Raw genomic sequence first — 144,179 nt, forward strand, 5'->3', positions numbered from 1 at the left:
TATAAGTACAGCAGGAGAAGGGAAACCTCCCAGTAATGCGAATAGCACGCTCTGCTAATGCATCCGTCACATGTGTCATAACATAGTTAGGCAGTGGTTTGAATCCTGCAGATGCCAAGTGTGTGTGTTTGGAAGCGGGGGGGGATTGTGTGTGTGCAGATATGTATGGGGGAAATGTTCCTTTTGCCAAATGGGAGAACACACTACAGGATGCACACGCCCCTGTCTTAACACAGATGATGTCAGCACCGTATAGGTACAGCAGGAGAAGGGAAGCCTCCCAGTAATGCGAATAGCTCGCTCTGCTAATGTGTTCCCCCTGTGTATCGTAATGTAATTAGGTAGGAATTTGAAACCTGTTAATACATGTGTGTGTGTATGCATGTCCGTATGAAAGACATGTTAGTTTTGGCAATCAGGTGATCACACTACCTGATGCACATTACCCTTTCAAAGTACTGATGTTGTCAGCACCCTCTAAGTATATCCAGAGACGAGGAACTATCTAGTAAACCGAACAGTGCGCTTTGCTAATGCGTCCCTCCCACGTGTCATGACATAGGTAGGTAGGGGAATTAATCCTGCATAGGGCATGTTTGCATGTGTGTGGGGGTAGTAGGGTGTGTGTAAATGCAAGTGTGAGGGAACAGATCCTTTGGGCAAATAATACTATACACCAGATGCTGCATACCCCACCAGTAAACACAGGGGATGTCACCACACTATCAGCACAGCCAGACAGGGCTAGTTGGCTAGTAATGCCAATAGTGTGCTCTGCTACTGTGTCTATTGCCATCGTCAGAGTACAGATAGGTATGTTTGGGTAACCCACAACTATCACGTGTGGTTGTGTCACACAGTATGACCTTGCGCGGGTGTGTGTACATACCAATGCATGCCATTGCCTAAACCAGCAATGGCATTGCACACATGATGTATGTGTGTGACACATACACAGAAATACCTGTGACCTGCAGTAGTTACCATGTCTGACACATGCTTTGTGTGGATAAATGGTATACCAATATGACTGTGTACCAATATGACTGTGTGTCCTGCTGTGCAGGGTCCGCACGTGGTATGTCCCTAGACAGTGTGGGTGTCTATGGTGAAAGACCTACAGCAGGGGATACACATCTGGTCTGGCCCATATAATGTACATGTAGTCAATGTACAGGTGCTGTATGTTCCCACCTGTTGTGGTAGTGGTAACATGTCATTCCACTGCATTTCGGTGACCACATGCTGTGAACCCGTCAACTAGAGTGTTGTAGCTACAGCAATGCTCACACACAATGTTCGGCTGGATGCAGTATGGCCTTATAAACACAGTTCATGGGACTGTCATATTGCCGCTGTTGTTATGGAGGATAGGTGGTCTTCCTGTGTATGTGAGGGTTGTGTGTGCCATGCTATGAACCAGATGGCATTCCGACACACTGTCAGCTGCACCTGAGTAGGCCCTGATGGTTTGTGCTGTGCCAACAACCTGGAGGTGTGTGTATCTGTGTTGACTCGGGATACCACACCCCTATCCATGTGTGTTACATGTGTAGGGGACGACAGGCATTGTAAGGGGCATAGCCTGTCAGTGATGGGTAACACCTGTGAGCCATGACCCATGCATCTGGTACTGCACAGACACTGCAGTTCACCGTGCTGAGGGCAGTGTCCGGTGCATGCATCCTCCGGTGTACACTGCTGTAGTTGTGTAGCAGCACTGTCAGTGTCCTAACCTGTGTGATACCCACGGAGGTCGCTATGTAAACCATGTCCTGCAGCATAAGGCAGTATGTGTGTACCAAGGAGCCTTGCCAGTATACATCGGGCCATGTGTGTCACGTGCAAGATGACCCGTGAACAGCAATGTGGCTTCCCTAGCATGTAAGCACACGTTGACAGCCAGTGGATACCCTATGAATGACAGTGGAGACTGAGCATAATGCAGACATACAACAGCCTTCCCACATATAGTGGTAGAATACCTGGGGAGAGTATGTTGGCAACTAATATCAGGCTCATACTGGCCTGTGCCAAATGCTGAGTGATCCATTCTATGTTCCCTATCATGTAGTCCAGGGAGGTATGTCCCAGGCAGCCACACTGGCATGGTCAATGAGTGAGTCATATATGTCCATGCCTCTGTCTGACCTGTATGCATATGTGCTGTGGTGGACCATAGTGCCCCTGAGTCATATCACTGTGCCCTTCACCAGATACAGCCTGTTGAGCGGGACCCCAGTGCAGCACACATGACAGGTACCTGACACGTCTATAGCAGGTGTGTTGTGTAGCCCTACAGGCTGTGGGCGTGCGGTACAGGGGATGTGCGTGCCATGTGTGGCATGTGCTGTGTTCCGACGGAACATATGCCTGTGTGCCAGCTGCGGAGGTGTGTGATGCACAGGCAGGCTGCTAGTCTGAGTCCCCACGTATGCCCCAGTGTGTTCAGCATGCTGTCAGTGTGTGGCAATGTCTGCCTGGTATTGTTGTCACTGTAATATCATGTTTCGATTTATGTATTGGTCCTACATATGTTGATTGGGATAGCCCAACTGGATGCATGTCCATTCCCAGGGTAGGCCCGTGGAGACAAGCTACGAGGGTAGCAGATACAGCATTAGGAAATACTAGCATGACATAGTACAAACAGATTATGTACAGAGATTACATAAGTAAGCAGGTCCAACATGTTCCACAGGTTAATGTCAGACCTGAGCACAAGCCAGGATTACATTGTATTTACACAGTACAGTGGTTCACACAGGTTACACATCCGAGTTAGCCAGGCCTGATACACTGACATAGCCAGTTACATGACAAATGTTGTTTGGGTCTACTGTTAAATGACCTAAGGTGGACATTAGGGTAATATCAGATGGAAGTGGGTTCCAGGATCTATGTACAGGATTTGCAAAGACAGAATCACCAGCTGTGTTAATAGACTCGCTAGTCCGAAGCAGTACAATGTTAGAGGCTGGAAGCGGTCTAGGATTGTTATAGGGGGTGATTGTAATTTAAGTGCAGGAGTATTGTCTGCATTATACAGGATTTTATAGGCCATAATCAGTTGGTTATACTGTATTAGGCTGGGTATTGCAAGCCAAACAAGCTGATTTAGATTGATGCAATGATGCGTCCTACCAGGCGGGCCAGTGGCAAACCTGGCAATGTGGTTGTAGCAAATCCAATGCTTGTTAAGGACAGTCTTGTTCATATGTGAGAGTAGAGGGGATGCATACAGAAGGGCTGCAACACGGTGTGAGCAAGCTATGGCACCTCTAGCTGGAGGGGCTAGGAAGGCTTTACTTCTGTAAAGTGACCCTAGCTTTCTATTGATAGCTTGGCTAATCTGGTTAACATGTATGTCACATGTGAGGTTATTGTCTATGATAACACCTAATAGTTGTTGAGATGGGTCAGGGTAGAGTATTGTGCCATCGGTAGATGTTATGGTAACGGTGAACGTGGTAGACCTACGTGTTTGTGGAATAACAGCAGTCCAGTTTGATTGGGATGCAGGATCAGACGACGTTCACAAAGCCAGTTTGCTATTGTATTACAGGTGGTCTGGGCAGCTGAACATAACTCTACTGGAGATGTGGCTGGGCAGATCAGAGTAGGGTATACAGCATATTGGATACAGCTGGTATTTGGGATGACAGTATAACGGTCGTTAATGATGATGGAGGACAGCAAGGGCCTTAGGATAGAGCCTTGTGGTACTCTGAGGGTGTTTGGTAGATGGTTAGAGGGTTTGGTCTGCCAGAGGCCGGCCTGCTGTTGATCATGCAGGTAGGATTGACACCATTGGAAGGCTCCAGTATCTAGACAGTCTGTGCAGGGTGCAGAGTCCAAGTTGGTGATAAACCATATCGTATGCCTTTGAGTTATCCAAACAGAGGGCTGTGGATATATCATTGATGTTGCAGGTATGGCTTATGGTGTTAGTAAAGGCTAGGAGGCCTGACGGAGTGCTGTGATGGGAACGTAAGCCATGCTGAGTGTCTGCCATACTGCGATGTTGGACTAGGCGGTGCATGACTTGTCTATGACGAAGGTCACCATAACCTCTGCAAGTGGAGAGTGTATAGCTATTGGCCTATCAGTGGAGACGTCAGTAGAGCTGCCTCCTGTGTGAAGTGGGATTACATATGACATTTTACAGATGGTGGGAAAGTTAGTTTCTAACATAGTACCTTTGATTACCTTTGAGACGGGGTAAGCAATAGCATCATCTGGTTTTGATAGGTACTCGGCAGGGTGTTGATCGGCACACAGTGTAGTGGGTTCCACTGTTACAACCGAGGTACGGAGAAGTGAAGTGGCGACCGGTTGGCAGCTGGACGCAAGTAGTTTTCTAGGGGTGCTGCTTTCGGGACCAGGGGAGCTAGGAGGTAGTTGACAAGCTAGGGCCTGCGCTGTCTCAGTAAAGGACTGGTCAAAGCTATCAGGAACATCTTCAGGGGTATTATCATTAGTAGCGGCAGGGATTAGGTTTGACGTTTGTCCTGTACGTAGTATGTATGACATGCCACCTGACAGGGTATGGCATCACAGGGTTCAGAGAGACCGGTCCCCAGACTGGCTGTGTGGTGGCATCCCACACATGTGTTGTATATACCTGGCCAAGGGTGATGGCTGACTGCATACATGTGGCAGCTGTGACGATGACACATGACCCACATAAACCACGACTGGACCATAGAGGCAATTCACAGGTTACCTTTGGACATGCCACCCTAGTAGTGTGATTGCCATGGTGAGTACCAACACATAGGGCCAATGGGGAACAACATACTGAAGGTGTGTATGTGTGGGTGGACTGCCTCTGTCTCATAGCACTGACATATATGACTGCACACGTGGGTATATGCCGGTAAGACGTGTGCAATGTGTCACAGGCTACTCACATGTGTACAGGACAGACAGTGCCGTTCTGTCATGTGTAAGGTTGACATACATATGGTACGCTATGCAGATGTCAGTAGCAGTCTACAGAAGCACTGTAACCCTGCATTGCAGGTGTAAGCAGTGTTCCAGGGCACCCCAGGCGAACATGCATGCAAACAAGGCTACAGTACACAGGGCTGGAAGTACTGCATCATACAACGAAGAAGGGGTAACAATAACAGTAATTCACAATGCATATATGTAGGCACTGTCAACATGTACCCAGGAATACGCAGCACAGATGGCCATGGTGGAACCGATATTATGTCATACTTATTTGTGGTCTGGACAACATTGGTACTGCACACATATCTACATGCGTGAACATACACATGGCATAGTTGTTGTGGGCATCTTGACACCATTACTGTACATGTCCACCATTGCATATCACTACTTGCGTTAGCATTCCCCCTGTGCTACCCATGTATGCAGCTATCTGTTGACAACCTTACCACCGGCATGCAATTATGTGCAGCTGTTATGCTTTGGTATGTACTATGGGTGCAGATAACAATTCATGACATTCATACAGTTACTACAGCAGGCATGCTGGGGTACACACAGTCATAGCAGCACACTGTACTGTTACCAACATGATACTACTAATACACGTCTATGTAGTCACCCTGTGCATCAGCAACATGTTTACCTGTTCCCGCAATGATGTTGGAGACTGCAGGAGGTGGCACAGTGTCATCATATGCACAGGGTGTGGATTAGGTATGCCTGGGTCAGCCACTGATACCACCAATTGACATGTGTGTGTATGTGTGTTGGTGATGGGCAGCAGCACAGGGTGGGCCAGTGTTGCTGCAGTGTGTGCGTGTATGTGGTTGCCCTAAGTGTTGACATTCTGCATGTGTGTATGCACGCACACAGTTCCACCTCATGGCTGCCATATACAGGGGTTTGTGGACAGCCACAGACTGCACCTGGCAGGCCATACAGATCAGTGTCTGTGTGCACGGACACGGTACCTGTGCCTGGCAGGGGTGTTACGGACCGTATCCAGTACAACACCTGTCTGGGTACTGTCATCAGAAGCGGGAGTGTGTTGACTGGACACATGTCCCTGTTGGGACTGTCCAGAGCCACGCGCACGTGGTCTCCTGGGGCGTTCCGATGACAGCACAGCCCCAGCATTGCTGGGGCTGCTGCTGGCACTATGGGGGCGTGCGCAAGCCTGTTTCCGTCTGCGCCGACTGCCAGCTGCTGCCGCCGCCGGCATACGGCCACGTTGACGCCGCAGAAGCCCACCACTGCCCTGGCTCATGGACATCTGGTTGTGGAACTGCTGTAAGATGTCCCCACAACGTCTGTCTATGACATCGGTGAAGTTACGGATAGCATCCGCAATGTCACGCATACTGTCTGTCATGGCTGTGCGGCATGCTCTGAGCTCCCTCAGACCCTGTCTGGTGTACCTTTCCATATGTGACTGAGCCTGCATGACAGTCCGAAACATCGCTGAGGTTGACAGACCTCGTTGGGCACGTCGGCCAGAGGCAGTACGCCCACGGATGCTCCCACGAGAACCCATGGGCAACTGTCTGTGTGGTACCATCGGAGGACCCTGCCCATGGCTGCTGTGTGGGGATGCATGTGCCACAGGTACCACATTACCCTGGTCTATGCCCGCTGTATCCTGTCCATCACCTAGGGACAATGGTGACATAGGATGTATAGGCAGGATGACTGTGCGCAATGATGGGGTTGACAGCTGTGTACTGTCAATTGGCTGACCAATGGCAGACCCTGACACACCGTCCTGTACCATTACACATATATCATCATTACCAGTAGCCGTGGCACAGGATTCAGGTTCCCTGCTGCAGGTCACCAGAGCAGCCCCAGAACCTGTGGGATGAAGACAGGAAACACAGTTTACATTCTCCAGACATTGTTACCAGTGATGCACTTATACACACATGGACACGTGGACACATGCACACATGCACACATGGACACATGCACACATGCACACGTGGACACATGCACACATGGACACATGCACACATGCACACATGGACACATGCACACATGTGCACATGCACACATGCACACATGCACACATGCACACATGGACACAGGCACACATGCACACATGCACACGTGGACACAGGCACACATGCACACATGCACACGTGGACACAGGCACACATGCACACATGCACACGTGGACACAGGCACACATGCACACATGCACACATGGGTACTGACACACCTGCACACATGCACACATGCACACCCTGCAGTATACACACAGAGCACTACTGAGTTACACTACTGTTACTAGCATTTTCAGGACTATTATAGGTTATGTTAAACACACTCACCAGCATGGATGGCCTGTCTCTCTGTAACCCTGGAGGGACCTGCAGAAATGATGAGATTAATGTTAGTGGGCACATCTGTCCCATTCATATTGCATATGATACAGTGTACAGAACAGTCAGGTGTACATATGGCATATTACCTGCACGCTCCATGTCGTGCTGCTGTGTGGAACCAGCCTCCATCATAATACAGGTGTACTGCTGTTGGTGTTCCGGGGCTGGAGCCACAACACTTAGGAGTAGCCCCTCCAGTCTGGTGAGGGGGGGATGTGTGGCCACCCCACCTCCTGTGGCGACCTGTTGCCTGTGGATATTTGCTGCACGCTGCCGGACACTTCGGATTAAATCACTGCAGTGATGTCGTACCTGCTCATATGTCCTGTTATGCGTGCCAATTTCATTTACCCTACGGACCAGGTCATGCCACAGTGCGGCCCTCTCCTGCTGGTTCTGACTGGTGCGGGAAAACAGGATGTCATACTCCCTCACCAGGCTCTGGTGGATCTCCTCATCCTCCGCAATGGAATAGGCGGGGTTACGCTGTCGCGCCATCTCCCTGGAAGAGAACACAGACAGGATATCAGCAGACCATGTCAGCAATGTATGGCACACATACTATACATGTTATGCATGTGTAGTGATATACTACTACTCCCATATGTTGCATGTGTGTGCCGTGGTGGATACACAGGTACATGGCCAGATATCAGTGCTCAGCCAATACCTGTGCAACAATACCTGCCACATTCCACACTACGTAGTAGCATGCCCCATCGGTCAGCACACACTGACAGGTGCTATGCACAACCTCACTCTGGGGGTCCATGCCAAGGTACTGTATGTGGGACACCGTCCACTACTCTGCTGTGGACAGACGTTACATGGCCTGGATATACATATCCCACCACCACCACCAGTACAGTAGACTACATTGATATGTATGTGGTTAGACAGTTATTCCCTTGCTGGGACTGGGATGGTATCCATGCAGCACACTGGGCCAGTGAAGCCACAGGCCACACTGCTGACCCCTTTGCAAATGCTTACCACAGACATGCTGCAGATTGCATGACACTTGCACACACATGTCTAACCCAGACCCTATGCACAATGGTTAGGCATCCTGTCCAGTGGACCCCAGACAGAGGCAGATTGTATAACAATAGCAGGGGGCTACTGCAGGACAGAGCACATTCACATTAAGGGTAGGCATCTGTGGTCAACACTGGTACTACGCTACAGTCCGTCATAACAACAGCCACAGCCTACTCTGGGAGGGTAATAGACACAAACACTGTGGATGACCACAAGGCCTTCTTCAGTTATGTTACACATACGGACCACATGCCTCGGATATGCTCTGTGTTAGTCCACACCTACTTAACATTCACCAAACACACGCATATTGGCAATATTCCTACAGACATGTTCGGTGCACATATCCCCCCTCCCTCTCCCTCACCTTTCGGATATTTATCACAGCTGGGTGTAACCTCCTATCATCGCACATGTCCAGGTTAGGGCCGCCTCACGGAGGAGAACACACAGCATCACTGTGTCCTCGTGGTCCCCTGGATGTGTGCTACCAGCACTCTGAGGACATACCACCGCATGTAACACTGATGGTGTATCTTGGCCGTGCTACAGGATATGTACCTGGACAGTGGCATACAGCAGCAGTGGTCCCACAACACTAAGGGGACACCTCGACTGACCCTGGGAATTACCACATCATATGCATAATGGGCCTGGTCTGCTACGGTATGGGGTACTGCGGTATGGGATGCATGTGCAGTGACATCAGGTACCTGCAGACACTTGTTCCCAGCCAGTGTGCCTTTGGGATGTGCTGATCCTGGCTTGGGGCCTGGATGACATTTCAAAGCAGTCACTACAGCCATTGCTAGGCCAACGCACAGACACATGCTACCAGGATCCTGGCCTATGACTGCTTGACATGTGATGTGTGGTCATCCCCTTTTGTTGGAACTACGTACACACAACATATCACATGGACATACCTATGGATACAGACCTATGACACATTTGGAGGGTTCACAGTATGCACACTGTTAACCTGCTACTTTGCATTACCTCTGTATGTCGCAGCTGGTTGCGTTCCACAGCTTCTGCTTGCTGCTGCTATTACTGTCACTGCTGACAGCTTCAGGGTAGGGAGAGTCACAGTGTGTTTTATTTTGGTGCTCTCTCTCTCTCTCTCTCTTCCACTTCTCGGCCTCTCTCTGTCTGCTTACAGACAATGCAATTAATTTCTTGCATGTGGGGAGTGTTAGCACTGGATGCTTTTGTAGGTATTTGCATAGGTCCATGTGATGGCCTCTGCACCAATTGAAGGCCAGCATTTGCTAATTGCATACAGCCGGTTGTGTACTGATTGCTGTTCTCACTGTGATTTCAGGTCAGTGCTATAAAAGGGTATGTGTGATAGGCGTTGCCCTTTCAGATTGTGTGGGTGGGGACCATGCTGGTATGCTGTGGACAGTGTTCTGTGACTGTAAAGGTTAGTATCTCTCTCATGCTTCAGGCTGTGTTGTATATTCACAGTTCTCCATTCCTCTTTCATGTTCCCTGTAGCGTGTAGTGTGTATGCACATTGACTCCTACAAGTATATATATATATATATATATATATATATATATATATATATATATATATATATATATATATATATATATATATATATATATATATATATATGTACATATGCATACATATATCTATGTACTTTAACTGACCTTATTATCTACAGGCTGCCAACTAGCATGGCTGTTTCTTTTCACACACTACTATTATGGATATCCATTGTTTGTGACATTTATTTTAAATGCCATGCTTTGTGTACTACACATCCTATATTCCCTTTACATTCATCCCTTCTTTTACATGTTATATTTATTTTAGCACAATGTGTTTGTATAAGAGTCATGGCTTAGTGGTAGGTTGTACAGACTAGTGTTTCCAAGGTCCTGGGTTCGGGACTGACAGTGGGAGTTTATTTTTCTTTTGAACTGAGTACAGGACCTGTCAATCACAGTGACTAAGGAACTTTTAAGCAGTTGTAACCGGGCTAGCGCTGGTTTGCTGAGCTCACGCATGCACTGGCGGTTAGCTCCGTGCACACTCGGTTACAACCGCTTAACAGTGCTTACTCTGGCGCACACCTGCGCTAGTTTCTTTGAAAGAAAAGAAAATGGGGAGACAGGAAAGTGGTGAAAAAGGGGTCACAAAGAGGGTAAGACAGTAGGGAAACAAGCTTGGGATGTGCAGGAGGGATGTAGGTAAGGCCCATAGCTGCCCATTTCTTCTGCAGCAACAGCTGTGCATATGTATGTAATTTGGTGTGACATTTGAAACCTTCCACCCTGGGAGAGGTGTCAGGACAACAATAATACTTGTTGTACAGCCAATTGTAATTGATAGGTTCCATGTCCAGTGGACATGTGTGCGGAATGGGCAGCTATGTATGGGGCGTAATTTTTTTGTGGGTACAGAGTGCCCTTTTTTTTTTTTTTCAGGTAAGAGTGGTATGTCAGGTGAAGGAAGTCGGTTCAGCTGGGGAGGTAGGCTGGGTAGGTAAACAGACAAGACAAACAAGATGCATACAGGGGTGGTGTATGACACGTGTGGGGGGGTTACACAATTAACGGGGACGGAGGTTGGGATGTCCAGAGCCCATGAGCCCACAGATGGCAACAGTGGAACTGATATCCCCACCCATAGGCAGTTGCCACTGTTCCTTCACTGCCCAGGATGGGGCTGTGCTGGGGGCTGTGTAGGCGGGGCAACGGGCATGCCCGTTAGTTGCGCCACCTGTGCCTCGAGCTGGCGTAGGGGCTCAAGGACAGAGTCCCGAATCTCCCTAAGCACCACAGTCCGGACGCTACGGAGGGTGAGAGGTGGATCTCCTCCGGCCACACTTGCAGAGGGGGGGGGGGTGAGCCCCATCCCCTGCAGCGCTTCCACCCGCAGGTGGCACAGGGCCACCGGAGGAGGGTCCGGACTCGGCACTAGTGCCAGGTGCACTCACCAGCTGAGGTGGGAGAGGTGGGTCTGCTGGAACCCGCCTTCCCTGTCGTTCTATGTTTTGCATTATGTCATGACAGTTTGGCTTAGTGACATATAATACCATTCACAGTTAGTTGTAACAGCATGCATTAGTATTCCCATTAACCAAACACCCAGATATTCACACCATTGAACAGCGTGCATAACACATGCATAATTTGAACAGAAATACACAGTCCAACAACATGCAGGGTTAATTGATGGCAACAGGCCATCAGGTGTGGGTGTATGAACAGGGCAGATGCATCAACAGACATGCAAATATATATGACCCAACAGGACAAACGTCCAGGGGTGTTAATTGTGATTGCACATACCATTTTCACGTGGAATGGGTTATAGGTGGTTATAGGGTGGGGTAAATAAGGTAATATTAACACCTTGAATACCAATACATATGCTGTACATTTCTAATAGCTACAGTTATATACACACTACTGTTCTAACTACAGTGTCCTATATGTTAACTACTTCACCTTGCTGATAGGACTGTTACTGCAACATCAATATACATTTTAGTGTTCTTCATATACATTCATATCAAGCTTTGTTCAGATACATCATCCTGCTCCTTTGCTTTATATACCTGTAGACAAGTGTGGATGTTTGGTATATCAGACAATCATCCTATCTGCGTATTTCAGACTGGGAGCAACATATCCAGATTTTGGGATACACATTCCACATGCAGCAACACTTTGAACAGATTTTGCTGTTTGGTTCTGAGTCTCACATGCATTTAATTCTGTCTTGACTGCAGCATACTTTATTCAGGGGTTATTACTACTGTATTGCTGGATCCATGAGACTCTCACACTCTCTCACTTGCTTTCATGTTACTATTCAGGATGGTACTTCTAGGCTTTATTTACATGTTTTAACAGTAGTTATTACAATACTTTCCAGCAGTCGCACTTCTGTCACGTTTCAGTATTTCCACAGGGATATATTTCACACATGTGATTTCATCATCTTCTGCAGCTATACTTTACATCCTGCTGCAGGTTGTGTACTATTTTCTTACAGGCAGGGCATTTTTATTTCTGAATATATGTTGGACAGTTTCATGTTTAGTTTACACTTACAGGCTGGGAACTCTTGTAATCAAGCAGTACTTGCATACACTTTCACACTGTTACTTGCAGATTCTATTCCTTACTGGCTACACTGCACTCTTTTGCTGACTGTCATACTTTTATATTTCTTTATAGTTAGTGGTAGTGGATTACTGACCTGCCTGGTGGCGCAACCGCACCAGCCTATCGCCATAGGCTCTGCGGTTCGCAGAACGGACACCTGCAGCTGTAATATAAATGAAGTAATATTGGAATACACATCTCCATAATTTCAGCTAGTTTAACTTTTTACATACATAATTAATTGTTACTTACTCAGTGGTGAGGCGTTGGGTGATTGCCGGGCCTCCTGGATCCAAAGGTTCAGTTGGTCCTGCTTGCGTCTCTTCAGGTCCGCATGGTGGTGACGGACCTGCTCACCTGTCCTTGGAATCCCTGTGGCACTGGTGAGTTCATGAGCCAACCGGTCCCACGCCTCAGCCCTGTACGCTCCCCAGAGGACCTGGCCCTGCATGAGTTGGGCCTCATGATTGTGGACTAGGAGCCAGGCCATGTACCTGGACTCCTCAACACCCCACCTCTGCGCTCGAAAGCAACTGCCCTCTCCTACACCTGACATTCTGCCTGCAGGTCTGTTCTACAATCGTTTATGCTGTGTATTCCCGCCTATGGGGCTTATATAGTCCGTTTTCCCGCACATATCTGTGATTGGCCATTTTGGAATTGTATCAACTTCAGTAAACTTGCATTGTCATGCTGTAGTTTGTATTCATTCCTATATATTAGCTATTATTGCATTTCTAGGTACTGCTGTCATGGCTTAGTGGTTCTGTACCTTGACTATGGTGTATAGTATCCTGGGTTCGAACCTGACCACTGCTTTTTATTTTTCATGACTGTCTAGACATGCTGAGGGGTGTGTCTGTGTAAAGGCAGTTTTGATACGGCTTGCTCAACGTTGCCCGTCGGTTAGCTTGTTTGCACGGTGCGCAGCTCCGCGCAAACGGGGTACGCTGGTTTAAGCCTCATTTGGCTATCGGCACGCATATTACGCTCGGTTCAGTTAGGGGCACATATATTTAGCGTGTTAAACCTATGCTCAGCTACGGGCACCCATTTTGCACCAGTTAAACCACTGCTCATCTACGGGCACATGCACTCACCCTGTTAAACTGTAGCTCAGCTATGGGCACATCTGGCATTTTTTAGTCTTTTGTTACCTCACATTTCTTCAATATAAATGGGCTATTTCATTACAATTTACATATATTGCAGTTTTATGTGTACATATTTGTCAGGGACTTGTTTCCTGCTTATTTTGCAAAAAAAAAAAATGGTGTTGTGGGGGCTTGAACCATGAATGCCTGCTCTGCAGCCAACATCTCTACCGCTACGCTATTGCTTCCTGGCTTATTTTGCATATTTAGTTCTTATATGCTTTCCCATTGACTGCTAACTGTAGCTGCGCTACAGGCACGCCCGCGCAAACGAGCGCACTCATGGTTAAACATCTTTACAATTTTAAAAAAATATATAACATGTTCATTTATATATATTTTATGTTCATAGTCTGTGGGGGCATGTGTTGTGTTGTGTTTATTCACATTTCCGTGGACTCTGTTGTGGGTGTCTACTTTGGGCACTTTTACACTTCTGGGGGCGTGTCCGCTTACAGGGCTCAGCCTACGGACACGCCCCCACATGTCTTACACGGACCGTGTTAGACTTAGGTGTGATTCAGCATGCTCTCATGAATATGCAGAGCATGCTGACATCACTCCGTTTAACTGCAGCCTCCGTGTAAGAGTTATAACTCTTACACGGAGGCTTCGTGAATCCTGCCCTCTGTCATATATGCTACAAATCTTACCCATAGTCCATTTAATGTATGGAATATAAATGTTGTTGTTGTAAACTCACCTCTTTTCATTACTAATAATATGTGCTTGGGATGTTTTAACATATGAAATGTTTTACATTGTGCTAACTCAAAATCCATAAAATGAGTAATGTGTACATATGTGTTATATATGCTGGAGAAATTATCCATATCACACAATCTATCATCATGACATGTAAGCAATGTATAATAAACTTTGCTGTCATGAGTAACTGTATGGTCTGTGTCAAGAGTGACCTCCTGTCATTGTCTACGTGTCCCCTTTCTGAGCAATTGCCATTACATAAAATCCTGTTTACGTGTAACATAAATACTACTTGTGATTCTAATTATGTGCAGTGAATGGGTGTGCCTTCTTTGAAGGTTAAGCGTCGGGCTGGCAACTCGGCACCATAAAAATCTACTGCCAATCATTAGCGGACCAGAGTTCCACTGTGGTGATCCCTAACCGGGAAAAGCCAAAAGAAGATTTTATTAGTCCGTCTACCTGCATGTCTGTGATGTAAGAGATAGGTGTTATATGTGTAAATGTATAGCTAGGTAATATAATAGGTGATGTAATAGTTAAGTGTCATTGTGTAAATGTCTGTGAAAATAGTCTATATATTGTCTGCACATTCAGTCTGGAGACACAGAATGTCATTCAGTTTTTGCACTTTTGTGATTTCTGACTGACATTAAAGTTGACTATGACTTTGGCTTGACTTGACTTTGACTCTGATGTAGGAAACAGATGTGAAAAGGATGATTGTATCATGCTAATGCTGTAACAACTTTGTTCTTTGCTACATATATACATACATTAAATATGTTAATTTCCAATGCAAAGTGTTTTATTAAATTTTATTTTAATATTTTTATTATTTTACATTTGTTTACTAGGAAAGTCTGACTGGACACATATCCTTTTTTTCAGTGGAGTCCTGGGAAGAAAAGCTCCACATTAAAACAACATGCAGAAATACAATATATCCGTATTATACATAGCACAAAGAAAGTAAGTCAGACTGGTTAAGAACAGTTTGTATGCTCAGCTATACAAAGCTAGTGACTGAATTATTAATTGTATAAAATAAAATATGATGAGGATTTACATTCAATAAGAAGCAAAATATTATACATAAGTGGTGAAGCATTACATCATTATATATTTGTCTGGGAATAAATAGAGACGCCAACATGTTGAGGTTTTACAAATCAATAAGAAACAAAAGATTAAACATAAGTAGAAAAACATTACATCATTATATGTTTCTGTGGAATAAAAAGAGAGAACTATAGAAATGTCAAGACAAGTATCCTCAGTACTACAGTGATGTAGACTTGTGTAATGTTAGTGTGCAGTGAGGTATAGGTAAAATAGACAGAAGAAAGTGGTTCAGTCAAAGTATGAGCAAAGATAATAACATTGACAAAGAGAAAGGTTAGTCATGAGCAGAGCAAGGACAAAGCTATTTATTTAATGTGTTTTTTTAGGTGTCATTTACTTTATTAAATTTGTTTTTTTTATAATACCTTCTGCATTTGCACTCTGGATGACAGTGCATTAACACATTTCACTCCCTAAGAAAAATGTGAAAAATTTAAATTGGGCAGCCTTCTGAAGCACAAACTTTCCTGGTTCTGGTGAGCATACATCAGCATTTTGGATAGCACTCAGTGAATAAATTCCGACTGTCAGGTAACTATCTTTGTGGCACAAGGTGTACATGAAGTGAGTTCAAAGGAAGGGGACAGCCTACACAGGGTTTGAATCCAATTGATCTATAATTTTACAAAGGAGGTCAAGATGCCATTTGTCACAACATTGCTGGAGCCTTCCTGTGTCCTGACAGAGTGCTCTTCAAACTATCTGGAGATATAAAGAGCTGAGTATATTTTTCTGGCACTTCAGAGTTGTGTACTGGTAATTGTTGTTTGACTAATTTTATATCATTGCTGGCTGACTTCAGAGTTGTGCACTGTTATTTTTGCTTCACTGTATAGTTTTTCAGATCTCTGCTAAAGGTGTTGGTTTTCCCATACTCACCCTCCCTATTTCTGTGTTGTTTAAATTTGGAGGCTTTTGCAGTTGCCAGCCCCCACTGTAGATTTGATCTGGGACACTCCCCCCAGTCCCATCTCTTTACCTCATTCTACCTAATAGACTCTTTCTGCATTTGTTTTTAGTCATTTTTAATTTAATTGCATTTTTTAAACTGTTTGGTCTAACATTGCTACATACTCAAGTGTAATAGCTTGCACTGCATTGGAATTGTTTTTACTGCTGTTTTAGCTACTTTTCTGTGTGTGTGTGTGTGTGTGTGTGTGTGTGTGTGTGTGTGTGTGTGTGTGTGTATATATATATTAAAAAAAAAATCCTTTCCTGTAACTAGTGTAGTCCAGATTCAGATTTGCTGTATCCAGGACTGTATGTAAGCTTCTGAGCCCCCCCAAGCTTTCTGTGTTGGAGGGAAGCCTTCTAGCTTATCAGTGGGAGTAGTAAGCACTAGGTAACCTATCTACCACATAAGGAGTGGTTCTGGCCCAGAAATTGTAGTTATTGACCGTTTGGGCAGTTTTTCCATCTCTCTCAACTTTCTGATTTAAAAGCCCGCATTTGCACTTGTTTCCCCCCTTTCCTGTAACTAGTTTAGTCCAGATACAGATTCTTAGTTTTAGCACTTGAATTTGCTTATTCATGATCAGCACTTGTTCAGAACTTGTAAGCACTAAATAACCTACTAATTATTACAGCACTCAACCTTCCTCATTACCTAAAGGAAAACAGTTTTGGCACATACTTTCATCACTTGCTTAGAGAAAAACAGCTTTTGTACTCACTTTCCTCACTAATCTAGAGGAAAATATTTTTTTATTCAGGCATGTCCAAGGGTCAGCTCCCAGTGTTCTCTCCTGTCTATCTGATGAATCTGGGCATCTTGGGGCAATGTAGAAATTGTCTCATGTACACAGACAACCCTCTCCCCCTACCACCCAACACTACAACCTGTGAGAATTGCACTTATCTAGCCAAACTGGAGGTAAAGCTCTCTCCAATCAAGACTGAACTTGACAGTCAAGAGGAGAAGGTAAACACTTGCACCACACCACACTCATCACATAGTCTCACTAAATCTACACCACCAAAATCCACACATAGAAACACAAAAACATTCGTGGAGGCTCTCAGTAATAATCTGCTCAAGCAACAGAGACCTCCAAAGCAGAAATGCAAGCAACCTCCAACACCAACACAACCCAAATGAGACATAGCCCGCAGACTCAGTGTGGCACTCAACCACAGCTAATAAGGCAAAACAACGTGCACAACACACTAGTCATAGGTGACTCTATAGTCAGGCACACTGATGTCCCACTCACCAGGCTAAACAAGGAGAAAGTTACTGTCAGCTGCCTGTCGGGGGCCAGGATCCGCCACATAATCCACGCACTCAGGTCACTCCACAACAAGTACAAATATGACTCTGTCATTGTCCAAGTTGGTGTGAACGACCTGAGACATACCTCCCTGGACTACATGAAAAGAGACATGGAAGAGCTCTCCGATCCTGTAGCCCAGGCAGGTATGACCCTAGCTCTGAGTAGCATTCTGCCATCACCCAGAATGATGCCGCAGTACAAGGACAAAATGATTGACTTCAACAATTGGCTAAGCTTCTGGTGCCATTCTAAAGGGATCCAGTATCTGTCTGCCTGGGATGACATGGTCGACAGACCACGATCCTTTGCCAGAGATGGCCTGCACCTGTCAGCCCTGGGATTCCGGATACTGGCTAAGGTTCTTGCCGCCCCTATAGTGCCTTTTTTAGGCAAGGTTAAAATGACAAATTCACCACCATAACAGGAACAGGCAAGGAAAAACTGAGGGTGATGCTACTCAATGTTAGAAGTCTAAATCTCAAAATGCACTCACTAGAGGCACTCCTTAAAATGGAGAACATCGATATCTGTGCAGTGACTGAGACCTGGTTCAAGGCTCCAGAGAGCACCCCTGCACTACCAGGCTATAACTCATACCACACTTTTCAGCCATGTAACCTGGACTGGAACACCAAAGGTGGAGGTGTGTCCATATTCATTAAGGCTATCCACACCTCCAGGATAGTTGCTCAGCATAATGCAGCCGAGGTTATCCAAGTACAACTAACTCTGGGCAAAACTGCAATCCAAATTGTAGCTTGTTACAGATCACCCACCATGCCCCAGGATTTCCACTCCTCTTTTCTTGATGTACTGGAAAATATTAGGGTTCAATCAAACACACTAATAATGGGCAATTTCAACTACCCCACCATTAACTGGGAAACTACTCATGTACCAACTCCTTCGCTCAATGCTTTCTGGAATTCATAAATTCCAGTGCCCTGGATCAGCTTATCCACACCCCCACCAAGGGCAACAATATCCTAGATCTACTCATTTCCACACCTGAAGTCAACGCCTCATTGGTCCGATCTGATCATAAGCTAATTACCCTAGATATCCACATCCTGCCCCCCCCCCCCATTAAGGAAACCATGGTAAAAAATTTCTCCAAAGCCAACTTCATGCTTCTTAAGACAGAAATGGTGCACTTCATGACACCCATGCAGATGGACAATACAGTTACGACTACTGAATCCTACACAATTGCACGTTATAAGCACTTACATGAGTGCATGGATCATGCTATCCCAAACAGAACCAAGATGCTATCCTCCAAAAAAAGGAAGCCAATCTGGTGGTCCCCTGCCATAAACAAACTGTACAACAGAAGGAAGAAACTGTTGCAAAAGAGAGTAAAATCCCATGAGTGGAGGAGCTCCCTGGTCAGCCTCAGTAAGAAGCTGAGATCCATGATAAAATCCTCCAAAGCTAGTTATGAAAACAAAATCACCATTGGCTCTAAAGACAACCACAAAGCATTTTATAGCTATGTCAAGAATCTCAATGGAAACACTCAGATCTGCTCTGAGTTACAGCACAATGGCACTAAATATACAGACCCAACTGATATTGCCAACATCCTGGCAGATAGGTTCAGTGCTAACTTTACCCCCCTCTCACCCCTAAAGAGCCCATCTCTATACCTGAAGAATGCAAAGTTCCTGTAATCATGGCTGCACAGGTAAAAACCACACTCTCCAAAGCCAAGAATACAGCATCCATGGGACCTGACAACATCCCAGGCTGCGTTCTACATGAACTACAGAACAAACTGGCACCTCACCTAAGTACCATGTTTAATCATAGCCTCACCTTAGGCTTTGTGCCTGCTGAATGGTGCACAGTGACGGTTATCCCACTCCACAAGGGGGGAGCCACCACGGACCTCAGGAACTATCGCCCCATTAGCCTGACGAGCCTGGTCTGCAAGACCATGGAACGTATCATCATGGAACTTATAAACAAAGACATTGGTAATTTCCAAACTCTGGACCCCACCCAGTTCAGGTTTGTAAAAGGCAGATCATGTCTCCTAAACCTGATAGACTTCTTTGAAGCAGTCACCAAAGCCATAGACAAGGGTAAGGTGGTTCACACAGCCTATCTAGATCTTGTCAAGGCTTTCAACACCATCACCCACTTTGGAATTATAGATAAACTCACTAAACTAGGTTGAAATCCCTATGTCACAAGATGGGTTGCCAACTGGCTCACTGACAGAACCCACACTGTGAAAGTAGCAGACTCCAAATCCGACTTCAGAGCAGTGACAAGTGGAATACCACAGGGTTCAGTCCTGGGTCCTCTCCTGTTTGGTATCTACTTCTCTGAAGTACAGGCTAACACAGAATGTCTTTAGCTAATGAAGTTTGCAGATGACTGCAAACTAGGAGCCATAATCGAAACTCCTAACAATGTGGACATCCTACAAAAGGGCCTCACTGAGACAGATGCCTGGTGTCAAAGCCATGGCCTTAAGCTCAATGCCAAAAAGTGCATTGTCATCCCCTTTGGTAAAAACTCTGTACCCATGAACTACAACATAGACAGTAGTATACTTAACACCGAAAGTGTGATAAGAGACCTTGGAACACAGGTGGACAGTAGTCTCTCCTTTAATAATCACATCACCACAGTAGTCAGGAAATCACCTCATCACAAAAGGTTTCTCATCCAGAAAAAAAGAGGTCATTGTTCCCCTGTACTCATCACTCATTAGACCCATTATAGAGTACAATGCCCCTTTTAGTATGTACCTCACAAGACATCTACAACAACTGGAAAGGCTGCAAAAATACCTCACAAAGAGGATTACCAGCCTCAAACAGATGCCCTACGCAGACCTTCTCAAAAAACTCCAGCTTTACTCCGTCACATATCACCTACTCAGAGGTTATTTCTGCCTAACATACAAAGCTATGTCAAACCCAGAGCTGTTGGACATGCTCCACTTAAAGAAATCCTAATCTCTCCGAGCTACACGCTCTAGGGACCTAAACCTTGTCACCACAATAAACAGAACATGCCAGTGGGATAGATTCCTGTCCCAGAGACTTCCCATACTCTGGAATAAACTACCCATCTATATCAAACAAAGCTCCTCATTAGCACTCTTCAAGAAAACTCTTGATGATTGGATGGGAAATAGGAAATTCACCCCGGGGATCACCTCTGTGGCTCTGCTCAACAGTGGCACAGAAAAATAATTTTCTTGGGTGGCAAAAGCCAGGGTACCTTTTTGGCTGGGCTTGTATAGGCCCCAGGGCTGATAGCCTAGTACCTACCTATGACCCTATTATTAATATCACAATAAATGCACCTGAGTATCATATATTTATTGCACAAATGTTTCATTACTGCTTGCTACAGAAGCCTAATATAATGTGTGTAAAGTATGTTAAACATGACAATTATGACATATAATGTAGAATGCACATGCATATGTATGATATACACAATATTTTGTTATAGTTATTGAGTTCTCACATATCATAAGTATGTGTTTATGACAGTATCCCTTGGATTCATTAACAGTCATGTAGGTTTTATGCTAAAGCTACACAATTTAAGCATGTTAGCAAGAAGTAAAAATTAAACAGCTCCTGCAGGAAACAGACAGAGGAACGTAGCTAGGATAGCCACGAACAGCTCAAATTGATATCACAAAGTAACTGTATGAATAGAACGTAAAATACCCCAATACTACTGCCAAGCGTAAAAAATATATCCAAAAAGCAGTAAGCTCTTGTGTGCGCAAGTGCAAAATATATCCAGAAAGCAGAATGCACTTATCGACGCAAGTGCAAAATCCAAAAGAAACTGTCACAGTGGCAAAACCCAAATGTGCTCCAGACTTTGATAAAAGATAACCGCTGAATAGAAATACTAAATCCTTTATTGACTGTACAAAGCACATCCAGTAGCACTAGTTTAGTGCTTTCATCTGCACCATCGCAGACTTCATCAGAACTAGTGCAAACATCATAATCCTTTGATTTAAAAACAAATTTTGGCGCCAACATTTAATTCTTCATTTAAAGAGACAGTAATCCACTGCTGTATCACTGTGAATACATTGTAAAAACATATTAAAAATACATATATGTGCATTCTATTAAACATTATAAAATATGTTTGTGAATTCTACCAACATTATTAAAAGTTTAAAATGAATCCAAAATTAAAAAAGGTTTGATACTGATGAAATCATTAATACCTGGACTTCTAGTTGAGTCAGTCAAAATCTGCCACTTGCTCTCTTTACAGGCTAGTCTTGTTTTCCAATCACCCCCAAAAAGTGTTTCCTCTTCCTCATCTATAATAAAGAATGAAAATATGTGTTCTTCACCACATTTCTTGATATGTCTATATAGTGCATTCTTGCTATCCATTTTCTTAATTCTGTAATAATGTTCATAAATTCGTTTCTTTAACTCCCTTTCTGTTTTGCCTATGTAGTAGGCCGAACATTGTTTACATTTAGCTAAATACACTATATGTTTGGTGCATCAATTGCCCCCTATACTCCTAATCCTAGTGTGGTTGAAATCATCCAAAATAATATCACTATTAGTATTTATATACTTGCATTGTTTGCATCTTCCACACTTCCTAGTGAACAACTTTCCTTTTTTATTTTCACCCTTTCCTAATTTTGAATTTTCCAATAACCTTTTTATATTGGGACCTATCTTATACACAATCCTAGGTTTTTCACCTAAAATCTTTTTGTTAACATCTGTGACTGTTATAACGTCCCAATATTTATTTATAATGTCCTTAATTTTTGTACTATAGGGGGTGTAGGTCAAAACACATACTCTACCCATATTTACATTCTGTGAATTTCCGTTAATTTCTCTGGCATGACCCAATAAGGGTTTGTATTTAAATCCCCATTGGGATTTGACATATTCAATAGTGTCAATAATCATGCCCCTAGGGTATCCCCTTTTTTCAAATAGTTCCGCAAGAAGTTCCATCTCTCCTTCCATAAATTCTCTGGTTGATGACATTCTAGCACATCTAATACATTGTCCCTTGATGATATTTTTGAAAATATGCGGTGGATGTTCACTCCCATAGTATAAATAATCATTGGAAAATGTACTTTTCCGATATATCTTCGATGTAAAACCCTCATCAGTCAAACCTATGTAGACATCCAAATAGGGAATACCTGTATGATTAGTGTCATGGGTAAATTTCAAAAAGTTGGTCGTACCATTGATGTATTCAACAAATTCTGTTATTTTTTCTTTTGGTCCTTTCCACAAAATAAATATATCATCCAAGAATCTCACATAGAAGGTGATATAACTAGAGAATACACAGTTAGTGATAAATTCATTCTCCCAATCAGACATAACTAAATTGGCAAAAATGGGGGCACATGATGCCCCCATAGCAACCCCCTTGCTCTGTCTGAAAAATTCACCTTCAAAAGTGAGATAATTGTGGTCCAATACTAAACCCATCATATCTACGGTTAAATTTATTTTGTCCCAAGACATGGAGGAAAATTTTCTTAAACTTCTGGCAAACCTCTCTAGCCCTTCGTCCTTAGGAATACACGAAAATAAATCACATACATCTATGGTAATTAATGTACACTGTTCCGTCCATATATCAGGACTTAGTTTAGCCAAAAAATCCCATGAGTCCTTAATAATAAAAGGTACATTTTGGTAAATGTGCTTAGTCCATCTATCAATAGTTACTCCTATATTGTAAGTTTTTGACTTGGAGCCTGAAATAATAGGTCTAAAAGGTGGTTTAGTCAGGGATTTATGGATCTTAGGAATTCCTATTATCCGAGCCATAACTGGAAAATCAACTTTTAAAAATTTATAAAGTTCATCAGTAATCCGATTATCGATCAAATATTCTTCCAAGGCTAAATCGATTCTCCTGAAACCTGTGTTGATTTGATTGATAGAAACCATTTCATAATTTCCAGAAAGGTGTAATATGTTATGTATCTCAGTGACATAGGCCTTCTTAGAGTAAATAACTGCCCCCCCACCCTTGTCGGGTTTCATAATTCTTGTTTCCTGCCTGTGCATGTATTCATTCAAAACAGCTCTTTCTTGTTTTGTAATGTTGTCATCTGCTAATTCCTTGTTTTTCCGATACCCTTTAGTGATTTCTTTATTCAAGTGGTATAAATCTTTGCAAACCATCTGATCAAACACATTAACCTGTGGGTTATACTGGGGTACGAAAGTGCTTTTCCTTTTTAATTCTGTAGGTATATATGTAGCCCCATCTTCCTTACTACTATCAAAAAGGAGGGCAAGATTGAGTCTCCGACTATACAATTTGATTTCCTTAATATGATCTACTAAGTTGAATTTTTGGGAGGGTACGAATTTGGTACCTTTGCATAAAAGAGAGCATAAATCATCCTTAATTGATATGTCTGTATAGTTGTATACATTAAAACCTTGAAAATTTGTAATGCTGGGCTTGTCTTTTTCTAAGGTAACTACTGCCTGTCTAACCGTACTCAAGGTACCGTCCTGTGGACAAAAAAAAAGGGGATACCCTAGGGGCATGATTATTGACACTATTGAATATGTCAAATCCCAATGGGGATTCAAATACAAACCCTTATTGGGTCATGCCAGGGAAATTAACGGAAATACACAGAATGTAAATATGGGTAGAGTATGTGTTTTGACCTACACCCCCTATAGTACAAAAATTAAGGACATTATAAATAAATATTGGAACGTTATAACAGTCACAGATGTTAACAAAAAGATTTTAGGTGAAAAACCTAGGATTGTGTATAAGATAGGTCCCAACATAAAAAGGTTATTGGAAAATTCAAAATTAGGAAAGGGTGAAAATAAAAAAGGAAAGTTGTTCACTAGGAAGTGTGGAAGATGCAAACAATGCAAGTATATAAATACTAATAGTGATATTATTTTGGATGATTTCAACCACACTAGGATTAGGAGTATAGGGGGCAATTGTTGCACCAAACATATAGTGTATTTAGCTAAATGTAAACAATGTTCGGCCTACTACATAGGCAAAACAGAAAGGGAGTTAAAGAAACGAATTTATGAACATTATTACAGAATTAAGAAAATGGATAGCAAGAATGCACTATATAGACATATCAAGAAATGTGGTGAAGAACACATATTTTCATTCTTTATTATAGATGAGGAAGAGGAAACACTTTTTGGGGGTGATTGGAAAACAAGACTAGCCTGTAAAGAGAGCAAGTGGCAGATTTTGACTGACTCAACTAGAAGTCCAGGTATTAATGATTTCATCAGTATCAAACCTTTTTTAATTTTGGATTCATTTTAAACTTTTAATAATGTTGGTAGAATTCACAAACATATTTTATAATGTTTAATAGAATGCACATACATGTATTTTTAATATGTTTTTACAACGTATTCACAGTGATATAGTAATGGATTACTGCCTCTTTAAATGAAGAATCAAATGTTGGCGCCAAAATGTGTTTTTAAATCAAAGGATTATGATGTTTGCACTAGTTCTGATGAAGTCTGCGATGGTGCAGATGAAAGCGCTAAACTAGTGCTACTGGATGTGTTTTGTACAGTCAATAAAGGATTTAGTATTTTTATTCAGCGGCTATCTTTTATCAAAGTCTGGAGCACATTTGGGTTTTGCCACTGTGACAGTTTCTTTTGGATTTTGCACTTGCGTCGATAAGTGCATTCTGCTTTCTGGATATATTTTGCACTTGCGCACACAAGAGCTTACTGCTTTTTGGATATATTTTTTACGCTTGGCAGTAGTATTGGGGTATTTTACGTTCTATTCATACAGTTACTTTGTGATATCAATTTGAGCTGTTCGTGGCTATCCTAGCTACGTTCCTCTGTCTGTTTCCTGCAGGAGCTGTTTAATTTTTACTAGTTGGCTGCTATTTGGAATTCTTGAATGTTAGCAAGAAGAGCAGCAGGGCTAATCATATATTCATGTTTCTCATTGCGGCTACACATTTCCCATGTAATGGCCAGCAATAGTGTTCACAGCCATGGAAAGGTGTTTGCAGGCCTGGGCACAGAATGTAAAAAAAAAAAAAACAGCTTGCCTATAGGCAGACCTATTACATGAGTACATGCTGTATCCCAGAACGACTAAGGGCAAGTACAGTGAAAGATTTCAGGAGGAGGGAAACTGAAGTGGGGCAATTATACAAAATAACAATGGTTGTATTTCATAAGTAATTAAGAGGGGAGGGGAAATAAGGAAAATGTACTTGGATAACACTGCAGGCAAATGTGTGAATTGACAAAGAAACATCTGTAACAAATACTGCCATGTTGATGAAATGATAATTATTCTCAATGACGGTACTTGACAAATACACATAAATAAAAACTGACATGCTAACAAAGGATGTGACAGGAACATAAAGCTAGAATGTAACAAAGGGGAGTTAATGTGATATACATGTTAATAAATTGCTGAATAGTTAGCAAGGACAGTAGATATCTTATGGGATACATGCATAGACTGCAGTAATGGCATATGAGATGCATATACAGGAAATGTATGTATACTATCCAACACCACTTCTGCATTCCCCACTTTAGCACGTATACAGAAGAAGAAGAACTTTACATTACTGCCATTGTGTCATATATATCAGAAAGGGACATGTTTTGCCAATAACTGTTATTTGAGTCCATAGTAAAGGGGCTTATCGCCTAAAAGTATGTAATAGACAAGCATGTGTTGTGTAGTCATGTAAATGCCAAATGGTAATATAATAATGCTCAGTATACATAAGTGACAAATGACAACATAGATCTGATAACATTTTATGATTTCAAGTTTTCCATTGGTAAATGGCACACATCACATTCATTGATATATGTGGTATGCTCACAAGGAATTACAGGGAACAGTAATATAACAGCAATTCAACAACACCAAAACAGCAATTCAACAGCACCAACACACAAGAAAGTGTCATAAATGAGGATCAATCGCTTTCTGATGATCTGGCAATATGCCAGGCAGTAAAAACCATTTTATGTAAGCCGTCATCTGCCATAAACAGTCACATCCTGTCATTTTCGAGAACATGCAGGACAGATATCAGAGAGATGCATATACATCATGGAACCCACAGAAATACACATACTGGTTGTGTCATGAAAAACACTCTTTAGGGGCTTAGAGCACTTTCCTATCATAAGGGGTATGGATGTCCTACCTTGTAGGACAAGGCCTAAAAAGGTTGGCCCTCTAACTGTACCATAACTTTTTTCTGTGTGTAAGCCACTGTTGTCTGATATCCAGGTGTTACAGGATTCAAACCCCAGCTAGGTTGTCGACAGACCTCTGCAGTGACTGCATGTGCCACAGTAGATAACAATGGAGGATGTTACAAATATCTGAAATCAATGTGTGAAGCAAAAAAAGGAGTTATGAATATAATTTGAACAATCTGATTTGATCAGAATACTGAAAAGCACCTGCTCACGCCAATATCCACACAGCAGTGAAAAGTACAATATTAATGCTTTTTTGCCGTTATACATAGCAAGTGTGAAAGCATTCTAATGTATTAGTATTAGGAGCTCTACACACACATGTGGGTCACTGTTATAGTCAAACCAGGTCATTTTATGAACCACAAGTGCCACAGGAAAAGTCTAAATTTCATAACCTGAGAGTGAACTTTAGAAATAATGACCTCATCAATGTGTTGCATAGATGATTCTGTGAAAGGTGGAATAAGGGGATGGTGAGGTTAGCAGTTTAAAACACTTCTCCAGAGTGGAAGTTGATTGAGTCTAGCTGTGGTTAAGAACATGCTCACCTGACTCTATATACTTCCCCATCACACACACGTTTTCCAAAGTGAAAACTGAACCCCCTACCTAGCTAGTTACACAATCTAGAGAACACAATATTATTGTCAAGTATCACAGGAGAAGTCTGATTTTTAAGGGGAGGAAGTGCACTTTTGACAAGGTGACCTCATCATTGTGTTGCAGAGAGGATGTTTCTGTTAAATGTGGGATAAAGTGCAGTGAGAGCTGTGTGCAAAGTTAAATGCATTCTCCTCAGGGAAAGTTGATTCAGCATCTTTGAGATTAAAATGTTACTTATCTGTCACTATGTCCCTCCAGACACAAGCATACACACAAGTTTCCCATTGTGAGAATTGAATCTCCTGTCCATCTATTTATACAATCTAAAGGGAACAATATTATTTACAAGCACTACAGGAAAAGTCTGACTTCAATGTTGTGAACAAGCACATTTGCAATTAGTAAACATTCACTGTTTGGAACAGATGGTACTGTGCATCACAGCTTTGGGGACAAATGCGTATGTGTGCACAGGACAATGTAACAGCAGTGTGATTGCCCCATGTAATGTCATACTTCTCTATTTTTTGTGTGGGACACATGGACCATCTGTATAGTGTTGTGATGCCCCTGCACTGGCCCAGTAATCAAGGAGCCTCAATCCTTACCACTGGCAACAGTTGCAGATGTACACACTGGGAGGATGAAAAGTACACCCACAGTAAAGTGCAATTTCCCTTAAGAGCACACAGAGATCACAGTCAGTCTGGGGGTGGTTTCTCCCTCTTTCTCCAGATCCCCAATAAGGCTGCCCACTGGCACAGCTATAGGGTTAAAATCTCAGCTGAGTGGCCAAGACAAAACCTCCAGTTCCCTCTCTGTCCAACCAATGCTTCATGTCCATGCCCAAGTAGCTGATGCACACACACACTTTGAGATTTGATTTATATACAAACACACACACCTGAGAAAGGCTGGCACAGGTTTATTAGCTGCACCCCTTCTGTCCAGACTGTAAGATACTTCTAACTGCCACCAGTCAACCCTTTATCAGCTACTTTAATGCCCTTAACAAAGGGTGTCCAATCCTACAGTGTAATGTTACTGTTATCCCAATGGTAGTCTGAAAAAGAGCAAAGCTATTTAGGTGTGACCTGTACAGTGTCTCCATAGAGATATGCAAGTACTCTAAAAGTTTAAAATATGTCTCATAAATATCAGCCACAAAGATAGGAATATATTTAATAATAAATAATAAAAGAACAAGACAATGTTAAATAGATATTTACAGTGATTTCAGAGCTCAAAATCACATGAAATATTTAAACAACAGTGGAGTACAGTCTAAAACAGATAAAGAAAACATCTAAGCTATACTTTATTATATTCTTATCTGAATCTAAAAAAGTTACTATGCCCTAAAAACTTACTCACAGCAAGGCAAATGCAAAAGGTGGTGATGAGTTCATGTTTTTAGGTCAAAGAGAAGATACAAAATGCACAGCATCTCTCTGAGAGAGTTCTTAAATTAATATCAAATATTACTGGACACAGCCATGGCTGGCTCCACTACAGGGACATCCCACTGTGCCAAGAACTCTGTGTTCCACAGTTCCATTTCACCTTATCTGATGTTGGCCAATGGAGTGCATTGCCTAGCCATGGACATTTGTTTAGGAAGGTCTGAATATATAACCCCTGGTAACAGTCCTAAATCTAAGACTGATGTTACCTCTTCATAGAAGTTAATTAGATTATTCATGGTAGCTCTCCCTTTAAAGATATCATGCTGTCCTGTGTTAATAACTGATAGCTGATCCTGGTTTCACCTATATGTTCAATTAAACATCTTTCAAAGCATTTGCACACTATGGATGTTAAACTTATGGGTTTGTAATTTTTATTTCATCTTTCTTGTCTTTTTAACAAATTGGGGTTATGCAAAAATGTTCCAAAGTTTGAGAACAGTTCTATTCTCTTAAGAGTTTTTTTTTAATGTGTTGCATTCCAGGTTCATACTAGCAAGCCTTTGTAAAACAGATAGCGTGAGAGATGTTATCAAAGGCCTTAGATTGGTCTATGAAAATAGCAGCAGTGGATTAAGTCCATAGTTCTGATGTTTGCTAAGCTATTAGAATTGTAGAGTTATTGATAATCAAGGACAACATGGTCTCTAATGGGCTGCATGCAAGGCTCAATTCACCTCTTCATGAGTCGATAAGATACTGAGTAAAGGTAAAAATCTTCTAACCTCTCTTTGTAGATCAGGGTTTTTAAGCCTGAAATCTTATACATTCATATGTGGTTTACATATGAGCCATTAAAGAAAGCCTTTTCAGTTCACCGTTTACCAAAAATGTAATTTTTGAAAATGGTAATTTGACAAAAGAAATAAAAATAGAAAAATAAAAGTTTTTTTTTTTGCAGGTGACAAGCTTCCCTGCAACCCCCCCCCCCAAAAAAAAAATGATATATATCAACTCTGTGGTCACACCATAGTAAAGAAAAGGGTTAAAACAAAAATGTACTACAGCTCTCACAATACAATACAGTACAATACAATACAATGAAACAATGGAACTCAGTGTAACATAATATTCTCACACTAAAAACATGATTGATGAGTCAATGATAGTCTTCATAATTTAATAGGTATTTATTAGGCTATTTATCTGCAAGGATCTTAAGAAAGTAAGCCTTACATTTCCATTGTAGTTTTCAGTCCTTACATTTTGCATATGAAAAACCTAGAGGTAGGAAGAACAGGGATATTTTGGATCATTTACTTGTTGTCCCTATTCATGAATGACACGGGTGCTAAACTGGGGATGAATTTGCTCTTTCCCATTCTTTTGTCAAAATTACATGTGACTAGAGTAAGAACAATGCTTTGCTTTATGTGGAGTGGAAGACAGTTCCATAACCAGACTTGTGAATGTGTAATAGGTATAACAGGGTATGGTCTGTTGAGACTGTATGAATGAGGCAGAGGTCAACCTTTAGGAGCTTGTATGATATTTTGAAGAGGGACAAGGTTTTGAGACATTCTGTACAGGTTTGTGATTTTGGCCCTTGATTTTTTAGTGAGAAAACATCGTGGTCACTCCAGTTGTGACAAGTATTTGGACAAGTACATACTGAATGTGGTATTATAGTCAGTGATCAACCTGATGAGAGCAGAGTACAGGGGACTGATTACACCCCCTGATCTGGATATCATGCCTTTAGATATAAACTGTGTGATGAAATGGACTTCCTTACAATACGTGATGCATGGTAATCAAAGAGCAGCTCATTGTCAGCACAGTTTCCCAGATCCCTGAATATGGGATCAATGTTCAGGGGTCAGCTGTCAATGTGATAGCTGCAAGAGAAGTCATGCTTGCTAAAGATAATGATGGTAATCTTCTTGGCATTGTGCTTAAGTATATGTTTTTGTTGCCAACTTTTGTTTGGGAAAAACCCTCTTGGAGGATTTTGGTGTCCTCTGCGGAGTGTAAGATGGCACCAAGTTTACAGTCATCTGCAAACCTGATTAGCCATAAATGCTTAATAATTACTTTGACATCTAAGAAGTAAATGCAAAAGAGGAGTGGGCCAAGGAATGAACCCTGGCATACACAACTAATGACAGGTCTTTTGGAGGAGGTAGATCCACCCACCCTAATTCTTGGGATCTGTTTGTGAGACACTTAGCTATGCAATGAGTTACACAGGGATTTAGTTTTAGCTGGGGGAGAGTATCTATGATACCTGAGTGTGGGATGGCATTTAATACTTTTATGAGATCTAGATATGAAGTATATACTGACTTACCCTCATTTTTTCCTTCAGTAACCTTCTCAAAGAAGTTGGCCAGGTTAAGTAGGCTAGATCTGCCTTTGATGAATCCAAAGTGAAGAGTTTGTAGGTTACCTATGTCCTTATATATATTACTTCCATAATGATCTTTTCCTTAGCCTTAACAGATAAGGCTGATCAGGCTTCTGGGTCAATAATTACCCAGGTCTGTTGACACCCCCTCTTTGTGTGAGGGGATGACTACTGTCTTTTCATTGTTAGAAATCTCTGGTACTTCTCTAGTTGTTTGATATGTTGAGTGAGATACATCATGAAGGGGCCACTGCACTCTATAACTAGTCTAATCAGAGCTGAATATAAGGGAACAAAGACATCCTTATATCTAGATGATATACCTATACCCTTGGCTATTATTTCTGCTAAGTAGAAGGGTTTTCTGACTACAGTTATCACACAGTGATCAAAAGAGAAGGAACTTCAACCCAGCTATCCAGGTCCTTGACTACACTTTTATTTGGTAGTAGAGTCATTTCTCTACCATCATTTTAAGAATATTTGGTTGTATAGCTAATGAAATGATGCTATTCTTTTTGTTGTTTAATTTGAGCCCAGTTTCACTACATCGGGTAATCACTAGGGTAAGTTCTTTCTGAAGGGTACAGCTATTAGAGGGGGCTTGAAAGTAAAAATCTGTTTTGCAGTCATCCACAGTCTTAGCTAACCAGATGTTGTAGTTCTTAGTCTGAAGATGAGAGAAGTATATGTTGAAAAGGAGGGGTCCAGAACAGAACCCTGGAGACTCTGGTGGTTACGTTCATACTTTCAGATGAGGTGCCTGCCACTTGCACTATGAGGATCTATCACTTAGCCAGTTTGCTATCCATCTCACCATGCAAAGATCTCTACAGAGATCATTTAATTGACTTACAATACCTGTGTGAGGTATGGTGTTAGACACTTTGGCTAGGTCAAGATACACTTTGTGAACAGCATGACCACTGCTAGTAAACTAAACTAGTTACATAGATAAGGCAGGATCTAACTATTGGTAGTCTAACCTAATGGGATTCTTCATATCATAATTGATGAGGTCACTTGTAATATATTCTATAGTTTTTCATATCAGACTTATAAGGCTGACGTATCTATAACTCATGGGACCATGATGAGGCATCACCACCATGGTACCCCATAATCTGGAAGTAAATCCTATTGCTAAGCTTAGGATAAACATTTTGAGGAGAGTTTTAGTGAGGACATGTTTGCTGTTATTTATTGAACATCCAGGTATGTGGTCAGGTCCCATGGAGGAAGTATTTGTGGACTTTCATAGCACCTACACAACATGTTTCCTGTTGAAAACAGGGGTGTATGAAATTCTTGGATGTGTTAAGTTTTGATAGTAGTTTTGGGGGTGAAGTTTGTTCTAAACTTTTTTGCTAGAAAATTGAATATTTCTGTTAAGTCATAGTAAGCGGTCCCATTAAAGATAAGTTCTGAGTATTCTTGAGTACTGTTCTTTCATTTCCTAACATGGTTAAAGAGAGGTTTGTACTGTAGTCATCTTTAGTTTCAGAAGCTTGTCTAAGTTCAGGTGTTGCTTTACTAATTCTACAAATATTTTATAGTTCCTATGTAATAACTATACTAACCAACAACTGTACTGTCAAGCACAGCTCAAACCATATCATCAAATTTGCAGATGATATGACAGTTGCGGGCCTCATCAGGAATGATGACGAGACAGCCTACAGAGAGGAGGTAAATCAGTTCATAAGTTGGTGTTACAGCAATAATCTTGCACTAAATGTCAACAAGATCAAAGAAATAGTTGTGGAGTACAGGAAGAGCAACAGAGAGCACTCGCTACTCATAATCAATGAAGAAACAGTTGAGTAAAACGCACAAAATTTCTGTGGGTACACATTGCAGAAGACTTGACATGGTCAGCCAACACAAATGCCATCATTAAGAAGGCACACCAATGGCTTCACTTCTTGTGAAGGTTGAGGAGAGCAAACTTACCATCAACGGCTCTCACAACCTTCTACAGGGGCACCATCAAAAGTATACTGACAAGCAGCTTTATAGTGTGGTATGGAAGCTGCTCTACTTCCAAGTACCAGTCCCTCCAGAGGGTAGTGAAAGCGGCTGAGAGGATTATCAGGAACTCCCTTCCATCCATACAAGACCTGCACATGTCCAGATGTCTCAGCAGGGCAAGTAAAATAACCAGGGACAGCACTCATCCTGCTTACAAGCTGTTCTCATATTTAACATCAGGAAGGTGCTTTCGATGCATACGCTGCAAAAACACGAGATTCAGAAACAGCTTCTTTCCACTAACCATCAGGTTACTGAACTGTAGCAACAGTACCCTTCACACTGGGTATTAAGGCAGTAATCCAACAATACTGAAAAGTCTCTATAGTGCAATATGTAACAAGGTCTTACCTGCACCCAGGCAGCAAAGTCAGCAGTAATCAAGCTGAACTGTCTTACTGTGCAATATAAACGTAGACCTTAAATCGATCGCTTAAGTGCAATTTTACCATGGAAAATAAGCTAATAATCTATGAGTGACAATCTGTTAAATCAGTGCAATAATACAAGTATTTATTATTGTTGTATTTGTCTGTGTATATAAAACTTTTGTGTATTATTGTCATGTTAAATGTAGTCTATGTATTGTATGCATACTGGGTCCGAAGAAATATAATTTTGCTTGGTTCGCACTTGTGTGAATTGAAGTGACAATAAAGTTTACTTTGACTAATATTCCTTATACTATTCTTGTTATGAGATTATGAGAAGTTTTGGATCTGCAGTATAACTTAATGAGATTTATATTGGTGGACCACAGGGGTAAGTTTTTTTTTTTTACTTCCCTTTGTATTTTACTCTGGTTGGTACTGCTAATTCCATGCATTTGTCTAAGTGGGTATAGAATTCCTTTGTGAAGATGAGTGATATACCAGCATCTGAGATGGTGCTGTCTGAGGTGAATTTTGAGTTTTTATCATATAATTTTATTAAGTTTGCCTGCCTGAAGTTTTTTAAGTGAAAGATTCCTGTCAGGACCATAGCCTTACCTGCATTTGTCACATGCATGGACATTTTCACATGTCTGTCTGCCTGCCCATCATTTTATGTCCTAGGTAATAAGCTCCCATGTGGACGTCCACCAACCATGTGATAGTCATAGTTACCCTGGGAAAGGGTCTTTAGGGCCCTTGTAATATCAGAGATCATGGAACCCTTAAGGCAGCTGACTGTAACCCTGTCCTTGTCCATCCTTGTGAGTGAAGAATCTGTATGACTAATAAATGAGTCACCAACCTATAAGACATTTTTTGTTAGTAAAGCATTTAGGAATACATGATTGGGAGCATTCTGTTCCTCTGTGACTTAATACTGTAGACGTGCATGGAGGAGATGATTTGGATATTTTCCAGTGAAACCTAATTTTATTAATTCTATGAGGTTCTGGTAGACAATTTTTTAATGGGCCTTATCATATGCCTTTTTTAATGTGATTTCATTGAGAATATGGTGGTGATCAAGGAAAAGTGTGTAGAATGCCTAATGCATGTTGTTTTGGTTAGAGGGATGCCTCCATGGTAGTTAAATGTTTGTGCTTTTTACAGACAGAGTTATTTGCATTAAATAAGATTTCAATTTCCATGAAAATAATGCAGTTCTTATACTGTCTGAGAAGACCAAACACTAAGAGTTTGGAAATGGAAAGGAAATTAATTGGCTGACTTTCCATAATATTCATTGTTTCAAGTACTAGATCTAACAGTGCATGGGTAATGTAAATATGACTAATTAGCTTAATTTAGTTTAATTTTTGGAGAAATGTACAGATTCATACTTTAATAAGTATCTACTAGGCTACTGGTCTGTGAGGATCTTAAACAGCCTAGCCTCCTCTCCCCATGGTGGTTTTTAGTCCGTGCATTTTGCTTTCAGATAACTCAGAAACAAGCCAAACAAGGATATGCTGGGGCATTTACATTTCCCCTACACATGAGATGCAGGAGTATTAAACAGGGAGTAAATTTGTAATTGCCCTTCCATTCACCCAAATTACATTGAATAGAACAAGAGAAGTACTTTTCTTTATGTGGAGTGAAATAAGTTTCATAGAATTGCATTATTATTATTATTATTATTTAGAATAAAATATTTGAATAGACTAAGTCAATAATATTAGTTTGTGAAATTGTACACAGGCTAAACAGGGTGAAAGAGTATGTTTTGTGGGGGAATACCCTGTAATGTATATTTGTATTTAGTAAGTGAAGGAAGTAACCACTTGAGCGATGAATGCAGGAGACTACAGCGGATCACTTTAATAAAAGCAGTAACTCAGGTTCCAGCACAGCTCCATGCAAATTACCAATTCCCATTACTGCATAGACTAGTGACACATTTTTTTGGGTGTATATTACATTATTGAACTTTTAAAAGTTCGAATGTCATATGCCATTTTTAAAACTACAATCCACTCTGCTACAGGCCCCATGAAGGCTCAGTGTCTCTCCAACCTAACACCACTCTTAAGTATTTAACTGCGGTACCACCTTTAACATTCTTGTAAGAAAAGCGCAGTCTAGGTCTGAACTGTCTGCAAACAGCTACAGTTAACTTTGAACCTAACACCACTCTTAAGTATTCAACTGCGGTACCACCTTTAACATTCTTGTAAGAAAAGCGCAGTCCAGGTCTGAACTGTCTGCAAACAGCTACAGTTAACTTTGAACCTAACACCACTCTTAAGTATTCAACTGCGGTACCACCTTTAATATTCTTGTAAGAAAAGCGCAGTCCGGGTCTGAACTGGCTGCAAACAGCTACAGTTAACTTTGAACCTAACACCACTCTTAAGTATTCAACTGCGGTACCACCTTTAACATTCTTATAAGAAAAGCGCAGTCCGGGTTTGAACTGTCTGCAAACAGCTACAGTTAACTTTGAGTATGTGTCTACCTGTTTGAGCCAATATTCATTTTCCCCTGGAGAGCACTCTGCTTTGGTTGTAAGCAGCCCCCCCCCCCACCACCACACACACACACACACACACAGACACATCTTCCACTTTCTCTTATTCCCTTCTGTTAGCAAATAGTATCCATAACTGATCAATACTGTGTGTTTGTAAATTTAAACTATGACCACAGTAGCCTACTGATACAAGGTTATCCTGTTTTTCCACCTGAAAAACTAAGAAATGACTTACAGTTTCAGAGCAGTCCTTGGTCAATTGTGATTGTTCTTAACACATACTTGTCTTTGCTTTGGCTCATTAGCAGCAGTACAAATAACTGCCTGCTCACACCCTTGTTCTCCCCTCCCCCTTCCCTGTTTATTACCTTACGACAAACCCAAAGTTAATAAATATTACCTGTGGCAGGCACCATTTTTAAAACTACAATCCACTCTGCTACAGGTCCCATGAAGGCTCAGTGTCTCTCCAGTAAATGTTTTACAACTGTAAATGTCTATTTTTGTTGAATTGTATTAGACATTTTACAACTGTATATGTTTATGTTGAATTGTGTTAGACATCTAATATGATTTATGCTTTATTATTAGATGTTACTATGGCATGCTAGCATTTGTATGCACCAATTTGTTTTTACTATAATAGTATGTATGGTCTATTTTCATAGCTGCACCTTGTTCACTAATGGTATTCGTGTAATTGTGTTGTGTGTAGACAGCCCATACTAGTGTCTAATTATTTCTATATAATTGTGCTGTTACTGGTGGATAGAATCACATTAGAGAACCATGACAGATTGCTGCTCGCTATATTTTTATCTGTGACTGCATAACTGTTGTTCTTCCAATTGGCTCAGTGTCTGCATATTTTTATCTGTGACTGCATAACTGTTGTTCTTCCAATTGGCTCAGTATCTGCATACACTAAGTAGTTGGTGCATGGCATTGTCATGCATGCGGTAGCTATTTGCTCAGTGTGTTTTTTATAATCTTTATAATATATATTTAATATCTCAAAAGTGCTTACTCCTCTCTGTACTCTTCTTTTCTAGACCTAACACCACTCTTAAGTAGTCAACTGCGGTACCACCTTTAACATTCTTGTAAGAAAAGCGCAGTCCGGGTCTGAACTGTCTGCAAACAGTTACAGTTAACTTTGAGTATGTGTCTACCTGTTTGAGCCAATATTCATTTTCCCCTGGAGAGCACTCTGCTTTGGTTGTAAGCAACCCCCCACCACCACCACCACACACACACACACACACACACACACACACACACACACACACACACACACACACACACACACACACACACATCTTCCACTTTCTCTTATTCCCTTCTGTTAGCAAATAGTATCCATAACTGAACAATACTGTGTGTTTGTAAATTTAAACTATGACCACAGTAGCCTACTGATCCAAGGTTATCCTGTTTTTCCACCTGAGAAACTAAAAAATGACTTACAGTTTCAGAGCAGTCTTTGGTCAAGTGTGATTGTTTCTTAACACATACTTGTCTTTGCTTTGTGATTGTTTCCAGCCCCTCATACGAGCAACTAACAGGGTCTCTATCCTCTTCGCTCCTCACCCTGCCCCCTATTCCCTCCTGCCCTCGGTGGTCCCACCTTTATTGCACTCAAACCCCTCCCATCTTTCTAATAGCCAACCACAGCATTAACCCAACACTACCTCCTCCATCTTCCCACTACTATCACACCTCCTCAACTAACATGTACAAGCATACTTTTCCTATGCTCACTGCATGCACTCTCCTTGCATATCTTACATCCTACCAAAGCTCCATCATTCCCCCACTCAACCACTACCACTGTACTACTACTCACACCACCACTCATGTCTCACCCACACTCAGCTCCCCTCCCACCAGCTCAAGAACCATCCCTATGCACCCCCACATATTCTACCAACTATATTACTCAAACATAAAGCATCCCGACAACTTAACATAGCAACCATCCCACCATACCTATTACCCACAGAGCACAATCATAAAGTTTTCCTTATAAACAAACATATTCAAAAACTGAGAAAACTAAAAATCTCATGCTTATCAAAACTAGCCCTAAGTGGAGACATCCACCCCAACCCTGGTCCTACCATCTCCAACCCCAATCTTCATAATCAGACTAGAAACCACAACTTCTCCCATATTACAGCCAATAGAAAGCCTTCCTTCTACTATGCCTAAATATTAGAAGTATATCCAACAAAGTCCATGAACTTCATGCCACCATAGACTTGTACTCCCCAGATATAGTCATCCTGACAGAAACCTGGCTAAAACCTCACATTACCAGTGAGTAAATACTCCCTACAGGTTACGGCATACTAAGAGTAGACCGGTTAAACAAAAAAGGAGGTGGTGTAGCTATAATATTTAAACAGCATCTAAACATCCAGATCTTAAAATCATCAGCTCCACAAATAGGCAGTGAAGAAATAATATATACCAACCTCAAAATTAACCAAAACAAAACCATCAACATAATTGGATGCTACTTCCCACCTGGCCAAAACATCCCTCCCCTAGAAAACCTCCTCAGCTGGTCTACCCACCATCTCCCCCAAGAAACTATCATCTTAGGTGATTTCAATATTGACTGGCAATCCTGTTCTGGCAACAGTCCAACCCATCATGTACACCTTCATGGCTTCACTCAACTAGTCCAGTCACCAACCAGGATAAATAAAAACACCAAGCACACTACCCTGGATTGGATACTAGTCAGTAAGAGCCCCCAGTCATATATAAAAGTCTGCTTATCAGATAGCCTCAGTGATCACTACCCAACATTCCTACTCAAAAAATACCTATACCAAGCTAAACCTGTCATCTACCGTCAAATACGTAAAAAAATAAACTTTAACCCACTCACATTCATCTCATCCCTCAAAGAATGTAACTGGCATCCTCTAAAGTACCTCAGTCTAGATGATGCAGTTGAATTTTTTAATACTACCTTCCTGAACATCCTTAATTACCATGCCCCCATAAGATTCTCCAGAACCAAAGCACAACCCTCCCCATGGCTACAGAAAACCACTAAGTCAGAAATGAAAAACAGGGATAAAGCCTGGGAGCACTGGCGCAAAACCAAAACCCCCTCAGCTAGACAGAAATTCCTAGAACTACGCAATAGAGTCAAAAAGCTAATAAAACAGGACAAATCCCAATACTACCAGTCTGCCCTAGACTCCTCACAACACAGTCCCAAACAATTCTGGTCCTCCATAAACTCCATCCTCCACCCAGATAAAGTCATTACCCCTCCTCCTAACATCCCTCACTCCTCAGAAAATATTGCTACCTCATTCAACACACACTTCACCCAAACCATACTATCACTAGCTAAACAACACAACCCCCCTCCCCTCCAACCTACACATTCAACTAGTAATCTCCCCACTGCCTTCTCTTTTTCTCCTGTTTCTACCTCCAACATAAAAAAAACTCTTAACTAAACTTAAACCCACCACATTAGCAGCAGACAGCCTCCCAAGTGAATACCTACAAATCGCAGCTGATGCTCTGGCCTACCCAGTATCCATCTTGATTAACCGATCTCTGTCAGAAAGTTACGTTCCCACACTGTGGAAAGTATCACATATAATTCCCCTCCACAAAGGTGGACCCTCCACAGAACTAACCAATTACCGCCCCATAGCTATTCTCTCTCCACTCTCCAAAATACTAAAGAGATGCATACACTCTCAGGTCTCAGACTACCTCCTTACTAACAACCTCCTTTCCAGTACTCAGCATGGTTTCTGACCAAACCATAGCACCACCACTGCCTTACTCTCCTTTACTAACACTATCCTTCAGCATAAAAGCAATGGCTATCTCTCCTCTGCTACTTTCCTAGACTCTACTATCTAAAGCATTTGACATGGTCCCACACAAACAACTTATCTCTGCCCTCAATAACCTATCCTTCTCACAATCGGTCACCAACTGGTTTCAGAGTTACCTGTCTGACCGCCAACAATCCGTTGTATGGCAGAATGACATATCTCCCCAACTACCTGTCTCCATAGGGGTTCCCCAAGGATCCATCCTTGGACCCCTACTCTTCTCTGTTTACACCAATAATCTAGCCTCTGCCACCAAACATGGCACACTCATACAATACGCAGATGACTCGACCATCATCTTCTCAGCCCAGTCCCTACCAAAACTGCAAAAAGTCACAAAGGAAGCCTTTTCCTATGTTGAAACATGGTTATCCGATGCCCGATTAATACTCAACCCAAACAAAACTAAACTACTCATCTTCCAACCCACCAAACATACTCAAAACAACTCTCACTTTAACATCACGGCAAAAGACAACACCACTATATACCCAACTGAACACACCAAATTGCTAGGAGTGGAAATAGACAATAAACTAAAATTTGACATTCACATATCCATGACTATAAAAAAAGTCCACAAAAAACTAGGAGCATTATACAGAAATAAGCAATTTCTCACCAAAGCAGCAAAGATTTCAATAGCAAATTCCCACCTTATCTCCACCCTACTTTATGCCTCTCCAATATATACCAACCTAAGGCAATGTGATCTAAACAAGCTAGAGACCTGCTATAACAAAATCGCCAAATTTGCCACAGGGGCATCCTACCGTAGTCACCACTGTCTCTCACTTGCTGAACTTCGCTGGCTTAAACTCCCTCACCTCCTTCAGTGGTATCAACTCTCACTCGCCCACAAACTAGTAAACCATCCACTAAATGTCCCATCCCTCCAGAATCTACTCCAACCCTATCGCACCACCTGACCATTAAGATCCAGCAACAAAAATCACTTGCAGATCACTAAAGCCAATAACTCTGCTGGTGAAGCACTATTCTCTTGCACCATAGCCAAATTATGGAACTCACTCCCACCCACAATTACCTCCATACCATCATGCACCCACTTCAAAACTTTACTAAAAGTGCAACTAAAAACATGCTGGCTATTCCCTTGCAACTCCCACTCTAATATCATCCACCCCATCCAACCACTACCTTTCTTTCCACTCCACTAACTACCTTGATTATAGCAAGCTCAGATGCTCATAAGCCAGTACTTATTATACAGCATGAACTTCTTCTTCTTGTAACATTTGTTAATGTCTGGTATGCACTTCACAGATAAAGATTCCAGTTGTCTACTGATGTACTATGTTCTTCATCTGTAAATATGTTGTAAGTAATTGCTATGTAAATTGTTAATCACTATGTAATCCAATGTAAATACTGTCTGTTTATTTTAACTGTGGAGCTTTTCTCCCCGGGCCTCCGCTGAAAATGGACCTACATCCAGTCGGACACTCCCGGTCAACAAATTTAAATAAATAAATAAATAAAATAAATAAATATGGTCAGCACCATATGATCGAACTTTTAAAAGCTTGAACGTTTCAGCAGAAATCTCCATACAGTGCAGAATGGGAAGATTTCCCTTTCCTGCACTGTAGTACGATCTCTGATTTGGTATATTTAAAGACTGGGGATGTGAGGGGGTGCAAGGGGGCTTGCCCCCTTGCTTAAAATGGTCAGGTATGTTTTTTCTGTTGTTTGTTTATTTTTTTTTTTAGCTTTTTGAACTTTTAAAAGTTCAATCATATGGCTTCGACCATATGACGTTCGAACTTTTAAAAATTCGATAATGTAATATACACCCCAGTTTTACAATTAGATGGGAGTGGCTAATCTCAATTTGTAATAAAGCCAAAGCTCAAGAACAGGAATATTGACATGTAATGCAGCTTGGAGGAACCCATTCATGGATGCAGAAGAAAAGCTCAAATATTTTTTGAGAATAGTTCAGATATTAGGTGAATAGTCAGATCAAATCACCCTTGTCTATATAGTGAAAGTTGTACCTATGCTGTACTTAGGACAGCTCCATGCAAGAATGTCAAATTTACAAAAGTGCCAAGGATTCAAGAAAAACTCTCAGAACGTAACAACCAGCAACAATTAAACTTATAAACTGCTGCTCAAAAATCAAACCTCTTGAACCAGATGGATATTTCCTCTTGCAAGAGAAAAAAAAAACAGGATTTAATTTTAAGAGCTAGAAGACTTAAACATCAAAATGCAATATAACTGTTAACTGGAATTTGCAAAGATATGAAAAGAGCTTGAAACACTTAACTCAGTTGTTATAAGACCTGGATGAGGATAATGATCAGAATAACCTAAACTGAAAAAATTAGCTTAAACAGAGAAAATGACTGTAAAATGAGGAAAGGATATGAAATAATAGTATCCAGATGGAGCTGCTTATATTGTGGAATTAAAGCCTTTAGTACAATCTCTGTGTTACTGCAGGTACACATGGGGAAATCATGTGCAAAGAAAGCTAGTGTGTGGACATATGGAATCACGCAGAACTCAGGGTCCTGAAATTATTGTATTTTAAGTAACAAAACCTAATAATTGTGTACTAACTCATTAATATCATAAAAATAAAGGATCCAAAAAATCAGACAAATCAGATTTGAAAATGGACAAATGTTGGACTATCCTGTCTTTCTGGGGAACGCTGCAGTAGACAAAAAGTAATCACAAATAAAATATACAATAATCAATTACACAAAGAATAAAAGAAAAGTTACTACAATGTACAAATAATAACAACGAATAAAACACATTAGTAAAAAGTGATCAGAAGCCCAAAAGCATAGAAAAGCAATTGATAACAACTGAAAAATGAATAAATAAATGACAGCAATCCTCCACAACAAATAAAAATCTCATTCTCTAATCATAATGTTGACTCCCAGGGAGGGCATTATAAGAAAATAACAGTCTTTTGGGGTGGCAGGACTTTCTGCCTGTAGAGTAATGCCTTGCAATATAACCTGTGGTCTATTATTTCTCTCTAATGCCCACCTTCAGTGGCACTATTGCTTTTACGCATCTATATCATTTTATTGAAGGTTCATTACTGCAAACTTTTCTTCATTGAACCATATACAATGAACATTCACTTCTGTGAACGTTCAGTTTAATGAGTTACTTTCTCAGGAAAAGTAATAAGTTGCCCAGAAAAAAAAATGCCCTTTTCCCCACTGTAGTGCAATCTCGGAGTTGTTATATATAGTTGGTGTGTGTGGGTGGGGTGCAGTCCCCCACCTAGATAGGTTTAAAATACTGTGTTTTGTGTGATGAATACACAACTGATCCCTAAAATTCTGGATTTTTTTCTTTAAAATTAATAGTGATGTGACCCAAAACAAATCTTATTTATCCATAATTTATAGGATTTTAAGAATGGATTTGATTCACCATATTGGAGTTATTCAACAAAAATTAATGATGAAACTTTTTTCAGATATAATACAAAAAATTATCTTTGAAATCTGTAAGTAATACTACTTCATCACTTCATCACTTTATTGTAGAATTTTTACTTGGAAGGACTTGTACAGAATCTTTTTAAATCCTCATAAGATTGTCTTAATTTATAAAATAGAGATGTGATGAGGTTCTTGATGCAAACTGGCATCATATGGTTATAGAATGTAAAATGGCTGTGTCATTTGGTTAGAGATCAGAAACTTTGCTAAAGCACTGTGGTCAAACAATTGTAGTGTTACAAATTCTTTGATTTTATTTAATGCCCCAATTCCAGATTCCATACCAAGAACACAAGTGCCTCTCCTTTGGTCCATTCTGGCTATTGCCAGAAAAATTATTACACAGAAATGGAAAAGTAAAAATATCCTCTCTTTTACTGAATGTATTTGTCTAGCTAAGATTGTATGTAACAAAGAATTGCAAACTATTTATTAGAGAACATCAAATATCATGCATAAATATTTATCATGGCAAAAACTTAAGATATTTATTAGAAAAGTATTAATGGTTTGGCTTAATGTAAATTTTTGTTATGGACCTTATATATTGTTTTTTATTATTATGCTTTTGTTAATTGTTATATCTTGATTTTATATTGTTCTAAAATTTAATAAAAAAGTTTATAAAAAAAGAAAAAAAAGATGATGCTTTTTGTCTTTTCGTGAAGCAACTTTTGTTCACATTGCAAATAAACTCATTTATGCATTTTACGGTGAGCCATTGGCTAATCTGTAACATTTGATATCAGACAGTGGGTTGTTAGCTTTAATGAATTCCAGTTTTACCTGAATTTCAAGTAAACTGCTTCATGTTCTGACTTCTTGGAAAAGATTAGTTATATCACAAATACACTGCTTCAAGGTAACATTCAGTAGGATTCAAAAAAGTTTACTTCATAGTGCTTTGAGTATTTAGAGTAATTAAAGGGTAAGAGTATTTTCTGAGTGATTAAAGGAGCATTATAAAAACAGTTTGTGTAAAATGATTATGAATTGTAACACAGAGTATACAGATTTATAGCTCATGTGCTAATGCAGTGTATGAAGCCTTTGCTTACAATACGGTTATATATGCATACAAAGACAAGCACACACACACACACACACACACACACACACACACACACACACACACACACACACACATATATATATATGGGATCCATCAATATGTTCGAAGTTTCACTACTTCAAACCCCACTTCACCAAGTCCACTTGTTCGAAGTAGTGAAACTTTGAACATTGACTTTGGCAGTCACACTACAGCGTGGAATGGGAATATTCCCTTTTCCCCGCTGTAGTGTGATCTCTGAGTTGGTATATTTAAGCAGGGGGGGTGTGGGGGGCACAAGCCCTCACATGGGGGGTGCAGGGGGGCTTGCCCCCCTGCAAAAACATGTTTTAGCGTTTTTTTTTGTTTTTTTTTTTGTGTAGCCCGGGGAGCTAGACTTCAGCAAAAGTGCACTTTCGCTTAAGTGGACTTTCGCTGAAGTGTAGGGTCTACTACTTTATTTCAAAGAAGTGTGTTTTCGATGTAAAGCAGTAGACCCATATTGATATATGTATATATATATATATATATATATATATATATACATATATACATATATATATATATATATATATATATATATATATATATATATATATATATGGGTCTACTTCAGAATGCCGACTTTGATATGGCCGACGCCATATGATCGACATTCAGAAAGGCCGACATCCTGAAATAGCACCATTTACCTACCTGTAAACACAGTAAAAGTGTGTTATGTAGGGGGGCAAGCTTGCACCCCCAACACCCCCTGCTACTTAAATATTCTCACTCCAAGATCACACTACAGTGCAGGAAAGGGGAATCTCCCAGTCCCGTACTGTAGCGGGATCTCCGCTATCATTTGTCGGCCTTTCAAATGTTCGGTCATATGGTGTCGGCCATATGAGTTTTGAACATTTGAAAGCTCAAACAAATAAAGTGCTCCAATGTATGTATGTATATATATATATATATATATATATATATATATATATATATATATATATATATATATATAGGTCTACTTCCTATGACCTAAATTTCAAAATTTCATATGGTCAAAATTCATTTGACTGAGACCAAATGACCGAAACTACATTTGACCTAAAACTCATTTCACTGACAATGAGCACTGGCAGTCTGTAGAGCACTGTAACACAACTAAAAGGTATATGCCTTGTTCCCCACTGTAGTGCAACCCTGGAGTTAGAATATATACTTAGGGGGGTGTGGGGGTGTAGCCCCCACCTAGTTTGATTATATATTCCGTGGTTTGATTTTATATTGTTCAGTAGAACTGAACTTTATGGGGGGGCTATGACCCCCACCCCACCTTAACTATATATTCTAACTCCATTGTCGCACTACAGTGGGGAACAAGGCATATACCTTTTACTTGCCTTACAGTGCTCTACATACTGCCTGTTCTCATTGTCGGTGAAATGAGTTTTAAGTCAAATGTAGTTTAGGTCATTTGGTCTCAGTCAAATTAATTTCTATCATATGAAATTTAGGTCATATGAAGTAGACATATATATATATATAGATATTGGGAGGGGGTCATAGAATCATAGAATATGGAAGACAGCTGGGCCACAAGGCCATAAACACCTTGTCAGTCCCCACTTAGACCTTTTCAGTGATGGACAGACCAGTCATACCAGGAGTAAATTTATGAATGCCCACCCAGTTATCTAGCTCCCTTTTTAAGGAAGATAGTGACTCGCATTACTTAATTTGCAGAGAAGGTTTGTTCCAGAGAAAGGTTAGGCAATGAGTGACAAAGCTATCCTTTTACCTTGTTTTTTTTTTAAGTACATTTAGGTCTCTGGTCCTAATATTTGTAGGACTGTTTGATTTATGGTGGTATAAGAGGTATTGCACTACTAGGTCCCTTAAGGGATGATAAGCAAGGCACATATCATCCTAAGGAATCTGTAGCATACTGAATACAGGGATAGAGCTTCTGGTTTCTCCTGGTAGCTCTTTTTTTTAGTTAAGCACCTCTGCAGTCTTTCCAGTTGCTTGATGTGCTAGTGAGATACATCCCAAAATGGACATTGCATTCTATGATAGACTTAAGTGTGGGATTTATGAGAGTAAGGACTCCTTTTGATGTTGAAGACATCTTTTTTGCAATGAGTTGAACAAGGTGACAGGACCTTCTAACCACCGATACAACATGATTATTAAACCAAAGTGAAGTCTCCAATCATGTTCCAAGATCTCTCATTACACTCTCATTTTGTAGCTGGTTGTTGTCTATAATATAAGCTGGATGAAGGAATTATTTACTGAATGGGACATTATTGCACTTTTTTGGTTCTTAATTTGAAGATGTTTTTAGTACACATTATTAATAAAAGTAAGCTCATGTTGAAGTGCCTGTGGGTCAAAGTGCCTGTTGGAGATCAGAGATGTGTATGCCAAATAGCAAAGATTATAGCTTAATGGTCTCTAAAGAAGCATCCACTATTCTCATTGCATGGGTTTTTTCCTTAAGCCAATTTTCAATCCAACTAACTACACAGAGGTCAGTGTGGAGTGCAATTAGTTTGCTTATTATGTTGGCATGAGGCATAGTAACAAATGCCTAGGCAAGGGCAAAGTATGCTCTATGGACACTTTCTGTGTGCCTACCAGAATCATCAGGCAGGATATACCCTTGGCAAAGCCAAACTGTTGGGGGTAAAGACTGTTAAGATTTTTGATCTCATCATTAATTAGGACCATTATGTTGAGTTCCATGGTTTTACATGAGACTCTTCAGACTGATGAGTCTGTAATTGATGGGATCAGTGGTAGAGCCACCATTTTGGAGTGGAATCACTAACGTTATCTGCCATAGTTGGAGGACAAAGCTGGTTGCTAAGTTCTGGTTGAACAGGTTAAGGAGTGGGTCTGCCAGGGCTTGTTTAGTGCTATTTATTGGGAGCTGGGTATATTATCAGGTCCAACTGATGATGTATTTTTTTTTGTTTCAGAAAGTACTTTTGCTAAATGTACTTTGGAGATAAGTAAAGTAAGCTGACTTGTGTTAACAACTACATAACATAATCTCAGCTAGTTATGGCATAAAAACTAATACTTTTTCCTGAACAATGCCCTGCATTAAAAAACATATTATTGCCCTACACCCCACAAGGGTTTCTGTTCTGGTGATAAATTTCTACTAAGCACTACTAAAGGAAGTAATTCATCAGGAGGGGGCTCACTATACCCCTGTTACATCTCAAAACTCTGGAACACCAAGTAAAAATGGTTAACAAAATCCCAAACTATAAAATCCAGCTCAAACAATACCTTGCCTAGTCCTGGTCATGCTTGTGTTTATCACCAGATCAAGACCTCTAGTGAAAGCATAAACTTCTTATTGTTTATAACTAACCTTTTGCTCTCATCTACTTGAACCATTACACCCCTAACAACTTTTCCTCCTGCACTTGAATCGATAGATCTCTTATCACACCCCCACATCTTAAACAACACTTCTCATCTTGGTCTTTTTCTAACTGCCTTCATCCACTGATCTACACCTCTCATGCATCTTCTGTATACCTAAGTTATAACCCTTCTAGATACACCAATTTGGAACAGACAGCCTAAATAGAACCAGTCCTGTACCATGCTCTCTCAGTCATATGGTATTACCACTATCCTCCAATGCACAACTAATATCTTCCCTCCCCCCCATACATAATTTTATAACTTACATTATATCTCTTGAACTTTTTACAAACCTGTGCAATATTAAAATTTCTCTCTCTACATAATTTTATAATTTACTTTATTACATATCTTGAACTCCTTGCAAACCTTTCTTTACTGAAATGTGAGAAATGTCAGAACACTAAACTTCTTTACAACATTTTCCCTTCTCAAGTATTAATCCATTTACTTCTGTAAGATTTTACAGCTGAAATAACTGTATAGACTTACAACTGTTGATGAAAATACTTTACAATATATATCTGTATTGTAATTATGTTTGTTTTTTCATGAGGAATGTAACTGTTTTTTATTTTTTTTTTAAACTGTCTGATATTCACTTATTAATACAAATCTACTCTGGCAGAGCTATTCTTCCTGGACCTCCACTGAAAATGGGTTCTGCACAGCCAGACTTTCCTGGTCAACAAAGACAAATAATTAAATAGTATACCTTGATGGCTGTATAGTTGTTTTTGGGATGATGTGTGCACTGAATTTGTTTGTTAGTATGTTGACAATATCCACTGTATCTGAGTGGATGTTTCCATTTTGAATGAGCTCCGAGCAGTATTGAGGGTTATTCATTATCTTCCTGATGTAACTAAAGAAGAATTTGTAGCTGTCTTTGATTTCCAATTCATGGTAGGCCTTTATTTTCCTGGTGGCATTTTTCAGTTTCCTTGATAACTTCTTGATGCTTAATTTTGCTGTTTATTTTAAGACATTTCTTTATTTTACTGCATAGGTTATTTATTTAAGGTTCTGTACCACCATGCCAATGTGCTATTAAATTTCCCATCTTGTCTTGATCTGGTTGGTTTAGCTAAGTTAATGTATTTAACCAGGTGAGAAGAGAAATTGTCTGCATGAGTATTTACTGCATCATATTCTTTGAAACACAGTTGCATGTGAATTTGGAGACTTTGTCATAAAATTTTAGAATGTGTGTACACTTGCAGTCCTTGAATTTAGTGACATTTGCATCAGAAAGGATTTGGATGGAGAAGGTTACCAGTTTGTGACTGGACTTAACCAGTGAAGGGAATACAATGGGAATAGTAAGGACCAGGTGAGGAATATTTTGTACTTTAGTGGGTTCATACATATATCTGTCTATTTAGTTATTTACCTATCTATCTTGCTGTATATCTAGACAGAGAAAAAATTACAACATGTAAATACAGAAAGAAACTCTAACTTTACTTAAACTGATTCCTTTTTCTATATAGTCAGAGAGATATGCACATACATGTGGTTGGAGTAGATATGCAGTAGACTGTTATAGGCAGTTGTACGTAATTTTCTGTGCTAAGAATGTGACATACCTATGGGCACCATATATGTATGGAAAAATATCAATCAGTGTCCACAAAAGATGCCCACAACATGCTTTCCAGTGGAAGTACTGCCATGTATGTAAAGTGTTTTCCCAAGGGAATTATCAAATTGTAGATAGTATAATTATATACAGGTACTATTTTTCCATGCAAGTCTTCATCTCCAGCAAATGCATAGCAGGAATACTATAGTCCAGTACATATTGAAAGAGACCTAAAGAATGATATAGCACAACTGATGTGACACAAAGTATTAGGTATATACACTATTTCCCCATGTATAGGCAATCCCATATATGTGAGCGTTATCAGAATATTACAGATTTATAAGACATATTGGCTAACATATTTTGCCCTTCAGCACCATATATCACTAATGGACCTCATTAGCATGCAATGTTTCAAAATCATGGGACTGATAAACCACAGCTTGAATGTCTGCAATCGCTTGCTGAGTCCAAAAGAATGTGTCAAAATCCACAAGTCTTGCAGGAAAGCCTACTCCATTGGTGTAGAGAGATAACACCCTTACTATGATCCAGGCTGCCTAGTTTCAATTATCATCCACAGCACTTGTGGTCTGGTTGTGGAAGGGAAGAATGACGAGACTACAACTACTCATCCATCTTCAGCAGAGACATGACAGTGACATGCTTGCATAAAGCAGACTATTCTTTAGACCTCACTGAAGCCCACAGCCACGAAGAGTAGCCAGAGTAGGTTAATGTACAGGCTGTGAGGTGGTGTCACAACTTTAGGAGAATGTGTAAACACATCCTAATAGCTGCACATGCCTAAAGGTTCACAATAGTCTTCTGAATGATTACAGCATAGACAGGGTGGACCTCTCAGTACAGTGACAAGCCATCATCTGTGAGCAAGAATATTGGCTTCCAGTCTCCCTCTTCTCCCACCCCTTGGTTTTTACCAGTCCATACCAGCCAGTGATCTCAGCCTGAGGAGTTTAAATACTTGGCTGATGTAATTTAACTGTGATATCATGGAAAGGAGGGCTCACTAGAACAAGAATTCATAACATCATATTTTACCAGAACCAAAAAAAGTTTCCTAAGTAGTCCTGCAGATGAACATGTGTATGATGCAAGATAAAACATATTGCCAAAGTGAGATTACCAGAGTTACAGAAATGTCTGGGCTTTTTAGGTATATCTTGAACATCACAGAGTACAGTGTAGTGCAATATGGTGATATTTGGATAAACATACAGCTAATTTCTGCCTATATGTGATAGTCTGGGCAGTATGACCATATGTGTGTGTACAATTATTATGCACATAAGTTAACTATAGTAAGTCACATGCACTCCTAAAGAGTAACAGTAGTTATACTAACTAGCATCTCAAGCTATCATAAAAGGTTTTGTCATAGTGGTAAAATGCAGTTATATGAGTAAGGAATTCAACAGTTATGATCAACATATTACTCGTTCACCCAGGAGTACTTCTTGCACACTCTCAGAAAAGGCTATATGATTACATAACATGAGACTTGTTACTTGCTGAACTCACAATAGTAGCATTCATACATAAAATTGAAAATATTCAACATGCTTTATGTTTACAAAAACAGTTTAACAACCATATGTGTAGTGAATAGTATGGATATGCAAAATAATAGGTTCTATTTGTTTCTTTTTGTAAATGAACTGTAAATTTGCTATGTTTTTTTTATCAGCATATAGCTTAGGAATGTCACCACCATTAGTTTGCATATTACCTAGGAGCCTTTGTTACATCATTGTAATAACATTCTTATAATATCACTTATCTAATGTTGGCACCATATATTCCCAGTTTAGGGATATACAATTATGGTTCACCCTTATCATACAGTTATACAAAGCAGTCACTACATGTTAAATGCACATTGAAATATCTATATCAGTAGTATGAACTACAGTAGGATTTTGTGAACTGGTACCATGGTTTGCTATCCAAGTCATTTATTTTTATTTTTTTTTCAAATGTTTTAGGTTTCTAATACAGTGATAGAAAAGGACCCCATTCCAAGGTCAGGGTATGATTCTTGAAATTAGTGTTGCTTTAATTGTTAACATTAGCCAAGAGTGTTCTTCTCAGCACTTTCAATGTGCCTAGAATTGATTCCTTCTGTAGTACATATGGAGTTACATGTAATGACAGCATATCTAAATACTCTTGACAATTCTTTTTTCTTTTTATTAGTCCTGTTGCTCCTACTACTGTTGGGACTGCCTACATATCTTTATTTTACATTGCTCTAATTTCTGCTTTCAAATCCTGGTATTTTATGAATTTGTGTCTCAGTGTGTAAGGCACAAAAATCACTGGTTATAGCAAATTCAATGAGTAGTGTAACTTTAATCTTTTTTCTTGGAGTACTATAACTGGTTTTCTTGCATTTGTTTCTCAACTGCTAGTATTGGATAATCCCTTCTGATTCAGATTTCATCATTGTCAATAAAGCTTTGTGGTTTATGTTTCCAATGTTTCTCAGGTACTTCTATAGTGTAGTGTTGGTACACTAATGCAAAATGTCTTACTCAATTATTTTGCCTTTCAGTACACAGACCTTAAGCCATGTGTGTATCACAACCAGCAGTAAAACATGTAACTGTTTCCTGTTCTGTTCTACATAACCTGTATTTGTCTCTTTCTCTTGGATGTTCTAACTTTAACCCCACCAACATGCATTCCAATTTAGGCCCACTAATGCATCACTCGCAACACAAAAAAAGTCGACTCCCCTGACCCACCCATCTGCCACTGATTGGATTCCTGCCTTGGGCACAACTTCTTTCGATGCAATAAATTGATAGTCTGTAACTATTTTCCTCAGTTTACTAAGCAGCGCTTAATTGTTTCACCAATAAATAAAAGGACTTTAACTGAGATCATGTTCTGAGGTTTTCATTCTGTCAAGACTGCCTTGTGATACTTCATTTTTAACCTTAAGATTTTGGAAGTCTGCAGCTTTCCTGCTGAGATGAGCCTGGTTATCACCCGGGATGATATACTAATATCTGCCCTGCTCAGTGTAAGCTACACTGGATAATGTATGGTTTAACTCCTAACTGGCATACCTTCACAGCTAAAATGTGGGGTGACTCCATGCTCCCACACTGATTGTCTGTTCTGATATTTGTCTGGGCAAGTCTCCACATTAGGAGTCAGAATCATTTAGCATCCCCCACTACCTGGGAAATGCAACAAGTGAGTAACTACATCTTTTTATTCTTGTTCCTTTAGATTCCTTAGATCTAAAGATTTTTACTTGCAGGACTGAGCCCTAGCTATGAAGTTTTCTCTTTTGTCCTGGATCCATGCTGTGGATTACAGTGTCTGTTCCACTCAGTCCAACCCTTCTAACACGGATAACTCCTGGTTTAAAAAATTTCTCTCCACCATAAGCTTGGATCTAGGGGAGAATGAAAGCAGTGTGCTTAACACCAGGAGTGAGATAGAAATCTTTCCACTCAAACAATTTGCAAATTGATTGAAAGACTTTGTCTGCCTCAAATGGGATGAAACCTTCTTCAATATTTGCAAGGAGAAGGGACTGATACCAAGAGGTTTACAACTAAAAGAACAATCCCTAGGCAAAAACCTGGACAATAACCTTCTAAACCAATGGAATAACATCCTAAAATAAGCAAGTTTTAAACTAATTGACCTTCTGCTCACAAAAGGTAGGGAGCAACAAAATAGAACAACTATCGAACCCAACGACATTGAGGAACATTGCAGCCATAACACCAACCATGAAAACACTTTCCAGATGATCAAGGACAGGGTCACCAGCTTTGAAGCTAAGATTAAGCAGAGAAAATTAAAGAAAATCAAAAGGGACAGTAATGATGCCACACACCAACCAAGCTCCAACATTGAGGCTCATAGACTACCCAATCCCGACTATCAAGGACAAAGCTCCAACACAACACAGCAAGTTTTTCCATCAGGCCAGGACTCCATGGCACTAGACTTAACCACCACCGCCTGCACAGGGCAAAACCTTCAGAGAAACCTGACAAGACAAACAAACCATGGCACTGGAATGATGACACCACAGAGACCCACCACCGTTTAACCATCTTTCCCACAAGGCCATCACTCCAGGGAGAACTAAAAAACAAATTAATACATTAGGTAAATTAAAACAAAAAAATGGAGTCAAAGGCCGGCAGTACAAAGGTTTATTATGAAGTGCTTTTTGTTTAGAGCCTATGTCCAAACTTCTACATAATAAACTTTTGTACTGTTGACCTTTGACTCCAGGGAGAACTGCCAGTCACAAACCTTAAACTCACCCAGAATCCAGTACCAACAAAGGGACAGAACCTGGCAAGGCAAGAAGGACCTAAAACACCTATGTTACCCATCAGCAATGAACATAGACCTACTAGGAAGATGCAGCAGAGAGACCCAAAAGAGGTAATCAAGATCTGGAACCACTCCAAGAAACTGCTCACTAATACTCAACTACAGGTTCTTAAAAAAGGCCTTATGTTTGTCCCCCAACAAAGGGCTAACATCGTGAGCACTATCATTGATTTCAGGCTGTTCACCAGAAAACTATAGCTTAAATTCCACTTCCACAACAACAAGGTTGATGACCCCGAGTTGACTACCACTACAAGGACTGTTTCCCGGAAAAAACTCAGCAACTTTTGCCTCCTTCTCAACTCAGTTATTACATCCTTTCAGGATAAATTAAAAGCTGACTTCAGAAAGCTTCTCAATAGACCACCCAAAAAGAGAATCTACAATATCAGCAAAGAGGAGCTTGAGGCCCTCAAAGCCTTAAGTAATGACAATACGCGTAGAGTAATGAAGGCGGACAAAGGAGGAGGGATTATAGTTACAGACACCTCATCCTAAAACAAGAAAATAAAAGACCTCCTGCTAGACAACAGGATTTACATGACCACAGGTTTGAACCAGGTCAAATCCACCTATGAAGACATTATCATGGAATTAGGCAACCTGCACAAAGAGGGACTCAAAAGTGAAAAGCTCCTGGACTTTCTCTCTGTTCTGATCCAAGGCTACCTCAATTATTCTGGATTCCCAAACCTCACAAGAACTTTCTGGACCCACCGTACAGACCAGTTATGGCAAGCAGTGGTTCTATTACTGAACCCATCTCTATCTACCAGGATTACAGTATCAAACCTCTGGCAGAAAATAATCATTCATGTCTTTTAGATTCAATGGACATCTTGCACAAAACCAAGGACATTTCCATAATAGATGAATCCATCTTTGTGACTATTGATATAGAGGCCCTATAGATGGTCCTACCCCACCAATACTGCATTGAAGCAGCCATTAAATCATAAAACAGGAACTATGCTACACTACCAGGAGAAACAAAGCTACCAGGATGCCTACTTTCCTTCCTCTTTAGATTCAACAACACCATTTAAAAGCAGACTATGGGCATCACAATGGGGGTGGTTATGGCTCCACATTTGGTCAATACCACCTTGGCAAATGGGAAGCTGATTTTGTATACAACTCCCCCTTTTTTCAGCATATGGGATGCTATTTCAGGTTTATTGACAATATTTGTATTGTCTGGAATGAGAACCAAAACCTTCTCAACGATTTGTTGAAGGGACATCAGTGAGTCCACAGAATTTCTATGCTTTACTACAAAACAAAACCCAGACAAAGTGGAATTCCTGAACCTCCTTATTAGCAAGACTCCAAACCGTGAAAGACTCACCAATGATCTTTATCATAAGCCCACCAGGGTCATCATGCTACTCCATTTCCAGAGCATGCAACCATACAGGCTGAAAAGAAACCTGGTCAAGTCACAAGGACTCAGAATCAACTGAGTGTCTAAAGCACTCAATAACTTTAACAGAAACGTTCATGATCTAGAAAAAGATTTTCTGGCCAGAGGATACAGTAACAGACTACTCAGCGAGGTCCTAACATCCATTATTCAACATAAAAATTAAGGATCCTTTAGGAGTCTCCCAATGATATCAGACCTCCATGGATACAACACTGATCCCCACAACAAAAAATGGGAACTCAGCATGACTCTCATCTACTCCCTAGATTATCAATACAAAAATATCATCACTGACAACTGGACAATCATTTCAGACAATAAATGCTTTGGCCACATTTTTACACCAAGACCCAGCTTTACCCCAAGGAGAGAAAGGAATAAATGGGATTACCTTGAGAGAACTGGACCCAAGAAGACCTTAAGTGGAGAAACTTTTCCTTGCAGTATCCCTCCTTGCACCTACTGCTGTTACATGAGCTGCAAGGATAGGTTATTTTGTCCAAACAACAGTACGTTTTTTCAGTCTTTTATTATGGGTAACTGTAACACCAAGGGGGTAAGTGTATAGAGCACAATGTCTGAAATGCCAGGCATTTAACTTTGGGAAGACTATTAACAAACTTAAAACTGGAATAGCTAAACACTGCCATGACTTACGGTACCTTAAATGCACTAATCCTTTGGCAATACATGCCTGTAACCATACAGATTGTAATAAGTTTCAGTTCCACGTCCTAGACCAAGTCCTGGACATTCCACTCAATGAAAGCAACTATGATCTCTTGCAAAAGAAAAAACTCAGTTGGCAGATCAAATTAATAGCCAGGAAAGGACCCAGACTAAACACTATGGAATCTCTGGTTCCTGTCTTGAACCTTAGAAAGCTTGACCACAAGAAATATCATTGACTTCAATCATGGTTCCTAATGGGGGGGGGGGTATGTTTTAAGGGACTTCAGTGCCCGACTATATTGATTTTTTGATTTTTTTGCTAGTTTGTTTAGTGTATTTTTCATAGTTTCATATGATACTATTTCTATTATGATTGTGAATAGACCATCATTTATTGGAACTAATATATTGCTGACAATGGAAACGTTTTGGGCATCTCACTATGTCTCTGTATTCATGGCTATGATTCCCGCCTTCATACCCTCTCTATTTTTCATATTCCAGCACTCACCGCACCAGACAGCTAGCACTTGTGATTTCTTCACTTGCATTTCTCTTGTTAGCTCTCCCTGTTCTTGTTTGATTACGCACTCAGAATGATTTTTTCCTCAGCTTCAGACTCCCATGGTAAATTAGGGCCTAAGGTAGATGTTGGATGACAAACGGTATACCGAAGGCTGATATTTCTTGTCTTGTCTTAAGGCTAATGTGGGCTCCCCAACATGACAAAAAGTCTGGCATTAGATTGCCAGTATCTTATCCTTGGACTGTATTGGCCAGGGTCCACTGTTTTCTTTACTTCCACAAGCTGTTCTCTCTACTTCCATAGCTGTATTTTAAAAATAATAAAAAAGGGGAGGTTCTAGAGGTTAATTTTTTTCTCTGTGTCTCTTTCCCACCATTAGTCCCCTAGTTTCCTCTTACTCTTTTCCAATCCCTAAATCAGCACTAGCCATATGGAGGATCTATCCTTTTTCTAAATAGGTCACCATGTTAGCTCATTACAACCACTCCTTTGTAGAAGCGTAGCCCTGCTTTTTTTTCTGGTGGGTTATTTGGTCACCACTTTAATAAGTTTCATAACCTCTGTCTTTTAAATTACTTATAACAGTGTCAACTTCTACTTTAAAATCATCCTCTCTGGCATTAAGCCTGGAGGCTCTGTAAACCTGATTAGATACCACATTCTTGAAGACATAAGACGGATGTGAGCTGTCCCTATGTAGAAGGTGGTTAACATAACAATCTTTCTTGTGCAATTTGGTACAAACATCACCATCCCTATGAAGATGAGCTTATTTGTAGTAATGTAGTTCGGGTTGTTGACAAGAGGCAGCACCAAGCGAAGCCTTATTTTTTCCTCTGGAAGTAAACTAAGTGGTAAAGTGAGAGATGGATGTGATAGTAAAGGTTTGCGTTTTAAAATAAAGTATGCTACTGATGTGAATGAGTACACTAACATTATAAGAAGACACTGGAATGTGCTCACTACAGATGATGAGATAGCTAAATTGATAGATGTTGAACGTAGGTTTTTGTTTGAAAACAATAGGTCTTTGAAGCGTAGGTTATGTTACCCTAGGAACGTTATTAACTCTGGGAACTGTCCAGGCACTAGACCCTGTGCGCATTGTAATTGGTGCGATTATGTTGATACTAGTTCAGAGTTTCAGCACCCTGATTGTGGTAGGATTTATAATTTAAGAGTTAGTGCTACATGTGATACATCGCATCTTATTTATTTAGCTCACTGCACACAATGTAGAATGCTTTATGTAGGGAAAATGGATTGTTCCTTCAAGGAACGTATCAGGGAGCATGTTTATAATATCAACAAGGGCAACAAAGTTAACACACTTGCCAAACATGTGATGAATACTGACCCTGCTCACAAGTTCATGTTTTTAGTTATTGCTAGAATTTATGAGAATGCTAGGCTTGGGGATATATGCAATAAAACTGAAGACTTGAATCCACCTGGATAGTCAGGTTAAGAAGTGATGCTGGACATGTTCTTAATGAGTCTGTACCCCTGAAACCTAAACTCAGATTGAGACCTCTAAGGAGGTAGATGGTATTTATATTTCTATCTGGGCTATATTTTAGGCTGTATGTTTTTTTTTTTTTTACTGTTGTTGCATTTATGCTTTTGAATCTGTATTTAATGATAAAAATAATTTTTTAGTGTTTTTTTGGATATGTCTGTAAGTGTTGTCATGTGATCCTTATATATGAGCTATAAAGGTGTGTGTTTTTTCTGTGCTAATTGTTACACCTGATGATGCCTATTTGGTGAAAGCGCTTGTGTTTGTGCACTGGAGTAAAGATTTTTATCCTGGATATATCAGCCGTGACTGTGCCTCTTCATTTTCTGAAATTGGATAGTAGTTCTTTTGAGACACAGTGTTTGAGCCTTTTCGTGGTAACAATTTTATTGTTTTTCACTATTATATTTATTTAATAGTTTGGTTGTAAAAAAATTCTTCTCACTTGTCTCAAATTGGTTGAAAGTTGATACACAATTCTGGCAAAGGGTTTTTCAAAAGTGCCGCACATCTTAGTGATACTCATAGGTGTGTACTCATTAATAAATTTTTACTTACAGTAGATTTTTTGCAAGCAAGAGAATTTATTCTAATATGGATATATGAAAAACTAATCTGATTGGATGTTCTACCTTTAACTCCACCCACATGCATTCCAAGACAGGCCCACTATTATATCACAGGCAACAAAATAAAAGTCAACTCCCCTGGCTTGCCCATCTGCCACTGATTGGATCCCTGCCTTGGCACACCTTGTTTCGGTTCAATAAACTGAAAGTCTGTAATTATTTTCCTCAATTCACTAAGCAGTGCTTAATTTCTTCTCCAATAAATAAAAGGACTTTGAGATCATGTACTGAGGTTTTCTTTCTATCAAGACTGTGCTTTGTGATACTTCATTTTAACCTTAAGATTTTGGAAGTCTGCACTTTCTACCAAGTCGAGCTTGGTTATCATCCAGGACGATATACTGAGATCTGTCCTGCCCAGTGTAAGCTACAATGGATATTGCATGGTTTAACTCCGAACTGGTTTACCTTCTCAGCTAAAACTCAGGGTGACTCCATGCCCACACACTGATTATTTGTTTGTTCTGATTTTTGTCTGGGCAAGTCTCCACATTAGGAGGTGGAATCATTTAGTATCTTCCACCACCTGGACAGCACAACACGTAAGTAATTTTGCCTTTTTATTCTTGTTCCTTTAGATTCCTTAGATCTAAAGGTTTTTACTTGCAGGAATGAATCCCAGCTGTGATGTTTTCTCTTTTGTTCTACAGACTTTGTAAACTCATGTGAACACAGCCCAGTATCTTGGACTATGGTGAGAAAGAATCACCCTGGAATATCTACCTTTGGATTTTTATTCTTAGTATAATAATTTGGCCTTTATCATGCATTAGCATACATCTTTAAGACTAAGATGTTTAATAGCTATGACTACATATAAAATACATTACTGCAGGGCATTTCTCACTCAGCTGCTATGATAAAAGCATAGCACTATGATTTTGAACCTCAGATTTGCCCTTGCTCCTCTTTGATTTGTGATGTTCCTCATAAAGTTAGAAGTGATTATGGGTACATGTCTTATTAAATAAATAAACTAAACCAATAGATGATTTACTATCACAAATTATATACAGTTAAGCATATAAAGACTTTGTGTTGTAAAAAATAAGAAATTGCTCCTCTTTCTGACCTTTTGCTTTGATTTTAAAGAGCAAGGCTGTGAGAGGTTTGCTGCAGAGACTTCCGTATACCAAACCCCATGCATAGGTAGTCTTAGAATAGCAACAAAAGTGGGTGTGTTTTGTTAACAGTGTAGTTATATTTTAGATATGTAGGTACAGCACGCATTTCTTTTCACAATTATCAAGTACCCTGGTCATGGAGACTTTTAACCAGTGATGGGAGTAACGCGTTACAAAAGTAACGCATTGCTGTAATACATTACTAGTAATACTAGGCGTTACTTTTCAGTATAGTAACGCAGTAATAGTAATAAGTTACTTTTTTAGTAACTAGTAATACTAGGCATTACTTTTCAGTATAGTAACGCAGTAATAGTAATAAGTTACTTTTTTAGTAACTAGTAATACTAGGCGTTACTTTTCAGTATAGTAATGCAGTAATAGTACTAAGTTACTTTTTTAGTAACTAGTAATACTAGGCGTTACTTTTCAGTATAGTAACGCAGTAATAGTAATAAGTTACTTTTTTAGTAACTAGTAATGCAAATGTGCATTACTTTTTGCATTAATTGGTTTTTGGGTCCAAATTCAAATTTTTTTCTCTTTGTTTTTTATTTTTCTTGCTTTGTGCTTTGTTAGCTGATGTCATCACGTGCGCGATGACATCAGCTCTGTCAGGGCTACCAGCCTGTCTGAATTGAGCTCAAGGAGCTCATGTCTTGCACACATTTCTAGCTATTCAAATGCTCTGCGAGCGGGAACGGCACTCTGAGTGGATTTAACTGAATGAAATGCAAGCAGGGTAAGGAAACCTTTTTATTTTTTTCTGAAACAGGAATTATGTTCAGGGAAGGGTGTGTGTGTGTGTGTGTGCGCGCGCGCGTGTGTGTGTGTGTGTGTGTGTGTGTGTGTGTGTGTGTGTGTGTGTGTGTGTGTGTGTGTGTGTGTGTGTGCATGTTTTGGGGAGGGCAGTAGAAGCGCATTTGCAATCCATGTTAGATCTGTAAACAAGCACTCATTAAACAAAGTCAGCCCTTTGACTCTCAAATCAATGTTATCATGGTTGGACGTACTGTGATCCTATCTTTGTTTAGACTGCAACGAGTACCTTCTGACATAAATCTATACTGCGAACTTCATTGGCAGAAGCTGTATGGCAAACCTCATTTAGCAAGGATCAAAAGTTGGTCATATTTTCAAAATTTCATGTTTAGTATTGTATTTCCAATAAAAATTTGTGTTTCACCTTTATGTTATTAATCTGCACATATATATTAAAACATTTTTAAATAAGATTTACCTAGTACATCAGAGCAAAATATATATGTAAAAGATTTACAAACATTAAGTTTCAGAAGTAGAATTATTTGACATCAGGCACTACATGCATTCCATGGTTGACTTAGTAAATAGAAAGGCCAGGACTCATGAACCCTTTACGCTAAGCACAAAGTGCTGACTCCATGTTTGCATTACACATAAAGAATAGATCGTCAGGTTTGAGTTACCAGTGTTCAGGCCTATAGGCCAGCTTGGGACACAGACTCCAGGATTTTGAACTGAAGCGTTTTAATACCCGTGCGTAAATCCAATTTATTTTTAAACAAGTTTAAAGTTTTAGATGTCTGAATGTCATTGGAGACTTTATCTCACAGTATGAGAATAAACGGAGTTCAAAAAATACTTTCCTTACTAGTCCTATTGAAATGGATAGCAAACATAGAATGTACATGCTTAAATATCCTAGAATACATTTTCAGACATAAAATGAATGTTAGTATCTCATAACTGAAGGCCTTGTAAACCAGGAAGTGTCTTCCCCTTATACGTCTGTAGTTGATATTGTGAAGGTTCAGTTAATGTAATCTTGCTGCATAATGCTAGTCCATACATAATAGCATTCTCTTAGTAAATTTTCATTGATTGAATACAAGCCTATTGTTTGAATAGTTGAGTATACCAGAACAGAGCAATAAAGAACATATACATGATATTGCTAGTTAATGGCAATCCTATATGCAGAGCCATGACTAGGGCTGGGCAAAAGGATTGCTGCCCGGGGTACAAACTGTTAAGAAGTGCAATTGGGAGCTCCAGATTGGGTGAAAATGTAATAGACTGATTTAAGACACCACTGGTGATATTATGGCTCCCTAAATGAATGGGTTTAGTAGCTCAGGGTGTTAGTAATTATAGCAAGGAGCATATGTAAACTCTTTGATGCAGTTCCAAGTCTATTTTCTGAGGATTATTTTTATTATTTATTTTTTTGGTCCTCATCTTTGGGATGAGAGGTTGTCAGTCTGGACACACCCAGTGAGCTGACTTAGATACAGATCTGCTGACGTACATGTTTCCAAGTAGTGATTTATTTACTTTAATTTACATAATCACACTTCATGCAGATGTGAGCTTGCTGACTTAATTAGCATCCTGATGAGGCTCTCAGTTAAGAGTTTAACACATCTTTTAAATGTTATTCTAATTCTACATTTCTTGAACATTAAAAAGTTTAGTAAGGTTAAGTGTAAAAATTGAAACTCTAATATCAGGCATCACTGGCACAATGTCTTGGAAAGATGGCTACATACATCCAGCAAGGGGGCTGCTGCTCCCCTGCACCCCCTGCTATACATACTTTTAAGTGCTTTGCAGTCATGGGGGGGGGGTGTAAAGGCTTTTTCAAAATAGTGACTAAAGGTTGATGATCAGTGCCTGTTTGATCAGTCTACCATAAATGTAGTCATTAAACTTAGAACATGTCAAAACAACTGCTGAAAGTTCTTTTAATGTAACATCAGCAATTTAATTCTTATAGGGCAGTAGGCACTGAATTTGTAGATGTAAAGTTCTTTGCTCGTAGCAACCTCTTCATTAGTTACAGTTCTCTTTAATGTGGAAATATTCAGACAATTTTTACTTCCACAGAGAATGTGTTTATTGTTGACTGATATTGGTGGATTGTAATGAAATGACAGATGTTTGAGTGGCCTTTTATGGTTGAAAGCTTTAGCAGATTAGCCTAATGTATGTTGCTGAAAATTTGATGGATTGTAACTTGTTATAGGTCTTGTGTTGCTAGCTGTATGTACTTTGGTTTAAGTATTAAATTGTGACTCTGACTATAAAGACTGTCTGTGGGACTTTGTAAACTGCAAAATGCTACTCATCATTGTTGTAACACTGTGTACACAACTTTAATACACTTGTATTCATGTGCAGTAAGCATGTATTCCTCACACACAAGTACTGTTTGAGTAAATCTGAATATGAGAATTGATAAACTATACTTATGTAAAAGTACTCAAAAGTAATTAAAAGTAACTAGTTACTTCAGTTAGTAACTAATAATAGTAATATATTACTTTTTTTAGAAAAGTAATAAGTAATAGTAATATATTACTTTTGCTTAAAAGTAACTAGTAATAGTAACTTATTACTTTTAAAAGTAACTAGCACAACACTGCTTTTAACCCACAAGATTAGATCTAGACTCTCTTAGAGGAACACAACTTAAGTTTGCAAGGACTATCACAAGCAAACAAACAAATAAATAAATAAATAGATGAAAAGAAAAAGAAAGAAATAGTTTTGGGCTGGACTTCAAAAGAGAGTCAGTCTGAGTACAGTACCATGACAATTGTCAACAGTGGAAATGCAACATAGATGATCCCAAAAAACCCAACCAATCAGCATATATGGTAATGTGGATTTGTGTAGAAGAATTGCAGCCATCACAGACATACACCCACTTCTGAAACACAATGCTTGTATCATACAGAAATAAATCCAACCAAATGAAACAGCAGTATATGCCATCATATCCACCATATCCAAAAAGATATACAGTGGAGACCATGAATACTTTGTGGAAGGCAATACTTTTCTTTGTGGAAATCATGGTATATTGATGAAAAATGCAGCTTCCTGAAGAATAGCTGCAGCAGGTGGGGTTACTGAGGAGCAAGACTGAGTAGGGCCTACAAATGCATTATTAACCCAGAAGATAGTCAGTATGGTGGAGAGCCAGGCTGCATTTAAGCAACCTCTCTAATCAGGAAAGCATTGACAGATACAGAGTAGACAGAGAACTGGGGCATATTGCAAGTGGGATGTGTGCTCCCGACATTTCCTCATACAGTTTATGGGGTAATCCAGTCCCAGAAACTATGGTATTCCTGAGTCTTGATATGTTGGCCTCTGTAACATGCTAGTAGTACATGAGGAATACCATAGGGGATGTCACATATGGCCATTAGTTACATTTTAACCCAGTTCCTGGCAGTCATGTGCCACAAGGTGGATGACATCATCCATTTCCTAAGTACACTGTGGGAGTCATAAAGTTACATGGACTGGTTCTATGCCATCACCAGCTTCATTCTTTCCTTGGTATAATAGACTGTACCCATGTGACTATAAACCCCCTGACCAATATAGATGACAAATGGTATTGTAACTCGAAGGAACAGACCCCACTCAATTGTTAGATAGTTTGTTTTGTGGATGATATCACCATAAACCTTAATACAGCTAACCTAAGACACATTCACAATGCCTCTATATGGACAGAAAGCACCCTAGGAAATGTTCAGGGATGGTAACATCCTTGACAGGCTGCTACTAGGTAGGTTAGACATTACTGAAATGTGTACATCTGTGTTGCGGCTGCTGCTAGGTAGTTATGACACTACTGTGATGTGTATGTCTGTGTTGCTGCAAGCTAAGATACACTAATACTGTATGAACCCAGTCAGAGCCCCATTCTTGCCTGATAAGGTCACATGTAATTGAAGACACACCATGACATGTATCATCACTGAACTTAGTCAGAGCCCCATTCTTGTGACATAAACAAACCAAACAGCAAAAAGCTAGTAATAGAAAAAACGGCTAGCAATAAAAACAATAAAAGGTGGAGGCATGGTGATCATGCAATATGATGATTATGTTCAAAGAATGTTTCAAATGTTATATAGTGGTACCTATGACGAAATATCAATCAATGAAGTAAATCTGGGTTATAAAAGAATAGACTGGGAATTGGCTGATATGTTAAGCCAAGATCAGATTACTATTTATGAATATAATTATATGGTTAATGAATGGCCCTGGGTACCGGTGATTTTCGGAGTACCCAAGATTCATAAAAATTTAATTAATCCCCCTTTAAGACCAATTGTGGATTCAGGAAAATCAAAAACCAGTTACATAGCCAAATTTTTGGATGGACAACTAAAATCTGAAATGAGTAAAATTCCCAACTTCTGCCGTGATTCCTGGCACTTCCTGACTAAATGTAATGAATTAACTTCATTTTCTGATGGTATTTTTATTACTACTGATGTGCAGGATCTGTTCAGTTGTATTCCACATGAAGAAGGAAAAGAGTGGTGTGGTGCTTATCTTTATGAAGTAATGGGCCTTAACCAAGATAAAATCAATGTATACTGCCAGTTGTTAGATCTGGTGTTGAGCTTCAGTTACATTTATTTTGAAGAGCATTACTTTAGACAGATGGAAGGTGTCGCCATGGGGTCAGCTTGCGGCCCCTTATTTGTCAATATTGTTATGGCGTGGTGGGAGAGGGAATATCTATACTCAAGTCCATACTATAAATATATTGGTATGTATGTAAGATACCTGGATGATTTGTTTATTGCATGTAATGGGCCAGTGGCAATAATAGATGAATTAATTCAATATATTAACCATACAACAAGATTTTTGAAGTTCACACATGTTGTAAGTGTAGATAAGATGGCTTATTTGGATGTGCTGATTTCAAAAAATGGAGAAGGTTTAAAATCTAACATCTTCAGAAAACCAACATTTTCGAATACCTATTTACATTATTCTAGCAACCATCCTGCTCATGTTAAACGGAGAGTAGTTAAAGGCCAGATGGTCCGAGCTGCCCGTATGGTTTCAGATTATGATGAATTCATTATTGAATGTACATTCATATCCAACATGTTTTATAACAGAGGGTCCCCAAGAAGAATGGTTAATCAGATTTGGAATGAGGTTATAAACAAGTGTAAACAAGCTGTATACATCCAACTGTTGAATCAAGGTAGGCAGAGGCCAATATTTGGTATGGAACATGGAGGTGATAGTATACAAGATACTAATGACCCAATTACTAACAGTAACCTGGATGGACTACTAACTAGAAAAAGAGAGACTTTCTGTCCCTTTGTTATCACCTTTCAGGACAACAGTAGAATTATGATGGACATTTTAACCAAGAACTGGAATATTATTACTATGGAAGAAGGTTTATCCAATAAGTTAGGGATCAGTCCCGATATTGTATACAGGAGAGGTTCAAATTTTAAAAACATTTTGGAAAGACAACAAGTTGGTAAAAATAAAGGCAGAATGTTTCCCTGTGGTATGTGCAGTCAATGTGGATATGTATTCAGTGGGTCCATCTTGAAAATAGGAAACAAACATATCTCAATTCAGGGTAGATATAGTTGTTATACTCAAGGGGTAGTATACATCGCCTGTTGCACAAAATGTCCATCATTTTATGTTGGTAAGACAGAGCATAAGCTATCCCAAAGAATATACGAGCATATGTATGACATATCCCACAATAAGGATACAAATGCGGTATTTAAACATACCTGCACACATCCCACACATAATAATTTTAAATTCTTTGTTGTCTACCAGGTTGAAAAAGATCTCAGAGGGGGACCATGAAAATTATTACTAGAAAATAAAGAAACCTGGTGGCAAATTTATTTAAATGCAAGTAGTCCCCCAGGATTAAACCAGACTATTTCTATCAACAGTTTTTTAAAAATGAAGGCATATGATAGATAGTATGTATTTATTTGTTTATGCATTCATGTACTTTTTTATCCGATCTTGTTATTTATCTGACCCTGATATTTATAAACACTGTGAAGCAAATGTTATTTGAATATATATATATATATATATATATATATATATATATATATATATATATATATATAGATGTATATACCTTTTAAAAAAAAATTTAAACCGGCTGCTAACAATTTCATTGGTTGTATTTGTGATGTCATATTTTTTTTACTATATATTCAGTAACATTCTTATATGGAGGTTATCCGAAGAAGTTTGGTGACTGTACTAAATGAAAGTGCTAATAAATTGTTCTTTTATTTATAGCAGAGTGCCTTTAATTGTTTTTACTGCTAGCCATTTTTTCTATTACTAGAGCTCCATTCTTGCCCGATAAAGTCACATGTAATTGAAGATACACCATGACATGTATCATCACTGAGTGTGAGTTTGGAGTGGTGAAAGGCAGATTCAGTTGTCTGGATACATCAGTGGGTGCTCTATAGTATATAACACAAAACAATGTGGTGATGGTCACCGTGTAAACCATGCTTCATGATATGGCACACTCTGAATATGGTGACCAGCCAATCCTAGATATAAGTGAATTATATCAAGACATTCAGGCATCTAAACAGTAGCAATTAGAGGCTTCACAGAATGATCAGTACCACCAACAAAGCAGGGGTGATGAAGGCTTTGGCCAAATATACAGGCTCAGGCAACCTGGCAATATCTGGTTCAGAATTCTGAGTTATGACATAACATAAATACAGTAGTGCAAAGATTAATATTCAGTATAAACCCTTGCATTCATTGTTGATGAGCACAAGTAAATTGCTATGCTGGTACATTTAATTTGCATCAATGTAGATAAACATTTGTAAGTGTTCTGCTTCACTTGTATGAGCCACAATGACGTTTTAAAACAAGTATACTCTGAGACATTCAATACAATGAAAAATAAAAACTTAAACTTGGTTTGAGTACTACATGTATGCTGTGTGTTTATTCTGTGCGTGGTTATTGTGTGTTTATCCATTCTTCTTTAATTTACTCTGCTAAAATTCTATGACTCTCAATAAAATTGTAATAAAAGTATTCTCATCTGCAGTCAGCACAATGAAAATAGGAGTTTTAACCTTGGTTTGAGTATTACATGAATGTTGCATATTTAATTTAACATTAGTTCTGTCATAAACTTGTCACATGGAGCTTGTGCTCATATCAGAATGACTCAGCTATAGTTATGCATCCTCATTAGCATGCTAATCAAATTACTTGGGTATTTATTTGGCAGAGTCTGCTGGTTTTGGTGCTGTATGCAGTGCTACACCCAGTCTTTTACAGTCTGATCCCTTATTTATAGAAAATCTATATATTTTGCTGACAGATCAATAACATTCACTAAATTCTGTTTAGGAAGTCGTCAATGTGTTCATTCAAATCTTAAGACCATTTCAAACTCCACAAAACCAGAGATATGAAAACAATATTCTTACTTCAATGCAATAACCAATAAGTCACTTATCTATGGATAAATATTCAAATTTACCAAAGGTAAGAACAGGTCTGAGCAAATACATGTGAAACAATTTCATTCTAAATAACAGTCATTGTTACAACAATGGGGAAGCCTCTTCTTCTGTATTCAGACATTAAGTGCCACCAAATTTATGATTTTACACAAAAAAATCAAATCATGAAAAACTTTGCATACTGATTAAACAATGGAATATTTCCTTTCTGCAATTTATTGAATTATAATATAACACCCATAGCACTCAACCACTTAGCACAAAAAATCTGGACAAAACCAAAATAATGGGGGTTCAAAGCCCCCAAATTAGGGACAATTTTTAAATATTGTTTTTATAAACTTAGAAACTCACTAGAATAAAATATATTGTGTTGCCCATCGTTTTATGAAGGTATGAAATTTGAAACTCAAATGCCTGTCATTATTTAGTGAATTCAGTCTTTACTGAGTTGTCTTAAAAATCCAGAAAACCACACATTTTATGAGGAACAGAACAAAAATATGAGGCAAAAATCTGGACATTCTGTGAAAATATGGACAGTTGAGAGGTATGATAACACCAAATTCTTTATTCTGTCTATAAAACTGAGTGATGTAGATATAGGCTTCTCAGATTTCATGTTCTACTCAGAAGTGGATCTAATGATACAAATAATTTAGTGACTATTTATGTTTCAGTCAGGAAAGTTTTGCATGTTTCAGCCTTTATTCACTTCTCAGTTTATGTGCTCTGGGTATCAATGACATTTTCTCTCAATATGAATCAAATGTAAAAAGCAATGCTGCAACACACTTTGAAGAATTAACAGTTGCAAGAACGTATTTAAAGAAAATGCATTACTTCTGGTTGTCATGAGTGCCTTTCCGTTATTTTCAGTTGATTTTATTACAACCATGCTAAAGTGGGACTTAAGTCCTGTTTTCTTAACAGTTAATACTGTGCATTCGCTGTCTTACAGTCTCATGCCTCTCATTTTCATATGAAAATATCAGCCAAATATTTTTAATACTTGATTCGTACCATTTCAACTCTAATCCAGTGAATTTATTTAATATTTTAAAGTTATCTTACTTATAGGCATCATACCACCAGCATGGAATCTCACTGTTTCAAGGTAGATGGATTAAAGACAAACTACAGCAATATGCTAATATGCTCATGAACTTCTTTGGTACTGTATTCACATTTACCCTATTTCCAGCAATATCTAGAGCTCTGCTATGTTCCACAAATGTTTATCCAAGATGCTATCAGTCAAAACAATTACAACTGTCTAGCAAAACCTTTTTAACAAAACCCACCACACTGTGAATTTTTTATTTTATTTTATTTTATTTTACAGTTTGTTTACCAGGATAGTCCATTTGGGCTGAGGAGAGAACGTCTTCAATGGAGTCCCAGGGAGAAAAGCTCCATAAGAACATTATACAATTTAAGACAAATCATAAAAAATGAGTAATACAGTATAAAATTTACAAAAGAAAAAGGTAAAAAGCAACATGTCAGTAAGTATTTACAAAATACCTTAGTTTATACAGTGGAAAATCTAAAAGTAGAGGCTAAGGAGCTTTGCATAGGTATCATATTAGAGTTATAGCAGAGAACAGAGGGGGTAGGAAGAGATTAAGTGTCAAGTAAGAAAAGAGAGAATAGTAAGAAGTGGTGGGGTATGAGGAGTGAAAAGGGATGGGAAGAAAGGGGGGTGAGGGTAATGGTAGCTTAGAAGGTAGTTATGTAGGGTGAGAGCAGGAACATTCCCAGAGGGACATGAGATGGGAATGAAGCAAAGTTTTAAAGGTAGAGTGGTTAAGGGTGGTGCGGATGAGAGGTGGCAAGGAGTTCCAAAGCCATGCTAGAGAAAAGAATAGTAATTACACAGCAACAACGAAGAAAGGAGCTCACCACTTCTGGCCAAGCAAGAATAATGACAAAACCAGGATCCAATAACAAAGATGATTTTTATTTTGAAGTATGGGACTTTAAGTCCAGCAGGTATTAATGTGGAGTGTAATTGGAAAGTTTTTTTTTAACTTAATTGGATGTAATTGTGTAAATAATGTGGATTGATTTTGTTATAAAAAGCTTGAGTGCTTGGTGTGGTTTTATTCTCCTTTGAAGGCTTTTATGCCGAGGTTCTAGGGAATATTATTAAACTCTGTTATTGGATCTTAAAAGGATAGTAGTTGTTTGCCTGGTGGACGAGCAGACTGGTGTAGTGTCATCAGATTTTGGTTATTGGACCTCAGGTGTCTATCAGGTAAGTGCATTTTAAGAGAAGAGATTAGAGAGGGGCAGAGAGATGGACAGAAGATAAGTTTGCGGGCGTGAGTGAGTTGGATATAGGTAAGATAATTGGGGAGCTCTAGCCAGTTTAGTTTGTGAAGGGCGTTACAGTGGTTGGTGGAAGATTTGTAACCAGTGGCAAACTTGGAGACTTTATTGTAACAGGAAGAGAGTTTAGTCTTCAGTGAAGATTGTAGGTTAGTGAGAAGAGGGGCACCATATAGGAGGGAATGAATGAGGTATGTAGTGGAGAGAACAAACAGTACAGGGAGTGCGGTAGCAATAGTGGCAGTAAAGCATACAACATTTATGGTGAGTTTTTTTGATATTCATTTGTAGGTGGATATCAAACTTAAAGTGTTCATCGATGAGGACAACTAAGAGTTTGGTATGGGATACTATCTTGATAAAAGTATTGTTTTGGCTAGTAATAATAAAAGAGTTCTTGTCTATAATGGTGTTTTTAGAAGGAGTAAATATCATAAGTTTAGTTTTTCATGTGTTGAGTGCTAAATGGTTATCTAACATCCAGTGCTCAGTGGAAGAGAAGGCCTCTTAGGTTAGGTTTAAGAGAAATGAGATGGAGGTGGCAAAACAGATGTTTGTAGAGTCATCTGTGTATTGGATGAGATTAGCCTTGGGGATAGACAGATGGAAGTAATTTATAAAGATGTTGAACAGTAAGGGACCTAATACGAACCCTGGGGTACACCTGTAGGAGTGGTAAGAAAGGAGAAACTGGCATGTTTCCATTTGACAGCTTGTTGCCTGCTGGAGGGTTAACTAGTGAACCAGTTGGTAGAAGAGATGAATAGATTAAGATTGGAAAGTTTGGATAGAAGAAGGTCATGAGAGATAGTGTCAAAGGCCTTAGATAAGTCCAGAAGGAGGGTAGACAATAGATAGCCAGAACTGCAAGCTTTATTAACAGTTTTGAGGAAGATGAGGAGAGAGTGGTGGTAGTACTGTGGCCAGGTCTGAACCCATGTTGTGTGAGGGTAAGCAGGTGGTTATCTAGGATATAGGGTAAAAGTTGTAGGTGAATGCATTTTTCTAGTATTTTTGAGATGGGGGATAAAATGGCAATGGGACAAAAATTGGGAATATTGTTATTGTTGCCCCCTTTATGAAGTGGTGTGATAAAGGCCTTTTTCCAGAGTTGGGGAACATAGCTTTCTTGGATTAACTGGAGTCAAGAGGCAAGAGTGCCGAGAACCAATCAGTCAGGTCCAGCACTGGGAAACTAAGCAGGTAAGTTAGACTGTGTGTGGTAAAAAAGCCATGTTAAAGGTAAGAAATAAAAGTAGTTGGAAAAGGAAAACTATGCGCCCATGATGTTAAGGGAGTTTGTACTTGAAATATACAGGAGAAGGATGGATTCTTTCTGGTCCATATATGTTTAGATCTGAACTTGTGATTCAGCTATGCACATGAACTATGCCTTGTGTTCTACTTTCATCTAGTGGCTAAAGTGGGAAATGCCAATTGAATAAATCAAAACAGCTTAAACTATGGGAGGAAGACAAAATGGGGGATAGAGATGGCCTCAGGGTAAGTCCGCAGGTGTGCTAGCCACTACTAAAACAAAAATCTGCTGGCACCTACCTTTTCCAAGCCACTTGCATTTACAAGCTTTAACTTAATCACAGAATGTATTCCTCCTTAAAGAAATATTCTTTTGTGATCAGCTTAATGTTGTTTACATTTTTGCACTTCCTGAGATGCTTTTTTTTTTCCAAACAGATCAAAGTTTCTGTTTTTCAAAACTCTGTTGTATTGTTGAATGCAAATTTTCATTTGAAGCTTCTGATAGTTTTTTCCTGTGGAAGTATTTTTCTTTCCTCTGATTTATCTCTTAATGTTTTTGTATATCCTCCATCTGGAAAAATCTGGGCTTTTTGCATAATATTAACAATAATTTCTTTCTTATCATCAATAGTCCAGTCTATCATCTTTGTAGCTCTTCTTTGGCCTATCAGTTTTTGTGATTTTTCTGGACTGCTACTTCCTTCTACAACAGGGGGCTATCCTCCCCCTGGGCTTAGCCTGATGCCACTGTAGGATTATTTCCATATTTTTAGGATTCTGCACTGTCATTATTTCCATCCTGGCATCACTGTGCAATCAGGATTGGGCAGTTTGATATCCTGGGTCTTGTGCACCCAGCTATCTTTTTTGTTGTTGACTTACTTCTGTCCACAATATATGCTATATAAATACAGTCTGTATATCAGTGTCACCTTGATGAGATTTTGTGAAAAACAGGGTCCACTTCATGAAGGTACTCACCAAGTCTTGAGTATGAATTCAATTTCAACACTACTACTCCCCTTTGCTTGCTGACTTATCATCTCTCCATTAGGACCCCCCTCTCTGCCAGGGTGGCTTATGCTATGTTGCTGAATATGTGCCAGTGCTAATCTTATTATTATTATTATCATCATTATTATGATTATGTAAACAATTTATTAAGATTTTACAGAAAAATAAAAAAAAATTACACTACAATATATATAGAACTTAAATAATTAAACAATGAATAAAAATATCAGATCAAAATAACAAAAAGCATCTATTTACACAGGTGATTACTATGCATGAGAGAAAAGAACTACATATGATTATGAAGTAATCTTTTGTTTCTAAACAACCGACTGTTTATTAAGCAGTTCTTTACATTTCAACAAAGAGTTATAAGAAATTGTAGTAGTCGTCATGATTCTTTCCTTTGGTTCCAATAGTTATACATACTTTGAAAGATGGAGTTGATTCATTTTTCCAATTCTTGGTGATTATTTTTCTTGTGATTGATAAAATCCTCCAAAGAAGTGAGTGATTTATTTTTTAACACAACAAGGTATTGGAGTATTAAATAAGATTAATGATTTAGATAATCCCCTGGATTCAGCAAGCCCTGCACGGTGTGCAGGACTAGTGCAGAAGCTCCAGCAGGCAATATGTCTGCTGCGCGATCCAGGAATACGCTGTAGGGCTGTGCACGAGTGCTCCTGCACTAGTCCTGCACAGACTCTGCCCCTGTATGCAAATTACCCCATTTGCAGGTGAAATCCATGCAAATGAGGTGAATTTGCAATCCAGGAAGCTGGAAGCCGGCTGTGCAGGACTAGTGTAATCTGCAGAAATGTACTCAGTTGGTAACCGAGTACATTTCTGCAAACTACAAAGCGGAGTCATGACAGCTCCAAATAAAGGGTAGATATTATGTAGAAAGCAACCACGACAAAGCACTCAGGAAACCAGATATGTTTGTTTCATAGTTATTTATAGTCATTAGAGTTATCTTGTTATTTTGTGATGTTTTAAAATATTAAGTATATGTAATTATTCCTTTACATTAGTGTTGAAACATACTTTTAAGTAGATAATATTTGTATTGTATTTTATTGAGAGAACGTATATAGAAATGTTTCAGCACTAGTTTTTCATTCTTTTTTCCTCACTAATCAAAATCAAATGGGTTTAGGAATTTTACTTAATTGGGATTTATTATGACGTTGAAGTAATTAAGAGAGGGATACATAAGGAGGGAATACAATGCGTTTATTATTTCTGATGAAGTCCTGGATGTATTAGGATGAAAATGTGGTGTTTTGTGAGTGTTAAATAAATTGTGTCTTTTTGCCCAAACCTGCGTCGTGTATTGGCTTTGTTACGCTGGTTTCCTGAGTGCTTTGTCATGGTTGGTTTTTAGTTTTTTCTAAAGCATTTTTCCTCTTTTGTTATTCTGTTTTTTTATGTAGAAAGCATGCCAATGGCCACATATATGGCCACTGGCATGGAAAACAGTTTCAAAAATAAAAAAATCAACTTTTATTTGTTTTTAGCCGATCCCGGCTGTTTAAGCGTAGGGCAGCGGCGCACAAACTGGATCGGGCAAAAAATAAAATAAAAACCTTAAAATAAGCATTCTAACCAAAATCACTATTTTGACATTATACTCAATGGCAGGCAAAAGACAACATGGCCAGTGAATAGTGGTTGCTAAGGGGAGAGGCTCAGTGTGGGACCTGTAACTATGCATCAGCAGGCAATCCTATGCAAATGAGGGGAATGATACTGAATCCCAGATTTCCCCTGCATGCTAGTCAGCACCCAATAGTGTAAGAGCAGAAATACCTTGGTGCAAGCCTAGGAGTTAGCTGACATCATGGGGGGTGTCAGGCATACTGTAAGCGGATTGGAGCCCTGTGGCTCGGGATTGCCCTTAGCTTAGCAGAGCTAAGCAAGGTGTTGTGTCTGAGGCTGCCTAGCACACTTTACATTGCCTAAGCAGGTGTGTGTGCCGCACACCAGGTTTTGAAGGAAAAAAAAAAAAAGTAAACCAGGAAATAGCAGCTCTGTGCACATTTGAGCACTGTGTTTGTGCGGCACACCCCCGGGCTTAAACAGGAAGGCAATGGGAAGGGAAAACAGCAGTATGAAGGTAATCTAGGAGAACTAGCATAGCTGGCAGGTGAAATGTATCAGAATCAGCCAATTACACAGGCAGCAGACCAGCCCAGCCCAGAACACTACTATAAACTATGTAAACACCTTTCCCTCTGTTTTTTCCCACATAGTCTACATCACCAGTGTATACAAGCGGGGAATTTTAACAAACAAATACAACAAAATGATAGGGGCTGCAATAGCTATCATGCATCAACATGTGGAAGAGGCTGAGGGTGGTGAGGATGAGAATGCTGTCGACCAACCCACAGTGAGGAGATAGAGAAGAGTGTACAGACCCAGGGTAACCTACCAAGGGGCTACATGAGTTGGAGAAAGTGGAGCACTACAGGGTGGACAGGGACCTCTTAGAGCAAATTGTTGAGTTGTGCCAGCCACGCCTCACACACAGAACTAACAGAGGAGAACCCATCCCAGTGGATACCAAGGTATGTGTAGGCCTAAGAATACTAGCTACAGGCACCTTCCAAAGGTCAACTGGGGATATCATGGGGATCTCACAGGCAAACAGCATCCAGGGTACTCCACCAGTTCCTGGATGCCATATCAGCACATGCCAATGAGCACGTATATTTCCCCAACACATGTGAGGCATTGGCCAGCAATATGCATCTCTTCCACCAAATAGCAGAATACCCTGAGGTAGTGAGTGCTATAGACTGCACGTGCATATGCATTGAAGCACCACCTGGTGAGCAAGGCAGAGTCTACATCAACCACAAGGGCTTCCCCTCCATCAGCTGCCAGGTTATGTGTGATGCCCAGGGCATTATAATGAATGCGTGTGCTGGCTGCCCTGGAAGCTATCATGATTCCCACATCTGGCATCTGACACAGCTGTACCAGAGATTTGTCAGTGGGGACATCCCTTACAGTCACCTAGTAGGGAATGCTGGTTAAGCACTGGAGCAGTGGCTGATGACACCCATCAGAAATGCACACACACCCGAACAAGAACTCCATAATGAGGTGCACGCACAGACTAGAGTTGTAATAGAGCATGTTTTTGGGATGCTCAAGTCACAGTTCCAGTGCCTGGACACATCCAGTGAAGCCTTGCAGTACTCCCCAGCTACAGGTACTCAAATTGTCATTGTATGTGCCATGCTACAGCAGGAACAGCACAGCACAGGACCACACAGGCCACCACCATTGTCAAGGCCTGCACAGACACAGAGTGACTCAGAGGAGGAACAACCTGAGCCTGCCCCTGCAGGCTGAAGGAGGCATGCCCAGTATGCTCTGGCCTTGGCAAAGAGGCAATGCATAGCACATACACTGACACAGGAGGGACCCAGGGAATGACACCACTCTCTGACTCGCACATACAGTAAAAGGGATGCCAAACATGACACTACCTGTGCTCAGCCATGTATAGGGAGTGTACTATGTGCATCTGACATAGGCAGCCCTCCAACACCATCCTCAATACTGGCACACCCACAAGGTAAGTCACTCTCCTTACCAGTTGTGGAATAGAGTAATATGTGCTGTTACCTGTAGCTATGGAATGAATGTGAGCATGCAAGGGAATTGGGTGGCTGAATGGGATGCCAGCAGATAGTAGACACCTAAAGTGGCAACATGGAATGTGTAACAAATACTGGTGTCACCATAGTAGCCAGTACTACACATGGTGACAAAACCCACTGCAGGAAATGTGCTGGGCCACATGTGTGTCCATATGACCCACACATGCCAGGCAGGGAGGTTCACATACCCAATAACAGTCTCAGCCAGCAAGACAGGTGTAGACAAACACAAACAAAGGCTGTGCTAAGGCCTCTGGATGATGCCTATGGGTAACCCCCAGGCCTACACAGACAAACTATATCAGGTCAGGCAGTGGGATGTTAGTTCTGAAAGGTAGAAAGTCAGAAACTGATATGTAGGTCAATCAAACCTAAGACCTGTAGTGCACTGATATGCCTCTAGTCAGCATGATATGTTAGAATACAGAATGAAATGGAATACCTGACATACCAGTACAGTTATAGCAAATGTGTACAAGTGTCAGGTGTGCCCCCCCCAATCCTAAGTAGAAATGTAGAAACAGTCAGGTGTGCCCCCCAATCCTGTGTAGAAATGTAGAAACAGTCAGGTGTGCTCCCCTGTCCTGTGTAGAAATGTAGAAACAGCAAGTGTCCCCCCCCAATCCTGTGTAGTAATGTAGAAACAGACAGGTGTGCCCCCCACTCCTATGTAGAAATGTTAAAACAGTCAGGTGTGCCCCCACCCAATCCTATGTAGAAATTTAAAAACAGTCAGGTGTGCCCCCCCACTCCTATTTAGAAATGCATTAACAGTCTGGTGTGCCCCCAAATCGATGTATACACGTTGTAACGGTCAAGTGTGTCCCCCCAATCCTATGTAGACATGTAGTAACAGTCAGGTGTGCCCCCCCCCTCCAATCCGATGTAGACATGTAGTAACATGTATGTGCAGGTATAATACCAGTGGAGCACAGATGACCTGAGTTGGCCAAGGTAGCAGGATAGATTGTAGCATTTGTACAATATGCAGATATGAGTGTGTTAGGTTGGTGTGTATTTCATAATGTGTGAGAGTGGTCAGTATGTATGCATGTTGAGGTTTGACCTGGTGGACATTGCTCACTACTGCTGATGACAGTGCCAAGTCCTCACAACTGCAGTGCCAAAGACAATTCAGCCCAGTATAACACATGTTAGCAGTAAGCCATTGTAAATGTATGGTGGTAATATGTGTCACCATCTGAAAGTTGGACATGACATGACTGTTGGGCTACATATACAAGCAGTACACAGGGAGAAGTACCCCAGGCATACAGTATATAATGTTTAACCATGAAATGGACAGACCCTTGGAATTATACATACAGGTATGCATCACATTAACTGGCCTTGTAGTAGGAAATACTGATGTCATCTTGCCGAACACTTGCAGATCACAAAGGTGATAGGACTGATGTATTGGGAAACAGCTGATATCCCTGCACAAGCCAGCATAACTGGAATGCCCCATGCATATCTGTGACTCAGATGCAAGTAGTGTCCAATAGCACACATGCACCCAGCTCACCTAAACACCACCCACAGGTACCACTCTGGTTGTATCCCTGCTGTTGGGAATGGGTACAATGTGAGCCCCACCTGTGTATGGCAATAGCAAAATAATGCAGCATGCAGTGCAGGTGTCCCATGCAGGTGTGTCCCTAGCTGTAAGTAGCACCCTGTCAGCATCCACACCACCTGATCAATACTGATAGAAGGTATTGGCATGAACACCTAGTACACTTACCCTGTCACCCCAGGGGAATATACTGTATGGCAGTCTTGGACTGTAGGACTGACAGAATGCAACGGCCTGCTACAGCTGGCCTGCATCACCACCAAATGGCCTACAGGCATCTGCCAAAGGCCTGCATCTCACCAGTGCTGCCAAAGTATGTTATGTCATGGATACCCAAATAACAACATAACACACTCCACATAAGCCATATGCAAGGCCAAGTGGACATACCACAGTAACATATCCACCATGTCCCACTGCATGAACTGTGGACCAACACCAAAACACAGCTGTGATGAGGTGATAACTACAGGGAAAGTATCAGAGAATGTATGCATAATGTATGGAAGAGGATAGAATAATACAGGTGAGAGCATGGGCAGCATGGTATGTGCAAGGACCGACACACAGCCATGTGCACATACTATCCCTGGTTGCAAACACAAATATGAGTGGCTAAAAACCTGCCCATACACCACAACAGGGGTAATGTCCTGACTTATGACCCTTGCCTCTGGGTAACCTGTGTGAATCTGTACAGCTGTATGGTATTGCCACAGCAAAATAAGGCCATACTGTCATGTCAATGGATGTACAAGTATGGGATCCCCTGCCAGCACTGTACCAAGGTGCTGAACTGGATACACAGACCCAGCAGCAAATGTCTGCAGCTCCCCCCTCCAGACTGGCATAACTTTCCATGAATATTTAGGCATGTGACCACAATACTGGACACAGCTACATTCACCCTGTGTTCCCCAGGACATCACTGTGAGAAAAGATGTCCACCTGACAGTACTTGAGGACATAAAACATCACAGTGTATAACAGTACACATCTGAATATCTCTGCTAACACCAGTACCATGTAGCAGAAGCAGTACAGACACAATCACTTACAGCACACACTATCCCTTGCACAGTTTGACCCCATATTGCCAACTGATCTACAGATATCCTGCAGAAACAGTTTGCTTCCTGTAGGTGTAGAACACAAAGGTCTGCACTGGAGTACAAACTACCTGGAATGGATCCACACATTCAATACAGAAGGACATACTGGGCATGCTCACACACAAATGAAGCTCATGTCTACCAACAACAGTGGACCATATGTATCTGACAGTTGCAGATGTTAGCACATACACTCCTCAGTATGCACCAGTCATGCTTTGCACACACATTGGATAGGAACACACACATATATCCAAGGACAACACACTATAATATGCCAAACGTACACATACATAGATGTGTGGAAGAGAGTGACAGTGGCAAAGAGCCTTCCATCATGAGGCCTGTCCCACCCAGCACACAGCCAAATGGCTACAACCACATGATGTGAAGTGTCACTCACTGTAGAAATTAGCCACTGGTATCCCTCAGCATTACAGACTCTGTGGTACAACTGGTAGCTGTGCAACATGACTGTACAAGGCAGTAGTCATCTAGCAGTTGTATACATGTACCTGTAGAATATAAACCTGTGTGTGCTCGAGTGTGGTGTGTCTACCTCTAGATGAGTGGGTTATGGCCCATGCACACACACTGCCCTCTCCATAGCCCTAGTATGACAAGTCTGCTGATGTCTTTCACTTTGGAATGCACCTTTGGGAAAGGAGTAGCCCAATATTCTCTGTGGAGCGTTCGATAACTGTGCAATGCTGTAGTGTGATAAACTAGTTAGATGGGAATTCTAATCCCAGACATAGCAACTGTGTGTGCCTCTGTTTGTGCAGGGAGCAATGTTTTTTAGGCTAGTCACACTCACAAAAATTCAAATGCCCTACTTTGGCAAGCCTGCTGATGTCATTCACTGTGAAATACACCTTTGGGAAAGGAGTAACCCTGTAATCTCTGTGGTGTGTCCTATAGCAGTGTAATGCTGTAGTGTGATATAGTACTTTGGTGGGAGTTCTATTCCCTCAGATAACAAGTATGGATGTTTGTGTGTCTCTTTGTTTGTGTAGGGTGTAATGCTTTTGGGGCCATTCACAGTTACTACAATCTCAATCAATCTTCTTTGGTAAGTCTGCTGATGTCATTCTCAGTGAAATACACCTTTGGGAAGAAGTATGCCATAGTCTCTGTGGTGTATCCTACAACAGCGTAATGCTGTCGTGTGATATAGTACTTTGGTAGGGGTTCTATTCCCACACATGACAAGTGTGGATGTGTGTGTGTTTCTTTGTGTAGGATGCAATGCTTTTGGGGCCATTCACAGTCACTACAACCTCAATCGACCTTCTTTGGCAAGCCTGCTGATGTCATTCCCAGTGAAATACACCTTTGGGGAAGGAGTACTCCAATAATCTCCATGGCACATCCTATAACTGTGTAATGCTACAGTGTAATAAACTAGTTAGGTAGGAGTTCTAATCCTAGAGATGGCAAGTGTCTGTGTTTGTCATTCGTATTCTGTGTGGTGGTGGCTGTGACTGTGTAACAACTGGACTCATTGAGGAGTGGGCTTTGCAAATTTCTTATATGGTGGCCCTATTATATGTCACAATGTCCACCTTACAAGGATAACAGATGTGAAATAAGAGAGGCTGGGGTGACAATCCATACCCATACATGTGACATCAAGGCCTAGTGAACAAAGTTAGCAACCCTTGTATTACCCAGAGAACACTCTCAACCCATGTCTCATACACAAACACACTTGCCTAGGCAAAAACCGCTATGTTGGTAGTACCCTGCATATTGTCCACAGATAGTAACCATGGTGTGATTGCAGTGGACTACAGAGGGCATGGCACCCTATCCATCAGTACAATAGGCACCTACATGCAGACAGTGTGCCTTCCCTATGTTCCCCATTGAATGCCTGCAACACAGAAAAAGATGCTTGGTTCCAGAGCCATGGGCTCAAGCTCAATGCCAAGAAATGTATAGTTATCCCCTTTGGGAAAAAACATGTACCCATGAATTACCACATAGGTGGCAGTACACTAAACACCGAAAGTGTGATAAGAGACTTAGGGACACAGGTGGACAGTGGTCTCACCTTCAATAACCACATCACCACAACAGTCAGGAAATCCTTCTATGTGGCACACCTCATCACTAAGGGCTTTTCATCCAGAAAAAGAAGGTCATTGTCCCACTGTACTCATCCCTCATTAGACCCATTATAGAATACAATGCACCATTTGGTATGTACCTCTCAAGACATCTGCAACAAATGGAAAGGCCATAGAAATACCTCACTAAAAGAATCACAGGCCTAAAGCAGATGCCCTATGCTGACCATCTAAAAAACTCCAGCTATACTGTCGCATATCATCTACTCAAATGTGATCTCTGCTTAACATACAAGGCCATGTCAAAACCAGAGCTGTTGGACATGCCACACTTAAAGAAATCCCATTCCCTCAGAGCCACACGCTCCAGGGATCTAAACCTTGTCATCACAATGAACAAAACCTGCTGGAGGGATAGGTTCCTGACCTAGAGACTCCCCAGACATTGGAATAGACTGCCCATACATGTCAAGCAAAATGCCTCTTTTGCCCTCTTCAAAAGGAACCTTGACGATTGGATGGGAGATAGGAAATTCACCCCAGGGATCACGTCAGTCAGACTGATAGACAGGGGTCCAGGGAAGTAATACTGTGGGAAGAAATAGCCAGGGAATTGTTATGGCTAGGTTTGTATACGCCCTAGGGCCAATAGCCTAGTACCAACCTATGAACCTATGAACACCTGTGGATCAAATGAGACCCACAAAGGACATGCCATGCCTTAAACACATGCCCTGTATGGACAGATGCCACTGACACCAAGGAATTCCTGTATCATGCTATCAATGAAGGTGTAGGGTCAACCTGCTGTCCATTACCAGTTCCCACCACATGAGGCCAGGACTGGCACATCTGATGATGACAATCTGTGTACACAACATGGGCCAGACACCCCAGGTACAGTTCCACATGTCACTTTACATGCATATGGGATGTGTGCACATCCCAGACAGCATCCATATCATGGACTAAAGAGCACATACATGACAAGCATTGCACAGCAATGGCCACACAAAATAGTTACCAAGGTGACTGGATAGTGAATACAATACCCACCTGTGTGGGCCAATCCAGACACTACACCCCTGAGCCACACTGCAGACCATTGTCATGTGGCCTGATGCCAAGGTATACCCTTCACGTAGCCTTGTATAGCCTTCTGGCACAGTCAACCACTACACACCCATGAAGCAATGCACGCATGCATGTCAGTACTGGCACCCTGTGTTTGTGTGTATGGTGTATGATGCTTTCAAACACATTCACACTCACTACAACTCTCATTGGCATATGGAAGCATGCTGTCTGTCAGACACCTTCACATCCCCTTTGCCCATATAACCTCCAGATAACCCCTGTGGTGCATGTGATATCTGCACATTACTGTATTGTGGCAAACTAACTAGTTAGGAAGTGTATCCCTGAGCCTGCCAAGTGTGTCAATATGTGTGAGTCCTTGAGAGAGTGTGGCGGTGTTGACACTGACACCTGTTATGTGGACAGGCACATGTACTACACCTACCATATCGCTACCATATCACTGTTACCGATGTTACTCACCATCACATATACGTTTGTGCAGCTCATCAACATGTAAGCTATGTGGTGCATGCAATAACTGCATAGACATGTGATAGCAATACATAGTCATTTAGGGATTTGAAACCCTGTACTGGTAGGTATGTGACAAAAACATGCTTAGGTTTTACTCTCCCACCCCCTCCCTGACTTACTTTGTCTCTGTCTGTCTCTCTCACTCCCTCTCTGGTGGATGTGGAGAACTACACTTGCTTTGCTAAGGCAGCAACTTGTGTTTTGTAAGTGATGCTCATGATCAGCTGATGGCCTCTGCATGAATTGCAGCCCTCCTCTAGCTGGTTGCATGTGGAACAGCTGAGGTAACATTCCCATAGCCAATTGCATGAACATCATGTTGGTGTTGGGCCTTTTCATTCACTATGAGCAGGACCTAGATCTGGTGTTTGGCAAACAGCATCACAGATGGATATGGGATTTACCTCTAACAACATACACTGTGGAAACAGGCCAGCCCACAGGAGGGGGATGTGTCTGACATGACTACAGAATGTAAGTGTTGCTATCCTGCATTTGGAGTAATGAAGGTTTAACAGGGTGTGTGTGGATATGGCTGGTCTACATGTTTTAATACCTGTTATGACAGTGCTATGTTTTTGAGGAAACCCCCATCTGTAGGGTCATCTGCAGACTGAGAAGTGTGCGGTGCCTTTTATTTTTTGTGTTACTCACAGAACACCTATCTGAGAACTGCAGAAGCATAGTGTGAGGATTTCAGACAGTATATGGTGACAGCCATGACAGTTACTGACTTTATATCCCTCATAGGAGATATGTCACAACAAACCCTGTTACAACAGTAAATGTGTGAGGTTATCACAGCAACATGTCAATACTGGCCGTGTGTTTGTGCCTCCAGCCACAACTCTGTCAACCTTTGTACATATGTCATGCAGTAAGAGGTGCATATGTTCTGTACACCATTATTTATTGACATCATATCTGATAACAAACCAGTGAGCTATCAGACTGCTACACGTTATGTATAGTAGGGGTTATATCTGAGGACATAACCTGGGCATTCTGTGGTTGTGTGTACAGTACTGAAGTCTGTGTACTTATGGTGATTGTCAACAGTGTGTGTATTGCGAATATGTACCTTGGCCTGTGTACAGACTTTGGTAGATGTCATTGTTCTTAGTCCTGTTCTATCTGATGTTACATGCTGCTCCAGTGTATGGTACCCTATTGGCTTACATGTTTGTAAGGCATGTCCCATACCACAGACAGGCATCAGACCACACTGTCTAGTGGCCCAGTATATGTAGGGTTAGTGTGTGAGTGGCACATATAAGGATGGTGTTGCTCAGACAGTCCATATACTGTAATATTAAGCTAGCTTACCATATGTGGCTGTGACTGTGTTCACATTGTTTGTGGGTATGCACTTTCACACATGTGTCTATTACTCTGTGCTGTGACATGCCTGTAAAGCCTGCTATATTTGCAGGTACATGTGTATTCCACCATAATAAATGTAGGCCAGTGTTGTGGCAGTCTGTCTGTAGTTTGCACAGTGCTCTGTTACATGCCTAGCAGCTTAGTATTCTTACCCAGTGTGATGTTATGTCCAGATATCTGCCAGATGTACTGCTGCCGGGCCACCATAACTGCCATGTATTACTGTCAAAGCAGTGGGATGCTGTACAGATGTATGTCATTAACTAGTGGGTAGTATGTGGCCATGTGACCTCTGCACCAGCAATTATTATGTGTCATGACAGACAGGAGTGTGTGAATGCATAACCTATGTGTGCATATGTATTCCAGTATTTACGTGATATACCCATCTACATGGCTGTTAACATCCACATTGTCAGGCTTGGTCCATATGTCTTGCACTAAGGGGTTCTGTGTATACCTCTGGACTGACCAGAGTGTGCCAGACTTTCCACATTTATTGGCCATACCTCTGCTGTAGTCCACAGGGTCATTACTGTGCTAGCAGTGGTACTGTGCTATGATGTCCTTAGGATGTCTGTCAGGAGCCAATGGGGCCCATGTTAAAAGCAGATGTGACCTCCCACACACAACATGTCTGTTAAGACAACCCCTATTACAGTAGCAACAGTCTACATATATATAACATCCTCTTGAACTAAGAGGTTGGGACTATTGGGGCTGAAGTAGAACTCCACTCCATGTTCTGGACATATGGTGAACATATATGTACAAATAATTATCCATATATCTATAGAGATATATACACATATACATATCGACATACATAGATACACTTACATATATATATATATATATATATATATATATATATATATATAAAACACTCAAATATATACATATACAAAGCAATATATGTCTACACATAAACAGATATAGATACATATAGGTTCATAGGTTCATAGGTAGGTACTAGGCTATCAGCCCAAGGGCCTACGTAAGCCTAGCCAGCAAGGTAGGTATATGAACATATACTTATGGATATCTACATAGGTCTACACATATACAGATATAGATACATATAGGTTCATAGGTTCATAGGTAGGTACTAGGCTATCAGCCCAAGGGCCTACGTAAGCCTAGCCAGCAAGGTAGGTATATGAACATATACTTATGGATATCTACATATATATTGACAGTAATAGGTATATCAGAATAGATATGTATGCACATATAGTTATAGTTATTGACTTATATATCTACATAAATAGGCATATCTGTATGCACAGGATGTGCATACATATATAGCTATATATACATATATCTATATATACATACATATATGTATATATATATATATATATATATATATATATATATATATATATATATAGATAGATATACACATGCACACACACACATATATATAAATATATATATATATATATATATATATATATATATATATATATACATACATATATATATATATATATATATATATATATATATATATATATATATATATATATATATATATATATATATATATGTGTGTGTGTGTGTGTGTGTGTATGTATGTATACAAAGATATTTGCACATAGCCATATATATATATATATATATAATGCACTATACAGATGTGTATAAAGACATATGTATGAATATACATATGCATATACATGTAGACATATATCAGCATATGTATATGCATATATTCATATCCCTCTCATGTGTAAACATCACCATTGTGTATACTTTCCCAGATTTATCTCACTGTATGTATCTGATATGTGTACATTATGATTAAACAACATATGTGATGCAACAGGGGACTATGGCTAACAATGTTTGCAGACGACTGCAAACTGGGTGTCATAATCGAGACTCCTACTGATGTAGATATCCTTCAAAAGGGTCTCACTGAAACAGATACATGGTGCCAAAATCATGGCCTCAAGCTAAATGCCAAAAAGTGCATTGTCATCCCCTTTGGGAAAAACCAAGTACCTATGAATTACCACATAGGTGGCAGCTCACTTAACACAGAGAGTGTGATAAGACACCTTGTGATCCAGGTGGATAGTAACCTCTCCTTCGATAACCACATAGCTAAGGTGGTTAGAAAATCCTTCTACATGGCCCACCTTATCACAAAAGGGTTTGCATCTAGAAAAAAGTTATTGCCCCCCTCTACTCATTACTCATTAGACCCATTATTGAGTACAATGCCCCAGTTGGGATGTACCTTACTAGACACCTGCAACAAGTGGAGAGGCCTCAAAAATACCTCACCAAGAGGATAACAAGCCTAAAACAGATTCCCTATGCCACCAGGCTAAAAAAATTTCAACTGTACTCGGTTTCATACCGGCTACTCAGAGGTGATATCTGCCTGACATACAAGGCTATGTGAAACCCCGAATTTCTGGAAATGCTCCACCTAAGGAAAACCCAATCTACCCGAGCTACACGCTCTAGGTACCTTAACCTTACCTCAGCAATAAATCAGCAATAAATCATATCCCAGAGACTCCCCTGCTCTTGAATAAGGTACCCATATATGTGAAGCAGAGCTCCTCATTAGCGCTCTTCAAGAAGAATCTTGATGAGTGGATGGGGAACAGGAAATTCACTCCGGGAATCTCTTCTGTGGCCCTGCTCGACAGAGGCGCAGATAACTAAATCACATGGGAGGCGCAAGCCGAAACATTTTGGCTAGTCTTAATTATGCCTTAGGGCCAATAGCCTAGTACCTACCTATGAACCTATGAACCTATGAACAGTCATATTAATAACAAGTACTACACAATTGTAGAAGTAAAGGCAATTGTTCAATACTAATCAATATGTGTATTGACATATATATTGGAAAAACAACAGTTGTCTTCACAGTGATCATGGCATAGTGGTTAAGTGCTGTCTACAGGGTCCTGGGTTCAAGACCTGTAAGGGCTGTTCATTTTGAAGCTGGGCAGAACTTGGACTGTTGGATATGGAGTGGTTAAGGCAGTTTTGATCAGTTTTAAGTGCATTTGTGTGGGTTTGCGTGAATCTAAGTGGTGCTAAGCTAGGGGTAAACATATGAGTGCTTACACAGTGTAGGCTTCGCTTATCAGTGCGCAAATCATCTTAACTGTTATAGTGGAGCAATGTTAATAACTGCTAAGCATGGCTTAGCCCTGGTAACCAGTTCACACCACCCAGTCTGATAACATAACAGAGCAATGACATCTGTAATAAGTTTATGTAATGCCATGTACAATACATGTGCCTATGTGCTGTCATTACAGCAGCAAGGGGTGTGAGTGTCATGTCTGGGACAGACAAGTATATGAGGCCTGTACAGCACTGTTATCTGTGTGAATGTGTTACATACAGGTGTAGTAGCCCAGGGTACATGCTGTCACACTGGCATGTAGTGTATCATGACGGTACTACTGTTGACAGTGCTTTCCCATTCAAGAGTAGAGTGCTAAATGTAGTACTGACAACAGGCACACATGCAGGCATAGCTGGACTCTGAGGCCTTCCTGTTGTATCCCTGGTGTGTTAGCTGTGTCACAGAATATATCCCCTACTGGATAATGATCCGACATGTGGAATGTAACTGTAGACTACCGTCTGTACAGCACATGTAAGTGAGGGCTTTCAACGTGTAGTTATGGCATACATATTGTTGGCAAATGTCTATGTGTCAATACATTCATCCTGCTGCATAGCTACATTCCAAGCTGATGACTATCAGTCCCTGTACAGATGTGCAGATAGCAGATATCCAGCTGGGATATGTATAGGCAATCTATGCTTGATTGACACTATGTCTGCCCAGCTGTATAAGAACTGGCACATATAGGAGACAACACCTTGTACGCACCACATGCCACGGGTACCTCCACTACACTACCACAGTCAACATAACATGCTTGGGTACAGGTCTCCATCACAGACACTAACCATGTGTTGTAATACATGTTGCATACATGTCAACTTGATCACCTCAGTGACCATGTGCAGGAGGCATCCAGAGGATTGGCTGATGCATGTCACTCTCACACTGAGAGACAGACTGAGACAGTAGTTAGGGACACACAACAGTTTATAGAGAGCCTCTCTGATTATACATTACCACAAAGCAATGGTGAGATTAGATACATGGTAACGTTAGATGTGAACTTATTATTCACCTCAATTCCTAACGATGTAGGTGTTGACTACATGACGTTGTTTCTGATAGAAACGGATATGACAAGATGACAAGAGAGTTGATAATAAGATGTGTCATGTTAATGGACATCGTTCTAAAGACCAATATGTTCGTATACGGAGACCAATATTTTTTACAACAGAATGGTGTTGCCATGTGCACCCCATGTGCAAATTCATATGCTAACATCATAATGGCATACCGGGAATATACATACATAATAAGAAGTACATACCATGAGAACATTTTATTCTACAAACGTTTTGTAGATGATGTTTTTTTATTATGGAAAGCAGAGGAGTCCAAACTATGAGAGTTCATTGAATACATTAATGGAACGACAGATTTTTCTGTTTTTGACAGGAAAATGGTCAGCAGAAAAGATAGAGTTTTTAGATGTTCTTTTAATAAGAGAAGGAGGTACAATACAAACACAGCTTTATAGAAAAGAGTGCAGGAAAAATTAAATATTACACCGCACTAGCATGCATCCCACACATGTCTATAGCAACACAGTGAAGGGACAAGCAATAAGAGCATCCAGACTCACCAGCCAACACACCAAGTTTCAAGAAACGGTCAAGATATTACATGGTGAATTTCAAGAAAGAGGATATAAAAGAAAAAAACAGATTGCTTGTTTAAAGATAGTGTAACAAGGAGGACTTCCACAAGAAAACCATTCATTTATGATGGTAGTCATGATTTCAATATAAAGGATAGAAACAGAGACAAAACAGAGTTAAGCAAGCCTGTGATACCTTTTTCGAACAATAATAAGAAAATTAAAGAGATCTTTATGAAGAACTGGAATATTCTAACCATAGTTGAGAAGCTACATGAATTAGTGAAGGACACTCCCAAATTCACTTATAAGAACACAAAATCACTGAAACGTTTATTATGTTATGAGAAAAATGAGAAGAAACATGTCGAGTCTGATAGGAAAGGAACTTATGCATGTGGGAGATGTAATCAATGCTGCTACATGTTGAACAATAAAAAGTTCTGCCACCCCGACACATGGCGAGAATACGATTTCAGTTTATATGCAGATTGTAAAACATGGGATTTGATCTACTTAGCTATATGTATAAAATGCGGATCTTTGTATGTAGGCATGACTAACAGGACATTAAGGGAACATGTAAAGGAACATATAAATGCCATAAACAAGGAAGACGATAACAATGTCTTAGCAAAACACAAAATGAATAAAGGCACAACGCATAGCTTTAAGTTTATAGCTGTTGAGTTGGTATATAAAAACATTAAGCTAGGTAATCATAAAAGCTACATGGAACAAAGGGAAACCAGATGGATTTTGAGATTACAATCAAATAGAAGCTCAGGGCTCAATTATAGGGTTTCTTTGAATCCCTTTTTGGCTGCTAGAGACTTTAAGCATTAAGAGCTTAAGCCCATCTTTTCCAGGAGCCTTTAATATAGGATGTTGTTATACATCCACTCTGAGGAATGACCCTATACATATATATTATTTTTTATGTATGCTAAAAAAATCTTAAGTATTAATCCATTAGTTAAGCTGACATTATTATAGATTTATATAGCATATAAAATAGATAGAATGGTTTTAATCTAATATATTTTTGCCACATAGATTGTTTCCCAAATCTGCATTTTATTCTGTAAAGATGTTCCAGATTTTAGATTTACACAATTCATATACATAGATGTACATGTATATATATTTGTTTTATATAGTTCTTATACATATATTTATATACATATGGCTTTATGTTTCACTCTTATCACTGTAAAGTATATATAGACATTATATTTTATATGGCACATGCTTGTGTTATTTATGTATTTATGTTTTTAAAGTTGTATTACCTAAGTGACATTTCAGTAGATAGTAGCTTTTGAAATGCGATGATAAAACAATAGGGGGATATTATTCTACTGGTATATGCTGTCATACTGCTTTATTATTCATGAGCAATGAATGTGATTGGTTTAACAATGAGAGAGACAAGGTATTTAGAGAGAATCAATTTAGAGTTACCTAAACAGTCTGATGAAGCATTCAGTTGGAATGTGAAAGCGCTTACTGAAACGTTTCTTTTATTTGACGGTTTTTATCACTATTTTTATTTTTCTTTATAAATAAACGGTCAGCTTCTCATTGTCGTGTTGTGCCTCAACTAGCTTCTTTTTATTCCTGGTGTGTCATGTGTCAGTCCATGTCCATGTACTGCACGATCCCAAAGGGAAGTACTGCTGTATCAACAACCCCACAATCACACGTGCATACATGGACACCCACAAAAACACATACACATGCACACATGCATCCTCCATGCATCAACCTCCCTCCACTTCACCAGAGTGACCCTACAGAGAAACTAACCACCCACCAAGATACACTCACACACTTACAGGTGAGGTTGTACAATATTAGTACACACAGTCTTCCTATTACCCATTTGTCAACATGCATACAATATGGGACACAACAGCATGCAGTGCAGCTATAGTCAATCCATGCTAGCAACAGTATACATGTGTGTGATGCATGTGCTGTGTTAGTAGGTGATGCCCCATCCCCTGGATACCACTGCACCCATGTACATGGTATTCCTGTGCACCTGTTCTGCACCCTGCCATGTACTGTGCACCAAACCTCACAGGTGTACAACCTATTGCTGAATGTGTAGTACTGTGTCAGTTACGTCAGCTCTAATGCTCATAGCCCCTATGTTTTTCAGCAACACATACCTGGGATGATATGTGGACAGATGTCATTTGTGAATGCCTGATGTCTGGTTTACAGATCTCAACATCAGCGGACCATGTATGACCAATCCAATACTGTTACACTGACAACCGTCAGAGTATACCGTGGCTATGGGGAGTGTACACACCCTTATTGATATGATGCACCCTTCCTTGATCTGCCATGGGACCACATCATTGCATATATTAACAGTACATGAGCCCGATATGTGACATATGTCCTGTACATTCACATGCAGTGTCTATGGAATGTGTTAGGTGTGCGGATGCTAACCACGATGCATACACTCCGTGTGTCCATATGTGTGCACAGCCTTATGACTGTCTGTTGCACCTATTGTTATGTGTACTACAACAGTGACTACTCCTGGCAGGGGTATACTAGCATGGGCCATCTGCATTTGCCAGTGTATGTTCAGTCTGCCCTACACATGTTCCCCTAGATTTGCATGATTGCAAGGTCTACTCATGTGCACATCCCTTGGTGTTCACACACTGCTGCCACTATCTACATCTGCCAAAGTTTCTGAACCTGACTGTGTGCAGATACAGCCATTCTTAGCATCCTCAAGATCCCTGCTGCAGTGCACTGGTGTGTCATGCTGACACCCCCTTCTCACCTTCAGCCTGTTTGCAGATGCTTGACAAGTAAGGCCTACACATGTGTGTTAGTTTGCAGTGTCCCATACACTGAACACCACATGTTACAGCCTAGTCCTACCTGATAATGTGGGCCACAGTAATATGTTATGCCATAGTGTACCTCTGTAAGAGTTGCTATTGTACTACTGGTATATACGCTGTTGTTGCACTGAATACGGGTGATGTTTCACACATGTCCCCACTGTAGGCCATGTCTCCCACCATTATGTTACTCCCTGTGGACACATTCCGCAATGCCAGAATGTTAGTTATCTTGCAGGTATCTGACATACTCTTCCAAAATCCCATCGTGGTCACCACTCTGATGCTGTGCATTTAACAGCAACAATATGTGCACATGTACAGCATGCATTCTGGGCAGGTGTGTTAGAAATGTGCATGGAATATGCCATAGCCATAACATGCCCAGAGTATTGGCAAGCATCAGCATAAACCATACTCACCAGCTACAGGCTGCTGCCTTGGTGGTATACCAGAGGGACCTACATAAGAGGGTGAGAGATGCGAAGTCAGTGGCCACACCTGTGGCATTGCTACAAGGTGGGTGCAGCATTACAAGACATCAACAGTACAGGTCCACAATACTACCATGTATGCATATCTGTTTATCACTACTATGCAGCAATAAACTATATCTATGACATGTCAGATATGCATGTTCTACCTGTACCGATGCAGATGCATACGCAACAGTGATCTACTAATGTGCCCTGAGGCCTTACCTGCATGCTCCTCAGCCGATATCTAGGTAGCACCTACCTCCACAATGGTATCTGGCAGTTATTGGCTATGCAGATGGGCAGGTGCCACGAGGCTGGTGAGGAGCTCCTCAACACATATCAGGGAGGGTGGATGGCATGGCCCCCCCATTGTGAGGTGATCCCCCCAGACTGCAGCATCACGCTAATGGGCATTGCGAAGCAGGTCAGAACAATAATGCCGGACCTGATCATAACTGTGGTTGTGCAGCTGATATCATTGACCCTGTGGACTAGGTCATTCCACAGGGCGGTCCGCTCCTGCTGCTCATGGGTGGCCCTTCCAAACAGGACAGGGTAGTGCTGTATTAGGTGGTTTAGCACTATTTCATTCTCAGCAGCTGAGTAAGCTAGGAGCCATCCATGTGACATTTTGCCTGAAAGACATAAAGATGAAAACAGGTCTGAGCAACTCATACAGCAAGGTTACCACAGTTCTTAATACACATCTCTGTCACCCCCTACCATATCAGTGACAACAAACTATACACACAACTCAATAGGTATGGCTACAGCTTACCTACCAGTGGGACAGATATTGTATTGTACCACACTTTGTGCTATGTGTTTGTAGCCATGCTCCCTGTGTGGACACTATCATTGCTGGCCTGTTACAGACTATTCATCTGCATGCCATTTTCAGGGCCACTATGGTTCCATATATGCCTGTGGTATGCTTGCTATGTGATTGCTGCACATCTGACATTCTGTGTTATTGGGGATATCTATGCATGCTGTTGGACACGTTCTGGGATTGTGTAGACTATTACTACCTGCACATGTTCTATAACAGTGACACAATAGCATGTTTAGGGAATATTTGCCAGAAGAACCAACTCTCCAAACACATCTGCCCATGTTACCAGGCCACATCAAATGTGGGACCCACCCTGGGGCCTCCTCATGTACTGGTCCAGCACTACCTTCAGGTGGAAACATTTCAGGGGATGTTGTCCCCCCCCCCCGCTGGGGGCACACACAGCCATGATCTTGTCCCCCGAGGTCAGATCCAAGGTCTGTTCCATAGCGGGCTCCACAGAGACATGTGGGGTGTGCTACATCACCTTGAGGCACCCAGTACACATTCACAGGGTCCACATGCTCCTCCTGCTCAGCCTCCAGGCCAGGCACCTTTGGGACGTGGACTGCTGTTGTGAGTAGCAGTGGATGGGAGGCTTGTTCCCATTGTGTCCATAGTGGGGCCCATGGGGCTTCCACATCACAGACCACACACACACACACACCATCCAGGGTGTTTACCCACTACATGTGTCACATACCACCCCTGTAGGCTGTCTTCTATATCTACCAACCCGGACCACTCCACAACTATACCTGCCATACTTCTCCTTATTCTCATTCCCTGCTTCACAGACAAGGGAATGTGGTCCCAACAAGGGGTTCACATGTGACATGCCCATCCATGTTGCACACACTGACAGCTATATATATATATCTGTGTGCATTGCTATGTGTGCTGTTCCCTCACATATACCATGCAGCCCTGTGGTGGTAATATAGGGGACATGTATTCACATACATATATGTGTGTGTGTGTTTGTATATATGTAGACATGTGCATATAGGTATATATCTATATATGTGTAGATATATATGATGTTGTATATGTGTTTATGTATATGTCTACATATGGGTATCTGTATATTTGCGGACATACATAGGTTCATAGGTTCATAGGTTGATACTAGGCTATCTGCCCTAGGGCATTTATAAGCCTAGCCAGAGTATGTTTGGCTTTCACCATCCTTTTAGATTAGTTCACTGTGCCTCTGTATAGTAGGTCATAGAAGATAGTCCTTTTAAGGTTAGTTTACTGTGCCTCTGTCTAATAGGGACACAGAAGAGATCCCAGGGGTAAACTTATGATCTCCCATCCACTCGTCAAGATTTCTCTTGAAGAGGGTCATTGAGGGACTCTGCCTAACATGGATTGGGATTTTGTTCCACAGTGAGGGGAGCCTCTGGGATATGAATCTGTCCCTCCAGCATGTCCTATTTATTTCTGTGCTGAGGTTTAAGTCCCTGGAGCATGTAGCTCTAAGGGATTTGGATTTCCTGAGGTGGGGCATGTCCATTATTTCTGGGTTGGACATGGCTTTATACGTCAGGCACAGATCGCCTCTGAGTAGGCGGTAAGCAACTGAGTAGAGCTGGAGTTTCTTTAGCCTAACTGTGTAGGGCATCTGTTTGAGTCCCTTGATCCTCTTGGTGAGGTACTTTTGGGGTCTTTCCAGTTGCTGCAGGTGTCGGGTAAGGTACATCCCAAATGGGGCATTGTATTCAATTATGGGACTGATGAGTGATGGGTAGAGGGGCACAATGACCTCTCTTGATCTAGATGTGAACCCTTTTGTGATAAGGTGAGCTATATAGAAGGTCTTTCTAACCACTTTGGCAACGTGATTGTCAAAGGAGAGATTGCTATCTACTTGGGTCCCCAAATCCCTAATTACTTCTTCCGTACTTAATGGATTACAACCTATGTGGTAATTTGTGGGCACTTTGTTTTTCCCATTGGGGATGACTATGCACTTTTTGGCATTTAGCTTTAGGCCATGGCTCTGGAACCAGTTATCCGTCTCTGTGAGACCCTTTTCGAGGATGCTTGTGTCAGTCAGCGAGTTGATTATGGCACCCAGTTTGCAGTCATCTGCGAACTTGATCAGCCATAGTCTTCCCATGTTAGCCTGTACCTCAGAGAAATATATACCGAACAAGAGAGGCTCCAGGACTAAGCGTGGTGGGACGCCACTTGTAACTGGTTTAGAGTCTGACATGGCACCTGCAATTCTGACCACGTGGGTTCTATCCCTGAGCCAGTTTGCAACCCATCTTGTGACATAGGGGTTGATATTTAAGCTGGTGAGCTTATTTATGATGCCCGAGTGGGGTATTGTGTCGAAGGCTTTTGCGAGATCCAGGTAGGCTTCCCTTCATTTATGGCCTTGGTGACTGTTTCAAAGAAGTTGACCAGGTTCAGGAGGCAAGATCTGCCCTTAACAAAGCCAAATTGAGTAGGATCCAGTGTTTGGAGGTTCCCAATGTCTTTGTTTATGAGTTTTATTATGATACGCTTCATAGCTTTGCAGACCAGGCTAGTCAGGCTTATAGGGCGATAGTTTCCGGGGTCCGTTGTGGCACCACCTTTGTGGAGTGGGACCACTGTTGCTGTACAGCATTCCTTGGGTACATATCCTGTAGTAAGGCTGAGATTGAACAGTGACTTTATGTGAGGGTTCAGTTCTTCTTGCAGTTCATGTAAGACGCAGCCCGGGACACCGTCCAGTCCCATTGATGCTGAGTTTTTTGCTTTGGAGAAGGCAGCTCTCACCTGTGCATCTGTGATGTCAGGGCGGCTACACTCTGTTGGGATAGACATTTGCTCTTTTGGGGGGGAAGGGGGGGGGGGAGTTTTCACTGAACCTGCCTGCCAGGATGTTGGCAATGTCTGTGGGTTCAGTGTATTTTTTGTCATTTTGAACTAACTCAGAGCATATCTGGGAGTTGCCACCCAGGTTCCTGACATAACTAAAGAAGGCCTTGTGATTATCTTTAGCATCTTGTGCAATTTTTCTTTCGAAGCTGGCCTTAGATGATTTTATGAAGGATAATAGTTTCTTGCTAGTACTAATCAGAGATGCCTTCCCTTTTTGGGATTTTGCTCTATCATGTAGTAGCTTCCTCCTTCTGTTGTATAGCTTATTTATGGCTGAGGTCCACCAGACAGGTCTCCTGCCTTTGGAGGAATGAGTCTTGGTTTTATTTGGGATAGTACGATCCATGCATTCCTGTAGGTGTCCATAGAAAGCGTTTGTAAAGGATTCTGCGGTTTGGGCCGTATTTTCCACTGGCCTGGGGGCTTTGAAGGATTCCACCTCGATTTTGAGAAGTGTGAAGTTTGCTTTTGAGAAGTTCTTCACCGTGGTTTCCTCGGCTGGGGGTGGGGATGGGATATGGATGTCCAGTGAGATTAATTTATGGTCAGATCTTACCAATGAGGGGTATACCTCTGGTATGGAACATAGAGTCCCCATGTTGGTGATGATCAGGTCCAATATGTTTTCCCCTCTTGTGGGAGTGGTGACCAGTTGTTCCATAGCATTTGAGTTTATACATTCTAGGAACCATTGGGCGAGGGTGTTGGGGCTTGAGTAGTGCTCCCAGTCTATGTTTGGGTAGTTGAAGTCACCCAATATAATGGTGTTTGGAGAGACCTTCATATTCTCCAGTGTTCTCAGGAAAGCTGAGTGGGGTTCCTGAGTTTGGGAGGGTGGTCTGTAGCAGGTCACAAACTGAAAGGCAGTTTTTCCCACTGTTAGTTGCACATGGATGGTCTCCGATGCTTCATGCAGTGCCACTAACCTGGAGGTGTGGGTATCTTTGATGAATATGGATACTCCCCCTCCTTTTGTGTTTTGGTCCGAGTTTTGGGGCCAAAAAGCATGGTATGAGGTATAACCTGGTAGTGCTGGGGTGCTCTCGGGAGCCTTGAACCAGGTTTCTGTTACTGCACAGATATCAATATTCTCCATACTGAGGAGAGCCTCGAGTGTGTGCATCTTGAGGTTTAGACGTCTGGCATTGAGCAGCATTACCCTTAGTTTCTTTTCCTTTGTGTTGTCTATGGAGGTGGGTTTGTCTTTTGAGCCTTGCCTAAAAAGGCACTATGGGGGTGGCAAGAGCCTTAGCCAGTATTCAAAAGCCCAGGGGTGACAGGTGCAAGCCGTCCCTAGCGAAGCAATGTGGCTTGTCGAGCATGTCATCACAGCCTGACAGACACTGGATCCCCTTTGAATGACACCAATACTTTAGCCAATTGTTAAAATTGATCATTTTGTCTTTATACTGTGGCATCATTCTTGGTGAGGGTAAGATGCTACTCAAGGTCAGGGTCATACCGGTCTGGGCTACATGATCAGAGAGCTCCTCTATGTCTCTTTTCATGTAGTCCAGGGAGGTACATCTCAGGTCATTCACACCAGCATGGACAATGACATAGTCATATTTGTACTTGCTTTGGAGTGACCTGAGTGCTTGTGCTATGTGGCGGATCCTGGCACCTGACAGGCAGCTTACAGCGACCTTCTCCTTGTTCAGCCTGGTGAGTGGGACGTCAGTGTGTCTGACAATAGAGTCACCTATTACAACTGTATTAGGTGTGCTGTTTAGCCTTAAGGGCTGTGACTGTGTGGCACACTGACTTTGTGAACTATGTGATATGTGGGTATTGTTGTGGAGTAGCGGTTGCTTGGATGTCTGCTTTGGAGGTCTCTGCTGCTTGGGCAGATTTTTATTTAGAGCCTCCGAGTATGTTTTTGTGTGTTTATGTGTTTGGTTTTCTGTTGCGGTAGGTCTATGTGAGACTGGATTTGTGGTGTGTGTGGTTACCTTCTCCTCCTGACTGACTGTCCCAGTATTGGGTTGAGAGAGCTCAGCCTCCAATCTGGCTATATAGTTGCATCTCTCACATATATTTGAGCTTGTTGGGAGGAGGAGAGGGTGGTCTGTGTACATAAGGCAATTGTAACATTGCCTCAAGATTCCCAGATTCACCAGCTGGACTGGAGAGTAAACCCGAAACTGACATTTGGACATGCCAGAATAGTATAAGGAATTACTTTTTGACTGATCAAAAAGGACCAATAGGGAGCCAAGTACTTAAAGGGAGTATAAGAGGGTGTAGTGCTTTAGTTTATTAGTGCTTACTTATATGATTACTTATACGAGCAACTGCAGGGCTTTAGAATGAAAATAGAGTGCTTACTTTGAGATTTAGAACAGTTCTAAGGGAAAAAGTGAAGAGCAGTCTTTGTGGAGCCGGGAATAGTTTAAACCCGTTTAAGCAGCGCTGCCCAATGCTGCGCTATGTGCAAAATCATGCAAAACTGCACAAATGCGGGTTCTAAAGCAAGGAAACTGAAAGAGATAGGAACTGACCCAGCGCGGCCAATAAGCTACTAGTTTCAGGGCTGAGACCACTCCTTCAGGGACAGATAGGCTGCTCAAAGCTCCCCACTCTCACTGGTGAACAGAGAAGCTTCCTCCTATCCAAGTAAGGATATGGGCAACAAAGGAAACTATACCACAGTCCGGAATTCAGCAAAACCTGAAATCTGGACAAATCTAGCTCAGCAAAGGCGGGAAAAGAGAATATATTTTTTATTTGTTTTTTTCAGGAAACAGCAGAAAAACACACAGAAAACACTGTAAATGCTATAAACAGGCTAGCACACTTTAGTGTGTAGCCTACAACAGTTATGCAATACAAAAATGACTTAAACTGATAGAAAACAAGTGCAAAAACTGTAAAAAGCAAAAGGCAAATGCAATTTAAACTTTTTGAAGCACAGATCAGTTAGAAATTCGCTTTTTAGGTGGGAAAAGACAGTCGGAGCAAAAAACAGAGAAAAAATACTTAAATCTGGAAAAGTCTCTCTTGGGTCTCTTTGTTGCCTGTATCACTCTGCAGGACACCACGAGGAGCTGTGCGGAGTTGTATACTGGCGCAAACCATGCAAATGCGGGTTTTAAAGCAGGGAAACTGAAAGAGATAGGAATTGACCCAAAACGGCCAATAAGCTACTAGTTTCAGGGCTGAGACCACTCCTCCAGGGACAGATAGGCTGCTCAAAGCACCCCACTCTCACTGGTGAACAGAGAAGCTTCCTCCTATCCAAGTAAGGATATGGGCAACACAGGAAACTGTACCACAGTCCGGAATTCAGCAAAACCTGAAATCTGGACTAATCTAGTTCAGCAAAGGCGGGAAAAGAGATTTTTTTTTTTTTTCAGGAAACAGCAGAAAAACACACAGAAAACACTGTAAATGCTATAAACAGGCTAGCGCACTTTAGTGTGTAGCCTACAACATTTATACAGTACAAAAATGACTTAAATTGATATAAAACAAGTGCAAAAACTGTAAAAAGCAGAAGGCAAATGTAATTTAAACTTTTTAAAGCACAGATCAGTTAGAAATTTGCTTTTTAGGCGGGAAAAGGCAGTTGGAGCAAAAAACAGAGAAAATACTTAAATCTGAAAAAGTCTGTCTTGGATCTCTCTGTTGCCTGTATCACTCTGCAGGGCACCACGAGGAGCTGTGCGGTGTTGTATACAATAACAAACTTTTTAAATCACAAATTTGCTAAAAAAAAAAACTGGCGTTTTAGGCGGAATTAGTTAAGAAAGCAAGAAAAGCAGAAAAGTGATACTTAATCACTCCAAAGTCACTCTTTTGTCTCTCTGCTGCTGTAGACTCTGCAGAACACCTGGAAGGCAATTGCTGAGCGGAATACAAGCGTAAAAACTGTGCAAATGAGGTTTTTATAGCAGGGAAGTGAAAGAGAGAAATCAGCCCAAAATGGCCAACAAACTACTAACTTCTGGGCTGAAACTACTCCTCCAGGGACAGACAGGCTGCACAAAGCTCCCCTCTCTCACAGGTGAACAGAGAAACTTCCTTCTATCCAAGTAAGGTAATGGTAACACAGAAACTTGTAACACAGCCCTGGATTCAGCAATAACCTGAAAACTGGACTATACTAGTTCAGAAAGGTGGGAAACAAGTATATAATTTTTCTTTTCAGAAAATAGAGCAGATACAATCAAAATTAGCCCAAAAAGGCCAACAAACCACTAACTTCTGGCCTGAAACCACTCCTCCAGGGACAGATAGTCTGCTCAAAGCTCCCCTCTCTCACAGGTGAACAGAGAAACTTCCTTCTATCCAAGTAAGATATGGCAACACAGAAACTTGTAACACAACCCTGGATTCAGCAATAACATGAAAACTGGACTATACTAGTTCAGAAAGGCGAGAAACAAATATATATATATATATATATATATTTTTTTTTTTTTCCAGAAAATAGAGCAGATACAATAAAAACAACACTTTACCCAATTAACCAGTTAAAAAGCTTAAAACTGAGCCCTGTTCCATCAATCTTCAATCAGACAAGTTCTAACTGCACAGTCCTGCCACTAGGGTACAGAGAAACCTTCTCCAATAAAGACGTCCTGGGTCAGTGCACAATTCATACAAACAAAGCTAGATCCAGCCGGCCTGAATCTAGTCTATGCTACAGCAAACAAGGCGTACCGATTTCAGAAAGAAACAGTTCAAGTAACCATGCACAATAAGCCTTTAACCAGAAATTCCCAGCTCAGAAGGGCAGAATCTAGCCTCTCCTCCCACAAGAGTGCAGACCACAAACCTTCTTAATGTAAAATAACTGGCCTGAAGCCCAAGTCCTTAACCTAGAACTAATACGCTTTTAGAATAACAGACATGAGCCTTCAATCAGCAGTTCCCAACTTAGAAGGATGTATGCTACCTGTAGATATATGTATATATTATATATTTATATATATATATATATATATATATATATATATATATATATATATATATATATATATATATATACACACATACATACCTATATATGGGGTACATTCAGCCATCAGGTCCACAATCTCACAACACCTTCCTGCACAGCTGCACTGTTCTGCCTTACTACAACACAGACAGGTGCCACATATGGACACATCATAACATTGGGGGGGGGGGGGTATATGTAGGGCCAGATTGCAGGTAACCCTGTTACACACCTATGGCATTCCAGCATGCTACAATACAGGTTAACCTGAGTATCCTGCAAGTGGTGGGCTGTGGGACCCATGTGTCCATCATTATGGCATTACTTTCACCATCAGCTATAGGCCACAGTAATATACATACTTCCCATTACACAACACACACTATGATGGCTTACATCTTATCAGTCAGTGCTGCTCTGCACAGTTGACAGGTATGGCCCACTACCCACAGGGACAGACTCTATTGTCCTTAGCAGTTGTTCAGCTGAACATCATTACAACAACAACACCTGATAACACATATAAATCATTCCCCATAATCTATCCCATTATTATGGACCAGTTACTACAGTCAATTACATGCATATATACTTCACATACCTGTTGTGGGAATGATGCTTCTTCTGAATAGTTTGCTGGATGGATGTTTTTTTTTTTTTTGCTTTTCACTCACTCACTCACTCACTCACTCACTCACTCACTCACTCTCAGTCTCTCTCCAGTAAATAGATTGAGCTGCTTTGGATAGATTGCAGCATGGATTTTGTAGGTGATGCACATGATCAGGTGATGGCCTCTGCACCAGTCAGTGTCCTCCACTTGCTACCTGCATGCAACATGCTGTGTAGTACTTCCAGTTACCACTGTCATGGCAACCCACTACTATAATTCCCTACATCATGTAGGCATGATCCCTTTACCTTTCCTGTATGGTGGATATCCTTCCTGTGTGTGGGTAGCAGTATTACAGACAGCAGGTAGCAATACCTTTTGCAAGAGAACGTGCACACTCTGGCCAGCTACATATTTGTATGAGGTTCCAGAAATACAGACAGAGTGTGAGTAGTGTTGTTGTATGCATTGTATAGCACTGGTGTTACAGAGTTTGTGTGTACATACTAATTTAACATGGAATGCAGTATGTCTGCATAGCTCTCAGCTGTAGGCATATCCACCTGATGGCCAGAGGTGTGCCTGTTATGTTTTGTCTGTCCACAACACAGGTCTTGTGTCAGATATATTACTGGCAGTGTGTGTGTTCATTCCTATCAGTACATGGCTACATCCATTTGTGTTTCTAACTTCATATGCCTGACTAAGGTGTATGTTGCAGACTATCCTGTAACACCAGTGACTTGCTTAGTGTATGACAACAGTATTTCACATATGGGCCTGTATTCCAGCCTCTGTCCTCCACCTACATACCAGGCTTTGTCCATATGACATGCTGTCAGGGGTTGTTATGTAGTGGACTGTGAGTATGTCATGCTGCCATTCCTGCCATCGGTCCACTACTGTTGTGGCCCCCACACATATTGTGGGGTTGGGTCCATATATGTGTGGGCTTCATCTACACAATAAATGTATGCCCTTATGCACTTCAGAGGCCAGTGTATGTAACAGTGGTATATGGCCCTGTATGTCAATCTATTGGGGGGGGGTGCACCATAACTAACCTAGGCTGTTACAATGTGTGGGGGTATCAGGGGTAAGCTGCCTTAAGGTATCTGGATGTACATTACCATACAGTTCACCTTGGATAAATACAGGCCTACTGCTTCCTGCCATACAGACTGTTCTGTTTGTCAGTGTGATTGTGATGGTGTCAGTTATGCCTTGTTATGAAACAGATACATACCATTGTGTCATCTGAGGTCTTTACCCCCTAGGGATTGTGTACAGAGTGTAGATAGAGGCTGTTGGACTATACATCTGCATTACTTACTGCTGATTGATTGTTATCCTGTGGATCAGTCTGTCTTTACTATTGTACTAGATAATGTTAAGAGCTTGTATTCATGATTTTGTTCTGAGGAAGTCCCCTATTATTGAGGGAAGAAAGCACTTAACATTGTCTACTGTCTACAATTGAATAAACTTGTGTGGGTTTAGCGGTTCCTGTGGCTGGCTGTCCATTCCTGTGATTTGTTCTGGAGTTTGGCATTTTTATCCTGTGGAGTTGTTTACTATTGTACTACTTGAAGGCCTTGGCCTGGACAGCAACATATACAAACCTTTCCAGAATACTGTATTAATATAACAGTTTCACAGTTGCTTTAGTCTTTTTATATGAATGTCAGAGTCTAAACAGCTATATGACATGGCATATACAACTGTAATAGTACACAAATAAAGCTTTCCTGTGTATGCAAACCTGTGTGTGGTGTTATATCCTTTAACCTCTCTGTGGATATATGTTGCAGGCAACAATCGTCATTTGTATGGGTGACTCATATAATGTCCACTTGGTAAGGTAGCAGCTGTAGGCATAGTGGCTGTTGCGTATTGTGTGCACCTTCTACATATATATCTTCCTATACATATCTCTGTGTGTGTATGTGTAGTTACATATATATATATATATATATCTATATATGTGTGTGTGTATATATATATATATATATATATATATATATATATATATATATATATATATATATATATATATATATATATATATATATATATATATATATATATAAATAAATATATATACATATATATGTATTTGCATATATGTGTCTGTGTATATGTATCTTAGGAATGTTGACTGCTTCCACATTGTACATTCCTTATGGTAGCCAGACTGTACTGCATGATATGTTACTGATACCAGCCTGACATCATACAGGTGGGTTGGAGTACTGTTAACATCTTGTGGCCATGTTGTGTCAGGTCCTGGTTATGGGATTTGCAACAGTTGGTATTGTATTGCAGTGCAGATGTGTTTCGCTGTGGGGGGGGGGTATCTATATGCACAAGATGTATGCTGTTTGGGCCACCTCACCCCCATTAACGGCGCATGTGGACATATATGTTTTTGTTATATTCTCTTTTATATCTATAGATATATGTCTGTATATACATATATAAATATATATTTATGCTTATATATATATTGCTGTATATATGTGTATATATATATATATATATATATATATATATATATATATATATATATATATATATATATATATACATATAGATGTAGACATATATATTTATAGATGTATGCATATGTATATATATATATATATATATATATATATATATATATATATACACACACACATATATATATATATATATATATATACATACATATAGATATATATATATATATATACATATATACATATATATATATATATATATATATATATATTGTATTTGAATACTCCTTTTGGGCCCATCTCATTTGCTCACTCAACTGAGTGCAGTGAGATCATATTCTGATTGCAGGCACTCCTACTGTGTACAAAGAGAGCATTTGGGAAGGACAACCCCTGTAGCCTCTTAATTCAGCCCTGTTCCTTCCCTCAAAAAAAAAAAAAAAAAAAAAAATATATATATATATATATATATATATATATATATATATATATATATATTAATATATCTTATTCATCTGCTCTTACTGTAACTGTCTTAGTTGCTCTTCTGCGTGCTGTTATCTGTTCAGTCACTTTTACTCTGCACTTATTACTGCTTGTTAGTAGCCTTCTAATTTACTGCCTTCTGCACTTGTTTTTTAGTCATTTGTTAATTTAATTGCATTTATTTGAACTGTATTTGCTGTAGTGCTACTACATGCTCGGGTGTGCTAGCCTGCACTACAACTTGAATTGAATTTACTGCTGTTTTAGCTGCTTTTCTGTAACAAATAAAAAATTCTAAGCTTGTTTCCTGCCTTTCCTGTAACTAGTCAAGTCCAGATACAAACTTGCTGTATCCAGGACTGTTGGTAAGCTTCTGAGCCCCCCCCCCCCAAGCCTTTCTGTGTTGGAGGGAAGTCTTCTAATTTATCAGTGGGAGTGGTAAGCACTGGGTAGCTTATCTACCATGGGAAGAGTGGGTTTTGGCCCTGAAATTGTAGTTCATTGTTCGTTTGGGCAGTTTTTCCATCTCTTTCTACTTTCTGGTTAAAAGCCTGTTTTGCGTTTGGTCCCCGCCTTTCCTATAACTAGTGTAATCCAGGTACAGATTTGCTGTATGCAGGACTGTTGGCAAGCTTCTGAGCCCCCCCCAAGCCCTTCTGTGTTGGAGAGAAGCCTTCTAGCTTATCAGTGGGAGTGGTAAGCACTAGGTAACCTATCTACTACAGGAGGAGTGGTTTCTGGCCCAGAAATTATAGTTTATTGGCCGTTTGGGAAGCTTTTCCATCTCTTTCAACCTTCTGATTTAAAAGCCTGTGTTTGCACTTGTTTCCTGCCTTTCCTGTTACTAGTCTAGTCCAGGTACAGATTTGTTGTATCCAGGACTCTTTGTAAGCTTCTGAGCCCCCCAGGCCTTTCCATGTTGGAGGTAAACCTTCTAGCTTATCAGTGGGAGTGGTAAGCATCAGGTAGCCTATCTACCACAAGAGGAGTGGTCCCTGGCCCAGAAATTGTAGCTATTGGCTGTTTGAGCAGGTTTTTCCATCTCTTTCAATTTTCTGGTTTGAAAGCCACACTTGTGCATGTTTCCTGCCTTTCCTATAACTAGCCTAGTCCGGTTACAGAGTTGCTGTATCCAGGATTGTTAGTAAGCTTCTGAGCCTCCAAGCCTTTCTGTGTTAGAGGAAAGCCTTCTAGCTTATCAGTGGGAGTGGTAAGCACTAGGTAGCCTATCTACCATGAGAAGAGAGGTTCTTGACCCAGAAATTGTAGTTTATTGACCATTTGGACAGTTTATCCGTGTCTTTCAACTTTCTGGTTTAAAAGACCACATCCGCGCTTGTTTCTCATCTTTCCTGCAACTAACCTACTGGTAGCACTGAAAAGCCTTAAACTGATACAAGCCTTCTAGCTTAAGAGAGAGACTTTGGAGTGATTAAGTATCAGTTTTCTGTACTTTCTTGCTGTACTTAACTGTTTTCCACCTAAACACAGATTTTACAACATTTATTGTGATTTAAAAGCTTGTTTTTTTTTTTCCATATTGTACTTATTTGACTGCCTGTACTTTTAAAAAGTTGTTTTTGTTTAAATAATTTGTTTAACTGTTGTAGGCTACACAGTAAAGTGCAATAGCCTCTACTGATTGTTTGTAGTCGTTTAGAGCTGTTTTGAGTGTTTTTTTTTACTGTTTTTGCCTTAACTTTAAAAAAAAAAAAAAAAAAAATCCTTGTTTCCCACCTTTCTAAGCTAGCATAGTCCAATTGTCAGGCTAGTGCTGAATTCAGGGCTGTAATACTAGTTTCTGAGTTGCCCATACCTTACTTGGATAGAAGGAAGTTTCTCTGTTCACCTGTGAGAGAGGGGAGCTTTGAGCAACTAATCTGTCCCTGGAGGGGTTGTTCTACCCAGAAGTTGGTAGTTTACTGGCCATTTTTGGCTAATTTCTATCTCTCTCATTTCCCCTACTATAAAAACCACGTTTGCATGGTTTTGCGCACCGGGCAGTGCCGGTTAGCTATGGTTAAATTATTCCCGGCTCCACTAAGTCTCCTCTTCAGTTTTTCCCTTGAAACTAGTCTAACTCTCAACCTAACCACTCAAAAAGCATCTTACAGCCCAGCACTTGCTCAGAGAGCTGCAATTATACAGCCAAACTGGAAGCTAAGCTGTTTCCACCCAAGACTGGAACAGACAGTCAAGAGGAAAAGGTTAACACTTGCACCACAACTCTACCCGCACACATACCTACTAAAACAGCACTGGCAAAAAATACGCATAAATGCACAAAATCATACTCAGAGGCTCTAAATAAAAACCTGCAAAAGCATCAGAGACCTCCAAAGCAGACACCCAAACAACCTGCACTTCCCGTCACAAACCAGACAACACATAAAACACAAAATCAGTGTGTCGCACAATCACAGCCCTTAAGGTGAAATAACATGCCTAACACACTAGTAACAGGTGACTTTATAGTCAGGCATACTGATGTCCCACTCACTAGGCTGGACAAGCAGAAGGTTACTGTTAGCTGCCTTTCGGGAGCCAGAATCTGCCACATAACACAAGCACTCAGGTCACTCCAGAAGAAGTACAAGTATGACTCTGTCATTGTTCATGTTGGTGCGAATGACCTGAGACGTACCTCTCTGGACTACATGAAAAGAGACATGCAAGAGCTCTCTGATCATGCAGCCCAGGCTGGTATGACCCTGACCATGAGTAGCATCCTGCCCTCACCAAGAATGATACCTCAGTATAAAGAAAAAATGATCAGTTTCAACAAGTGGCTAAGCTTCTGGTGTCATTCAAAGGGGATCCATTGTCTGTCAGCCTAGGATGACATGCTCCACAAGCTGCATTTCTTCGCAAGAGATGGCTTGCACCAGTCACCCCTAGGCTTTCGAATACTGGCCAAGACTCTTGCTGCCCCCATAGTACCTTCTTTAGGCAAGGCTCAAAAGTCAAACCCACCTCCATAAACAGCACAATTAACAAAAAACTGAGGGTTATGCTACTCAACACCAGGAGTTTAAATCTCAAAATGCACGCGCTCAAAGCACTCCTCAATATGGAGAATGTCGACATCTGTGCAGTAACTGAAACCTGGTTCAAGGCTCCAGAGAGCACCCCAGCACTACTGGGCTACAACTCATACCACATGTTTCGGCCACAGAACACGGACCAAAACACAAAAAGAGGGGGTATATCCATATTCATCAAGGATACTTACACCTCCAGGTTAGTGGGGCAGCCTGATACCTCTGAGATCATCCATGTGCAACTAACATCGGGCAAATCTGCAATGCAAATTGTGGCCTGCTACAGATCACCCTCCATGACCCAGGGCCACCACTCCACCTTTCTGGAGACACTGGAAAACATGAAGGTCCTACCAAACATCCTGATACTGGGCAATTTCAATTACCCTACCATTCACTGGGAAAGTTACTCGAGTACAAATTCCCAGGCCCAGCACTTCCTGGAATTCATCAACTCAAATGCCCTGGATCAGCTGGTAAACTCCCCTACCAGAGGTGAAAACATATTGGACCTGGTCATCACCAACATGGGCAACAGGTGTTCCACACCAGAGGTCAACCCATCACTGGTTAGATCATACCATAAACTAATCACTCTGGATGTCCACACCCCACCACCACCCCCAACTAAGGAAACCACAGTAAACAAATTTTCTAAAGCAAACTTCACCTTACTTAAGACAGAGGTGGTAAGTTTCACAGCCCCCACGCTAAAGGATAACGCTGCCCAAGATGCAGAAACCTTTACAAATGCACTCTATGAGCACCTACAAGGATGCATGGATCATGCCATCCCTAGCAAAACCAAGACTCACTCCTCTAAGAGAAGGAAACCAGTTTGGTGGACCCCTGCAATAAACAGGCTATACAATAGAAGGAGGAAACTAGTTCAGAAAAAAAGCAAATCCCAAGAAGGAAAGACATCCCTAATCAGTATCAGTAAGAAACTGAGGTCCCTCATGAAATCATCCAAGGTTAACTTCGAAAGAAAAATAGCCAAGAATTCAAAAGATAACCACAAAGCCTTCTTTAGCTGTGTTAAGAATCTAAGTGGCAACTCACAGATATGCACTGAACTAAAATATACTGAACCTACTGATATTGCCAACATCCTGGCAGATAGATTCAGTGCAAACTTCACCCCCCTCTCACCTCCAAAAGGGCCCACAACAATACCGGAAAAGTGTAGTGTCCCAAAAATCACAAATGCACAGGTGAAAACAGCCCTTTCAAAAGCCAAAAACAGAGTCAATGGGACCAGATGGTGTCCCAGGCTGCGTCTTGCATGAACTACAGAATGAACTAACCCCCCACCTAAACACGCTGTTCAACCTCAGCCTCTCCACAGGCTATGTGCCCATAGAATGGTGCACAACAACGGTTACTCCTCTCCACAAAGGAGGGGCCACAAATGACCCTGGTAACTATCACCCCATAAGCCTGACTAGCCTGGTCTGCAAGGCTATGGAGCGCATCATCATGGAACTCATTAACAAAGACATTGGGAACCTCCAAACATTTGACCCGACCCAGTTCGGCTTTGTTAAGGGCAGATCATGCCTACTAAACCTGGTTGACTTCTTTGAGACAGTCACCAAGGCCATAGATGAGGGAAAGGTGGTTCACACAGCCTACCTTGACCTTGCCAAGGCTTTTAACACCATTCCCCACTCGGATATTACAGAAAAACTCACCAGCCTGAACATAAACTCCTACGTCACAAGATGGGTTGCCAACTGGCTTACAGACAGAACTCACATGGTAGGAATAGCAGGCTCCAGGTCTATTCTAAACCAGTCAGAAGTGGTGTCCCACAAGGCTCGATCCTGGGTCCCCTACTTGTTCGGCATATACTTCTCAGAAATACAGGCAAACACAGGAGGATTATGGCTAACCAAGTTCACCGATGACTGCAAACTGTGAGCCATAATTGACTCTCCGGCTGACACCGACATCCTCCAAAAGGGCTTTACTGAGATGGACACCTGGTGTCAAAGTCATGGCCTCAAGCTAAATGCCAAAAAACGCATAGTCATCCCGTTTGGGAAATACAAAACACCCACAAATTACCACATAGGTGGCAGACCCCTTAATACAGAAGAGGTAATAAGAGATCTGGGGACCCAGGTAGATAGTAATATCTTCTTTGACAATCATATTGCCAAAGTAGTTAGGAAATCCTTCTATGTGGCCCATCTAATTACTAAAGGGTTCGCATCTAGAAATAAAGAGGTTATAGTGCCCCTCTACTCGTTACTCATCAGACCCATCATAGAGTACAATGCCCCTTTAGAATGTACCTCACAAGACACTTCCAACAGCTGGAAAGACCACAAAAGTACCTCACCAAGAGGATTACTGGTCTCAAACATATTTCTTATGCAGCCCGACTGAAAAAACTCCGGCTGTACTCAGTGGCATATCGCTTACTCAGAGGTGATCTCTGCCTGACTTACAAAGCCATGTCCAACTCAGAATTGATGGACGTGCTCCACCTAAAGAAACTGTGAAAAACTCCAAAGACAAACGTAATAAAACAAAAGGATTTCAACCAGCCACTCGCAAGAAACTGTTTTTAACATATAACAAGTTTATTACAACTAAACACGTTTTTGTCACTCTACTAGAGTAACTTCTTCACAAATGAAATAACTGCAACAATGTAGTTCATTTTTAAAGTCCGCCTTAAAGTACATGTGATAGTACTGGCCAATCAGTGTGCAACATTTGGTGGAAAAAAGCGAAAATATTATTTAAAACAACACAGACTTGAATAGACAATATAAGTATCTAAAATCGATCATTACATTGAAAATGTAAATGCTCAATGGAAACAAAGTACAATCCTTGTTTCATACATTAAAAGTCAATTTTTTTAAAAAACAGGTAATAAATAATAACTATGACCTTAGGCTATTTTATAATGGATGGATACATCGAGTATATTAAAAACTCAAATTAAAGCTTAGGGTGCTTCAAACTCTCCCAAAAGTATTTAAAAACTGTTAACATCGTCTTTATAAAGACATTTTATCTCATACAAATCCAAGTCACTGTGAGCCACGCACTCTAGTGAGCTAAACCTCGCCACATCAATAAATAGAACATGCTGGAGGGATAGATTCCTGTCACAAAGACTCCCCATGCTTTGGAACAAAATTCCAAATTACATCAGGCAGAGCCCCTCACTAACACTCTTCATGAGAAACCTTGATGAGTGGATGGGTAACAGAAAATACACCCCTGGGATCACTTCATTGGCTCTGCTTGACAGAGGATCAGTTAATTAATCAATGGGGTGGCGAAAGCCGACACACTCTGGCTAGGCTTATAAATGTCCTCGGGCAGATAGCCTGGTACCTACCTATGAACCTATGAACATATATATATATATATATATATATATATATATATATATATATATAGTTATATATATATGTCTATGTCTACATATATAGATATATTATATCTATCTAGATATAAATATGTATACACAGACACATACATCTACATGTTTAAATACATTTCCTGTACTGTTGAATGACTGTGCTGGGTGATATGCTTGTGAAAACATCACAGCTATGTATATCTGACATGGCTAAGTGGTTAATCACTTTTGCTATGGTGTGCAGGGTCCTGGGTTCGAGCCTTATAGAGGCTGTTTATTTTGTTGCTGGCAAAACAAGGGCCATTGGATATAGAGTGGTTAAGGCACTTTTAAGCAGTTGTAAGTGGGTTTGCATGGGTTTGTGCGGAGGTAAGCACTGCTAACTTCTGGTTACAGTTTCTTATACTGATTTAGCTTCTCAGTTGCTTAACCTGTGTAGGCATTGCTTACCCCCGTGCAAACCTGCCTAAACTCACTTACTGCTGCTTAAAAAAGTTTACTCCTGCTTACCCCCACACTAATTTGTTTAAAAGAAAAGAAAAAAAGGGTTGATAGGAAAGTGGTGAAAAAGGGGCACAGATAGGAAAAAACAGTAGGGAAAATAGCTAGGGATGTGCAGGAAGGGTGTAGGGAAGGTCCATAGCTGCCCATTTCTTCTACAGCAACAGCTGTGCATATACACGGAATTTGGAGGTAGATTTGGACACTCAAACCCCTGAGAGAGGGGTGAGGACAACAATAATATGTTGTGATGCCAATTAGACCAGATTGCATGTGTCCAGTGGACATGTGTGCAAAATGGACAGCTATCTATGGGGTGAGATTTTTTTTTGGGAACAGATTGCCCTTTTTTTTTTCAGGTGAGAGTGGGATGTTGTGGAGGGATAGTAGGTATATTTGGGGAGGTAGGTTGGATAGGTTAACAGACAAGGCAAACAAAACACATACAGGGGCAGAATATGACACATGTGGGGGATAAACACCTTGATGGGGAGGGGTGTTGGGAAATCAGAAGCCCATGAGCCCCCTAGTGGAAATAGTGGGACTGAGGTCCCCACTCATGGGCAGTCACCACTGGACCTTCACAGCCCCGAAGGTGGCTGTGCTGGGGGCTGAGTTGGAGAACCAGGCCAACCCTCTAGTCGTGACATGCAGCCCTCAAGCTGGTGTAGCAGATCTCCAAACTGCTGATTGAGCTAGCTACGCACCACAACCTGGACCTGGTGACAGGTGACAGGTTCCTGTCCATGCCTGCTCCCAGGGTGGTGGGCCCCATCCCCTGAGGCGGTTCCATCCAAAGGTGGTGCAGGACCAACGGACGAGGAAGCCCTGGGTTGGACCCCAGACGTGCTGGTGCCCAGTGCCACGGCCAGCTGAGGTGGGACAGGTGGGTCTGCTGGGACCCGCATTCCCATACATGCTATGATGTTTATATTTTATCAACATATGTGATTTAGTAATAGTCAGAGCATTCCAGGATTAGGTATAACAGCATACATAGATATTCCCATTAACCCAGACACCAAATATGGAACAGTTGCATAGCAAACAGAACACATGCATATATGGGACCACAGTGGTAATTACAGCTGCATGCAGGCACATTGATGGCACTATGCCACCAATGTTGGAGTATTTAAACATAGCACATGCATAGAAACAGATTTAAATAATTATCAAACAATAGGACATATGTCCCAACATTACAGTGAAGTCATCACCAATTGAGTTGGGTATTTAGTTTATTGTTGGAGATATGGTGGGGGGAGGAGAAAGATGTCAATTAACAACTAGTATATTCCTGTAGTTCACATTAGTTTTCTAGTCAGTGCTGTTATCTGTACCTTACAAGTATTAGTACACTACCCTATTGTCTTAGTTTGGACAGTGATATGGCTGTCGACAACTATATACATGAACTGGGTTTACCTGCAGTATACACCTCTTACCTGGTATACTTGTGGAGAAATTGTTTGTTAACACTAACTAACTATTTCTACACATACTCCTAGGTTCCAGGTTGATGTTATGCACATACATGTCCATCTCTTTTTGCACAGACTCTGGCCATGTCTTGACCACATGCAGCTGAACTGGGGAATATGTAGACTATTGCCCTCTTCAACCTTTAGTGACTTACATCACTCTTATACAGGATTTCCTAGACAGTTATATTATGTAGCACAGTGTGTGTGTGACAGTGATGAGTGATACCTTATTATTCAGAGCAACTGCAACACTCACAATGCCATACAATACCAGAGTAAACAGTACCAGTACAGAGTATCAATCTTTTATTTCTAGGCACAGTGTTTGTGTCTAACAGACCTGTGGGAGCAATGTTTGTTAGCACTACCTGAATGTTGCCACACAAATTACCAGAATCCGCATTAGTATTATGCACATACATCTCACTCTGTTATTGTACACACTCTGGTCACAGCTTGCCAATATTGGGGTGTAGATGGGACATACTTGTCTTATTACTCTCATAACAGTTTGGGGAGTTGCTGTAGTGTGACAGGTTTGTTCTTATAGATGTGTGACAATCAGTTGTATTTCCTGCTTGCTGCCTAAACATCTGGGATCATCCCACTGATTTCCCAGGGGGCCAGGGTGACAGGCAGCAGATATGGGCCAATATACTGGACATTCTGGACATATCTGTACAGTTGTGGGGTATGATTCAGTATGCAGCCTACTTCCACACCCAGGATTCAGACCATGGCTGTGTCTGCTAACACTAAAACACTGTCCATCACAGTTGTGTGTGCTATATATATATTGCTATATATCTGTTATCTGATTTCTGTGTGTAATTCTCCTGTGGTTTTACATTCTGACCTTGTATTACATCACTCTTATATAGGATTTCCTAGAGAGTTATATTATGTCACAGAGTGTGGGTGACGGTGATGAGTAATACCTTATTATTCAGAGCAACTCCAACAATAACAATGCCATACAATACCAAAGTAAACAGTACCAGTACAGTGTATCAGTCTTTTATTTCTGGGCACAGCAATGTTTGTTAGCACTACCTGAATGTTGCCACACAAAGTACCAGATTTCACATTAGTATTATGCACTTACATCTCACTCTGTTACTGTACACACTCTGGTTACAGCTTGACAACATGGGGGTTTTGATGGGACATACTTGGCTTATTACTCTCATAACAGTTTGGGGAGTTGCTAGAGTGACAGGTTTGTTCTGACAGATGTGTGACAATCAGTTGTATTTCTTGTTTGCAGCCTATACATCTAGGATCATTCCACTGATTTTCCAGGGTGAAAGAGTGACAGGCAGCAGATATGGGCCAATTTACTGGACATTCTGTACAGTTGTGGGGTATGATTCTGTATGGAGACCACTACCACTCCTAGGATTTGAACCATGGCTGTGTGTGCTAAAAATACAACAGTTCACATCTCAGTTGCTTGTGCGATTTGGTTTTTGTTGTCTGTCTTTTCACTGTTTTCTGTCTATGTCTCTCTCAGTTTTACTAAATGACCTGTGGGGATTACACCAGTCATATATGGACATTCCTACACATTTTATTTATGTTGCACAGTGTGGGTAACAGTGCTTAATACAACAGTACTATTAAGTGATTGCAAATATACATTACCATATGATACCAGTGTAAACACATGCAGTCCAGCAGTTAAACCTTTATTGTCAGGCTATTATGCTTTTATTTACATACAGCCTATATGAGATTCTACCTGCTATATTCTCTGGTGTATGTAGTACTTGCCTTAAACAATACAGGCTTTATACAGGCAATTAATTTACTAATACTTTTAGATTTATTTCCTATGACAGTACATGCAAGAGTATTACTAACCTGCTTTGCATTGCAACCTCTCCAAGTGACATCCATGGGCCTCCTGGCTCACGGCCCACTCACTTGCCGCTGTGAAAGACATAAGAGGGATATTTAGCCATACCTATCCATAATATACATGAGCTGGAGATTATTAAACAGGTAGTGGAGTGATATTTACACACAGCAGGGACCTCCCCTGCTGTCCTAGTCTCTTTGATCCACTGATTAAAGAGATCCCCCTTTCACCACTTCAGGTTGGCATAGTGATGCCTGACCTGCTCACCAGTTCAGGTTATGCCAGTGGCACTGGTGAGGTCAAGGGCGAGATGGTCCCAGGCATCCGCTTTATGTTGGTAACCCTGGTACTGGCCCTGCAGCAGTCTCTGCTCATGGTCTTTGACAAGGAGTCCTGCCATGACTCTGTACTCCTGGATGCCGCAGCGCTGCACCTGAAAGTGCACACCCTCTCCCATTCCAGACATGGTGCCTGCAAGGGGAAGCTACACTAGTTATGAGATGTATTCCCACCTGTTGGGTTTAAATATGGCCAATTTCCCACACTTTGCTGTGATTGGACGGTTTTGAAAAGGCTAAGCTATGGACAAACCTGCTTACCTAAGGTTGGCACTGCTTAAAGGGGTATACCAATGGGCAAATTGAGTTAGCTGGCCTACACATTGCTTACACCTATTTAGCTGGGCTATACAATGCTTAACATTGCTTAATATTTAATTTGCATTATATTTGCTTTTTGGCATTGACTTATTATTCATTACATGTTATATATGTGTCTGGTATCCATAATTCTTGTGTACATTCACTGTATGGTGTCCCTGTGTTTATTAGGGATCTTCAACACTTTATTACAATTACACTTCACATCTGGGCTTACTGCAGTACTCCAATTCACATATTTGTGTTATGTAGTAGGTTATACAACATAAGACTGTATATAGATTCCTTTCACATGTTCAGTTTGATTTTCCCATTGTGAGGATTTGTTTGCTGATACCTCAGTCTTATGTACTGCTGTGATGTCTTAGTGGTTATCAACTGTAACTGTAATGTATAGGATCCTGGGTTCAAGACCTGCACAGGCTGTTTATTTTGTTTCTGGCCAGAACAGCGACTGTTGCATACAGAGTGATTAAGGCACTTTTAAGCAATTGTAAGCAGGTTTGCGTGGGTTTGTGTGAAGGTAAGCAATGCTAACATCTGATTAAATATGCTTACAGAGAGTTAGCTTCAATATTGCTTAACCTGTGTGCGCATTGCTTACCCCTGCACAAACGGGCTTAAACCCGCTTACTACTGGTTAAATCTGCTTACTCCTGGTTACTACTGCTTAATAGTGCTTACACTTGCTTACTAGTGCTTACTCCCACTTACCACTGCACTACTTTAGACAGTAATGTCTAATAGTTCTTGTAAAGATGTGGGGATTTGGATGCTGTATAGCGTTATCATTCATTACACATTTTACCTTCCATTTGTATGCCTGATTCCTGTGTACATGTACTGTATGGGGCACATGTGATTATCTGTGGACTTTGGAACATTATGACACTGACACCTCACATCTGCATTTAGTGCAGTACTCCAATTCATGAATATATGTTATTTAGTAGGTTATGCAACTAAAAATATTGGTCATAAAGTGATTTGATATGGAGAATGGAATGTGTTGCAGTTGGTTTAGTAGGTTATGCAACTAAAAATATTGGTCATAAAGTGATTTGATATGGAGAATGGAATGTGTTGCAGTTGGACTCGAACCGAGAATGACTGCTTATAAGGCAACTGATCTGCCCACTACACTATTGCTATACTGCTTCATTTGCATATATCTTGTTTTTTGTCCTCTTCTGCCATTTAAACTGCATTAACCATAGCTAAGCGATAGAAAAACCCATGCACCTACAGTTAAATTTAATCTGTTTCATAAAAAAAATAAAATATCTTTATAGTGTTTTTTTAACTATTGCTCTTGTACACATGGGGGATGTTGCTGGGGGTATGCGTACACCTATGAGCGGTCTCACTCATTCTTTTAGGACTTGTCACTGTTCTTCATTGCAGGGGCATGTATATTCTGAGAGGTCTGCTTTCAGACACGCCCCCTGTACTCTTACACGCTCCATGTAAGATTAGGAACTCGGGCAGTATGCCTTCATTAATATGCATTGTACACTTCCATCCTGCTCCTAAACAGCTGCTTCCGTGCAGGACTAAGCTAGTCCTACACAGAAGAATAGTAAATCCGGGGAATGTAAATTTAACATTGAATATGCCTGTAAGAAAGAATTAATATAATTCCAAAATGGTTTAATTACATTGCATTGGAAAAACATATGTTGCCAATCTGCTTTAATATTCAACTTACATCTCCAGCATCCAACATTTTTTATAAATTATTTCAGTTTGATGCAGGGTGATGTATGCTTTATGCAAAAATTTCCAAGAAAATAACTTCCATTTTAATGAGGAAGTGATTTGTTTAGAGGATGATAGAATCATTTTTTTTCATCTTCACTTGGGTAATAGTTATTTATGGAACTGAAATAATCCCAATGATTTTCTTTGTAATATTTTGCATTATTTTTAATCATTTTATAAATTCTGGATAGAAGTCCTTTTTCTGAAATATTTTGAAGCATCAAAATAATTAAAAGATCACTGAATTTAGATTTATTGATACCTAATCTTTTAATTATTGAGGGCCAAAACAATTTGGTGTTTTAACAAGTCAATCAACTTAAATATCTCAGAGTATGGTTTGCATTTACATTACCTTTATATACCATGCCTGCTAGGTCATCAGAAAATTGTCATGGCAGATCAAGCTAGATTTCAGTGTTACTAGGGTCCTCACATCAGAAGTTCTGAGTACAATAGGTAAAAGTTTCTAATCTTCTTGTTGGAATAAGGCATTGAAATCCGTTCATCACTTGACCTGAACAGTAACACAAGTAGACTACTAGTCTTGTTAAATAATATACAGAGAGTCAGTCCCCCTGCTGGTTCATTTAAAGACCTCTTCCAGCCTCTTCAGGCAGCTGGTTCTCTATCAATAACACAATGTTAATACTTCTTACTGAAGAGACTCACTCATGAATTAAAGTATCCATACTACTATTTTATCTCTAAGTTCTCTGCTACGCATCCAGGATTTTAGCTACTTTTGGCACTCAGATAATTACGGTGCTTTTTTTCTTTCATGGACATGCTTGTAATCTCATACTAAAAGCAAAACCCCACAGTGGATAAGCCTCTACTTTGTCAACCATCCTGCCAACATACATCACAAAAAGTCCTCAGATAGAGTACATTTAAAGTCCCACTCCAAAATCAATATAAGGCCTTTGGCTATGTAATGCTTTTATCCTGCTTGGTGTGTCTTCTCCCACTTTATTCAATATTGCTTGCTTTCAAACCTTGCTTTAAGGTTTATATATTGGATAATATCAGTTGCCTTATTTGTGCTATTTATATTCTAATCTGTCCCATTTGCATTTGAACTGAATTGCATTGCCACCAACAAATCCCAAACATATATTCATTCTGCCTCTCTGAGGTCCAACTTTCAGGTTCCTCTTTACGCAAAACTACAACAATGTACATTTTGAGCTAGGTTATTGTCTTTGGTCATTACAGGCAATCAGATTGTTGCATTTATTGCTTACTGAATAGAGTATGGTTTGAAATGATTCACAACTAGTGTTAGCTAGTTTTGAATTAAGTTGTCTTATTTTAAGTACTGATTGACAGTTTGTGTGACCCTTGTGTAAATTTATCAGCTGTATATAAAAAGTTCTACATCCTGTATTTCCATAAATGTTTAGCCTGTAAGTCTACTCTGCTGTTAAATTTGTATATTCAAAAAACAGACACACCATAAATTATGGGTCACTTCCAAAAGATGTTTGGTGTGGAAAAACACAGTATGCTAGGCAGTTACTCCACCCCAAGTCCAAAAAGATAGGACATTGGCAGTCCCCATTCAATGTAAGCTAATTGGGACTGCCAGAGTCATATTCTAAAGTCCAAAAGAGTAATTAGGCTTGCCACAACCAAAGTGTGTCATTGTATCTCTTGCCAATTTACAAGACTGACTTAATGGAAAACCCTACAAAAGTTAATGAGACATGTTGATAATGCCTGCTGCCTAGCTTTCTATGTGGCAGCTGGTGTAACAGCAGTAAGTTCATATTTGAGTGTAAATGAGGCAGGATTCAAATCCTGCTCCATCTAATTTTTACATGTTTTCAGAATGACATTACATAATTAAATGTGATAATTTTTGCAAATGTGAGAGGGAATGACTACAGTGAAGGACTATATCAGTCAATTGATTTATGTCAACAGTATATGGATTTGCATTGTTATACATTCATCCACCTAAATAAATGTTACAGTACATATGTAATCTGAGTGCCTTTACACTGATTTAACTGTGTGTTCCTTTAGTGTAATGAGTTTAAACAGCATTGTGCAGAGGAAACTGCACCATGCCATAGGACATAAAGATCCTTTCAACATCACTTGACACTGCTGTGCAATGCCAAACTCTGTGCTAATGCAGAGGACAAAAAGTGAAGGGCTTCATTAGGGGCATTTCTGCCATGTGTGTGGTGTGTCATTCAATTTTTTGACCAGATTAAAGGTGTGAAAATGGGGTATAAAGGAAAGTGGTGAAATGGGGGAAAGCGGGGGGAGGGGGGAGAACAAAGGGAAAGCAATATAGGAATGTGCAGGTGGGAATTGGGAACGAGCTATAGTTATCCACTTCTTCAGCAGTGTAATATGAACATGTATAGAGTATTGGCTGAACTTGGACTGTCACCTCAACAAAGTAATCATGCTGTATAGCCAAATGGACCGAATGAAGTGTGTTGAGAAGACACATGAATGTAGCAGAGAGCTATGTATGTCATGATATTTTTTGTGGAATGAGTGTCCAGTTTTCTTTTTTTTATTTCATTTCAGTAAGACAAGAATGTTGGGTAAGAGACATATGTATGTCAGGGGCAGGTAAGTCTGGTAGGTGAGAAAGTCCTCACCTTCAAAACTGTCATCACTGTCCCTTCCCTCAGCTTGTTGTTGGAGTGCTTGACATTTTTGTTTTCAGTATTTCAATGAGCATCTTCTACATCTGGCTGAGAAGTGCACCAATAGTAACTTCTGTGACCTCGTGCACCGTGTCTGGCAGCTCCAGGTGGGTGACAAGATCATCACCTCCAGCAAAACACCTGGAGTGTACCACTGCACCAGCTGCCAGAGTAATGCTACCTGAAGTTGAGGGCTCAGGTAGTACAGGGGCTGCAGAGGCAGTACTGCCAGGTTGCATCCCAGAAATGCTGGGCATTGGGGCACCAGCCATTGGGAGGAGTGGCAAGCTAAGCTGCACTGGTTGACTTACCTCCCTCTGCTGGAATTCATTTTGTCAGTTGTCAATAACTGATGACAGCAGAATGTTTTGACTACACATATAAAAATTAAAAAGAGAGATAAGAGGTGTGGCAAGAGACAAGAAAAAAAGAAGAAAAAAAAACAAATAATCTCTGTGGCATCCCCGAAGTCTCAAACAACCTACTAAACAGTTATAGTGGGTCCAAAAACAAAACAGTTTAAGAAATTTGTGTGTGTGGAAGATTTTCAATCCATATATGTCTAGTTAATCACTGTATATTAATCAGATCAGAAAATGGTAGTAGAAATAGCGAACTTAAACGAGTCCTAAGTCAAAAAAATAATAAAAAATATATAATTTGAAATATTGTACAGAATTACTAAGTATTCAAAAGTAATCCAAGCAGGGTAGGCAGTCTGTTTCTAGTTGAAATACCTTTATTTTATTTATTTTTATTTTATTTTACATTTGTTGACCGGGATATTCCGACTGGATACATGTCCATTTTCAGCGAAGGCCCAGGGAGAAAAGCTCCAAGGTCAGCAATTTAGATTAAAAAATACAGTATTTACAGTAGTTAACATGTCTATGTCTAAGCAAGCAGTTAAGTTTAAGATACAATATTTACAGAGGTTACATACCTATGCAAATTATAGAAGTTCCAGGGCTAAAGAAAATCCAGAGAGTAAGTCATCATTAAGTAACACAAGTCAGCTAAAAATACTGTTATTAGCTCATACAGTTAGTTACAGATGCAATATTTACAGTGGTTACATACCTAAACACGTTAGAGTTAAACAAAGTAAAGGTCAGGATAGTGCCACAGGTAAGCTAAAATAAATATTTTAGTCTCATTGTCAAGGAGAGTTAGTCAGGTTTGCTGCATTGACATAGCCAGTTTAGTGTCAGGTGTTGTTTGAGTCTAGTCTTGAATTGACTCAGGGAGTTGAGCAAAGTAATTTCGGTTGGGAGAGAGCTCCAGAATTTGCCTACAGAGTTTGCAAAGAGAGAGTCACTGGCAGAGTTATTAGTTTTGATAGTCAGGACTAGTAATTTATTAGAGGATCGAAGAGGTCGGGATTGTGATAGTGGGTGATAATATTTTTAAGAGCAGGAGTATTATCTGGATTGTAAAGAATCTTATGGGTAGTAATCATAAGGTTATACTGGATCAAGCTGGGTAATTCTAGCCACCCAAGCTGGTTTAGGTTAATACAATGATGAGTCCTATAAGGCAGGTCAGTGGCAAATCTGGCAATATGGTTATAGCAGATAGAAAGTTTGTTAAAGACAGATTAGTTTAGATTGGAGAGTATTGGGGATGCATACAGAGTTATTAAGTACACAGAAAAGTGATCCAAGTAAAATAAAAATAACAGTAATAGTTTCCTCATAAGCTTTCTAACTATATATATATATATACTTTTTATCAGGCAAGGGAGTGGTTTATTGTGCTGTAAAACAAAGTCCAAAAAGTTTATATATTTCCAGCCATGTAATATATTGTCTTGGATAAAATCACAGACTTAATAATCTACTCAATAATTTGGTTAAATAAGAGGTACCACATCATTTTTAATTTTATTTAAAGTACATAAGGGTTATATTATTATGACAACTACTAAGTAGGGCAGGACCAGCCCGAATGTCACACTGACGGGAGAAGGGATGTGAATTTAACATGTATACTAATAATATCTTGTTTTACAGCACAATTTTACTTTTTTTGTTGTTGTTGTTTTTTTTTTTTTACTTTGTTTTCTTTTAGCACTTTGTTTTACAGACAAAAAAAAGAAAAATATACTTAGAACCATGATATATCACATACAGTAAATTACTAAAATATAAATCTAATTTTACTTTTACATATTTATTTATTTATTTTATTTGACATTTGTTAACTGGGTTAGTCCAACTGGGACAGAGCCCTTTTTCAGTGGAGACCTGGGGAGAAAAGCTCCACGTAAAAAAACATTCAATATTTTGATGTATAATAATACAAAAACTTAAATAGACATAAACAATTTATTTATTTATTTTATTTATTTCCAGTTTGATGACCAGGGATGTCCACTGGGCACAGAGAGCCCATTTTCCGTGGAGGCCAGGGGAGAAAAGCTCTATGTTACAACGTTTAGATACAGATACAATATAGAAAAGAAGAACAATTTACAATTATGCCTCATGCTAGAGAGCAGGTGTAATTTCCTAGGTACATATTACCTTTAGATACAGATACAATATTATTAATGAACAATTTACAGTACATTTCATGTTAGAAAGCAGTTGTAAATTCCTGGGTACATGGTACAAATTTGATATTTACAATATGTACATATCTGTGGTAGCCTATAGATCATAGCTAGAGAGGCTAGTAATCATAGCTAGAGAGGCTAGTAATCATAGCTAGAGAGGGGTTTAGAGGTGGAGAGAGAATTATAGGACTAGGTGGGGAGAATGCAGTTGCATTTTCTGTTAGAGTAAAGGTAGAAATGTAACTGACATTTAAAGTTTTCAAAGTTTGCACAATAAAATTAATAACTTTTAATTTTAATTATTAATTATTAAATAATAATGTTAACAATAGAAGTTAACATGTCTGGTAATTTGAATAAATAATTGTAAACATGAAAAAATACAGATAGATCATTAGTTTAGAAAAGCTAAAAACCAGGGCTAATAAGATTGGCTGAGAAAAATAGAATAAATGAACAAGCATGAACGAAATTATAAATTACAGAAAAAAAGCAGAGAGGAGAGAAAGAAAGAGTTATAGAGTTGACATAAAGAGAAATTAGGAGAAAGGTAGGGTTTCACAGATATAGTAGTAAGAATAAGAGAGTAGGTTACTTTTAGAGAGTTAATTTAGTCAGGAGGAAGATAGCACATACATAGTTTATTTTCCTTAAAGTGTAGTTTCCCTGTCTTTCTGAATTGGTATTTGAGACATTAGTTATACTTTTTAAAACTGCAAACTACGACTGATAATTGTTTCACATAATTATTGCAATATGCATATATTGCACATATGCTTTTACAAATAATACAGATTAAGTTAACAACATGGCACTGATGCCAAGTTTGTTGAAATTCATATTCAATGATTTTTAATTATTTTACAATGTTTTTGTTACCTGTGAGATCTGAACCCACAACATCTGAATACACTATTACAATTAATTAACTCCTACATTTGCCTTCATTACAGAATGAAGCATGCATGCTTGATTTTACAGTTAAGTTATGCATGCTTAATTTGCTACTAATGTATAGAAGAGCAATACTTTGAATACAACAATAATTATTTTGTGCTGTGTACATACCCCTTGCTTCTCTTAGTCTTTCTACATGTTCAGCATGGACTTCTCTGGTCACTGAAACCTCCTGGGCAGCTGTAAAATAAAGAGGAGAGAAAAAAAGAAGAGCATTTGCATACCAGTCTTGGCTATGTCCAGCTTTGATTATAATTTAAAGTATCTTTATGTGTATAATTACACAACTGTAGGATGTCAGCAGTCCTAAACTCATCCTGCCACTGGTTGAATTGTGCCTGCTTGCACAATTTCAGGTTGTTGTAGTGGTGCCTGCATTGCCAGTCACACTGGAGGCAGCCTGGGCAAGACTATTCCAGACCTCTGATTTATATTGAGACCTGGTATAGTCCCCCTGCAATAGCCTATGGCTGTGGTGCTTGACAAGAGGTTTAATAAATATTTCTGGGTTCCTCTACACCCCATCTTTCAGCCCTAAATTTGGCATCTTCTTTTCTAGCTCTTGCGATGTCTGCACAGGACAATCAGCAATAGTTAAAGTGTTTTCCCAACAGTTCATGTTACTGCATTTTACAACTAGTGTGCATACCCGAACAATGATGCCAGCTGCATTTTTATGATGTTTAGTTGAGAGCAACAATGCCAAACAGAGAAGAAGACAGTTTCTGATTTAGGAAGGGTAATGTAACAGTAGGTATTAGTTTATGGGATGGATGCTGCTTTACCTCTTAGATGACTTATATTTTCTGACACATATTTGGGAGTGCCATGAAAGGAGATACTGCCAACCCAGCTATGTGGAATTTTACAAATAATTATATGTCGTTTCTGAATATCAACATGATTCATATGCTTGTATTATAAACATATTAGAACTGTATGTTATGTGTATATCAAACTGCTGATACAGCAGCATGTGTTGAAAAGGGCTGTAAAGTAGTGAACTTTAAAAATGTATTCACAGTGTATCCTACTGGAATGGAACAGAAACATACATACACTATTGTAATTGTTTAGATGTATATATTGTAAAAGGGGGAACTGGAATACAGAAGGTTACCTAGCAAAACTTCAGAAAATTAGTTGAAATTAAATTACTTTATAGCCATGTCACAAAAAAGGATGTTATCTTTCAGTTTTAGTGCAGTAACAGACACAATGATAGAACTAGAGGTTCACTGCATTGTCTTGGAAGTGTTTTTATTGTTTTATGACTTCCAGGATCTGCCTTAGATCTAAGAAAAGCCTGTGTTTATGTATTTTCACAGGTAAATACTAAATGCTACCAGCTGCATTAATGGGGATTTTATATGAGATAGAGTCAGATTACAAGAAGTGATGTCATCCTGCAAGCTATCCCAGCAGTAATATGTGAGATATTTCTTTAAGCACTCTCTGAGAGAGACTGAGTATTGTGTATTTTTCTTTGATCTGACATCAGCTGGAAGATCCACTCATCACATCTGCCTTGGTTGCTCTGTAAGTAAGTTATTAGGGTACAGTAATTCTCTTAGATACAGTCAGGAATATAGTAAAGCTTAATTTAGATGTTTTTTTTATTTATTTGAAACTGCCCTGTAATGTTGTTTTAAATATTTCATCTGATTTTGAACTATGATATTACTGTGATTATATACTGAGTATTTTCTTGTTCTTTTATTATTATTAAATATATTTAAACCTTTTACTGTGGCTGATCTTTTGAAGACATATTTAAGTTTTGCGAGTACTTGTATATTTATTTGGTGGCACTGTGGGCCACTCCTAATAGCCTTGCTCTTGGTCAAACTACCATTCGTATTGATAGTAACATTACACTGTAAGATTGGACACCTTTTGAAAAGGGCGTTAATGTAGCTGATAAGGACATGGCTGGTGGCAGCGATAACTTCCTTATAGACTGGGCAGGAGGGGGTAAAACTAATAAACCTGTGTGCTGTGGGTGTATAAATCAAACCTCAAAGTGTGTGTGTGTGTGTGTGTGTGTGTGTGTGTGTGTGTGTGTGTGTGTGTGTGTGTGTGTGTGTGTGTGTGTCAGGTAGTTGTGCAAGGACACAAAATACTGGTTGGACAGAGAGGGTGCTGGAGGTCTTGGCTTGGCCACTCAGCTGAGATCTCAACCCTATAGCTGTGCCAGTGGGGAGTCTTATTGGGGGTTGTGGAGAAACAGAGAGAAACCAGCCCTGGACTGACTGTGGTCTCTGTGTGCGCTTAAGGGAAATTGCACTGGATGCAGAGAGCTGCATCTGGAAATACTGTGTGTGTACTTGTCATCCTCCCAATGCATGTCCCCCACTGTTGCCAGTGGTGAGGATTGAGACTTCTTGATTACTGGGCCAGTGGTGGGGCATCATGGGGTATATATATTTTATGACCTGACACATTTTCTTGCGGCTTTGCATACTAATAAAAGGAATTTCTACAATGTGGGATTCAAACCTATGTAAAATAGATAATACATATCCTTCTTCATAGGTGTTTTTACCTCCCTTGCCACAGAAGAAGTGTTTGGCAGACATCCTAATTAATTATACAGACAGATTAAAGGGTGAGTGGTTTACTATGTATGTGTGTGACCTGACAATGTCATTGCTTATACAGTTACGTGTATATGGATATCATTGAAGTATGAAGTCCATCCCAGGGCAGAAAAGACACTTTTAAGTACCAAAACATAATTGTTAGTATACCCTCAGTCAAACATATAATTCATATTAAATCCACTACTATAGTTATTGTTATGTATAATTATCTGTATATTGTTCTTTATTTTTAAAAATTAAGTGGAGCAGCATTAATAACATTTAGAGTGCTAGATTAGAACCCTGGCTTACTTGTATTGTTTATATTACCATATTGAGGAAGGCTGTTGCTGAAACCTGTATATGCTTTTTAAACTGACTAAAGAATAAATTGTTGGATTGAGTTTGGAGAGTGATGGCCTTTTTTTTTAATCACCTGTATTGTGACTATGAACTTACACCAGTTGGCACAGGGAAGGCTGTGCAACAGATGCAGTTTTTAGTTATTACTGTCCAGAGTACTCATTGCAACTGAGGACTTGTTTGTCAGGCATGCCCATTAGTTATATATACACATTAAATAGTTAAGTGGTTAACCATGTATGTGTGTGACATGAAAGTTCAGAAAATAAAATGTTTAATTGTAGAACCATTATTGTACTGATACCCACAGTTAGAGATATAATATATACGATACCATGCGTAGGCTCAATTCACCTGCTATGCATATTTAGTTTTATGTATAATTTATTTTAGAGTGGAACAGCATTAATAAAACTTAGAGCTGACTGTATTAGATAGAACTCTTGTTCAGCTGTATTGTGGCCCTTAACTTATACTTGGTTCCACAGGAAGAGCTAAGCAGCAGCTGTATTTTTTACATTAATTACTTTGTGTGTGTGTGTGTGTGTGTGTGTGTGTGTGTGTGTGTGTGTGTGTGTGTGTGTGTGTGTGTGTGCGTGTGCGTGTGCAGACTACAAACAATGCCTCTTAAGGCATTTTGTGTGATGGAAGTCGAAAGATGAAACAATGTATCTGTTTGAAATTGACAATGCCTATTGTCTGCAGGTACTGTTGAACTGCAGGTGTTGGGGAAACATGCTGACTGCCGTGCAGTGCCAGTCAGCATGTTTGCATCATGGAAAGAAACAGATGTAACAACGTATCTTTTCTGAAATTGACAATCTCCAGGATTCATGAAGCTTGCACCAGGTGCAGGCGTAGCATCAGCGATCTAACACCAAATATGGCCACCGAGCGATTCAGGCACGAGCTGTTTCCACGTGCACTACCTGCGTACGCCACGCCCGCACAGCTCCCAGCGCATGTATGCTAATCACCCCATGTGCAGCAGTGTAGCATGCAAATGAAGGTATATAGTGATTCAGGAAGTGGTGCAGGTGTAGTGTAATCATGCAGAAATGTAAACCGAAAAAAACGGTTTACATTTTTCAAACATAAAATTGGAGCCATGACAGCGGACCAAACTCATGTATTGTACTGTTAATATATACCAATGGCTAAATATATAGCCATTGGCATAAAACAACATGCACAAAATATGAAAAGAACATTTAATATTATGCCCACACTAAAGCGAACTTAAAGCGCAGGGCTTCGGTGCACAAAAGGGATCGCAAGGAATATACAAAAATTTCGAATAAAACTGCAATGAAACACATATCACGATTTCCCCATAATAGTCAATGGCAGGCATGCTACACCATACTTATGGTGCAAGGATTGCTAAGGGGCAGTGACAGTGTTATGCACGGTAGCAAGGAATTAGTAGGCAATGCCATGCAAATGAGAGGAGTTTTACTGAATCGCAGATTTCCCGCTGGTGTAAGGATGCACAAAACAGCGTGGCATTATAACACTGAAGTGAGCCCTTGAGATAAAAATGACATCAAGAGAGGGGTGTGTCACCATTGCTGTAAGCACATTGGGGCATTGCTAACCGGGTTTGCCTGTTGCTAAGCATAGCTGCAGGATAGGGGTGTGTTGAAGTAGCCATAGCTTGGCTTATCTGAGAGCACACAAGGTAACTGAATGTGCATGTGAACGTGGATGAAAACGTGCTGTAAACCCGCTAAATGGCTGTACGCGGCACGCACCAGAGCAGAAAAAGGAAGGATATGGGAAAAAGATAAGGAAATGCTTCAGCATGGAATTAGAAGTATAAATGAGTAATTAACACCTAGGAACCCACAGTGGGCCACTGACAACAGCTAACAAGGCTGCTAGCAGCTACATGCAGAACAGGAAATGGGAGGTGCCGTACTGCAAAGGAAACAGAACTGTCACAGCAGAACAAAGCAAAATTGCAGTAGATCAGCTACAAAACACATTTTGCAACACATTCCTGGGTAGGGAAAGTACAAAACAAGAAAGCCGGCATGCCTGTCTATGGGAGGGGATTCGGGTTGAAAAGTGAAATAAAGGGCAACAGATAAATCATGGCAGGCAAGCATAATTTAACACCAAAGGCCCCACAATTGCAGTACTTGCTGTAAAACCCATAATTAAGATACCCTGCAGCCAGAATTGCACATACACACCCAATGACATCAGCAGCATCCAAAGCACAATTGTATAAAGTGTGAAAGCACCTCACTCACACTTGTGTATTCCCAACTACTCTGCACCATCGGTGTAAACAAATGGGGAGCTTTTAAAATGTACATGTTAGAGGCTGCCATAGCTTTGATTCATCACCATGTGTTGGAGAATGAAGGTGGTGTGGAGGATGATGCTGACAACCACCTCTGGCACCGGAGGAGGAGAGAGTGTTCAGACCAAGGGTAACCTACCAGGGGCTAAATGATCTGGAGATAGTAGAGCGTTACAGGGTGGACAGGGACACCATACAGCAACTTGTTGAGCTGTGCCGGCCACACCTCAGAGTGAGAAATAACAGAGGGGAACCCATCCCAATGGACATGAAGGTATGTGTAAGCTTGAGAACACTAGCCACAGGTACCTTCCAAAGGCCAACTAGGGATATCCTGGGGGTCTCACAGGCATCAGCATCCAGGGTACTCCACCAGTTCCTGGATGCCATGTTACCACATGCCAATGAGCACATATACTTCCCCCGAATGCAGGACAAGTTGGCCAGCAATATGCATCTCTTCCACTGTGTGGCAGAATACCCAAAGGTACTGGGTGCAATAGACTGCATGCACATACACATCAAGTCACCACCCGGTGAGCAGGGTAGTCGCTACATAAACCGCAAGGGATAACCCTCCATCAACTGCCAGGTCGTGTGCAATGCCTAGGACATTATCATGGATGTGTGTGCTGTTAGCCCTGGAAGCTATCACGACTCCCACATCTGGCATGCCTCACAGCTGTATCAGGTATTTGCCAGGGGGGGACATCTCATATGGCCACCTGGTGGGGGATGCTGGCTATGCACTGGAACGGTGGATGATGACTCCCATCAGAAATGCAAACACACCCATACAAGAATGCCATAATAAGGCACACACACAAACTAGAATCATCATAGAGCATGTGTTTGAGATGCTGAAATCATGGTTTCGTTGCTTGGACATATCTGGTGGAGCCTAGCAGTACTCTCCAGGCATGTGTGCCCACGTCTTCATAGTATGTGCCATGCTACAAAATATGATCCTGCAGAAACAGCTGCAGCAGGGACAGAATGGTGAAGGCCCTCACAGCCCACCACCATTGCCAAGGGCCCCACAGGCACAGAGGTACTCAGACCACGAACACACTGAGCCAGCCCCAGTAGGCAGACGGACGCATGCCCAGTATGCCCATGCTTTGGCAAAGAGGGACCGTATAGCACAATCACTGAGAGCATAGGCACCTACAGACTGACACCCTTCTCCACCTACACACACAGTAATCGTGGCTGGCACACACACAAGACCACCTGTAAATTGTCATGTATAGGTTGTCTACTGTGTGCATCCTACAGAGGCAGCCCTCAACTTTTGCACACACAACCGCTATTGGCACAAGGTAAGTCAATACCTGAACAGTAAATTAAGCTATCAGCATGTGCTGACACTGTATGTATAGGTTTATAGGTACATAGGTAGGTATTTGGCTAACTGCCTGGGGCCATTCATACACCTAGCCGAAATGTGTTAGCTGTTTCCACCCCATTGATTAACTAACTGTCCCTCTGTTGAGCAGAGCCAATTGCAGGATCCTTGGGGTGTACCCACTGTTCCCCATCCAGTCTGCAAGGTGTCCCTGGAGTGTTAGTGAGGGTCTCCATATAATGTAATCAGGGGTATAGTTCCAAAGCATGGGGAGTACCTATGACAGGAATCTGTCACTCCAGTATCTTCCAGTTATGGTTGTGGCAAGGTGTAGCTCATTACAGGGTGTGGCTCACTGTGACATGGATTCCTATACGTGGAGCATATCCATTAAGCCTGACGTGGACATGGCTTTGTTGGGCAGCAAAGATCATCTCTGAGTAAATGAGATGTCACTGAGTAATGCAAGAGTTCATGAAGTCTGGCAGCATAGGACACATGTCTGAGGCCAGTAATGCTTTTGGCGAGGTATGTTTGTGGACCCTCCAGCTGTCGGATGTGTCTTCTGAGGTACATCCCAAATGGGTTATCATACTCGATGATGGGATTGATGAGTGATGAGTAAAGGTGCACAATAACCTCAGTATGTCTAGATGCGAACCCTTAAGTAATCAGATGGCCTACATAGATGGATGGCCTAAGAAATTTGGAAATATGATTGTCAAAGGAGAGATCACTATCTAATGTAGTCCCCACATACCCATTACCTCATCTGTATTAAAGTGGCTGCCACTCATGTGTTAATATGTGGGTGTTTAGTTTTCCCAACATGGAATGACCATGCAGTTCGTGGCCTTTAGCTGGAGGCCATGACTGTGGCATCCTGTGTTGGTCTATGTGAGGCCCCTTGAAAGATGTCTGTGACAGCTGGACTGTCAATTATGGCCCCCAATTTACAGTAATTGCCAAACACAGTCAGCTATAGTCCACCTGTGTTTGCCTGTATCTCTGAGAAGTAAATGGCAAACAGTAGGGGTCCCAAGACTGAGTCCTGCGGGACACCAGTTGTGACTGGTTAAGAGTTGGACCCGGAGGCTGCTAGGCTTACCATGTGGGTTCTGTGTGTAAGCCTGTTGGCAACCCAACCTGTGATGTATGGGTGTATGTACTGGCTGGTGAGTTTATAAACAATACCTGAGTGGGCAATGGTGTCATAATCCTTAGCGAAGTCCAGGTAGCATATGTGAACTACCACACCCCACAACTAAAGTCTAGGTGACTGTAAGACATCAAACAGGTTCAGTAGGCATGATCTGCACTCATCAAGCAGACCTGGGTTGGTTCGAGTGTCTGGAGGTTCAATGTCTCTGTTAATGAGTTCCATGATGATGCACTCCATAGCCTTTCAGACCAGGCTAGTTAGGCTTATAGGGCAATAGTTCCCAGGGTCTGTTGTGGCACCACCTTTGTGGAGTGGGATCACTGTTGCTTTGCGCAACTCTGCAGGTATGTAGCCTGTAGAGAGTCTGTGTTTGAACAGTGTGTTTAGGTAAGGGGTTAGTTCATTTGGAGCCCATGTAAGACACAGCCTGGGACACTGTCCAGTCCCATTGAGGCTGTATTTGTTGCTTTGGATAGGGCTGCTTTATCCTGTGTGTTGGTGATTGCCAGAGCCATACATTTTTCTGGTATGGTTAAGGGCCATTTAGGGGTTGTGAGGGGTGTGAAGTTTGCACTGAACATGTCTGCCAAAATGCTGGCAATATCAGTTGGTTCAGTGTATTTTGTGCCAGTCTGCTCCAACTCTGAGCAGATCTGAGAGTTCCCACTTAAGTTCTTGACATAGCTAAAGAATGCTTTGTGGTGGTCTGTAGGGTCCTTGGGAAATTGTCTTTTGAAGATAGCCTTAGATGATTTCATGAGAGATTGTAGTTTCTTGCTGATACTGATCAGGGATGTCTGTCTTTCTAGGGATTTCGCTCTTATCTGTACTAGTAACCTCCTACTATTGTAGAGCCTGTGTATAGCAGGGGTCCACCAGACTGGTTTCCTGTTCTTGGAGGAGTGAGTCTAGGTAGACTTGGGATAGCACGATCCATGCATTCCTGCAGATGATCATAGACTGCCTTTGTATAGGTTTCAGCATCTTGGACAGCATTATCCATTGGCGTTGGGGCTGTGAACCGTTCCACCTCAGGCAAAAGCAACGTGAAGTCTGCTTTGGAAAAGATTTCCATGGTGGTTTTGTTGTTTGAGGTTGTGGGCAGAATGTGAATATCCAGAGTGATTAGTCTATGATCTAACCAGCGAGGGGCTGACGTTGGGTGTGGAACACTGGTTACCCATGTTGGTGAGGACCAGGTCCAATATGTTGTTCCCTCTGATGGGGGTGTAGACCAGTTGTTCCATAGTGTTTGAGTCAAGAAATTCTAGGAAGCACTGGGCAAGGGAGTTAGTACTCGAGTAGTTCTCCCAGTTAATGTTTGGGTAGCTGACATCACCCAGTATTAGGGTGTTTTTTAGGACCCGCATATTTCCCAGTGTCCCTGGAAATGTGGAATGTGGGTCTTGGGTCATGGTGGAAGATCTGTAGCAAGCTACAATTTGGATTGCAGTGCTGCCCATTGTCACTTGCACTTGGATGATCTCTGATGCATTGTGCTGCACCACAAACCTAGATGTGTGAGTATCCTTGATGAATATGGATACACCCCCACCTTTTGTGTTTCGGTCCAGGATCTGTGGCCGAAAGGTGTGGTATGAGTTATAGCCTGGTGGTGCTGGGGTGCTCTCTGGATCCTTAAACCAGGTGTCTGTTACTGCACAGATAATGATGTTCTCCATACTGAGGAGTGCCTCGAGTGTGTGCAATGTGAGGTTTAGACTTCTGGCTTTGAGTAGCAATACCCTCAGTTTCTGGTTATATGTGCTATGTATGTGGTGGGTTTGTCTTATGAGCCTTGCCTAAAAGTCCACCTTACCTAATATCCACCTCTCTACTATTGTTTGCAATCAATGACAGCTGTGCATATGTACATGTTCTGCAAATATGTACTGACCCTTGTTACAGGGCTGTAAAAAATGGTTATGTGCACACCTACATAGAGTGGTTATTGACAGTAGAGACACACTGGTTGAACGTGTAGATTTGTGTAGCCTAACCTCTCATTGCCAGACTAACTGCTGCTTGAAAATATGTTGACAGTACTGGTAATGAAACAGGGTGTATATCATCTTTAACTCTGGTGTGACATCTGCAGTAGGCATGTAAGATGTAGGAAACTGTTGCCCATGTGTAATAGCAGTTTCATAGGTGATGGAGTACACTATCTGATTATATCCTGATCATGTTGATAGCGGCAGCAGAGTCTATTGATAATTGACTCTTTGTGGGGAGTGGGTGTCTTTGCCCAACAGAGCTCACGGTTCTGCTGGGTATGTGAGTTTATACCCAGATAAGGATACAGCCCTGTTCACATTTGCATCATCTGTAATCAACTATCAGGATGTGATGTGGCCCTCAAAAGGGGAATGCTACTAAAGGAAGCTACCATGTTCCTGTAATAGCTAGTGTTGCCACGTCCATAACTCAAATATTTACATGTGAGCATCACTGTCTAAAACATCTTCATAAGCAGTAAGTATACTAAATAAGGTACATGGTACTTGTAGTACTGAATGCTCATACAGGCATGTCCACTACTCAGCTACTGCTGTTTACTAATGTCAGCTTTGTGTATGTGGCCATCCTGGGGGAATGCAATCTCTATGCCATGTACACTGCCAAACCCACCTATCACCGCACCCCACACATTATCTGGGATGCAGCTACAGGGGTGATCTTGGAGGTAATCCATACTACACCCATGACTGGACTAGACAGTCAAGAGGTGTAGGTTAACACATGCATCTAATCACCACAACCAACACTTACCCTTACCAGAACACAGTAAGGACACACACACATTCCACCATGGATCACACACATCCACAGAGGTATCTGGCCAAGCAAGAGGCCTCCCAAGCTGGAATAGATGGACAACAGAATACAAAGCCTGTATGACATAGTTTGCATAATTGTGTCACACCTCAGAACACGTGGCCGGAAACATGGCCAACAGTACCCATTTGTGAACGCAAACCCTAGCGCTATGTTACACACCAAGCTATATGAGGGAAAACATGCTGTCAACTGCCTGTCTGCCATGATTAGCCACATACCCATACACTCTGACCACCTTTAGAACTATACACGTCACTGGTATATGCTATGTTGTTGTGCAGGACCTGTGATGCAGTAGCCTGGACTGCATGGAAACACATGTAGGAACTGTCAGGTCATGTAGCCCATATGGGTATGTCCCAAGGCCTGGGTAGCATTCTGCCAGTGGCCAGAATGATGCAGCAGTACAGGGACAAGGGTTGTATTCCACAATTGTAACATTTACTGGTGTAATTCAAAGAGTATCCAGCATCTCTTTGGCTGGGATAACATGGTTGATAGACCATGATACTTTGCCAGACAGGATCTGCACCTGTCACCCCTGAGAATCTAGATACTGGCAACAGCCCATGTATCCCCTATAGTGCCCTCATCATGCCAGGTTCAAGTGAAAGTCCACTGGTGCAACAAGGCAGGCAAGAAATAAACTGTGGGTCTTGCTACTCAATGATACAAATCAGGTACTCAATATGGACTCACGGCAATCTGAAACATGGAGAACATATCTATGCAGTGATTGAGATATGGTTCAACGCTTTGGAGAGCACCCCTGCATGACCATGTTATAACACATACCTCACCTCTTGGTCAACATCCTTTATTGTAACACATGAGCCACAGGTGTGTCCAACATCCTGAGGGATATGTACACCCCCACGCAAGTGGCACATGCACAATGTAAGATGCATTATGCTGAGCAACTACCTTTGTGCCAAAGTGTAATCCAAATTGCACCTTGTAACAGATCATCCACCATGCCTCAGAAATCCCAACTGTCATTGTGCTGTAATGGGGAATACCAGTTGTGAGACAGGACTTCATAATCATGGCCACTCAGCTATCCCATTATGAACCGGGAAGACTCATCATGTACCAACACGTGCTCAATGCATGTTGGATATCATCAACACCAATGGCCTGGATCACCATAGTCACACCAACAGGACTAACAGTATGCCACACATGGGCAGTCTTCAATGCCAATGTTTTGCTCCTTAAGAGTGAAGTGGTGACTGTCATGGCAGCCATGCAGATGTACAATGCATGTGCAAATGCTGGGTCCTACACAAATGCACTTTAGGCACTCACATATGTGCAGTGATCATGCCATTGAAACAGAAACAGGATTCAAACACAACCATGAAGGCAAACCGGTGGTATCCCGCCTTAAACTGTACCACAGAAGGTAATAACTATTGCAAGGGTCAACACACATGAGTGGAAGTTGATCCATGGTCAGCCTCAGTAAGATGCAGATACACCATATAATGCCACGCAACGCTACAGTGAAACTACTCATCCACATATTATGAGGCCAGACACAGAGGATTCCATAGTTTTATCATGAAATATAATGGCAACAACAAGACCTGCTGTGCTTTAAAGCACTATGGCATGAGAGGTACCGCACCTACGGAAATAGCACCTGTTCAGCCAGATAGGGTCTTGGATAACATAAACACACTGCCCCCCCCAAACAGGTACACATTCACATATCCATGTACACTACAGATCCCCTGTAATAACAACTATGCAGGTACACACTGCACTTTCTAATGCCATACATACAGGCTGCATGGGACCTGTCCACATTCCAGGTTATATCCTACACATATGTCAAAACAATCTGCTCCCCACATAAACATCTCGTACAATCATAGCTTCATGTCAGGCTGTGTACACCCTCAATGGTGCACAGCAACAGTCATCTGTTAATGCTGTCAATATCTGAGGGACCCTGGTATGTGTACAGCTGACTTGGTTACAAACAGTGGTATCATTGCATTGCATAACACATAATGTAACTGTGTCAGTACATGGGTACTCTGCACAGTTGTTGTAGGACTAGGCACAGTCCACCAGTCAAAGGTTACTTGGTGTTGTTCCATTACATGTCATACCACATGTATGGATGTGTGTTGGTGGTCTGAGGACATGGTGGTGTCTGAGGATTACATCCTAGAATGCAGCTTTTGACACTGTGACCTGCACCTGGCTCATCTGTGATGATATATGTTGGAGTACTGGTCTGTACATGTGAGTAGCCATTATGAATGTGGGGACACCACCACCTGGAGTGGTCCATACTGGTGCTATGGCCCACATGTCTGGTTCTGAGTTATATGGTGGTAGTGCTATTGTGCACAACATAGCCATCAGCCAGGTGTTCCTCACTGCACAGATGTCAGTATTCCCCATTGTAGGTTCAACCGTGAGCAGCTGTGATTTTGACAGCAACACATCTAGCACTGGTTAGCATAAGCATACAATGCAGTTGTCTTCTAGGTGTCAGGGTGTTATCCTGAGTTTAGGTCATTTGCCTTGGAATGGCACTATATGGGCAAATGTGAATGAGGTATTATAAACACTCCTTTGAATCATGGATGCATGTGATCTGTGACAAAGGTGTGTCTTCTGTTAGTCATGTCATCCCAGAATGACAGACACTGGACAACCTCATAATTACAGCAGGACATTGGCTCATTGTGTTGGTCAAGCAGTTGCCATTCCTAGCATGAAATAACTGCTTGTGGTAGTATTGTGCTTGTTATAGACTGATACATCTAAGGTGTCGGACAGCAGCAGGTGTTGTATAGATGATCAGTTTCAGATAAATGTAGTGTAGCATTCCTGCTAACAATGACAACTACTAACCCTGGAGACCATTACAACATGTTCTGTACATCTAACTGTATGAGCAAGGCCACTGTGGCCTTCTGTGTTTAGAATCAGAGTGCATCCTAAACAGCCCTGTGCTACTAAATGTATGAGCATGCCCAGTATAACCTTGTGTATTTGGACTCATAGTGCATTCCAAACAGCCCTTTGCTACTAAGTGTGTGAGCATGCCCACTGACACCTTGTGTATGTTATGTGCTACTATGTGTATGAGCATGGCGATTGTAACCCTGTATAGTGATAGTAATCGTCCATTCCACAGAAGGGCATACTCCTGTTCAGGATGGTCTCCTACGTTAAACACACAGGTTCACAGCTATGTACATCATAACTGTCAACATCCCTGCTGATTCCGCAATCCTAGAAGGTCATGATGACTGCCTTGGAATGTGTAATTTCTGTGGCGCAACTCATAACTGCATAGTACTGTAATAGTGATCTGTAGATAGGCAGGTGTTCTGATCCCATCACTGGTGTGTGTGTGTATTTGTGTCCGTCTGCCGGTGGACAGAACAATGCGTTTTAGGGTACTCACACTCTGTACGATTCATATACTCAACTTTGGCAAGGCTGATGATGTCACCCACCTAGGAATACTCCTCTGTGATTGATCTCACCTAGTAATCTCGATAGCACATTATATAACTGCATAATGCAGTAGTGTGATAAAGTAGCTAGGTCGGTGTTCTAATCCCAGACATTGTGAGTGTGTTTGTGTGTCCATCTGCCGGTGGACAGAACAATACTTTTTAGAGTACTCACACTCCGTATGATTCCTATACTCAACTTTGGCAAGGCTGATGATGTCACCAACCTAGGAATACTCCTCTGTGATTGCTGTGACTTAATAATCTTGGTAGCACATTCTGTAGGTGCGTAATATTGTAGTGTGATAAAATAGTCAGGTAGGTGTTCTATTCCAAGGCATAGCATGTGTGTGTGTTTATCAGTTATATCCTATGTGGTGGTGGCTGTGAGTGGCCAACTACTGGATGTGTTGAGGAGCATGTTTTGTTGTTTCCCTATATAGTGGCCATAAATGTCATAATCAGCCAAGAGACTGGGTTGGCAAGACATACCCATACATTTGGTAATAGGCCTGGTGAGTAAAGTCAGCAACCCTAATATTGCCCTGAATACATTCTGAACCAGTGTATCACACAGAAACACACTTGCCTTGGGATTAACACCAGTACATAATACAGGAGTCACTGGTGGTTTCCTTTTCATTCTTGTCTAATGCTTCGGTGTCATGAGGTTTGTTCTTGAGATATATATTCTATATCTATGTATGTGTATAAATATATATATATATATATATATATATATATATATATATATATATATATATATATATATACATATATAGACATTAACACAAATACATCTACATGATGGAATACATGTCCTATACTGTTGAATGCCTGTGCTGGATGATATGTGCATGATAACATCCAGAGTATGTATATTTGCCGTGGCTTAGTGGTAAAGCATATTGTCTGTGGTGTGTAGGGTCCTGGTTTTGAGCCTTGCAAAGGCTGGTTGTTTTGTTGCTGGGCAGAACAAGGGCCGCTGAATAGGGTGTGAGTAAGGCACTTTTAAGCAGTTGTGTGTGGGTTTGCTCGACGGTAAGCAGTGGTTAGTTTTGTGGAGGCTCAGTATGGGTCATGTAACTATGCATTAGCAGGCAATCCTATGCAAATGAAGTAAAGGATAGTGAATCCCGGTCATCCCCAGGGTGTGAGGCAGGTCCCAAGAGTGTATGTGTATAGATAGCCGAGTAGAGGACTCGGATATAGGTGACATCATGGGGGGGGGGGGTGTCAGGCATACTGTATGTGGATTGGAGCCCTGTGACTCGGGATTGCTCCTTAGCACGGCTAAGCTAGGGGTGTGTCTATATCTGTCTAGTGCAATTGGGAGGGACAACAGCAGTAGGAGAGTAATCAAGGTGAACTAGCTGAGCTGACAGGTGATATGTATCAGAATCAGCCGATTACAGGGACAGGAGACCAGCCCAGCCCAGAACACTACTATAAACTAAGCAAACACCTTCCCCTCTGGTTTTTCCACATGCTACACCACCGGTGTATACATGCGGGAAAATTTTAACAAACAAACCTATGAAATGAGAAGGGCTGCAGCAGGCAACATAGACCAACATGTGCAAGAGGCTGAGGGTGGTGAAAATGTGAATGCTGCTGAACAACCCTCAGTGAGGAGACAGAGAAGAGTGTACAGACTCAGGGTAACCTACCAGGGGCTACATGAGCTGGAGATAGTGGAGCACTATAGGGTGGACAGAGACCTCCTACAGCAGATTGTTGAGCTGTGCTAGCCACACCTGACACATCAAACAGGCCGAGGAGAACCCATCCCAGTGGATACCAAGGTATGTGTAGGCCTAGGTATACTAGCCACATGTACCTCCCAAAGCACAACTGGGGATATCATGGGGCTCTCTCAGGCATCAGCATCCAGAGTATTCCACCAGTTCCTGAATGCCATGTCAGCACATGCCAGTGAGCACGTATAGTTCCTCAACACACATGAGGTGTTGACCAGTAACATGCATCCCTTCCATCAAATAGCAGACTACCCTGCAGTAGTGGGTGCTATAGCCTGCATGCACTTATGCATCAAAGCACCACCCAGTGAGCAGGGTCAGGCCTACATCAACCGCAGGGGCATCCCCTCCATCAACTGCCAGGTTGTATGTGATGCCCAGGGCATAATAATGAATATGTGTGCTGGCTGCCCTGGACGCTATGATGATTCAGAAATATGGCATCTGATGGAGCTGTACCACAGCTTTGCCAATATGGACATCCCCTATGGTCACCTAGTGAGGGATGCTGGGTACTCACTGGAGCCGTGACTGATGAGACCCATCAGAAATGCACACACACCTGAACAACAACAACACCATAATGAGGCACACACACAGACCAGACATATAATAGAGCATGTGTTTGGGATGCTCAGGTCATTGTTCCAGTGTCTGGACACATCCGGTGGAGCCTAGCAGTATTCACCAGCTACGTGCACCCACATTGTTATGGTATGTGCTATGCTACACAATATGATCTTGCAAAAACAGCTGCAGCAGGAACAGCAGTGTGATACACTAGGTAGGTAGGGGTTCGAATCCAGGACATGGCAGGTGTATGTGTTTGACTATCAGAGCCTGTGTGGGGGTGGCTGTGAGTGTCTAACCAATGGACATGTTGGGGAGCAGATCTTGTAGTTTTCATATATGGTGTCCGTCTTATGACACAATGCCCACCTCATGAGGTGTACAGATGTCAGTCAGCCATGGGACTGTGTTGGAAAGCCATACCCCTACATCTGGCAAAAGGCCTGGTGAACAAAGTATGCAACCCTACTAGTTCCCGGTATATGTCCTGAACCCATGTGTCATACACAAACACACTTGCCTAGGATATCCTGCTATGTTGCTAGTACCATGCACATTGATGACAGATAGTAGGCATGGTGTGATTGCAGTGGGCTGCAGAGGACATGGCACCCTGTACAGCAGTACAATAGGCACATCATTGTGGACAATGTGCCTTCACTATGTTCCCCACTGGATGCCTGCAACATATGTGGTGCCATCAAATGTGATCCACAGAGGCAATACAATACCGTATACATGTGCACTGTATGAACTGATACCACTGACAACAGGGAATACCTGTATCATGCTATCAATGCAGGTGTAGGGTCGACCTGCTGACTATAAGCAGGTTTCGCCATGCCAGGCCAGTATTGGCATATTGAAGGATAACAGTCTATGTACACAACATGTGCCTGCCATACCAGGTACTCCTGTACATGTCACTGTACAGTATTGTGGGACATGCACATCCCAGTCAATGTATGTGTCAAGGACTATCAAACACAGACATGACATGCATTGCAAAGCTATGGCCATACACAATGGTAACCAGGATGTCAGGGCAGTTTATGCAGTACCCATCTGTGTGGGACATTGCAGACACTACACCCCTGTACCACAATGCACAACATTGTCAGGTGGCAGGATGCCAAGGATTACCCCTCACCCAGCCTTGTACAGCCATCTTGCACAGCCAACCACTACACGCCCATGAAGCAATGCATACATGCATGTCAGTACTGGCACCTTTTGTCTGCGTGTGGGTTATGATGCTACCAACCACAGTCACTCCCAGTATAACCCTCATTGGCATACCAACAGATGTCAAACATGTTCACATGCAGCCCATAGAACCTCCAGATATCCCATGTGGTGCATGTAGTACCTGTGCATTACTGCAGTGTGGCAAACTAAATAGGTAGGGAGTGTATTTGTGGCCCGGGCAAAGAGTGTCAATGCGAGTTCATTAGACAGTGTGGTTGTGGTGACAATGGCATCTGTTCACATGGACAGCCATGTGTGCTACACCTAATGTATGTCTACTATATCTCTGTTGCACATGTCTCTTACCAACACACATATATGTTCTTATAGCACAGCAACATGTCGGCTTTGTGGCACATGTAGTAACTGCATGAACTTGTAATAGTAATGACTAGTCAGTCAGGGGTTTGACCTCTGTGCTGGTAGGTGTGTGACAGACGACGCTTAGGTTTTAGTCTCCAAGCCCTTCTCTGATGTACTTTGTCTGTCCGTCCCACACACTCTCTGGTGGATGTGGAGGTGTACACCTGCTCAGCAGCAGCATGTGTATTGTAAGTGATGGACATGATCAGGTGATGGCCTCTGCACCTACTGCAGTCCTCCTCTAGCTGATTGCATGTGGAACAGCTGTGATGATGTTCCCATAGCCATTTGCATGATAAACACAGTACAATATCTAGGAATATCATGTTGGTGTTTGGCCATGACAGTCGCTGTGAGTGGTACCTGGATGTGATGTTTGGAAATGGCATCACAGATGATATCTGGATGTTCTTCACAAATCATACGCAGTGGGAAATAGCCTAAAGACAGGTGGGTGATGTGCCAGACATGACTACAGCATGTACGTGTAGCTATGCTTCATTGAGACTACTGCTTGTTTAACATGTTGTGTGTGGTAATGGCTACACTGCATGTTTTATAACAGACATGACAGTGTTCTGTTCATGAGGGACCCCCATCTGTAGTGCCATCTGTGGGCTGGTCAGTGTGTGGAACCATTTGTTTCCTGTGTTACACACTGAACACACATCTGTGCACAGCAGGAGCATAGTGAGAGGATTACTGCCAGTACATGGTGATAGAGATGTGTTACTGCCATCGCATCCGTGACTGGACATATGTCGCATGAAACAGTGGCATGACAGACACTGTCTGGGGCTCTCAGTGGCAAGCCAATAATGGGCCACTGTTCATAGCTGCAGTCACACATCTTCTACAATTTGTACAGATATCATGCAGTATATATGCATGTGTTGTGCTCCCTCTGCAAATGTATACCATCTGTTGTATTGGGTTGATAGTCATATTTATGCATACTGTTGTAAGTAATCCTGAATGCTGTTGTCTATTACTAAGCCATATCTGTGTTTAAACTGCAATACCATAGGCTGTATGGGTTTGGAGGTCCCAGCAGAACCTCCTGTCCTACTTCAGCTGACCATGGTACCGGGCACCTGCACATCTGGGGCCCAGCCTTGGACCTCAACCTCTGTTGGCTCTGCACCACCTTCTGGTGGTACCACCACTAAGGATGAGGCCTGTCCCCCATGAGAGCACGGCCAGACAGGAACATGTCCACTGTCATGCGGTCCCAGACATGATGCCTTGGGGGCTAAATAAGGGGTTTCTAGACCAGATACGCAAGCTCAAGGGTGGAGTGTCATATTTACAGGGTGAGGTCACCCCTTCTAGACAGCCCCCAGCACTGCCTCCTTTGCAGCTGTTTTGTTGCAGTGGTGGCTGCCCATGGCTGGGGACCTCCATCCCACTGTTCCCATGGGCTTGTGAATTCCAAACACCCCTCCCCATCCGAAGTGTATCCCCCCACATGTGTCATATACTGACCCTTTATGCTGTCTTGTGTGTGATTCTACCCTTCCTATCCTCCACGGGCATAACGTACTCTCCTTCCCCCACATCCCACTCTCACCCTACGGAAACATAAGGCCAATCAGTTTCTAGGACAACATTTGCCCCATACATAGCTGTCCATTTCACACACGTACCCACTGGACAGATGTAACCCTTGTAATATGCATCACAACATACTCCTGTTATCCTCACCCCTGTCCCTCAGACGCATGATCCTGGCATGCACATCACTCCTAAATGTTCCAGGTACACGTGATGCAGATGATCCCATTATACACACAACACTACCGGCCCCTCTATGGTTACCCCATTTACCTTTATCATGATGATGTTGCACACAGCACCTTGCAAGAGTACTGTTCTCACATAATGATTGGACAGGTACTGTTGTGTTAATGTACATTACATGCACAGAGTGATGTATACAGCCAGTGTACAACTGTTTGCGCGTATGACTGACACGTCTGTCTGAGGGAGTCTTACATAGGACAACACCACTACATAATACAGGCATCGCTGGTGTTTCCCTTTTCATTCATTTGTAATGCTTTGTTGTTACATGGTATGTTTCTGATATATCTCTATATATGTATGTACCTATATGCTGGGCATAAACAGTCTTACATACATCTACATGATGGAATACATTCCTATAATGTTGAATGACTGCACTGTATAATATGTTTGTGGTAAGGTCCGATGTCTGTATATCTGCCATGGCGTATTGGTAAATCACATTAGCTGTGTGTGCAGGGTCCTGGTTCCGAGCCTTGCAGAGGCCATTTATTTTGTTGCAGGGCAGAACAAGGCCATTGGATACTGAGGGATTAAGGCA

Source organism: Protopterus annectens, chromosome 1.part0 (assembly GCF_019279795.1).
Source record: "Protopterus annectens isolate FY-2018-M chromosome 1.part0, PAN1.0, whole genome shotgun sequence".
Taxonomy (NCBI): Eukaryota; Metazoa; Chordata; order Ceratodontiformes; family Protopteridae; genus Protopterus; species Protopterus annectens.